Here is a 144,179-nt window from a genome sequence, read left to right on the forward strand (position 1 = left end):
AAGAGATTATACACCATTTTGTGGCAAGTCAACAGCACAAAGTTTTTTTTAAATGACGCCAATGCTACGAAGGAGTGCGCTTTCTGTTTTTAAATAAAAGAATAGCTGTTTTTCTATGTAATCTGCGCCGGGAGGTTAGATGTTACCTGCCGTTATTAACAACCGCCCTTACTCACCGTCTCGCGCCCAATTGTAAACCGTTGGACCCGCGCAAACACCGCGTGCCTCCGGCACCCCTCCCAACGCATGCGCACTCCGTCACCCGACCGCGCGCGTCCGCTGCCTCCCGCCACCCCCTCCCAACGCATGCGCACTCCGTCACCCGACCGCGCGCGTCCGCTGCCTCCCTTCACGAAAGACGAGCCGAACGCGTATGCGCTATCTTCCAACACAGGCGAAACAGTTAAGGTCAAACATACTTAATAACGTTTGCTTGCTGACTCTTTCGTGTCCTGACCAATATTTGAAAAAAAAACTTTCGACCCTTTAAAATATATGAACAAGCGATATGTATGTAATTTTGAAATATTATTCTCAGACTACAAAATCACGAGACGGTGGCACGTGACCCGTTTTCCGGAAGCAGTCGGCTTGTCCTGTGACTGGAGGTACCTGGTGTTTTGCAGTACAGGTACATTTTAAAGTTTAATAGTCACAGTGGTTCTGGAGGAAATTGGGGAAAAATATCAGCTTGGTCAAAGTAGGTATTTGTGGTAGGGAGTGATGGGATGTCATAACGACTTCTTAACTGTATGTATATCTTGCAATTCGAAATAATCGTGATCAATCACTCTGTTGCCCGCAGTCGGTATGTTGGTCAGCGTATTATGTTCAAGTAATTTGTCACAGTATTATTTTATTAGTGATGTTTTAGCGATTGGTGGACGTTTTGAATTGAGGATCAAGGAAATTCCCTTCAGAATTGATCGAAGTTGTTGGATCATAACGCGAAGTATTTCATTTGAAATCGGGATCAAATTAGATGTATCAGGTGATCTTTCTTTTTTTAAGATGCAGATGCTGAAAATCAGACAACTTGCACTTGGATAGATCCTTTAAACTAGTCAAAATATTCACAGATCCTTTGCAATAATGAAGACTAAAAAAATTAGACATTCTTTCATATGCTCAGTGCAAAATCGTTGTATTTTGATTAGATTCCCGACTTGTTTTTATCCAATATGGAAACAGGCCCTCCTGCCCAACAAGTCCATACCGACCTTCCGAAGAGTAACCCACCCAGACCCATTCCCCGACCCAATATTCACGGCTGACACTATGGTCAATTTAGGAGAAAGTGAGGACTGGAGATTAGAGCTGAAAGCACTATGGCCAATTTAGCATAGCCAATTCACCTGACCTGCATATCTTTTGGATTGTGGGAGGACCCGGATCACGCAGATATGGGGAGAATGTGCAAACTCTGCACTGACAGTTGTTCAAGGCTGCAATCAAACCTGGGTCCCTGGTGTTGTGAGGCAGCAGTGCTAATCACTGAGCCACCATGCCACCACCACTCTGCCCCCCCCTGATTTTCTTCCTATTGATCATGTTTGGATAATGCTAAAGAAAGGCCGTATTTTACTGCAGTGTGGTCCTGACCACAGTGTAGTTTTGATTTGTTATTTCCTCCATCTGATTTTTATTAAGTTCGGCCATTTTTAGAGTTCAGTAAATCTGATCAATATCATACACCGTAAAATTAATCATATCTGAGTTGTCATAACTCACTGGGATAGTGTGCTTGAAATTGAGCCCTCCTATTCAAAGTTTGTGAGAAGATTTGTAGCTCGGGTGCTCGTTGTTGTGGTTCTGTTTACCGAGCTGGGAATTGGTGTTGCAGACGTTTCGTCCCCTGTCTAGGTGACATCCTCAGTGCTTGGGAGCCTCCTGTGAAGCGCTTCTGTGATGTTTCCTCCAGCATTTATAGTGATTTGTATTTGCCCCTTCCGGTTGTCAGTTCCAGTTGTCCACTGCAGTGGGCGGTATATTGGGTCCAGTAGTAGTGTTGTCCCAGTCAAGCAACATGAGTTCGACTGGGACAACACTACTATTAAAGGACAAGCCAAACAGAGAACAGCCAGGGAATTCCTAGAGGCATGGCATTCATCCACAGATTCAATCAATAAGCACATCGACCTGGACCCAATATACCGTCCACTGCAGCAGACAGCTGGAACTGACAACCAGAAGGGGCAAATACAAATCACTATAAATGCTGGAGGAAACATCACAGAAGCGCTTCACAGGAGGCTCCCAAGCACTGAGAATGTCACCTCGACAGGGGACGAAACGTCTCCAACACAAATTCCCAGCCCGGCAAACAGAACCACGACAATGAGCCCTACTATTTCTGGACAAGTCATAAAAGGTTTTCTTTCCAGACCCAGGATGATAGAAAGATAGAAAGCAAGGACCAGGTTTCGGTACTTAATAAATCACTTTTTAAAATAGATCCATAGACTCTAGCTATGGGTAAATGATTTTACTAAATTCAACAAATCAGTACATTAGCTTTGAATAAAATTAAAAATGATAGAGAGTCCAACTTTTTCTTCTGTGCTGCTACAGCATGCCATTGCCAGAGACTACTCCAGGCTTCCTAGTCTGGGCCATTCCATTGCCAGAGTCCTGTTGTGGGCTATGCCAGCCTGTGCCATTTTGCTGGCAGGGGCATAGTCCACACGGAAGCTCAACTCCCACATCAGGATTCACAGGCTGACCGACTGTCTCTGAAGCTTTTCTGCCTCTGAAGACTCCTCCACTGCTCCTGAGCCCATCAGGTAGGTTTCAAAAAAGAAAAAGAAAAATGCAGATGAAGAAGACAAGTCCGGGCAGAGGAGCCTGAATGCCTACTCCGGTGCTGCAATTTTGCTTCAAATTTAGGTTGGTTCTTACTTGGTCTGAAGGTTTTTCTTTTGATTGTCCTTTTTCCTGAATGTTTCAGCTGGTTTGCAAGAGCAGAGGTCTCTGACTCCTCCGATTCAAAGTCTTAACTTGTAACATCTGCTGAAGGAAAGATATGCAGGTTTTCTTTAGGTTTAAAGTGGCTTACTGCAGAGAATGAAAGAAGTTTTTTTTTTTATTGCTGCAGACCTGTTTTTTCTTCTGGTGTAAGTAGCTTCTCTCTATCTTGCTCATAGTCCAAACTGATCAGTTACAAGACAACCAATCAGAGAACACCTCTGGGACACCCAGACCAACCAACCCAACCACCCTGTGGCTCAACACTTCAACTCCCTCTCCCACTCCACCAAGGACATGCAGGTCTTTGGACTCCTCCATCGCCAGACCATAGCAACACGACGGCTGGAGGAAGAGCACCTCATCTTCTGCCTAGGAACCCTCCAACCACAAGGGATGAACTCAGATTTCTCCAGTTTCCTCATTTCTTCTCCCCCCACCTTGTCTCAGTCCCAACCCTCGAACTCAGCACCGCCTTCCTAACCTGCAATCTTATTCCTGACCTCTCCGCCCCCATCCCCACTCCAGCCTATCACCCTCACCTTAACCTCCTTCTACCTATTGCATTTCCAACGCCCCTCTCCCAAGTCCCTCCTTACCTTTTATCTTAGCCTGCTTGACACACTTTCCTCATTCCTGAAGAAGGGCTCATGCCCGAAACATCGATTCTCCTGCTCCTTGGATGCTGCCTGACCTGCGCTTTTCCAGCAACACATTTTTAGCTCCAATCATAGTTGTTGGCAGGCAAACAATAATTGATCATTTGACCACATCAATCAGCCTCACTTGTGAACAGTGTCTTGACTCCAGTTCATCTGCATATTACTGAAGCCCACAAACCGATTCACATAAGGTATCAATTATTTGCTTTCAAAACATGTAGCCATGGAAATTACTAGTTTTCAATGTAGTTCTTTCTCACTCCAGTCTACAGTTTTAAAAAGCATAAATATAAAAAGACAGTGGTCTTAACAGAATTTAAATATCTGAGGGAAGCCTCGAGATATTCATGTTGATTCCCTGTCATTTCACCAAAAGGATGAGGTGACCACCTAAACTGCTGTGATAGTTGCAGAAAGCAGCTTTATAAATGATAAGCTGGTAAGTTAACTGAGGCAGTTTTTTTAAAAAATCTGAAATTTGCTAGATGTTAACACTTCCATGTCCTCAATATAATATCTTGTGCATGGAATCTGAGTAGAAAGTGAGGTCTGCAGATGCTGGAGATCAGAGATGGAAATGTGTTGCTGGAAAAGCGCAGCAGGTCAGGCAGCATCTAGGGAACAGGAGAATCGACGTTTCGGGCATTAGCCCTTCTTCAGGAATGAGGAAAGTGTGTCAAGCAGGCTAAGATAAAAGGTAAGGAGGGACTTGGGGGAGGGGCGTTGGAAATGCAATAGAATCTGAGTACGAGAGTTAGAAATGTCTTGTCGTGTATTTGCAAGTAATGCGATCCAATTTTGAAGGGGTAGCATGTGAGAGATTTTACTCCTGTTTTAATGCCAAGCTAATCTTCCAAAAATGCTGCAAGGTGCTATGATGTGCTAAAACTTAATAAAAGCCAAACTACTTTTATGGAACAAACTTGTGGAATCTTGTCCACATTTCGAAACAAAGATTATTGATACAACAAAGGTGAATATCATGGATTTATTGGCAGTCCGTTAATCCATATACAACACCAACTGCATAATCCAGGCTTCCCAAAGTAGAGTGCAGTTCTGCTTTCCTCATTCCGGATTTGATCCTTCAGTTGACACTAAACATGGTTTTATGCCATTAGAGGTCATGGTTACAGTTATCATCAAAGAGAATACCTCCTGAACCTCATTAGCTCAATTTATGTTAGTTCTGATAGTGTGAATTCACCAGTTATTGAGTGCCAGCTGAAATTACCACCCTACTATACAGTGTGATTAGCTATGATTTTTTGAAAAACTAAAACTGTGTATTTATTTTACCATCCATTAATGTTAAGTGTAGTTGTTAAATTCCTCCTTTTTTAGCTTGCGTCTCGCAGCTTCTCAACATCTTTGCTCTGCTCTGTACTCCTCTCAAAATCTGGACCTTGAGGACGTATTCCCCAATCAACTGAGCTGATGGCCTCACAGTATTTTCACTGGACTAATAATTCACAGACCCAAATTAATGCTCTCGTGACATGCTCATAGGATGGAATCCCACCATGACTGATTCCATTGACTTAATAAATATGGAATAATTGAAAAGACCAGTACAATGGAAACCATTGTTAATTGTCATAAAAACAAGCATACTTTCACTGATTTCCTTCACTGAAGGAAAATTTGCCATCCTAACTTGGTTTGTCTACGTATCACTCTCGACTTGAAGCAATATGGTTAACTCTTAACTGCCCTCTGAAATGACATAACAAGCCACTCAGTTCAAAGTCTACTAGGAATGGGGCAGAAGCACTGACCTTGCTGATGATGCTCAGATTCCATGAAAGAAAGATGGGGGAGAACAAAACAGCTAGCACTTCCCTCGCAAGCTGAACTCAGAGGCTGATTTCCCATTAGCCCAATGCACTGCAGGAATCTGGATTTTGTTTTTTGTTACTTCCCATTCCCTCAAAGAAATTTGGGCATAAATGTGATTAGGAATTGAAATGAGCTTTTACATTTACTGGTGCCAACAGTAATTTCTATTTATTTTAATTGTCAAAATTTGTAAAACCAATTGAATACTAATTTGTAGCCAAGACCTTTTAACTAGCACTGAGAGTTGTCTTGGAAATGACACACAAATAAATAATCGGTATGTTTCCTTTCAGTTATAGTGTACCATATTGTCCTAGCTACTATTCTGAGGAAGGGTCACAGGACTCTGTGTTAACTTTGCCTCCTCACTGATGATGCCAGACCTTCTGAGTTTCTTCAGTAATTTATGTTTTGGTTCAGATTTGTTTTTTGGTGCAGTTTAGGTATCTGTCAACCAATTTCATGTTCTCTAATTATTCAAGAAGAAATAAATGGCCTTGAACTATGAAGTCACAGATTTGTACAGTGGTTCTCATGTTATAAAATATTTTTGTTTCTTTAGATTAAAATGGCCACTTCTGATTACGTTTTGCTCCATACTGGACAGAAGATGCCTCTTATTGGGTTGGGGACATGGAAAAGCGCACCTGGTGAGGTAACCTGAATACGCTGGCACAGATTAAAAACTTGATTGCTTTCTTTTGTGGTACCAGTTGTTTTTTGGTTTTCCCAATGAATTGATGGCTTGAATTTGGTCATGTAAATTTGGTCATGTAGTTTTTCCATTCTGACAGTGTACTGTAATCCTATTTTTCTCCATTTGCTACCATTGCCTTCTCTTCCAGTGGTATTCATGGGACCATCCACTCATCAAACCAAGTTTATTAGTGCGTATTTGAGAGGAGTGTTGATGTGTTCATAAATTAGTATATTAAAGATTGAGATTGAGATTGACCTTAAGCTCATCTGGAATCTAGGTAAGCAAGTTGCCAGCAAGGCTAAAATGATATCAAATGGATTTTGTTTTTAACCTCCTGCCATGGTTAGGGTGTTTTAATGATGCACTTACTTTTGCACACAATTTCTTCCCTATCTTATTCTGCTTTCTTATAAACAAGTTTCATGTTTCCATTGACTAGAAACTGTCACTCAGTGATTTTATGCTGCAAGATCTTGTAACTTACAGATTCTCAGTCATAGTTCACAAGTAACTTCTGCACATTGCTTGACTACAAATTATTTTGAATGCTAGAAATAACAATGTTGCCCTCAAGTTATTTTAGGCTCCAAAAGTTGATTTACTTTGTATGTTTGTAATCTTTTAATAAATTAGTCACCTAACAACAGCTGCAAAAATTGCCTGGACTGGATTAAATTTCTGGTCTTTTCAAGCTGTACGGCATGTATTGAATGTTGTGTTCTCCATCATCTCTTTATTCTCTCCTCTTCCACAGTGCTGAACAAAGAGACCTTGGAATGCAGGTTCATACCTCCTTGAAAGTGGAGTCGCAGGTAGATAGGATAGTGAAGAAGGTGTTTGGTATGCTTTCCTTTATTGGCCAGAGTATTGAGTACAGGAGTTGGGAGGTTATGTTGCGGCTGTACAGGACATTGCTTAGGCCACTGTTGGAATATTGTGTGCAATTCTGGTCTCCTTCTTCTTATCTGAAAGATGTTGTGAAACTTGAAAGGGTTCAGAAAAGATTTACAAGGATGTTGCCAGGATTGAAGGATCTAAGCTATAGGGAGAGGCTGAACAGGCTGGGGCTGTTTTCTCCGGAGCGTCGGAGGCTGAGGGGTGACCTTATAGAGGTTTACAAAATTATGAGGGGCATGGATAGGGTGAATAGGCAAAGTCTTTTCCCTGGGGTTGGGGAGTCCAGAACTAGAGGGCATAGGTTTCGGGTGAGAGGGGAAAGATATAAAGAGACCTAAGGGGCAACCTTTCACAGAGGGTGATAAGTGTATGGATTGAGCTTCCAGAGGAAGTGGTGGAGACTGGTACAATTGCAACATTTACAAGGCATTTGGATAGGTATATGAATAGGAAGGGTTTGGAGGGATGTGGGCCGGGTGCTGGTAGGTGGGACTAGATTGGGTTGGGATATCTGGTCGGCATGGACGGGTTGGACTGAAAGGTCTGTTTCCATGCTGTACATCTCTATGACTCTTTAAGTGTCATTTTGTCACTATTTGCATGATACTGATGAATTTAATACAGTCAAAGTTCAGATCTTGTATCCTCAGTTGCAACTTAATTAAATTTTGAACACAATTATGGCCCAGAACGGCATTGTTATTTTCTAGTGATTTTGGTCATTTTAACCCATTAAATCAGTGGGAATGCTAAGAGCAAAACATTTTCAGTAGCTAAAAAAACACACTGTTCAGCCCATAATAGATTAGGTGCAATCAGTTAACACTCTGCTTATATTAATTTGAGAATATGGGAGATTCCATAAATATACAGCTCTTCAACTCACTTGTGAATTTTCTTAGCTGCCAAGAAATTTCCAGTAATGCAATTCTAGCCTGCTATCCATCAGTTAACATGTCTTTCACCCAATGCACAATTTCAACTTGACTTCCCTAGATAAACTGTTTCAGTCCAGCTACAATACTGGCATCTAGCCAGCAGTGTGAAAAAAAAACTGCTGAAGTATGTCCTATCAACAGCAAGCAGGGCAAATGTTATTTGATCAGTCTTTTGATCAGCACACTGTCAGTGTGCTGATGAGCACCACTACTAGTTACTGATGTTTAGTTTCTGCTACACGGAGGCCATTCAACATTTGACCAAGTGTGGCAACAAGGAAGCACTGATAAAATAAAAGTCAACAGGATTTGGGGGGAACACTGAATTGGTTTGACTTCTACCCAGTATCAAGGAAGATAGTTGTGCTTGATGGACTAAGGAACTCTTCAGTTGTGTCTTCAGCCCAGCTATCTGCAGCTGCTTCATTGATGACCTTTCTTCCATCATAACACAAGAATTGGGGATGTTTGATGTTTGGCACTAAAAACTGTATTCACAACAGCTCAGCTATTGAAGCAGTCTTTTCATTTGCAAAAATACCTGGACAGCATGCAGACGTGTTCCCAAATGGCAAGTAACAGTCAGGCTGCACAATACAGACAATGCACATCTCCAGCAAGAAGAATCTAGCCAACACTCTCCTTGGTATTCTAAACATTTTCACTGAATCTGTCAGTATCTTGATGGCTGCCATTGACCAGATGCTGAACCTAACTAGTCTTTTAAATACTATAGTTACAGAACAGATCAAAGACTAGGAATTCTGGTGAGTAATCTCCTCTTGACTCTCTAGTGCCAAGCTACCATCGAGAAGGTCTAAATCGAGCGTGTGATAGAATACTCTTTACTTACCTGGATGGGTGCAGTTCCAACAATACCAGGGAAACTCTGGCATCGAGGGAAAATACCCCATCCACCATGTTTAAACATTTAATCCCTCTTCTACTAATGTACTGTGGCTACAATATGGCACTGCACTTACACATCAAGCTGCCTTTGATAACACCCCTTCCTAACCTGCAATCATCTTCCTGACCTCTCCGCCCCCCACCCCACTCCGGCCTATCACCCTCACCTTAACCTCCCTCCAACTATCGCATTTCCAAAGCCCCTCCCCAAAGTCCCTCCTCCCTACCTTTTATCTTAGCCTGCTGGACACACTTTCCTCATTCCTGAAGAAGGGCTTATGCCCGAAATGTCGATTCTCCTGTTCCTTGGATGCTGCTTGACCTGCTGCGCTTTTCCAGCAACACATTTTCAACACCCTCTGAATCCACAACCATTATCGTCTAGAAGGTGAGGATAGTAGGTGCATGAGAATACTGACACCTAGACATTCCCATTTTCAAGCTATGGACTGTCCTAATTTATAAGTGTTTTCTAGTTCCCTTGCAAACACTGGATTCCACATCTCGGCATTTTAAACAATGAAAGTATGCCTGAGCATAGTGCTTCAATCTGTTTCTGGACTCTCATTATCTACTTCAAACTGCTTCTCATCTTTGTACAAAAAGAGACAGGTTTAACTTATGGGATTATGATTCTTTGTACTGCCCAGGTCAGAAACAGATAAAAATTGTTTTTGATGAATTATAATATTTTTAGAAACCAGTACAGTCAGCTGATTTAACAATTCCTTCCACATGAAATCAACAGGTACCTAAAACACTTCAATGCATATTTACTATTTAAGCTTTCAATCATTTTACAAATACTTAAATCTGATTTATGTACAACTGACAGACTTTGTTTGACCATATTTGCCAAATGAAATACTGAGCAGTTTGAAGTTGAAGCAAATTCCATTTTTCATTTAATTTCTGTACTGTAGGATCTATTGTGTTTTCACAAGCTGATAAAACAACCACTGTTAGTGTTCGTGCTTCGTTCTCCTAAATGTATTAGAAATCATCGTGAGCAGGAGTTGCGAAGAACAGACTTTCTCTTTCCTTATTGTGCAAAGGAATGACGGGAGCTTGAAATACTACCTTCCCACCATATTTTCAGTAAAGTTTGAATATATACTGAGAAATACTGGGACTGCTTAAGAGTTTTTCATGGGATGGATGGGGAGAACATCTATGACAGCAACTGGTGGAGAAAATTCTTAAAATCCTAGTTATTATAGGAAGGCTCGTCATCACAGACGGCTGAACTGAAATGATATATTGAAGAATATATCATTTCAATTGCATGACACTGTAATCTTTTGCGATAAATTGTGCCTTATGGTCTTACTCCACAACTACCTGATGAAGGAGCAGCACTCTGAAAGCAAGTGCTTCCAAATAAACCTATCGGATTATAACCTGGTGTTGTGTCCAACAGCGGTTCCTCCACATCATGGCTACCATCTGTATGTGTAGGAAGTGTTGCAGTGTCCATAGATGCAACACTTTCTTATTACAAAACGTAAGTAAAATTATTGAGTTTTCATGCCCAATTTAGAGAATTGAATCTATATTAAAATACAGTTGTATGGTTCTGAGGCAGACCCGACATCAAAGCTGCAAATGTAACTAAAATCAAAGCTTAAAGTCTAAAGAGAAGAGAAACTAAACTATTGGCACCCAAAGATAATTGGGAACAAACTGAAGTTGGATGAAATAAAAGGATAGCTGTGCAGTAGCAATTGTTGAGTCCATTGGGACAAACAGACAAGTGAAAGAAGACACAAACAGTGGGAGTGGTTAGTTCCATAAACTGAATAAGCAAAGGGAATAAGTGTTACAGCTGTTTCTGTCACTTGAAGCTAAGTGGTACATCTGCCCCATCCAAGGCATGAGGGAGGTGTGTCAAGCAAGCTAAGATAAAAGGTAGGGAGGAGGGATTTGGGGGAGGAGTATTAGGAATGCGATAGGTAGAAGGAGGTTAAGGTGAGGGTGATAGGCCGGAGTGGGGGTGGGGGCGGAGAGGTCGGGAAGAAGATTGCAAGTCAAGAAGGTGGTGCTCAGTCCTTTTCCTCCGCTACATTGATGACTCTATCGGTGCTACCTCGTGCTCCCACGAGGAGGTTGAACAGTTCATACACTTTACTAACACCTTCCACCCCGACCTCACATTTACCTGGACCGTCTCAGAGTCCTCCCTCCCCTTCCTAGACCCCTCCATTTCTATCTCGGGCAACCGACTCAACACGAACATTTACTATAAATCGATGACTCCCACAGCTACCTAGATTACACCTCCTCCCACCCTGTCCCCCGGAAAAACACCATCCCATATTCCCAATTCCTTCACCACCGCTGCATCTGCTCCCAGGAGGACCAATTCCAATACCGAACAACCCAGATGGGCCGCCTCCTTCAAAGACCGCAATTTCCCCTCAGACATGGTTGACCATGCTCTCCACCGCATCCCCTCCACTTCCCGCTCCTCCGCCCTTGAACCCTGCCCCTCCAATCGCCACCAGGACAGAACCCCACTGGTCCTCACCTACCACCCCACCAACCTCTATATACATCGTATCATCCTTCGTCATTTCTGCCACCTCCAAACAGGCCCCACCACCAAGGATATATTTTCCTCCCCTCCTCTATCAGCCTTCCAGAAAGCTCACTCCCTCCGCGACTCCCTCGTCAGGTCCACACCCCCCACCAACCCAACCTCCACTCCCGGCATCTTCCCCTGCAACTGCAAGAAATGCAAAACTTGCACCCACACCTTCCCCCCCCCCCCTTACTTCCCTCCAAGATCCCAAGGGATCCTTCCACATCCATCACAAATTCACCTGCACCTCCACACACATCATTTACTGCATCCGCTGCACTCGATGTGGCCTCCTCTATATTTGGGGAGAAAGGCCGCCTACTTGTGGAACGTTTCAGAGAACACCTCTGGGACACCCATATCAACCAACCCAACCACCCCGTGGCTGAACACTTTAACTCCCCGTCCCACTACACAAAGGACATGCGGGTCCTTGGACTCCTCCATCGCCTGACCATGGCAACACGACGCCTGGAGGAAGAGCGCCTCATCTTCCGCCTAGGAACCCTCCAACCACAAGGGATGAACTCAGATTTCTCCAGCTTCCTCATTTCCCCTCCCCCCACCTTCTCTCAGTCCCAACCCTCAGACTCAGCACTGCCTTCTTGACCTGCAATCTTCTTCCCGACCTCTCTGCCCCCACCCCCTCTCCGGCCTATCGCCCTCACCTTAACCTCCTTCCACCTATCACATTCCCAACGCCCCTCCCCCAAATCCCTCCTCCCTACCTTTTATCTTAGCCTGCTTGGCACACCTTCCTTTTCCTGAAGAAGGGCTTATGCCCAAAACATTAATTCTCCTGCTCCTTGGAAGCTGCCTGACCTGCTGCGCTTTTCCAGCAACACATTTTTCAGCTCTGATCTCCAGCATCTGCAGTCCTCACCTGCCCCATCCTAGCCAAGTTGAGTAAGTTGTGGTGATGACTCTGCTTGTGCGCTGCTGTTGCCTTCCTAGGAGAGAAGCGCAAATTGCCTGAGGAAGATGGAGTTTAAAAGACTGACTCACTGGGATCACTAAAATCTGATTGAACTACTAACTCAATGTGTCATTTAATTTGCAGTTCACAATTTACATTTAACCCGTGTTTCAGTAATTCATGTTTAACTCATTGTTTCTGCATTGTCAGAACACAGGATTGACTGCGTTTGGTGTTTGCTTTGACTTTTATCATAAAAATTTTGATTTATGAATAGCTAAGACTTCAGTTTTCACTTTTTGGAAAGAAAATATGTTGCTCATCTTTAACATTGTAACAACGCAGCTACAACTTTTCTCTGAAAGCCTATAATTTATAGTATTGCACTAATTTTTTTTATTTAAAACACTAAGGGTCAAGATTCTGTTACTTAAATTCTAGGAGCAGTAATAAGCCAGCTGGCTCCGCCGTTCAATATGACTATGACTAGTCCTCTATCTCAATACAATGTTCTCACTTTGTTTTTCTCTCTGTACCTCTCGATTCCGTTAATATTAACTAAAGTTATCTCTTGAATATATTCAGTGACCAGGCCTCCACAGCCTTTTATGGTAGAGAATTCCACAGTTCATTACTTTTTATTTGAAGAAATACTTCATCTAGTCCTAAAAGATTTGACTTGTCCTGAGACAACCCTGGTTCTAGACTCCCAACCACGAAAAAATGTTCCCTCTGCATCTACAGGTTTTGTGCCCTTTTTATTTAAAAAAAAAAGATTTTTTAAAACCTGCTTTTCTATTCTTGTGACCAAAGTGGATAATCTTTCACTTCATTTCTCCATGGTATACTCCACTTTCCACCTTGTTGCCCCTCACTTGTTTTTCATGCCTTTGCAACCTTGTGTGTCCTCACATTTTTGCATTCCTACCTAACTTTGAATCATCAACAAACATTAATATGTTACATAGATCCTCCCTTTTAACTACTGCACAAAGTGTCTGATTCCTCTTAATGGCACTGGATATTAAAAACATGTTTCAAATAACAATTCAACTTTGATTTATTCATGCTGGCAGGGACCTTGGAACCGTACATTGGAATGCATGATCTTGTTTGCTGTTTTTGTTCAGGTGAAAGCAGCTGTCTGGAATGCTGTAAAGACAGGTTATCGTCACATAGACTGTGCTGCAGTGTACAACAATGAAGCTGAAATTGGAGAGTTTTTTAAAGAGAATGTCGGTACTGATAAGGTATGATTTAAAGACCTGTTGATGAACCCACATAGTAGAATTAATGAATCCAGATTTGGGTTTATTTTTGATGGCGAATCACAAACCCTGGGTGGGAGGTGTGCAACAAACAACTTTGATTACAAGCTGACTAGTTCATGCAGCATTGCTAACTATGGAACAGAGACTCAGGTGAAGAATTCCTGTGTTTGGCTGTGAAGCCCTTGATATGCACATGCCAAATTTTTCTTGTCCTAGTCCAGTGGGTTTGGCCAAATAAATTCAAATCAAGGCCTGATTGTCACCAGTGAAAGGGGCCAGCATAGGTGTGAAAAATGGCACTCCCTGTACTCTAAGTACCACCCCCCCTACCTTCCAAGCTCACTCTCAACAGAAGACTGTAGGAGGAGTCGTCCATTCAGCCCATCAAGTCTTCTGCCATTCAATGAAGTCATAGCAAATCTGATAATCCTAAATTCTACTTTCCCATACTATCTCTATAACCCTTGATTCCCATACTGACTTAGTCTATCTATCTCAGCCATGAATATAGTTAATTCTCTAACTCTCTCAGCTGTCTATGATAAAGAACTCCAGAGATTGAATGCCCTCAGGAAAAAAAACCTTGTTATGTCTTGCCTAACTAGGTTATGTTCTTCTGTCCTAGACTTCCCACAAAGGAAAACAAGTTCTTTGCACCTCCCCTGTAAAGCCTACAAAAAAAATTGTTTTGATGAGGTCTCTTGTCATTCTTCTAAACTCCAATGAGTGCAAGTCCAACCTACTCCAGTTCCTCAAAGAAAATCTCTACCTGGAATAAACCTCAAGAACTTTTTCTGGACTGCCCCCAATGGTAGTATATCTCCCTTTGATAAGAGGACCAAAACTATTTACAGTATTCCAGCTGTAATCTTGATGAGTGCCTTCTATAGTTTTAGTAAAACTTCCCTACTTTGACATTCCATTCATTTTGAAATAAAGATGAAAAACAGTTCATTTGCATGGATGAATTTATGGGACAAATAGAGCTAAATGGTTTCCATCTAGTTGCTCTAAAAAGCATGTTTACAAAGGGACCAATGCTAGCTAATAACTATCCCAAGATACACCACAGTTTGAAAAGACAAGCAGCATGAAAAAGGAGAATGAGTTGCACTGATGATAAAATATGTCACTTGTGATAAACAGTCATGGCTCAAAAATGAGTAGTAGAATCGATGTGGGTGAAAATTAGCAATGGCAAGGTTCAGAAAAAGGTGGTGGGAGAAGTTTATAGGTCCCTGATGGTAGTTAGATTACTGACCAGAGTATTACACAAGAAATTAGTGTGTAACAGACTCCAGTGCAATAGTTAAGGAGAGCTTTAATCTGTGTGGACAAGACCAATCAAATTGACAAAGTTAGTGTGGAAAATGAGTTTGTGGAATACTTTCATAGTTGTTTCCTGGAGCAACTGAGGACAAAGCAACTTTATATCTAATGCTATGTATAGAGGCAGGGTAAATTTAGTAGTGTCATAGCAAACAACATCTGACAGTGATGATAATGCAATTTGAAATGAAGGATATATTTCCATCCCACCCCATCTGCTTTCCGGAAAGACTGTTCCCTCCACGACTACCTGGTCAGGTCCACGCCCCCTAACAAGCCACCCTCCCCTCCGGGCACCTTCCTCAGCCACCGCAGGAATTGCAAAACCTGCGCCCACACCTCCTGCCTTTACCTGCGAACTTCTGACCCCAATCAATTTTTGAATTATCAACTCACCTTTTTCTTTAAAAAAACCTTGTTAATCCCATTCTATCATGCGTTGACAGGCTTTTCATATTACATCTGAGTTTGCTGGTCACAACAACACTACAAATGAATCAAGAAGTGAAATGTTTTGAATGAAGATATAGATGACTCCATGTTAGAGAATCATGAAATTTATTATATGCTCAATGAGCCTGTTGATTGTTCAACCGCCTCCTGAACAATGTGCGTAGTGTCATTCTCTCATTCTGCCCATAATTCTGCTAATTCTTCCTTTTTCAAATAGCAATATGATTTATGAATGCTTTTTGATTGAAACTGCCAACCCCACACTGTAAGGCATTTTAGACCTTAACCAGTTTGTGTGAGGCGCAGCTTTTCTTCTTGTACTGTTTGCACCTTTTTCTAATTCTTCTAAACATGCTTCTTTCTCGAGCATTTCATAAACAGGAACCTTTTGCTCCCTATCTACTTTATCCAGACCCCTCAGAATTTTGAGTAGCTGTACAAAATCTCATCTGTGTTCTCTGTGGAACACTGTCCTAATTTCTCTACTGTATCTTAAAAAATTAGTTGCAGGAATGCAAACGTTATCCTTGTGAATATTTTCTGCACCTCCTAACATCTTCACCACCTCCTTAAAGTGTGGCACATCAAACTGGACACAATGCTCTGGCTGAAACTGAACTAGTCTTGTTCAAGTTGAAATTTAGAGAAAATCCTTTTGATCAAAATGATGAACATGTATAGAGATATGTAAAGTTAGAACTTCTGTGCCTTAGAGAAATTTCATTTTTATATGCACATTTTGTTTGTAGATGATAAGACGTGAAGAACTTTTTGTGACCTCCAAGTTGTGGAACACTAAACATCATCCTGAAGATGTGGAAGTTTCCTGCTGCAAATCCTTGGACGACCTGAAGCTCACTTATCTGGATTTGTACCTGATTCACTGGCCTCATGCTTTTGAGTAAGGCGTGGTTAATGTCTACTATAATCCCATTGGCCTTGGATACTTTGAGAATACTTCCTCCCTCCCAATTTTTTTATACAGATTCACTCCATTTCTCTGTTCTCTCCATTTCTTTCCAGTTGGATCAGTTCTCACAATGTCATCTTCCAGACAAATACTTCTAGTATCAAATTAAAAAGAAACATAATCCTGGAAATACTTTACAATGAGGCAACATTTAAGGATAACAACAGATTTGATGTTTCGGTTTGATGATGTAATAGTTATTTTTCTCCCCCTCCACAGTAGTTACCTGGATCATCAATTCTGTCTGTTCGATTTCCTGCATTTTTGTGATTGTCCTTTCCCTTCTTTCCTGTTGTCATGATTCATTTCTACTTGTCCTTGCCTTCCATCCTTTCGGCTTCCACATTCAATGAACCATGTTCTGTCGTCTCTAGAATGACAGCGTTACAAAATTCCCCATTTCTCTTTCAGCAATTCAAAAAACATGCTCCCTCATATCTTAGTCCATGCTTTAGTTGCTTCCAAAATCCCCTGTCCTTACCACGGTGCTGGAGCTTCAATATCTGTTCTTTTAGCTTCTCCCTTCCCAACATAAAAGACTTTAAATCCTCTTCCAGGTGAAATTGCAACTTTATCATCCTGTGTTCATTACAATAATGTGGATTCCCTCACATTATGGGGACCAAAGTTCGGTGGGATGATTGTTTGCGGACCACCTCCGTTGAGCTGCAAATCACTTTTCATTTTACTATTCCCCTCCATTTGAATCTCTGTCCTTTTTTAGCCTTTACACTGTTCTAATGAAGCGCAAGCGTCATCCCATTGTTCAGTTACATACTTAGATTTGTTTCAACAATTTCATACCTTAACCACTGCTCACATTGCTTTCATACAAAAGTTTTTTGTATTGATTCTGCTATTAGCATTTATGTTTCCTTTAAGATATATCTTTATTTCTTTACCTATCCTGTTAGCCTTGCACCATCATCCCAGTGTCATTTACTGTGTCTTGCCTTCCACCCTGTTGCAGGGCTTCCTTTCTGTACTTTCCTCCTCTCCTTCCTTTTCCCTGTAAAGAAAATTGTTCAACACTAATTGTTCTCCTCCATGCTCCCCTATAAAGGTTGAAAGCTTTCTTTTGACTACTTGTGGATGCAGGCCACTGTTTTACATTGAGTCCTGACTAAATCCTTTTCATAGAACATAGAACAGTACAGCACAGAACAGGCCCTTCAGCCCACGATGTTGTGCCGACCATTGATCCACATGTAAGGTAACCCTAATGTACGAACCCTCAAATTTCTGTGACCATATGCATGTCCAGCAGTCTCTCAAATATCCCAAATGACCTCGCTTCCACAACTGCTGCTGGCAACGCATTCCATGCTCTCTCAACTCTGTGTAAAACAGTGGTCTACATCCACAAGTAGTCAAAAGAAAGCTTTCAACCTTTATAGGGGAGCATGGAGGAGAACAATTAGTGTTGAACAATTTTCTTTACAGGGAAAAGGAAGGAGAGGAGGGAAGTACAGAAAGGAAGCCTTGCAACAGGGTGGAAGGCAAGACACAGTAAATGACACTGGGATGATGGTGACATCCCCTCTATACTTTCCGCCAAACAGCTTAAAACTATGACCCCTCGTGTTAACAATTTCTGCCCTGGGAAAAAGTCTCTAGCTATCAACTCTACCTATGCCTCTTATTATCTTGTACACCTCAATTAGGTCCCCTCCCTTCCTTTTTTCCAATGAAAAAAGTCTGAACTCAGTCAACCTCTCTTTGTAAAATAAGCCCTCCATTCCAGGCAGCATCCTGGTAAACCTCCTCCTGAACCCTCTCCAAAGCATCCACATCTTTCCTATAATAGGGCGACCAGAACTGGACACAGTATTCCAAGTGCAGTCTAACCAAAGTTTTATAGAGCTGCAACAAGATCTCACTACTCTTTAAACTCAATCCCCTGTTAATGAAAGCCAAAACACCATATGCTTTCTTAACAACCCTGTCCACTTGGGTGGGAATTTTAAGGGATCTTTGTACCTGCACACCAAGATCCCACTGTTCCTCCACACTGCCAAGAATCCTGTCTTTAATCCTGTACTCGACTTTCAAGTTCGACCTTCCAAAATGCATCACTTCGCATTTATCCAGGTTGAACTCCATCTGCCACCTCTCAGCCCATCTCTGCATCCTGTCAATGTCACGCTGCAGCCTACGGCAGTCCTCTATACTGTCAACGACATCTCCAACCTTTGTGTCATCTGCAAACTTGCTAACCCATCCTTCAATCTCCTCATCCAAGTCATTAATAAAAATTACAAAGAGGAGAGGCCCAAGAACAGAGCCCTGTGGAACACCACTCACCACTGACTTCTAGGCAGAATACTTTTCTTCCACTACCACTCGCACTACCACTCTTTTCACAAAAACAGTTACGTGATCCATTTACATAGCCCAATTACCAATAAGACTCAACATTTGTCAGCCATGCTTGTTCCTTGTACAATATTTGTGTTGCAATTTTACTTATACAATGTTTTGCTGTTTTCAGACGAGGTGACATTGCTTTTCCAAAGAATCCTGATGGCACAATAAGATATGATTTTATTGATTATAAGGAAACTTGGAAAGCAATGGAGACCCTAGTGAAAAAGGGCTTGGTTAAAGCTATTGGACTCTCAAATTTCAACAGTCGACAGATAGATGACATAATTTCAACAGCTACTATCAAACCTGCAGTGTTGCAGGTAAAATATTTTTTGTCTTTTTTAATAGTATCAAGCTCAAATCACTGCAAACAATTCAGCATGTCATTAATATACGTGGTGATAGTGTGATGACAATGAATGATCATTGACTTGATTTAATTTTGTTTTATTCAAGATTTCCATTTTCCATTTGTTTTTCATATAATCTTTCAGTCTTCCAAAAAATGGATACTGTTGTTCAGGGTGTAATGATCTGAAAGAGTTAATGTTTAGGAGTGTCTGAAGCACCGCCCACTAAAATGTCCTACGAGCTGAGGGAGAGCATGGAGGTGGTCAGGGAAACAATTTAGGTTCTTGAAGAAGTAAAATCTACCATATAAATGGTGGTGGTCTCCACAGAAATGTCCATAATATTAAGGTAACTTGTAGGTATAGATGTAGAAGTCATATAGAACAACTACATAAAACAAAAGTAAAATACTGCAGATGTTAGCAATCTATAAGTAAAGAAAGTGCTGGAGAAACTCAGCAGGTCTGGCAGCAGCATGGAGGGAAAAGCAAAGTTAAGATTTTGAGACTTGGTTGACTATGGATGTAATAACCATGAATGTTTAATTTTGGAGATAAGTCATATTGGACTCAAAACGTTAATAGATGCCGCCAGATCTGTGTTTTTCCAGTCTTGTTTCTGTTTGTATGAGTACATCTTATTTTCAACAAGAGTCTGGTTTTAAGAGATAACCAAGAGGTTTTCCTCTACGATACTAGACCAATCAGGTCTTGTAGATTCCTACTAGAAAAAAGGGTGGTGACAGCAAACCTACCAAATAGCTAATTCAGTCAAACGAAAGAAAAGAACATCCTAGTAAGATTCAACAAGACATCAGTGATGTATCATTTCAGACTTAAAAGGACACACAACATCAGGACTGTTTGAAATTTCCTGGAGCTGGAGTTTTAGCTAGTTGAAGGCAGTTACAGATTACATCGGGTGCAAATGGTCTGTAGAAATAGTCTCGAGTCCACATTCAGCCAGTGTCCATGAACGAACATAGTGAACAAGTAAATATACTTTTGTACATATTTGGTAGTGTAGCTCACGAAGTTGCAAAAGAGGCTACAATATTTCAGTAGTAAGGAGTTCATCTCAAAAAATAAATAAGCAGCAAAATTTACAGCTGACCTTGGAGAAACCTGTATGGGGAAGCTCACAGCACAGAGCTTTTTAAAGTATAACCTCATTTTTTTTTTTGTTAATCTACAATAGTGAATAGAGTGGATTCCTTTTTGATTTGTTTTGAGATCAGTCTGTTGATTAAACTTTAAAAATATAAAACATAGGTAATAACCTGGAGCAGTACTTCTTAGAGCAATAAGATTGTTATTTCCTGGGTCTGTAGATTAAGATGTAAAGGTGGCATAGAATTGAGTTTTCCTGTCGGATGTGAAAGATTTTTTTTTGTTACTGATGATTATGTCTGCAGGAAGTGTTTGGTTGCGAATATTATTGGCTCGCATGGATCGGTTGGAACAGCAATTAGAGGCAGTAAGGAATTTACAGGAGCTGGGGGTGTGATGGATGGCAATTGCAGGAAGGGAGATAACTGCAGATTCAGGTAGGTGGGTTACTTCCAGAAAAGGGAGGCTGATCGTGCAGGAGTCTCCTGTGGCAATCCCCATCTCAAACAAGTATGCTGTTTTGGAAAATGAAGAAGGTGATGGACTCTCAGGAGAATAAAGAACAAAGAAAATTTACAGCCTAGGAACAGACCCTTCGGCCCTTCAAGCCTGAGCCGATCCAAATGTACTGTCTGAACCTGTCAGTCAATTCCTAAGCATTTGTATCCCTGTGCTCCCCACCTAATCATGCATCTGTCCAGACACATCTTAAATGAATCTACCGTCCCTGCCTCTACCACCTCTGCTGGCAACACGTTCCAAATGCCCACCATCCTCTGTGAAGCCGCATGTATCCCCCTTAAACTTTCCACCTCTCATCCTGAATGCATGACCTCTGGTTATTGAATCCTTCACCCTGGGAAAAAGCTTGTCCCTATCCACCCTGTCTACACCCTTCATGATTTTGTAAACCTCAATCTCCTTTTTTCTAGTGAAAATAAACCTAACCTACTCAACCTCTCTTCATAGCTAGCACCTTCCATGCCAGGCAACATCCTCGTAAACCTTCTCTGTACCCTGTCCAAAGCGTCCACATCCTTTTGTTAATGTGGCGACCAGAACTGTACACAATATTCTAAATGGGGCCGAACCAATGTCTTGTACAATTTTAACATGACTTGCCAGCTCTTATACTCAATATCCCGTCTAATGAAGGCAAGCATACTATATGCCTCCTTGACCACTCTATCCACCTGTGCAGTAACCTTCAGGGTACAATGGACCTGCACTCCCAGATCTCTCTGCCCATCAACTTTTCCCAAGGCTCTTCCATTCATTGTATAATTCGCTCTAGGATGTCGCACTGAAAGCCAGGTTTCTGGTATTGAGACTGGCTCTCTTGTAACGAGGGGTATGTCAAGTTCAAAGTTTGTGAGAAGATTTGTAGCTCGGATGCTCGTTGTGGTTCTGTTCGCCGAGCTGGGAATTTGTGTTGCAGACGTTTCGTCCCCTGTCGCAGACAACAACTCATCAGGACGAAGGACCCGATACCCAGCATGAGCAAAACCAATGTAGCGTACAAAGTCCCACGCAAGGACTGCACAAAACACTACATAGGACAAACAGGAAGACGGCTAACGGTCCGCATCCATGAACACGAACTAGCCTCGAAACGACACGACCAGCTACCCTTAGTAGCCACACACTGATGACAAGCAGCATGAGTTCTAAAGGGACAACGCTACTATTATAGGACAAGCCAAACAGAGAACAGCCGGGGAATTCCTAGAGGCATGGCATTCACCCACAGATTCAATCAATAAGCACATCGACCTGGACACAATAAACCAGCCACTGCAGCGGACAGCTGGAACTGACAACCGGAAGTGGCAGATACAAATCGCTATAAATGCCAGAGGAAACATCAAAAAGTGCTTCACAGGAGGCTCCCAAGCACTGAGGATGTCACCTAGACAGGGGACGAAACGTCTGCAACTTGAATTCCCAGCTCAACGAACAGTATGTCAAGTTCGTAGCAATCAATTGTGATAGGCGACTCTAGTCAGAGGCACAGACATTTCTGCAGTCGACTGTGAGATATCAGAATGGTGTGTTGCCTCCCTGATGCCAGGATCAAGGATATCTGAGAGAATGCAGAATATTCTCAAGGGGAGATGGTCCTGAGGAGATAGTGAGGAACGAGATCAGTCTGAGAATGGTAATTTGGGGAAATGAGCAAGTCAAACAGTTGGGGCAGGCAGAAACAAAGCTGAGAATGAGGTAGGACTGATTTTAAAGTACATTTATGTCAGTGCAAGAGGCCGAATGGGTCAGGTAGATGAACTCTGCATAGTTGGAAACGGACTGGACTATCATAGCAATTACAAAATTGTGGCTCAGGGATGGACAGGACTGGCAGCTTACTATTGTAGGGTATAGATGCTATAGGAAGGAGGGGGTGGGGTGACGAGAGTAGTGGGGAGTGGTACTTTTGATTAGACATAACTATGGCTGTACTTAGGGAGGATATTTCTGGGAATACATCCAGGGAAGTTATTTGGGTGGAATTGAAATAAGAAAGGGATGACCACCTTTATTTGGATTATAGTATAGACCTCCAAATAGTCAGCGGGAAATTAAGAAACAAATTTGTAAGGAGATTTCTGTTATATGTAAGAATAATAGGGTGGTTATGGTAGGGGATTTTAGACTGGGACTGCCATAGTGTTAAGAGTTTAGATGGAGAGGAATTTGTGTACAAGAACATTTTCTGTTTCAATACATGGATATACTCACTAGAGAAGGTGCAAAACCTAACCTCCTCTTGGGAAATAAGGCAGAACAGATGACTGAGGTGTCAGTGGGAAAGCAGTTTAGAGCCAGTGACCATAATTCTATTAATTTTAAAATAGTGGACAGTAAAGAATAGGCTGGATCTAAAAATTGAAGTTCTAAATTGGAGGAAGGCCAATTTTTGGCGGTATTAGGCAAGAACTTTCAAAAGTTGATTAGAGGTGAATGTTTGCAGGTAAAGGGACAGCTGGAAAATGGGAAGTCTTCAAAAATGCGATAATCAGAGTCCAGAGATAGTATGTTCCTGTTATGGTGAAGGGTAAGGCTGGTAGATGTAGGGAACGCAGGATGACTACAGAAATTGAGGTTTAGGTCAATAAAAAGAAGCGTATGTCAGGTATATATAGTGGCGATCAAGTGAATCCCTAGAGTATAAAGGCTATACTGAAGAGGGAAATCAGGAGGGCAAAAAGGGGACATGACATAGCTTTGGCAAATAGGGGTAGGTGAATCCAAAGTGATGATATAAATATATTTAAGGATAGAAGGGTAACTAGGGAGAGAAGGGCCCCTCAAAGATCAGCAAGGCAGCGTAAGTGTGGGACTGCAGGAGATGGGGGAGATATTAAGCAAGTATTTTGTGACCGTGTTTATTATGGAGAAGGATATGGAAGACATAAAACGTGGGGGAGAAAAAATAGTGACATCCTGAAGAATGTCCATATTACAGAGGAGGTGGTGGTGGACAACTTACAATGAAGGTAGATAAGTCCCCAGGACCTGATCAGGTGTACCCTAGAACTCTGTGGGAAGCTTGGGGAGTGACTGCTGGGTGCCTTGCTTAGAATATTTATATCATCGATAGTCACAGGTGAGGTGCCAGAAGACTTAGTAGTTAGCTAACGTAAGAAAAGTGATAAGGAAAAGCTAAGGAACTATAGACAGGATTTACATGTTTTTGGAAAGGCACATACTGATTAGGGATATTCAATATGACTTTGTGTGTGGGAAATCGTGTCTCACAAACTTGATTGAGTTTTTTGAAAAAGTAAGAGGATTAATGAGTCCAAGAGTGGTGGATGTGATCTATATGGATTTTAGTAAGGCGTTCAACAAGGTTCCTCATGATAGACTGGTTAGCAAGGTTTGACCACATGGAATACAGGGAGAACTAGCCATTTGGATCCACAACTGGCTTGAAGATAGAACAAGGATCAGTGTTGGGTGCACTGTTTTTCTTCTTTTGGATGTGAACATAAGAGATACGGTTAGTATAGGTTTGCAGATGATACCAAATTAAGTGGTGTAGTGGACAGGAAAGAAGACTATCTCAGAGTACAATGGAATCTTGATCAGATGAGCCAATAGATAGGCGTGTCAGATTGAATTTAGTTTTAGCTAAATGTGAGGTGCTGCATTTTGGAAAGGTAAATCGGGGCAGGACTTGTACACGTAATGGTAAGGATCTGGGGTGTGTTGCTGAAAAAAGAGACCTTGGCATGCAGGTTCATTGTTCCTTGAAAGTGAAGTTTTAGGTAGACAGCATAGAGAAGGCAGCATTTGGTATACTTGCTTTTATTGGTCAGTGTATTGAGTGTAGGAATTGGGAGGTTATGTTGTGGTTGTTCGGGGCATTGGTTAGGCTACTTTTGGATTTGTGTGTGAGATGCTGGTCTCCCTGCTATAGGAAGGATGCTGTGAAACTTGAAAGATTTACAACAATGTTGCCAGGGTTGGAAGGTTTGAGCTATAGAGAGAAACTGAATAGACTAGTGTTATTTTGCTTGGGGTGTCAGAGGCTGAGGGGTGATTTTTTTATGGAGATTTATAAGATCATTATGGGTAGGGTAAATAGATAAGGTCTTTTCCATGGTTTGTGGGGGGGATGAAGTCCACAACTAGAGGGCATTGGTTTGAGGGGAGAGATTTAAAAGGGACCCAAGGGGCAATGTTTTTATGCAAAGGATGGTGCATGTATGCAATGAGCTGCCAGAGAAAGTGTTGGAGGCTGGTACAAATATAACATTTAAAAAGGCACCTGAATAGGAAGGGTTTGGAGTGATATGGGCCAAATGTTGATTAAGTTAGGATATCTGGTTGGCATGGACAAGTTGGACCAAAGCATCTGCTTCTGTGCTGTACGTCTCTGTGACTATGTACTGAAAGCCTTTCATAATTCATCTCCAAGCAAATAAAATTCTGGAAAAAGCAAGATTTAATAGAAGAGTTCCTTCAGGAAAATCCATATCATTTCATTCAAGATCTCCACAGATTAGTGGAAAATGTGACTGTTAGTTTTAAACTCATAATTAATCTTAGATTTATATGGTCAAAAAGGTGAGACTCTAGAAAAGCTGCTCAGATAATGAGTGAAGCAGAACTCTGAAAGCAAAACAGATTAAACCTAAGAATAAGATAGACTTTTCACAGATCGAAATCCTCTTTTGATTTAATTGTTGTCACATATACAGGAGAGAGTGATATTTTGCATGCCATACAGACAGATCGTACCATTCAAAACCCATCGAGGTAGCAGACCAGAGTACAGAATGCTGCCCCAGAAAAGTGCAGAGAATGATCCCAAATAACATTTGAGAGGTCCATTCAGAAGTCTGAAAGCAGCCCGAGGAGAAGCTGTTCTTGAAACTGTTTGTAAGCATATTCAAACTTTTATATCTTCTGCCTGATGGAAGAGTGTGCAACTGGGGTGGGAGGGGTCTTTGATTATGTTGTTTGCTTTCCCGAGGCCGTGGAAGTATAGATAGAATCAATGGATGGAAGGTTAGTTTGCATAATGGACTGAGCTATGTTCATGGCTCTATAGTTTCTTGGCGGTCTTGAGAAGAGCAGTTGCCATTCCACACTGTGATGCACCCAGATAGGATGCTTTCTATGGTGCATCTATAAAAGTTAATAAGAGTCTGAGATATACCAAATATCCTGAGCCTCCTGAGGAAGTACTTGTGCTTCCTTGGCCACTATGTCAATATGGGTGGACCAGGTAATCATCACTCGCAGGAACATGATGCTGTCCATCATCATTATCCCTACCATTGATGCTGACAGGGGCATGCCCTCCACTCCTCTTCCTGACCAGCTCCTTCATTTTGCTGACATTGCCAGAGAAATTGTTGCCTTCACCCATGCCACTCAGCATACAATTTCTTGCCTGTTTTCTGTCTCCTCATTTTTGAGATCCAACCTACAATGGTGGCAGTAAATTTATAAATGGAGTTGGGGCAGAATTTGGCCAAACAGCTGAGTGTATAAGGGGTATGTTGGGGACACTGAGTACACTGCCTTGTCAGACAATGGTGTTGAGGGTTATGGAGGAGGAGATGATGTTGCCTATTCTTACTCATTGTAGAACATAGGTCAGGAAGTTGAGTATCCAGTTAGAGTGGAGAGCAGAGACCTGGGTCTCCGAGTTTAGAAATCAGGTTTTATTGGAATTATGGTGTTGAAGGCAGAACTGTAGTCAATATGTGGGTGCCTGATGTAGTTACCCTTGTTTTTCCAGATGTTCCAGGGATGAGTGTAGGACAAGGGAGATGGTGTCTGTTATGACCCTGTTGTCAGTAAGAGCATTGCAAAGGATCAAGTCAATTTAGTCCGCTGGAGTTGATGTCAGCCATGATTAACCTTCTAATTATGGAAGTCAGCTGCTAGGCATTTGAGGCACGCTGCATGATCTGTCTTTGGCATCGGGATGATAGTGGCCTTGAAGCAGGTGGGGACTTCAAATCCTATTAAGAAGAGGTTAAAGATGTTTGCAAATACACTCTCCATCTGGTTCACATAGGATCTGATTGCACAGCCAGGCACTCTGTCTGGGCCAGTCGCTGTCTGTTCATTCTCAAAAAAGCAAATCTAATGTCTGCAGTGGTGACCATCAGTACACGTGCATCCGATGCTGTTGAGATAGGTGATATCATTTCACTGACCTTCTGTTCAAAGCAAGCATTGAGCTTGTTGGGTAAAGATATACTGTTGTCACGATTCTGTTTGACTTTGCTTCGTAGTCCAATATGTTGTGTGAAGCCTTGCCACAAATAACGGATACCCATCTGCTTGGTCTGTATCTCAAGCTTAGCTTGGTATTATCTCGTGGCATATTTGATGACCCTCAAAGATCATACCTGGATTTTCTGTATAGGTCAGGGTTATTTGACTTGTACGCCTCAGACCTGGACTTTACCAAACAGTAGATCTCCTAGTTCATCCATGGTTTCTGGTTGAGGTATTTATTTATTAAGATACAAAATCCCTAAAAAGTGACATGAGAAACTAATAAATCAGTAAAATCAACACTCGCTACTAATGATCATGGTCACTGCTGCAAACCCAGGTACAAGTGCATATTTATGCGCTTCTGTGGGAATATGATTCAAATAACTTGAATAAATCAAATCAAATTTTTGTCACATGTTCGGAGATTATAATGAATCTTTTTGTTTTGCATGCTATCCAGGCAAACCATACCTTATGTAAGCACATCCGGATAATAGAACAGAATGCAGCCTATAGTGTTACAGCTGCAGAGGAAGATCAACTTTAATGTGTTTTGCTTAATGCAGTGGTTTTCAGAAACTGAATTAATGCATTAATTGAGGATTGCATATATTTGTCAATTGGCATCTCATTTTTTAAGCTTGATACGGGAGTAAGTGTCACTATATAATCAGTGTGTTGTGGTTAATCAAATACCATCTTCAGCTGACAGCATTAATGTAGTCCAGGAGGAACAGCACTGAAGACGAAGGTATGCTACAAGCAACTCTGCAATACTATCAGATAGTATAGAGTTTATGCATAATATAGCAATCAAGAATTCTCACTCGAGCATGATTGTTTGTTTGTTTTGACCTTGATAATGAAGTGACAGGAGGATTAGTCCAAATCAAGGAATGGCCAGTAAAAAGATTTTGCAGGGCTTAATAAGTGCATAGCGGAAACTAAACAAGTCCAAATTCATTGGCAAAATAAACATTTCTTGAAAAACATGTGACTATACTGGATTAATAGAAATGTTTTCCATTGCTGTCAATGGCAAAAAGAGTTCAGATTGCAAAATTCAGCAACGCTGTGGGTTCTCTCAAATAATCTAATATCTAATGAGCAGTATTAAGCACTTCAGTTAGACTACTTGAATATGTGAATTCACTGATCCTAGATGGGGCAAAGCAGTTAATAATAATAATAGGGAGGAAACTTGGGAAGTTGGATATATGTTTGTGGTTTAATACTGATATGTATCTAAAACCTCACCTGTTATGATATTACATAGATTTGGGGAGGAGGGAAATCAGTTTAGGATCTTGAAGGAATTAGACCTGCTATCTACGTAGCCTTCATTAGTCTCTAACAATGTCTCTTGTATTAATCGAAGTTATAAATAGTTGCTGTAAATATCATATCCACTGTAAATAGTTTTCCTGCAACTTACTGTGCACCTAAACTAAGGTTTTTAGATCTAGCAATTACACATAGATCCTGGTGATGCATGACTTAAAATACATTTTATTTTGTATTATTAGATTGAATGCCATCCATATCTTGCCCAGAATGAGCTGATTGGACATTGCCAGAAACATGGATTAGTGGTGACAGCATACAGTCCTCTTGGTTCCTCTGATCGGTTGTGGAAAGTACCAGATGAACCAGTGTTACTTGAAGATACCAACATTAAAGCTATAGCTGAAAAACATGGGAAATCCCCTGCTCAAGTTATGCTCAGGTACAAGCAAGGACTGTATCAACGAATACTTGGAAAGATAAATCTATTGGTAAAAGAACTAAGCTTAAGTTCCTTGAATCATGCTATTTTCTATTGCCATTTAAGGTATTAGATAGAGCTTTTAAAAAAGCTACTAAAGAAATAAGCAGCAGATGAAATACGAGTAAGTTGGCTAGTAATATGAAAGAAGATTTGCACAAATTTGTTTCAATATTTTAAAAAGTGAGAGCGCCAAGAGTGGACATTTCCTCATTCGAAAATGAGGCTGGAGCAGTACTAATGGGGAAACAAAGAACAAGCGTTCAACAAAGTTCTCGTGGTAGACTGCTTAGTACAGTCAGATCACATGGGATCCGGGGGACCTAGCCAATTGGCAAACTTGGCTTGAAGGTAGGAGACAGTAGGTGGTGGTAGAGGGTTCCTTTTTCAGACTGGAGGCCTGTGACCAGTGGTGTGCCACAAGGATCCGTGCAGAGTCTACTACTTTCTGTCATTATTTAAACATTTGAATGTGAATGAGTACAGTTAGTGAGTTTGCAGATGACCCCAAAATAGGTGTAGTGGATAGTGAAGGCAATTACTGCAGAGTACAATGAGGACCTTGATCAGATGGGCCAATAGGCCGAGGAGTGGCAGATGGAGTTTAATTTAGTTAAATGTGAGGTGCTGCATTTTGGTAAGGCAAGTCAGGGCAGGGCCCTGGGGTGTGTTGCCAAACAGACGTGGGGGTGCAAGATGCATAGTTCACAGATAAACTGGGTAGTTGTTTGGCACGCTTGGCTTCATTAGTCAGAACATTGTAAAAAGGAGTTAAGAGGTCATGTTGCAGCTGTATAGGCCACTTTTAGAATATTGCATTCAATTCTCATCCTATAAGAAAGATGTTGTTACACTTGAGAGAGTCCAGAGAAGATTTACAAGGATGTTGTAGGGATTGGAGGATTTGAGTTATGAATATGTTTGCCAAGCTGATTTACAGATGATTTGTCTCCTGTCCAGGTTAAATCTTCAGTGCTTTAAAACTTCCTGTGAAGCCCTGCTGTACAGTGCCTTCTGGAATTTATTTGGTTCTGTTTCTGCTGCTTTCAGTTCTGGTTGTTCATTATAGTGGCTGACGTATTGGGTCGAGGTCAATGTGCTTGTTGGTGGAGTCTGTGGCTGAGTGCCATGCTTCCATTAATTTTCTGGCTGTCCAATGATCATTGTGTTGTCCCAGTCGAATGTAGCCACAACCATGACAACCAGCACCTGAGCTACAAATCTTTACACAAAGATTTAAGTTATAGGGAAAAACTGAATAGACTGGGACTTAGAGATTTGTAATGTAGTGAGGGGCATGGATAGGGTGATTAGCCAAGGGGAGAGAGGAAAGATGTAAAAAGGAGCTGATGGGTAACTTTTTCATGCAGAGGGTGGTGCGTATAGGGGTGATTGGACAAAAGTGGCATATGGAATACAAGATCAGGTTATACATGTTGGCAGAAAAAATAGAGACATAGACTATTTCTAAATGGGGGAATGTTTTAAAATACAAAGGGATTTGGGAGTCCTAGTTCAGGTTAACATGCAGATTAATTTGGCAGTTAGGAAGGCAACTGTAATGTTAACATTAAGTTCAAGTGAACTAGAATTCAGAGTAGAAATGTACTGTCGAACCTGTATAAGGCTCAGGTCAGACAGCATATTGAATATTGAGTAGTTTTGGGTCAATATCTCAGGAAAGATGTGCTGACCTCCAAAGGAGGTTTACAAGAATGATCCTTAGGATGAGGGTCATGTTGTATGACATGTGGTAGAGGACTCTAGATCAATACTCATGGAATTTAGAAGAGTGTTTGATTCATTTGAAACTTACAGGATACTGAGAGGCCTGGAATAGAGTAGATATGAAGATGATGTTTCGATTAGTAGGAGAGGTTAAGACCTAAGGGGACAGCCTCAGTATGAAGAATTGAGATGAGATGGAATTTCTTGAGTCAGAGGATTGTTAATCTGTGAACCTCATTGCTGCAGAGGGCTGTGGAGGCCAAGTCATTAAAGATAGGTTTAAGACAGGTTCTTGATTGGTAAGACAATCAAGGGTTTCAGGGAGAAGGTAAGAGATTGTATTTGAGAAACATCAGCCAAGGTTAAATAGCAGAACAGATTTGATGGGCTGAATGGCCTAATTCTGCTTCTATGTCTCAAGGGTCTAAATTATAAACAAGGAAATGATCAGTTCTTTTGAACTTTGGTGCTTTTGCAGGATGCTTAGGGTGAAAAGGATCGACAAATGTACAACCAAATGAGTATTTGCTTCAGGTCGGAGTCGGTAACATATTTATTAGTGGTGGACGAACTTAGGTTGAAATACTTGAAATTTGTTAAGAAGCGGTAGTTTATGAAAGATGATGTCAGAAGGAAAGCGAGAGGGAAAGCGTAGTGTAGGTAAGCAGAAAACTGGATTGCGTGATAACACCTTGAACTAAATATCTTGGGTTTCATGAGGACACTGAGAATGACAAAGATCAATACGGTCAGAGGACGGAGCGGGTTTTACCCCATAAACCTACCTGCACCACCATCACCGCAGAATATTAATGTATACGCGATGAGGATTAAAACAGTTCAATCAAAATAATCCCAAAGGAGAATTAACTATAGTCAGTTGAGTTTTCAAACTAGCTTTTTGTGGTCTGTCAGAAAAATACATTGTAATATATAGTCTAGATATGACTGCCACAGTTGAAAGTATTGGACAGGACTCTTAATGGCTATTAATGCCATGCACTTTAACCCATTTGAGAAAAGTTTCTGCTTTGCCTGGCAATTGTAGGTAATGTTGTTAACCGGGCTTCCTTCCATTCCCTCAGCCACTGGGTATAGTCCTTGCAATTGTAAACACCTGAGTGATACAATTTGTGTTCCATGATGGCTCTCTTGCTCGCAGTCTCACTATCACTCTCAAATTGCTGTAAAAGCTCAGCAGGTCTGATGGCATTTGTGGAGAAAGAAAGTTAAATTTTTGAATCTGATAATGAATCTTCAAGAATTATAGGAACACAAAATGCTAACTCTTTCTTTCTCTTTCCAGAGATTCTGCTAGGATTACTGAATTTTTTCCAGTACTTTGCCATTTGTGACCATATCTTAAATAAAAACAATGATTCTCTTCTGTTCTGATATGTTAAATTGTGAAAGTTTTTCATATGGCAATGATACAGTCCTGTGAGGGCTCATCGCCATTGATCAATGAGTTAGAATTAATATATTGAATTTTTTTAATCTTAAGCTTTCCATAATCTTTTCATGTAACCTCATTAGATGCCTTTCCTCTGCAGATGGCAGGTACAACGTGGAGTGGTAGCCATTCCCAAGAGTGTCAATCCAGCACGAATTGCCCAAAATCTACAGGTAACGTGGCTGTTTTATGAATGTTAAGATTAACTCTATTTCTGTTAGTTGTAGAAACAAAGATTGTGTTTGTTATACATGCAGTGGTTCTCCATTTAATGATCTTGTGATGAAAGGGCAGGTAAGAATGACAAAAGCCATTCCACCTGCAATAGGACCACTGCATACCCGAATTAATATCCACGCCCCTTTTAATAATGATTTCCACAGTTTATCCACGTGTTACTGAATGAAATGTAACCAATTTTTCATTAACCCAAATCTGCGTATTAGTTGAATGACTTTTCTCAGCACTGTCAACAATGTGTACATGTCTATTTCTTTACTACCAGAACTGGATACAGAATTATTATACTTGATTATCAGATTTTGAGCTACAGGTAGTTCTTGTGTAAAATTGCACAATAAAAATAGCACTTAATGCGATTGCATTGCCAACACTATAGCCAACACACATTTTAAAAGTCTCGCTTTAGAAATCGTGTCCCTATTTGTCAATCATGTTGCCAATTCATGTTGACGAAACGTACATTATTGCAGAATGACCTGTATTTACAGTTTCCCTCCCATTGGTCCCAATACTTACATTGGTGTTATCATACAGTTAGCATGGTTTCCTAAAGAAATCCTGCTTGACAAATATGTAAGTTTATTTCTATACAAGTAACAAGCAAGATAGATAAACGGGGACCTTGGCTGTAATATAGTTGGATTACATGTGTTAGCGTACTTTTAACAAGAAAAGAATTGTTGGAAATACTATATAGTATGGTTAGAGGTTTGGCTTACTAGTTGAAGACAGACAGTTGGGATAAAGGGGAATTTCACGCGTGGCAGTCTGTAAATAATGGAGAACCACGGGGATCAGAGCTTGAGGCACAATGATGTTCATGAGTGTGTTCTACATTCTTCTGTTTCATAATTGACTTAAAATATGATCTGCTCCATTCAAGTGACCAATGATCTAAGTACGGTCATGGTTCGTACATCTGGATAGGTGGTTTTGACTTGTTTGGATTATGGCTGGGATAAATTCCTTTCTCAACCAAAGTTTTTGATAGTCATTCAGGGTAATTGTCTCTGGGCTTTCTAGACCAGTTGGTGCCAATTGATGGTGGTAAAGGTCATATTGTGTGGTGTTGCAGATATTTGGCTACCTTCAAAACTGCAGCTACAAATGTTGTCCCAGGCTTCTAAAAATCCAGTCAATGGTTTTCAGCCAGTAAATGCAAAGTCCCTTTTCCTTGGAGAGTTGGAGACTGAGGGGTTATAGAGGTTTATGAAATAATGAGGGGCATGGTGAGGGGAAATAGAGGAGAAGGTCTTTTCCCTGGGGTGGGTGAGTTCAGAACTAGAGGGCATAGATTTAAAATGAGAAGGAGAAGATTTAAATGGGACCTAAGGTACAACTTTTTCATGCAGAGGGTGGTGCATGTTTGGGATGAGCTGTCAGAGGAAGTGGTTGAGGCTTGTACAACTAATAACATTTAAAAGGTGTCTGGATGGGAATATGAATAGGAAGCGTTTAGAAGGACATGGGCCAAATGCTGGCAAATAATACTAGATTAATTTAAGATATCTGGTCAGCATGGTTGAGTTCGAATGAAGGGTCTGTTTCTATGTTGTATATCTCTGACTCTAACGTATGTGGACAAAATGACTAAGTAATAAGCTATTATCAAAGTTATTAGGAAAGTGATTAAAGTGTAAAACATGTTATAATTAAAATTCCATCACCTGACTATTTTACCCAAAGCTTTCATGGACTAAAATAATTTTTGAAAGGACACTGTACTAAAATTAGCTTTTTATTTTAAAAAAGATAAATCAAGACAATTAAAACCGTGTCAAGAAATTTTCATTTCCTGCTTTTTAATTCAGACTGTATGATTTCATATATTGGAGACAGATTATCTGTGTACTATCCAGTCTCTCCGATTCTGCCTCTGTCTCTTATACACATTCCACCAGGTCAAACATCACCAGGTGAAAAAGCACATTGAGAAAATAACTATTTGCTAAAAACTCTTGATATTTATGAATGTTGGCACTGCTGAGGATACTGGTCAACAATTTAACTGCCATCATGCATTCAAAAATTTAGCATTTTTTGTAATCACTCATGGGACGTGGACATTACTGGCTCCATCAGCATTTATTGCCTCTCCTTGGTTGCTCTTGAGATGATAAGCTGTCGTCTTGAATTGCTGTAGTCCATGTGCTGTCGAAGCGATTGTTAACTGCTTGGTAAGCCACTCAGATTTAAGAGTCAGCCACGTTGATTTAGACTACTTAGTGTGGAAACAGGCCCTTCGGCCAAACGTCCACACTGACCCTCCGAAGAGCAACCCACCCAGACCCATTCCCCTACATTTACCCCTTCACCTAACACTACGGGCAATTTAGCATGACCAATTCACCTAACCTGCACGTTTTTGGACTGAGGGAGGAAACCGGAGCACCTGGAAGAAACCCACGCTGACACAGGGAGAATGTACAAACTCCACACAGACAGTTGCCTGAAGGTCAGGAGTGATGTGTGGTCAGATCAGTTATGGGTGGCAGATTTCCTTCCCTGAAGAACATTTGTTAACCAGTTGAATTTTTCCAATAACCAGCAGTGGTTATTCAGTATTCCTCTTTGTTAATGCAGGTAGATTATTGAATTTGAATTCAATCATCTGGTGATCGGATTCAACCTGGGTTTCCAGAACATTAGCTGAGTTCCTGGAATAGCAATGCAACAATAATATCATTGGGTTTATATCTCCCCAAATCAAGGACTTTTGAACTGCATACCATTATTTCTCTGTACTACCCACACTTTCTTTTTTTCCTCAAACTTATTGTCCTTTTTTGTCATGTTTTTGCCACCTTGGTTCGCAGTTAATAAAATTATTTTCTTTCCACTTAATCTTGTAATTGTTATTCTCTTCTAGGTGTTTGATTTCAGCTTGACTGAAGATGAGATGAAAAGAATTGGAACTCTCAACAGAAACTGGCGTTACATTGTGCCAAAAATTCAAGTAAGTGTAGAAAGTCTTGCCATACCCTTGCATAAAATCCTGTCTCTCCCAAATGAGACCTATATAACGCATAGATGAAAGCAGTTGAATTTCAGTCAAAGCTGAGACTGCAATATCGATTTCCATCGAGTACTATGGAGCCAGAACTAATTATGTATTCAAATTTATATTCCCACTTGCATCCAGAATATTAAATTGCTCCACCTTCCCCTGTAAAATAGGGAAACATTTTAAACTATTTTATCTTTGCATCTCAAGTGGCTTTGTATGTAGCATTTGTTTACATAGCAATAAATCTGAATTCTAAAATCACTTCCATACATGAACTTTAACGGATCATAGTTTAAATTTGAGTAGTAGCAGCATCTACTCTGATCATGTTTTCAATATTGGTAGTGCATTGGATTTCTTTGGAGACTGTTTGAAAATTATCTGTCATGAGTTATGAGGTTCTCCCTCAAGTCACTTAAACTACTATTTGATTCATTTTTAGCCCTGGTACAGTGTTGAAGTCACTCTCTTAAATCTTGTGTTCAATACTAAAATGCAACAAATTATTAAACATTTAGTTAATAATTAGGTGTGTGGATTGTGTGCATAGTAATGTCATATTTCTTGAACTAATACCTTTTTCTCCTTGTTAATGCAGGTTGGCAATGAATTTGTACACAGAGATGCGCAACATCCCTATTACCCTTTCAATGATCCATATTAATGCTTCTGCCTGACGTGTTTGTAACGTTGCATGAAAATCAACTTCTTACTCTACTTGTATGATTCCATAAATAAGCAATCTTCAGAACCATTGTCATATTTTGTAGCTTTTTAGATACTCAATACTGATTCTATATAATGTTAGTTTGATATAAAATGTTTGAAACCAAAATAGAGGAGAAAAGGAAACTGCTATTCAAGTTTTCCTTGCCCTGATTTCCCTTCTATAAAAAGAACGGATCTTGATAGAGAAACAGTTTAAGACCATAAGACATAGGAGCGGAAGTAAGGCCAATCGGCCCATCGAGTCCACTCCGCCATTCAACTCCACTTACCCGCATTCTCCCCGTAGCCCTTAATTCCTTGTGACATCAAGAATTTATCAATTTCTGCCTTGAAGACATTTAGCGTCCCAGCCTCCACTGCACTCTGCGGCAATGAATTCCACAGGCCCACCACTCTTTGGCTGAAGAAATGTCTCCGCATTTCTGTTCTGAATTTACCCCCTCTAATTCTAAGACTGTGTCCACGGGTCCTAGTCTCCTCGCCTAAAGGAAACGGTTTCCTAGTGTCCACCCTCTCCAAGCCATGTATTATCTTGTAAGTTTCTATTAGATCTCCCCTTAATCTTCTAAACTCCAATGAATACAATCCCCCGGATCCTCAGCCGTCCCTCATATGTTAGACCTACCATTCCAGGGATCATCCGTGTGAATCTCTGCTGGACACGCTCCAGTGCCAGTATGTCCTTCCTGAGGTGTGGGGACCAAAACTGGACACAGTACTCCAATTGGGGCCGAACCAGAGCTTTATAAAGTCTCAGTAGCACAACAGTGCTTTTATATTCAAACCCTCTTGAGATAATTGACAACATTGCATTCGCTTTCTTAATCACGGACTCAACCTGCATGTTTACCTTTAGAGAATCTTCAACTAGCACTCCCAGATCCCTCTATACTTTGGCTTTACGAATTTTCTCACCGTTTAGAAAGTAGTCCATGCTTGTATTCTTTTTTCCAAAGTGCAAGACCTCGCATTTGCTCACATTGAATTCCATCAGCCATTTCCAGGACCACTCTTCCAAACTGTCTAGATCCTTCTGCAGCCTCCCCACTTCCTCAGTACTACCTGCCTGTCCACCTAACTTTGTATCATCGGCAAACTTCGCTAGAATGCCCTCAGTCCCTTCATCCAGATCATTAATATATAATGTGAATAGCTGCGGCCCCAACACTGAACCCTGCGGGACACTGCTTGTCACCGGCTGCCATTCCGAAAAAGAATCTTTTATCCCAACTCTCTGCCTTCTGTCAGACAGCCAATCCTCAATCCATACCAGTAGCTCACCTCGAACACAATGGTCCCTCACCTTGCTCAGCAGCCTCCCGTGTGGCACCTTATCAAAGGCCTTTTGGAAGTCCAGGTAGACCATATCCACTGGGTTTCCCCGGTCTAACCTACTTGTCACCTCTTCAAAGAATTCCAACAGGTTTATCAGGCACGACGTCCCCTTACTAAATCCATGTTGACTTGTTCTAATCCGACCCTGTTCTTCCAAGAATTTAGAAACCTCATCCTTAATGATGGATTCTAGAATTTTACCAACAACCGAAGTTAGGCTAATTGGCCTATAATTTTCCATCTTTTGTCTTGATCCTTTCTTGAACAAGGGGGTTACAACAGCAATCTTCCAATCATTCAGGACTTTCCCTGACTCCAGTGACTTTTGAAAGATCTCAACCAATGCCTCCGCTATTTCCTCAGAACTCTAGGATGTAGCCCATCGGGGCCAGGAGATTTATCAATCTTAAGATCTTTTAGCTTTTCTCGCACTTTCTCTTTTGTAATGGCAACCATACTCAACTCAGCCCCCTGACTCCCTTTAATTGTTGGGATATTACTCATGTCTTTCACTGTGAAGACTGATGCAAAGTACTTATTAATTTCCCATGCTATTTCCTTATCTCCCATCACTAGGCTTCCAGCATCAGTTTGAAGTGGCCCAATGTCTACTTTTGCCTGTCGTTTGTTTCTTATGTATTGAAAGAAACTTTTACTATTGTTTCTAATATTGCTGGCTAGCCTACCTTCATATTTGATCCTCTCCTTCCTTATTTCTCTCTTTGTTATCCTCTGTTTGTTTTTGTAGCCTTCCCAATCTTCTGATTTCCCAGTGCTCTTGGCCACTTTATAGGATCTCTCTTTTTCTTTGATACATTTCCTGACTTCCTTTGTCAGCCATGGCTGTCTAATCCCTCCCCGGATAATCTTTCTCCTCTTGGGGATGAACCTCTGTACAGTGTCCTCAATTTTACGCACAAACTCCTGCCATTTTTGCTCTACTGTCTTCCCTGCTAGGCTCTGCTTCCAGTCTATTTTCGTCAGCTCTCTCATGCCCTCATAATTACCTTTATTTAACTGTAACACCATTACATCCGATTTTGCCTTCTCTCTTTCAAACTGCAGACTGAACTCTACCATATTATGACCGCTGCTTCGTAAGTGTTCCCTTTCTTTAAGATTTTTTTATAAAGTCTGGTTCATTTCATAGCACTAAGTCCAGAATAGCCTGCTCCCTTGTGGGCTCCATGACAAGCTGTTCCAAAAAGCCATCCTGTAAGCATTCCATGAATTCCCTTTCTTTGGATCCACTGGCAACATTATTTACCCAGTCCACCTGCATATTGAAGTCTCCCATGATCACCGTGACCTTGCCTTTCTGACATTTCTCTATTTCCTGGTACATGTTGCGCCCCTGGCCCTGACCACTGTTAGGAGGTCTGTACATTAACTCCCACTATGGTTTTTTTTGCCTTTGTGGTCCCTCAATTCCACCCCCACAGACTCCACATCATCCGACGCTATGTCATTCAGTGCCATAGATTTAATTTTGTTCTTAACTAACAAGGCAATCCCGCCCCCTCTGCCCATCTCCCTGTCTTTTCGATAAGTTGAAAACCCTTGGATGTTTAACTGCCAGTCCTGACCCCCCTGTAACCACATCTGTGATGCCTACCACATCATAATCATTCATGATGATCTGTGCCATTAGTTCATCTGCTTTGTTACGAATGCTACAAGCATTCAGGTAAAGTGCCTTAATGCTAACTTTATCATTAGAGATATTGGAAGTCATAAGATGTCCTAAGTTATCCTTCCTTTTTGCTGCATTCCCAGTCTGTCTCAAGTTTAAATCTGCCTGCACATGCTATCCTGTCGCTTATCTTTTCATTTAACTCCATACTCCCTGTCGCTTTCACTTTCCCTTCCCCCCAACTCAGAAGTTTAAAATCCTACTGACCACCCTATTTATCCTCTTCGCTGGAATGTTGGTACCAGATCGGTTCAGGTGGAGACTGTCCCAACGGTACAGATCCCCCCCCCCCCCCCCCCGGTTCCAAAACTGATGCCAATGCCCCATGAAGTGGAATCCCCCTTTCCCACACCAATCCCTTAGCCACGTGTTTACTTCCCTAATTTTCTTATCCCTATGCCAATTGGCACATGGCTCGGGCAGTAATCCGGAGATTATGGCCCTTGAGGACCTGAACTTCAATTTCCTTCCTAGTGCTCGATAATCCCCAAACAGGTCCTCCACCCTAGCTTTGCCTATGTTGTACGTGGATCACAACAACTGGATCCTCCCCTTCCCGCTCCAATATCCTTTCAAGCCGGTCAGAGATGTCCCACACCCTGGCACCGGGTAGGCAACACACCATGTGAGACTCCCGATCCGGCTTGCAAAGGATACTATCTGTCCCCCTAATTATAGAATCCCCTATAACAACTACTTGTCTTTTAGCTCCCCCCTCTTGAATGGCCTTCTGCACCATGGTGCCGTGGTCAGCTGGCTTATCCTGTCCAGAGCCCTTTTCCTCATCCATACAGGGAGCAAGAATCTCATACCTATTGGACAAGGTCAAGGGCTGAGGCTCCTGCACTCCTGAACTCAGGTTCCCCCTACCTGCCTCACTTAGTCACATTCTGATGTCCCTGATCGCTAACTGAATGTGAATTACTTAATCTCCCAGGTGTGACTGCCTCCTGAAACAAAGCGTCCAGGTAACTCTTCCCCCTCCCAGATGTGCCGCAGTGTTTGAAGCTCAGATTCCAGATCATCAACTCTGAGCCGGAGTTCTTCCAGCAACCAACACTTGCTGCAGATGTGGTCACTGCCATTCACAATGGGATCAGCCAGTTCCCACATCATACAGCTACAGCACATCACCTGCCCAGCCATCTCTGCTTAGTTAGTTACTTTATTACTTTGTACAGGTTTGAGTTAAAATACGTTCTGATACCTCTCTGTTATAGTCTTTTTCTAAAAACCAATTAATAGATAAACAAAAAAAGTAATTTTTTAGTAGTTTAGATGACATCGCCATCCCTGTAAACAAATATCTTGACAATGAATCTTAGAAACTGGGGCTTTTGATGGGGGAGTGGATGAACATCTTTGCCATATTAAGTAATCATAAACTATTATACCTCCCATCAAAATATTAACTGTGCTGATTAGGAATGAAGAAATTGTTTTTGCCAATATGGGACTATGACATCACCCAGGAGCTGGTTTGAGATGTACATCCCTTTGTGAATTTACTTTGTGCAACATTATTGTTATCATTACCATGTATCCTTGAGATGCAGTGCTCTCCATAGCCATTAACATAGATTTGTAAATAGTTGACTCTTGCACTGGTCCCACCGTACCCTACTGGTGGTGGTGGTTGTTGTTGTCCAACTTAAAAATGACACTTATCTAAATTTTTTCCCATTATTTATCCATTCCTCTGTCCATTTCTATTTATTTTGACCTGAATATTTCAATCTTGTGCAGTAGCCTTTAATAAGCCAGCAAATTGAATACCTCTTGGAAATTCAAATATGCTGCATCCATTGGTTCTCATTTATCCTCCCTGCTCAAAGATAAATTGTCAAACACTTTTTTTTCCCTTTCTAGAAATGAGCAGGATTAACAGTTTTGACTATTTTCTAAATGCCTTGCTCCTAATTCCTTAAATAATGAATTTCAGCAATTTCCCAATGACAGCTGTTAGGCAAACTGGTCTATAGGTTCCCAAAATCTGTTGTCTCCTTTTTCTGAAGTGTTGTTACATTTGTGGTTTTCCAATCCATTAGGATCTTTGCAGAATTTTTGAAATATTACACTCAAAGATCTACCACCTCTCCATTCACTTATTTTATGACTTTTGAAGGTGCAAGCACTGAGTGTCGTGGCCTTGAGCATTGATTCCCATTAGTTTTCCTCATATTTTCCTTTATGGTTATGAATGATTGTTATAACATCTTCCCTCTTTGATTCTACACTACCTGCCAAACAATGTTCCCTATAATTTGTTTCACTACTGCACAAACCTCCAAGGTCCATGTGCAGCAATGGGTTCTGAAAGCAGAAGTCATTCGCCTGCGTGCACAGAAATCTCTGCAACAGCTGTGCAGCTGAGGGAATATTGCTCCTAACTGTGGTGAGTTGCCACTTGATAAAGAAAAAAATGAACAACATGAAGCCATGTATCCTATTTGAGGCGAAACTGATGGCTGATTTGTGATCCAACTCCATGTACTACACATACACTTTGGTTGAGCACTCCTCAGTTGCAAATTACTTGTAACTTAAAGTTCTTTCTCCATTTGGGACTTCAACACTCAACCTACATCACTAAGCAGTGCATTAACAGAGAGACAACTCAAAACTGAGCAAGTACAAGAAAGGTAATGGCAGATATCACCATACAGATTGGATGGCTTTGAAAACTAAACTTCGAAATAACAAACCTTGATTTCATATTTATTTTCCATAAAAGAACCTGAAGTCTCTTTGAAAAATATTCTATGAAACAGACTCCAAATTCTAAAGATTGTGGATTATTTAACAATTTGATTATAAATTCACTAACTGCTGATTTCCTACTTTGTGCTGTATTCTTTTAAATAGATGTATTAATGAAGTAGGTAAGTTTTTTTTGCTTCAAGTATAAACACCTAGTCACAAGCCTCTAATGCATATTAATAAAATTTATCTTTAAAGTAAGTGTATTCTTGTATTTATTTACCAAAAGTGACTGATATAACATTAAGGGTATAAATCAACTAGGCAAAAGTGAGGACTGCAGATGCCAGAAATCAGAGTTTAGATCAGAGTGGTGCTGGAAAAGCACAGCAGGTCAGGCAGCATCCGAGGAGCAGGAAAATCGACGTTTTGGGCAAAAGCACTTCATCAGGAATAGAGGCAGGAAGTCTCCAGGGTGGAGAGATAAATGGAGGGGGTGGGGCTGGGGAGAAGGTAGCAAAGAGTACAACAGATGAATGAGGGTGGTAATGAAGGTGATAGGCCAGAGGAGAGGGTGGAGCTGGAGGTGATAGGTCAGAGGAGAGGGTGGAGCGGATAGGTGGGAAGGAGATTGGTAGGTAGAACAGGTCATGAGGACAGTGCTGAGCTGGAAGTTGGAACTGAGGTAAGGTGGGGGGGAGGGGAAATGAGGAAACTAGTGAAGTCCACATTGATGCCCTGGGGTTGAAGTGTTCTCAGGCGGAAGATTAGGTATTCTTCCTCCAGGTGTTGGATGGTGAGGGAGCGGCGGTGGAGGAGGCCCAGGACCTGCATATCCTCGGTGGAGGGGGAGTTGAAATGTTGGGCCACGGAACGGTGGGGTTGATTGGTGCGGGTGTCCCGGAGATGTTTCCTGAAGTGCTCTGTGAGGAGATGTCTAGTCTCCCCAGTGTAGAGGAGACTGCATCAAGAGCAACGGATACAATAAATGACATTGGTGGATGTGCAGGTGAAATTTTGATGGATGTGGAAGGCTTCTTTGGGGCCTTGGATGGTGGTGAGGGAGGACATGTGGGTGCAGGTTTTGCAATTCCTGCGGTGGCAGGGGAGGATGCCAGGACGGGGGGTGGTGTGGTTTGTTAGGGGGCGTGGACCTGACCGGGTAGTCACGGAGGGAACGGTCTTTGTGGAAAGTGGATAGGGGTGGAGAGGGAAATATATATCTGGTGGTAGGGTCCGTTTGGACGTGATGGAAACGTCAGTGAATGATATGGTTAATGTGAAGGTTGGTAGGGTGGAAGGTGAGCACCAGGGGGTTCTGTCCTCATTACGGTTGGAGAGGTGGGACGTGAGGGCGGCGGTGTGGGATGTGGATGAGATGCATTGGAGGGCAACTTCAACCAGGTGCGAAGGGAAATTGCGATCTCTAAAGAAGGAGGCCATCTGGTGTGTTCTGTGGTGGAACTGGTCCTCCTGGGAGTAGATACGATGGAGGAATTGGGAATACAGGATGGCATTTTTGCAGGAGGTAGGGTGGGAAGAGGTGTAATCCAGGTCGCTGTGGGTTTGTAAAAAATGTCTGTGTCAAGTTGGTCATCATTGGAGATGGAGAGGTCCAGGAAGGGGAAGGTGGTGTCAGAGATGGTCCAGGTGAATTTAAGGTCTGGGTGGAATGTGTTGGTGAAGTTGATGCTCAACCTCCTCGCGGGAGCATGAGGTGGTGCCAATGCACACATCAATGTAGCGGAGGAAGAGGTGGGGAGTGGTGCCGGTGTAACTACGGAAGATGGACTGTTCTACGTAGCCGACAAAGATACAGGCATAGCTGGGGCATATGGCTACTCCTTTTGTTTGGAGGAAGTGGGAGGATTCGAAGGAGAAATTGTTAAGGGTGAGGACCAGTTCAGCCAAACGAATGAGAATCAATGGAAGGGTACTGTTGGGGACACTGCTGAAGCCAGACGCCAACTTGAAGACATCTCCTCCTACCACCCCCTTGACCATGACCCCACCCCCCATCACCAAACCATCATTTCCCAGACCATACAGAACCTCATCACCTCAGGAGATCTCCCACCCACAGCCCCTCCAACCTCATAGTCCGGGAACCTCCCCATTTATCTCTCCACTCTGGAGGCTTCCTGCCTCGATTCCTAATGAAGGGCTTTTGCCCGAAACGTCGATTTTCCTGCTCCTCAGATGCTGCTTGTCCTGCTGTGCTTTTCCAGCACCATTCTGATTTAAAATTAAGGGTATAAAGTCCAATGTTGTACAATTTTTTGAACTAGTAGCAGTCATGTTCAGATTTTGGAAAGAGCATGGAGATTGTCTTGCAATTTTAATTCTCTTCTCTAAGAAAAGATATACTGGCATCGGAAGCACCCTTAATTCACTAGGTTGATCCCTGGTAGGGAGGGATTATCCTGAGGAAAGGTTGAGTAGGTTAGGTTTGTAATTATTGGAGCTTAGAAGAATAAAAGGAGACCACATTAAAATATTCACTGGGGACTCTGCAGGGTAGAATGCAAATGAAGTGTTTCTCTTCATGAGAGTTTCTAGGACAAGAGGGTATAATCTCAGAGTAAGGGTTAGCCCAGTTAGAATAGGTGAGGTTTTTTTTCTGAGGGTAATGAATCTGTGGAATTCTTCAGGAGGTAAAACAGCATGTTAAGTATATTTAAGTGAGATCAATAGATTTTAAATGAAGGGAATTGAAGGTTATGGGGGAAAGGCAGCAAAAGAGTTGATTTTCAGATCAAGCATAATTTTATTGAATGATGGAGCATATCTACATCATGTTATATATCTATGGTCTCAACAAAAAGGTCTTCCAGCCGCAGTTCTTAACATCACCTCTTTGTATTAGAGACTTGGACAACTGAATGACATAATATAAAGCAACTAGAAGCCTCCCTCATTATCCAAGGCCCCAAACACACCTTCCAAGTGAAGCACTGATGTACCTGCACCTCATTTAACCTCGTCTTATCGCTACTTAAAAAGTAGACACCTCTACATGGAGGAGATGAAACACTGACTGGGTATTTGCGTTGCTGACACTTGTCAGTCTCTGACACATCACCGGTTCTCATATCAACATTTCTGTCTCAGGCTTACTGCAGTGCTCCAGCAAGGTACAACACAAGCTGGAGGAACATCAACTCATCTTCTGCCAAAGTACCTCTCAGCCTTAAGGATTCAGCACAGAGTTTGAAAATTTCAGAATGTGGACATTTGTTACCTACCCCCACATCCCTAGGTCCTGATTTATTCAGCCTGCTCCCAGAACAGCCAACCCATTTTCAACAATTTACACTTCACATTAGCATCTTACTCAGCATTTCTCTCTCTCTCTCTCTCTCTCTCTCTACTTATTAGCAATTACTTTGTACTCTGTTAACTTCCTCCCCACTCCCACACACACACCCATCATCAGCATCAATATCACTCCTTCCCAGTTATTTTCAGCTCTGATGAAGGATCACTGGACTTGAAAAGTTAACTTTTTTTTTCTCTACAAGTGCTGACAAACCTGCTGATTTTCTCCAGTACTTTGTTTTTGTTTCAAATTTCCAGCATCCACAGTTCTCTGTTTTCATTACACAGTAAAAGCATTCCATCTTTACTGTCACATCTATTTACAATATCAGGTTGCAGGACAAAATGCCAAACACAGAGGTTCTCACAGGTGCTGCAGATGTCGCATTGAAGATTTGCTAACTGGACCTCCAATTGTCTGAGTTGATCACAGAAGATTCCTGGCTACCATTGGCAGTCTTCAAAAGCCATGAGAACCTGCATCTCAGAATATTCCAAACTTGATATAAAGACAATCTGAAAGCCACCCTCAGAGCTTGCAGGTTGGGTCCCAACATGCAGGAAAAATCAACCATCGACAGACCCAAATTGCTTATCTTCATGCAATTTCAATAACCTGAGTTGAAGTCTTCATGACAAGTGAGCATGTAACAGTGCTTCCATTCATTTTTCCAATACTGACTTCAGATGCAGTACCCAGAATCACTTATGCAAATTTAGATTTGGTCTAATGTTGCACATAAGACAACATCAATCAAGACTGTAAATTAGTCTTTTATTTTGCTAAATACTCATACATGTAAATGATGGGTGAGTCTATCATAAACTTCATAACAGTTCTGTCTTGTGAGAGGAGCAAAATATAAAATAGACCTGAGGGGCAACTTTTACACACTGAGGGTGGTACGTGTATGGAATGAGCTGCCAGAGAAAGTGGTGGAGGCTGGTACAATTGCAACATTTAAGAGGCATTTGGATGGCTATATTAATAGGAAGGGTATGGAGGGATATGGGCGGGGTGCTGGCAGGTGGGACGAGATTGGGTTGGGATATCTGGTCGGCGTGAAACGGGTTGGACCGAAGGGTCTGTTTCCATGTTGTACATCTTTATGACTCTAAATGTATAAATAATTTAGCAACCACAAGTTTACTGAAAATTCCTTTGATTTACAATTTTTCAACTTTTTAAGATACAGAATGACAGGTTCTACTGTAATAAGTAACGAGAAGGTAATTTTGCACACATTACTGTTTGGAGGACATTGTCCAGCTGAATTTCATTTGATTACCAGATTCCTTAATACAGATGAAGCAGTAACCAGTGCACCAGGCAAAGAATTCTTTTTGTAAAACCTGTCCCAAATACTCTTAAATGTATTGTGCGTTGCAAAGACATTGTTCCTCACATTAGAAATTATGTTATGTACTACTTGAAGGTAAGATGTTAAAGCATAACATGGAACAATTACAGCACAGAAGGTGGCCATTTGGCCCATTGCCTATATGTTGGCTCCACAAGGAACACAAATCCATCAAGGACATAACAGTCTGTTTAATTAGTAATAAACAAAAAAAACAAATAACCATAGATGCTCGAAATCAAAAACAAAAACTATAACGGGAAAACTCAGCAGATCTGGCAGCACTACGGAAAGAAAGCATATTAACATTTTGGATCCAATTCTTCAGAACTGTTTAATTGGTACCTTATCTAACACCATAATCACTCTCTCCATCACCAATTCACAGTGGCAGCAGTGTGTATCATATACAATATGTCTTAGAACATCTCACTAAAGCTCCTTCAAAAGCACCTTCTAAATCCATGTCCATCACCTAGAAGGACCACCTAGAATGTTCCACTCCAGGCCACACACCATCCTGACCTGCAACTATATTGCTATTCCTTCACTGTTGCTGGGTCAAAATCCTGGAACCTCCTCCCTGAAAGATCTACCTTTCAAGAAGGCAGCTCATTGCCACTTCAAGGGTAATTAATGATGGACACTAAATGCTACCCTAGCCAGCTATACTCACATTCCATGAATGAATTTTAAAACATTATCAAATCGAATGGCTGAATAACCTTAAGGTTGAATGACCTATTATTCCTATGCTGGCTAATCATTCTGGTATATTTTCTTTCATGTAATACCACATGAAGTTTATGCTAAAACTGAATTCTCATGGAAAACCTTCCAATTTTTTTGTCTCACAAACTTGATTGAGTTTTTTTGAAGAGGTGACCAAGAAGGTAGATGAAAGCAGAGCAGTAGTCATTGTTTACATGGACTTTCGTAAAGTTCCACATGGTAGACTGGTTAGTAGTTAGATCACATGGGATTCAGGGAGAACTAGCTAATTGGATACAAAATTGACTTGATGGTAGGAGACAGAGGATGGTGGTAGAGGGTTGTTGTTCAGACTGGAGACATGTGACCAGCAGTGTACCGCAAGGATCGGTGCTGGGTCTATTGTTGTTCATCATTTACGATGTGATTTGGATGAGAATATAGGAGACGTGGTTAGTAAGTTTGTGGATTAACACTAAAATTAGCGGTATAGTGGATAGTGAAGAAGGTTATCTAAGAGTACAACAGGATCTTGTTTAACTGGGCCAGTGGGCCAAGGAATGGCAGATGGAGTTAATTCAGATAAATGTGAGTTCAGTTCAGGAAACTGGCCAGCATGGGTATTGTATGACTCTAAGACTCAATGTAATGTTAGTATTTTGCCTTTGCACACATTCCGGTATTATGACTGCTGTCACAAGAAGTATGTCAGTTGGAGACTCTACTATTCATCTATCAAACTGAAATCTGGTCACCTAACTGCAGACATGTGGGTACTAGAGATCAGACACAGTATGACTCATCCATTGTGACTTGACTACCTTCCTTCAAGGTATATATAAACCCAAACCTCATGCAAAGGGTTTCTTCTGAAAAACTTAATTATAAATGTAATAAGACTAGAAAGTGCTGGAAAAACATTGTGGAACTGGCAATATCTGTGGAGGTAGTAACTGTTAATATTTCAAGTCTATGATGACTCTTCTTTCAAACTCTAAGTATTGAACTCAAATTGTTAACTCTGTTTCTTTCTCCATGGATGCTATAGGACATTCTGAGGTTTCACAGTACTTTGTTTTATTTCAAATTTCCAGCAGCTGCAGTATTTTGCTTTTAATACTCGCATTTAATAAAATGGTGACATAGTAAAATAAAATTACCACAAAGACCTCTTGTTTCTGGGTAAGTACTATTATCCTGTGTTTTCTGAAACATGGCTTCAGGCACATAAGGGTCATTTATAAAAGCACCATAGTTCCTTGAAACTGGGATTGCAAGTGGATAGGATAGTGAAGAAGGCATTTGGTATGCTTGTCTTTATTGGTCAGTGCACTGAATATAGGAGTTGGGAGGTCATGTTGCGACTGTCCAGGATATTGGTTAGGACACTATTTAAATTCTGTGTGCTGTTCTGGTCTCCCTGCTATAGGGAGGATGTTGTGAAACTTGAAAGGGTTCAGGAATGATTTACAAGGATGTTGACAGGGTTGTAGGGTTAGAGCTACAGAGGGAGGCTGAGTAGAATGGGACTATTTTCCCTGGAGCATCAGAGGCTGAAGGGTGACCTTTTAGAGATTGTAAAATCATGAGGAGCATGATTTTCCCCAGGTCTTATCCCCAGGGTGGGGGAGTCCAAAAATAGAGGGCATAGATTTAAGGTGAGAGGGGAAAGATTTAAAAGGGATCTAAAGAGCAACTTTTTCATGCAGACAGTGATACATGTATGGAATGAGCTGCTAAAGGAAGTGGTGGAGACTGGTACAATTACAACATTTAAAAGGTATCTGGTTGGGTATATGAATATGAATGGTTTTGAGGGATATCAGCTAAATGCTGGCAAAAAGGACGAGATTGATTTTGGATACCTGGTCAGCCTGGACGAGTAGGACTGAAGGATCTGTTTCTGTGCTGTATATCTCAATGAATCTGCATGATATAGGAACAGAATTAGGCTATTCAGCCCACCATGTCTGCTCCACCATTTGATCATGGCTGATACGTTTCTCAAGGAGAAAGTGAGGACTACAGATGCTGGAGATCAGAGCTGAAAATGTGTTGCTGGAAAAGCACAGCAGGTCAGGCAGCATCCAAGGAGTAGGAGAATCGACGTTTTCTGAAGAAGGGCTCATGCCCGAAACGTCGATCCTCCTGCTCCTTGGATGCTGCCTGACTTGCCGCGCTTTTCCAACAACACATTTTCAGCTCTGATACGTTTCTCAACCCAATTCTCCTGCCTGCTCCCTTGATCACCTTACAAATCTAAGAACCTATCTATCACTGTCTGAAATGCACTCAATGACTTCGCCTCCATATCCTTCTGCAGCAACAAGTTCCACAGATTCAACACCCTTTGGCTGAAAAAAATTCATTCTCATCTCAGTTCAAAATGGTCACCCCTTTACTTTGAGTCTGTATTCTTGGGTCCTAGTCTCTCCTACTAGAAGAAACATCTTTTCCACATTTGCTCTATCCGGGCCATTCCGTAAATTTCCACATTGTAGAGTAAAGGTATCATCCTACCTTCATTCTTTGAGGCAATGAACAGCATCCAATGACCATACTTACTTCTTCTGCTCAGATGACAAAGTGACTCTTCATATTGTTAAAAGAAAATAAGTTTGACACCATGTTTAAAACTACATAAAGAAGTCTTTATAAATTTACTTCACAGTAGGACTGGATAGGAGAGAGAGTCAAGCTTTGCAGGACTGGGCCTATTCCAACAACCTGCTGTTGCTGCTAGACAGCATTTTTGAATACTTATTACAAAATAGATCTTTTGACATAAATAGGATCCTTGCTACAACTCCTTGCTGCTGTTCAAAGATGTCAATTGATACAGCAACAATGTGTGCAGATTATATCTGCAGTTTCTTAACAAACATATACATAGTCTCTGTGACACGCTAATAATGTGGAACTTTGTAATGTAACATAATGACTGTGGTTGCTTCCCTGATAATGAGCCTTCTGTAGTTAGGCACGATTTGAATATTTATGTTTGTGTAAGTCAATCTGTTGATATGAGGAAAGCTGATGCCTAGGAGATTGTCACCTTTGATGGGAACCATTTAACCCAATGAACATTTAACCCTATCAAGGTGCTTCCGTTCTGCAGGAACACAAAAATGTTTTCTCCTCGTGAATACTGCATCTGTTGCTTGTTTGATAAAAAGGAACATTGTGATCTTATCAACTTAGCAATAAATTGGATGAATACAGTAGCTTTAAAGCTTCATTTTATGGCAACTTACACTTCTACCAGAAAACTTAACCTTTTTTTGATCTGTTTGCAGCTCAGACCACAGCTCAATATATATTTATAGCTTCTCATGTGAAAGAGATTAATGAATAACATGTTCAGGCAAGGTATCTGTAGCTTCAGATCCTGAAGTAATAATAGGTGCAGGTAAAACCATCTAGATTTCATTTTAATTGCATTTATTGTCCCCTAATGAATTTGTCTTCCTCATTTAGATTTTTCATGTTTTGTAACTCCAAAGCAGATTCTATTCTGCCCGCTTCATTTGCTGAAAAATAAGTTGCAGCAGCAAGCAAAACAAAATTACTGCAAAAGTGCGAAGAATGGCGCAGCACTAAAAACTCATGCATGTAGAAAAGCAAAGGTAGATATTGTTAAATGAAAATAAATCCATAAATTTGTAAATCAAGTTTTTTAATAGTAATGTTAATTCAAGCAACAAATGTAATAAAATTAGGATCAAGTCTTGTACTCATTTCGTACGGGTGATTGTAACAGAGTTGGAACCTTGCAATAACATAGAAGCCCAACTGAAAAGCATTACCATAATTACTGTTACAATAATAAGGTTTGTACTTAATTACAATGCAATCTCTGGAGTGGTCCCAAATTACTTATGAAAAATGAAATATACTCTTCAAGTCCTAATTTATAACATTTTAACCCTATCAAGCTTCTACATTAGAAGATACTTCAAAATTGGTCCACAATGCATTATAAAAAGTGTGATGCATCATAAATGAGTTCCGTTTAAAACCCAAAAGACACTGTCTTCATGAGTGACATTTAGCTGTTATGAAGTTCCCCGACACAATCGTATTTTGATACGGCATTCTATAAATTAACTGGATTTGGGCTGACAAGTGAAAATGTTGCAGCGTTAATTTAAAAAGTAGTACTTTTCAACTACAAAGTTTAAAGAAAAAACTTTTACATGAAGTCGATGAACAAGAATACTCTGCTGCAGAGTACTGCACTTCATTGTTCGAATAGTGGCATGTGGAGAAATGTTAAGAAATACCAAGATTATACACTTGAGAAAGTTAACAACATTTGGACAAAATAAACGAAATTGCGCTATCTGATGTAGTATAAACTGATAACAGACCCTGTAAGTTAAACAAAATATAAAGTGGGTCACCTTTGCAAAGTGTAACATAGAATTTATCAGAATATCCATGTACAGCCTTATTTTTAACGGAATAATTCTATTGACTTAACAGGATAATAAACTAGCTGATCTATTTTATATATGAACCCACTTCCATAAGTTTAATTTGGGATCTGAATGTTTGCATTGTGAATTCTACTGATCCTGACATCGTTGTTGCCCAGGAGCACAGTTTAACCCTTACACTTTGCTAAGTGATTTGGATACGCGATTTGGAGATGTCGGTGTTGGACTGGTGTGTACAAAGTTAAAAATCACACAACACCAGGTTATAGTCCAACAGGTTTAATTGGAAGCACACTAGTTTTCGGAGCGACGCTCCTTCATCAGGTGATAGCGGAGGGCTCAATCGTAACAGAATTTATAGCAAAAAGTTACAGTGTGATGTAACTGAAATTATACATTGAAAAATTGATTGTCTGTTAAGCCTTTCATCTGTTAGAATACAGTGGTAGTTTCACTTCTTTCTTAAACATGAAACAGGTGAAACTATCATTGTATTCTAACAGATGAAAGGCTTAACAGACAATCAATTTTTCAATGTATAATTTCAGTTACATCACACTGTAACTTTTTGCTATAAATTCTGTTACGATTGAGCCCTCCGCTATCACCTGATGAAGGAGCGTCGCTCCGAAAACTAGTGTGCTTCCAATTAAACCTGTTGGACTATAACCTGGTGTTGTGTGATTTTTAACTTTGATTTGGATACAGTTAAGAGAATTGAACACAGTTCAGCTATTTAACAGATTAATTGCACTTTTACTTTCAGATTACACCCATGCATTTTTCTTAAAAAAACAAATAACGGCACATCCGTTCAGATTCATTTTCCCGCCAAGGTTAAGGGTGAATAGGAAGTGATGTACAGTGGGGTAAATAAAAGGCGGGAATAGGAGCGGGTTTCTTTCCGCTGCCATTTTTTAAACAGGGAGGATTAGGAAACCCGGGAAATATTCCGCGGGAATTACTGCTTAAGTAATTGTCCGTATCGCTCAGACTCTCTGCAGGATCGAATCCTCTGCACATAGACAGGCAGGAAGCAAAGCCCGAGAGCCGAAGGAGAATTTGAAATGGCGGATCAGGAACCGAGTGCCTCCACGTCCAGTGTTGCAGGCAGCGCCGAGGGGTGAGTGTTGCAGCGGCTGAGAAGGCAATGGAGCCCGGGCCAAGGCTTTCCCCGGGGCTCTGGCTGCTCCGCGCCTGCGCCCACTGTCACCGCGTTCCATTTCTGCTGTCGCTACAATGGGGAAGGAACGTGAGCCCGGAGCGCGAGCGGAGGAGGCAGAGCTGCAGGCGCACAGCAGTCCCAATGCACAATTCCCCCCCCCCTGGTGACATCGTACCTTCCGATGGCGCTCTTTAAGCCTGCTTCATGTGTCTGTGCACTGCAAGCAAGAACGAGTAAAAGCGCTATCCCGTTCGCTTTCCTTTTGCTGATAACTCTCCCCTGCTTTAGCGTGGTAACCCGAGTGTTTCAGAACAGCCTGTTTTTTAGTGGAACGAGCATTCGAAGTACTTTGTTGAACGAGTGCTTAAATGGTTAATACTTAGTGTCTGTGTTAGCATTCTTTTGTAAGAAACTTTGTAGGGGCATCTCCAGCAAATTTTGCTGCTTCACTAAATGAATAATAGGTTCGCGAAGTTGATTCCACCTATCAGAATTCACGCTTCTGGGCACACACTCTGCCGTTGTAATGTTCAATTATATACAGTATCTGTAATTACCTCCTGGATAAATTATTTGGAAGTGCACATCTTGTGTAACGAGACTATACGTAAATTCGAATTTGCTTTTCCTTTTAAAAAAAATGAAAGTCTGTGGGTGAATGATACTGACAATGCTGCATTTAGTGACTGTTTGCCCTGAGAAAGTATTGATGAATGACCTTGAAATGTTTGGACTGTCATGATGCCCCACCGCCACCACAATAAGTTTGAGTCGAGAATTTTCTGAGTGATTACAGTTCCTAGAATGATTTGTGTTAACATCTGTACATGGAGCGATTTGGAAATACTCTAGTGTTTTAGTCATAGGACATGGTGTACTCTGAAGCAATTTAAGTCTTTGCATTTGTGGGTTGCTTCCACATATATACCTTGGAATACTGTGGACTATATAGAAACTAGGAGCAGGAGTGGGCCATTTGGCCCTTCGAGCCTGCTCTGCTATTCAATATGGCTAATTCTCTTTCAATACCGTTCCTTCTTTTCCCCCATACTAATTAATGTCTTCTAAACCTAAAAATGTATTTTTTTAATATTCTTAAGCCACTTAAGCTCTGGTAGAGAATTCCACCCTGTGACATTTGTATGAAATTTTATTTTTGTTCCAGGTGCTGTTTCATTTTGTGACTTGGAGAGGTCAATCTTAGGACTGTTGCTGCCAGATGCTATAATAGATAGGAATCAATGAGGGAAAACCTGAATAACCAGCTGTTGTCAATGCACCAGCTCATGGTACTGTTGGTCAGAGTGACTATTCAGTCTGTATGGAGTTGCAGTTTGTTGTCACATTGAGAAAGCTGTTGATCATGTGTGGCTCTCATTAGGTTAAATGGGATAAATTTACACATGTAGCCAGTAGCAGAATGTACTTAACTATAATTTAAACAAGAGGTATATTCCTCACCATGCCATTACTGTCAAGTCAGGGGGGGGAACCCAATCTACATCAGATGTTTAGGAAGAACACTTGTCATGAACAGGAAAATAAGATACCAAACCTGTAAAACTACAGTCCAAGACTACATTTAACAACAGGGAAGGTATGATGGAAGGTATGCTGATCACTTCTATCAAAATGCTATCAATATGACTTTCTGTTGGAGGGATGGACTTTGCCCAACCAACTACAAAGGTAAATAGCTCTGGTTGTTGAAGACCAACTGTAGCCCCTGATTATCACTTGTTAACTCCCTCAATAAGATCAAAAGTGCTTGTACAATGTTGAGTTCCATTTGCGATCATCGAAGATACTGAAACTGCTAGTCTTTGCATGCAGCAAGATCAGGATGGCACTTGGGCATGGGCTGTTAGGCAGCAATAAAATTTGTTCCATCCAAATGTCACGCTAATGACATTGCCATTACTGAATTCTTCACTGTTGATAATCTGTGGGTTACCATTGACCAGAAATTGAACTAAACTGGCTCTCCTAAATCCTGCTAATGGGGTTTTTTGTAAATTATATACCGAGTTGCTATCAACAACATGTCTTGGACAAATAGGCAGAAACTAGCCACCAACATACATGAATATCAATTAACCACAAAAAGACATGACCCACTCTCACTAGTATCCTTACATACAGATGAGGAAGGACACCACTTAGACTGGGGCAACACATCCATCCTAGGACAAGCCAAACAGCGATACGTAAGAGAATTCCTAGAAGCATGGCATTCCAACCAGAACTCTTATCAACAAACATTGACTTGGATCCCATTTACCACCCCCTGAGAAAAAGAACAGGAAATCGTCACCATAGGAAATTACATCGCCAACCCAAACACATCAATAGAAAGCGGGCCATGCCACCAGTGCTTCATGCGGAGACTCACTGATGATGTAACCTAGTATGTTGACGAAATTACTGAAAACTAACCTTCCAGCTCAGTGAGCAAACCTACATCCAGACATATCTTGGATGTTATATTTCATTGCTGATGAAGTCATGGCTTTATCCAAAACTCAGTCTGTTAAATTCAGTCAAGATAAGCCAGTACATAATACCTTGACTTTTCTCTGCATTCTATTACTCCTTCCAAAATGAATCCCCTCACACGTTTCTGTAAGAAACTCCATTTGCCAGCTCTGCAGCTTATCTATGTCCCTCTGTGACCTACAACATCCTTCATCACCATCCACAACTCTACCAACCTTTGTGTCATCTGTAAATTCACTATCCCATTCTTCTATACCTTCATCCAAGTCATTTATAAAAATGGCAAATAACAGTGAACCCAAAACAATCCTTGCAATACACCACCAGTAACTGAACTCCCAAGATGAACATTTCCCATCAACCACCACTGAGTTTTCTCAGCTAGACAATTTCTGATCCAAACCACTAAATCACCTCAATGCAATACCTCTGTATTTTGTGCAATAGCCTACCATGGGAACCTTATCAAATGCCTTACTGAAATCCATATACACCACATCAACTGCTTTACCCTCATCCACCTGTTTGGTCACCTCAAAAAAAAACTAAGGTTAGTGAGGCACAACCTACCCTTCACAACAGTGTTGACTGTCCCTAATCAAGTTATTTCTTTATAGATTATAAATCTTATCTCTTATAATCCTTTCCAACACTTTACCCACAACTGAAGTAAGGCCCATAGGACTATGATTACCAGGGTTGTCCCTACTCCCCTTCTTGAACAAGGAAACATTTGCTATCTTCCTGCCTTCTGGCATTATTCCTGTAGATAATGACAACATAAAGATCAAAGCCAAAAGCTTGGCAATCTCCTCCCTGGCTCCCCAGAGAATTCTAGGATAAATCCCATCTGGCCCAGGGGACTTAGCTGTTTTCACACTTTCCAGAATTGCTGACACCACCTCCTTGTGCACCTTAACCCATCTAGTCTAGTTGCCTGTATCTCAGTATTGTCTTATTCTAGTGTGAATACTGATGAAAAGTATTCATTTAGCACTTCCCCTATCTCCTCTGACTCCATGTTCAACTTCGCACTACTATCCTTGATTGGCCCTGATCTTACTCTAGTCATTCTTTTATTCCTGATATACCTATAGAAAGCCTTAGGGTTTTCCTTGATCTTATCTGCCAATGACTTCTCATGTCCCCTCCTGGCTCCTCTTCGTTCTCTCTTTAGATCTTTCCTGGCTAACCTGTAACACTTGAGCGCCCTAACTAAGCCATCACATCTCATCCTGACATAAGCTGCCATCTTCCTCTTGACAAGATCCAGTATACCTGGACTGAGGCACTGGAGGTGGCTAAACTAGTTTGTGACAATGTGGCACTCATTTATACTTTAAGGACTCTACTCAATAGCAGGGCTTTCGACCCAAACCCTGGCGATGAGCGTGCATTGTTGTATGAATTTCTCATGTCCTGATTGATGTTGACTCGGTTTAGTATTTTTCCATTGAATGTTTTTAGCTAACCATTATTTGTTTCTGAGAGTTGGCATTTCATTTGACCTCCGGATCCTGATCAAGATCATAACATAGGAACAAGCACATCTTTCAACCAGGTTTACTGCGTCTGTTGCTCCCAGTATGGTCTCCTCTATCTGGGAGACCAAAAGCAGACTCTGAGACAGGTCAACGGAGCACTTATGCTCCGTGCGCACCAATCAACGTGACCTTCTAGTTGTCATCCATTTCAACTCTCCTGGCAATATGTCGGTCCTCTGCCTCCTCCATTGTCAAAGTGAAGCCAAATGTAAACTGAATGTACAACTCCTTTTTTATATTTTGCCTTAGGAGCTTACAGCCTAGCAGCCTCCATTTGGAGTTTAGTAGCTCCAAACTCTCCATCCCTAGCCTCTCCCATGTCCAGCCTTCCCCCTCTTCCCTGCCTTCCTGATTTTGACCTAATCTGTCTGTCTACCTATTCACCTCCCTGCTCCACCCCTCCCCACTAACCAATCACAATCGCCCTCTACCTGCATCCAGCTATCACCATCTCACTCTCCCTTTTGTACTATCCTCAAACTCTTCCTGATGTTCCTTTTTATTTTTATCTTCATTTTCTAAGTGTCCTTTATAATCGATTCTATAATTTTCCCTGCTGCTAACATCAAATTAACAGGTTTACAATTCTACATTTGCTCTCTTGCTCTCTCCCCTTTCTTAAATAGTTGAATTACGTTAGTTACTTACCAGTCTGTAGGAACCTTTTCAAGAATCTGTAGCATTTTGAAAGTGTATGCATTGATCCATCTCCTTCAGCAAACTCCCCACTTAACAAACTCTTATCTGATCTCTTGTGTTTTCAACATTTACAGTCTGATGTGAATGGATTAGTGGTAACAGGTGTCCATATGGTGCTATATTCTATGCTACGACTGGCAAAGAAGAGTCGAGTTTCATGCTTAGTGATTGGTTTATGTCATTCGACATAAACCATTAGTGATACTGGATTTTTCAGTGCCTGTATTTATTATAATTTAAAGCTGAAGGTTCAATGTGCTGGTGTTTATGGTACTAGATAAGTGATCCAGATGTAATTCGTTCACATTGCAATAGTTGTAGCCAGTGAGGTTTTTTCTATTTAACTTATTTTTCTAATCAACCTATTCAGAGATGTTATGAAACACTTCTGAAGCAGGTGGGACTTGAACCTGGGCCTCCCGGTCCAGGGGTAGGGATCCTACTGCACGAGGGCCCTAAAGCCTACTGCAGTTGGTATTCTCAGGCAATCTTCCATCCAAAGACTAACCAGTCTGCTTAGCTTCTGAGATCAAAGAGATTGGGCATTTTCAGAATGGTATGGCCATAGTTTAGTACCTTTTTGTTTTCTTATTATTTATTGGCCCAACCTGGTCTTTGAACTCTAGCCTGTCATTGGTTGATCCATTTGAAGTAGCATAGTAGGGCTGGATCACCCACAGCCCTAAGAATTTGACAGAAGTGTATTCCTTACTTTTGGAGCAAATTTATCAAGTATTGTAGATAGGTAACATTCAGCAATTGAGGTTTATTGGAAATGTAGGTCTCTGTCCTTTTTAAGATGAAAGATGACATCAGAGCACTACATAAATATCTTAGCTAAAATCAAGTAAAATCATGCTTGCTACTCCAAACTGGACAAGGTGTTAATAAGTTGAAAATGGAATAAGTGCATCAAACAATTGGGAAATGCCCCTTTTTAAGTGCTTTTTATCAACTAATTTGAACAGGATTTCTGAAGCAAGCCAAAGTCTTTTGTTTTTAGACCTTACATACTACATTTCCCCATTGAAATGTAACATGAGCTCAGATGGTTTAATCAGAACTGAAACCTTGGTTTTTTTTTAAAAGCAAATTCACCTGGCAACACTGTCATTTTCAGACATGAAGCTTTCATACATGGAAATTGCTCCAAATGGCTTTTTCCTGGTTTTTAATAGATTCTTGAATGGATTGGCGTAATTCCATTTGGCCTAATTGATTTTTGAACAGTTAGCTGCATGGTAATGAAGGCAGTCACACTTTATGTGGAATCTTGTGGCAACCATAATTTAAACTTGATTGACATGTTTTCCTGTTATTTTGAATTTTATTGCCAATCAGTAAGTTTCGTTTTAAATTGGGGAGATTTTGTTGGGGATGTAACTTTTTTTTATATATGAATAAGTCTATCTCCTATTCACTCATGAAACGCTTACTTTAACAGTGCTGATGTCAGTGCTGAAGCCACAAAGTTACTTGGAACTGGCAAACGACACATGGTGATGGAAGATTTTGTAGCAGCAGTCAATACCTTTCAAGATGCGTGCAGGCTATTGTAAGTATGTTTATGGACTGTTGGATGATGTAAAGTTTGCAGAGGATACCAGTTCCTCTGGAAATAGTAGAGTTCAGAAGTCAGCATCATGGGGAAAACAGTTCATTCGTAGATATTTCAATTTTTAAAAGCTAAACTATGTGGATAGCTTAATATAACACGTTCAATTTCTTTGTTCTGTTATTTCTTTTTATTTCTATCATTATAATTGGTACAACCATGACAGTATGGCCATACAAAATCTTGATCTATTCCCTTTGATTTAAAGGAGTGAAAGGCATGGAGAAATGGCAGATGAATGCGGAGAAGCCTATTTCTGCTACGGAAAAGCCCTTCTGGAGTTAGCAAGGTTAGTTTATAAACTAGATGAACAAGAATAGACTAAGTAGCTATTTCTTTAGTCACTTGTAGGACATGGGTGTTATTGGCTGACTGGCATCTTTATTGCCAGTCCCTAGCTGCCCTTAAACTGAGTGGCTTGCTAGGTTATTTGAGAATTAACCACATTGCTGTAGGTCTGGAGTCACATACAAGTAAGAGTGGCATTAGTGAAGGAATACTTAAAACAGAAGAATGTCCTCTGTTAAAATATTATTGCAGCTGTTGTAACATGTAATTTCCTGATTTCTTAAGTCTTTAGCCCCCTAGTATTTATTGTTTTAAAAATATTGTGCTAAGCAGTTAGATTCTTGTGGGTTTTAAGCATTTTTTAAAAGGAAACATTTGATTAACAGGCAAGTTTAAGACCAGCCATGTCTGTTCTGCACTCTATTTCTGTTTGTCAGTTAGAACCTTCTTTAAAACTTAAATTTGCAAAGCATTAGTTGTCCTCTTTAAACTACCCAATTACCACACTGTAACTTTGGATTGCGAGTGTTTGATAGAGGAGGATGATCATCGTACTTTCTTGTATCTCAGAATGGAGCGTGGTGTTCTTGGCAATGCTCTTCAAGGAGTTCCTGAAGATGATGATGAAGAAACAACAGCAGATGAGGACTCCAAAGTAGAAAATGCAGAGAACGTAGATGGTGAATATCTTCTACTTAAAAGATTTGTTTTGTATTAATACTTCGTCTGGTCTAAATTGCAGAACTTATGTAGACCTATATCTAGCTTGCTTTCTTCCTCCATTTTTGAAGGAACATGTATTTCACGGGGGGGCGGTGTTGGATGCGATTGGGGGCTTGGCAGGGTGGTGTTGTGAGGAGGGAGAAGGTGGTGCAGTTTTGGGGCACGGGCTCCTGAACAGGGAACTGACCTTTTAAAAACTGAGCCCCAGAGGAAAGGCATTTAATTGATTAACTGAATAATCGATTATCCAAACGAAATAGTGCCTGCCCATCTTGTTTGGATAAGTCGAGGTTTCTCTGTACTTGGGTGATTGTAATTTGGATAATCGTGGCATATTATTTATTTGTAAAGAGGCCGACTGGAAATTGAAGTTTGTCACGTAGTGACAAATTTACCATTTTAATGTGATGATAGCTGCCATTATAGAAAGAATAAAAGCTGGCTTGCGTTTCCATCAATATAGAATATTTGTGTTGGCCAAAGGCCAAAGTGACAAAGGGACAGTGCTCTGAAAGTTTTGTGATTGTCTGTAACCTGGTGTTGTGACTTCTGACGTTGTCCACCCTAGGCCAACACTGGCATCACAACATCTTTGTGTTGGACCATTGTCAAGTAGAAATGTAGTTCAAATAATTTAGGTGGATATAAATGCCAGCTTTGTACAAAAGTTTGAGGACCTGCCAATATTCTTGGTGAAACTAATATTTGAATTGATCTAATCTCCATAAATTGTTAATTGAAGGCTGATTTTATTCGCCTGTAGAAGTGTTTGCATGTACCATTTTGACCTTCATAGTTGCATTTGGTATCATGACTTCTTGGTGAAATGGGCTTCCTGAGAAATGAACAAATATTGCATCAGTATAGTTTGGGATGAAAATCATTCAGTTGTTAAAAGCATATTTGACCTGAGTTGGTGAGCAGGTGTTTGGATCTTTGTAGCCAGAATGTGCCAAATAACCTAAGAAACCAAGAGCAAAATGGAGGCAGGAAATGAGTTAATGATTTACCAGTGGCTACCTTAATCTCTACTGTTGACGAAACCTAAGATTTACCTGATGTTATTTATCCACTTTTTCTGATCTTTTTTAATTGTGACTAAATCCAGATTTCTTAGCCACCATTGGGAACTTCAATTTCATGCATTCTTTTCTCCTTGATGTGTATAGAAAAAGAGAGGGAGGAATTGAGGGAGCAGGTGTATGCAGCACTAGCTGAAGAAAAGGATAAGCCTGCAGACGATGAAGCACCAGCTGCAAATGTTTCTGCTGATCAGGATGTAGCTCACAAAGAAACAGAGAGCCATACTGAGACTCCTGATGAAGAGAAAGCAAGCACTGCAGGAGTGCTCTGTACTACCAAGAATGAAGCACTGCTTGAAATAGAATCGTCCATTGTCCAGGATGATGTCCTAAATGAACAAGTGGCTAAAACAGCAGGTTGTTCTCCAGGGAATTGTGATCATGCCCAGGAAGGGAAAGTAAAGGACCAAGAGAGCATTCCAGAAGATGTAAAGGACCATCTCCAAGTTAAGAACCGTTCTAGTGAGGAAGTGGCTGCAAACGATTCCCCTATGATGGATAATGCTGGGGTGAAGATGACTGCTGGTGAGACTGTGAAAGTAGTTGAAGTAAAACTGGAACACCACATAGCCCTTCCTCCACAGGATTCTTTAGTGGATAGAGATGTGAAAGCAAATGCTGAAGAGACATCGGCTCAAGAACAGCTGAGCGTTGATGAGAGTGAAGAAAATGAGACAAAATCAGTTGAAAGTAAACTCTCAAATCAGAAGACAGAGGATGGGACAGCTGGTTCTGAAGAACCAATGGAAGAGGGTGCAGGTATTAATTCAAGGACAAGTGTTCAGATTTACAAAGTTGGTTTAAATGGTTTTAATGACTTATCAATTGAACAAAATTACAAATTGTCTATGCTGACACTCCTAACACTTTTTTTATGGCTTTCTGTATAATTGGTTTTGATAACCACTTGGTAAATCTGTCCACTCACTTCTGTAAGAGCACAGAAAAGGAGAAAATGGTGGTTTCTCTAAACTTGCACTAATCACTGGGGATAAAGCTATCTTACAAGTTTTAATCTTTGTCACTGAGTTTTAAAAATCTTAATGCGCGGTTGTTTTTAAAATGCAGGGCATTAATTCTTTGCGTAATGCAGTGCTGAGAAATGCACTGTTACTGTAATTACCTTTCATTACTGTAGGTTTAAATTTTGTATTAATAGCTTTAAGGTGAATGGCCAAACTCTGAAATAGAGTAAGACTCCCAACTCCTGGAATTTTGTTCATTATTCTGCTCCTAGCTATTAGGCCCAAATTTGTTATGTTAACACCTTATCTACTACTGACTTCTAGTGCAATTGTATTGTGCAACCCTTCAATGAGGGTAGAGTAGACTAACTGGATAGCTTTGGTTCTGGGATTGTTAAAAGCTGTCTGCATTGGTTTTCTAGTCTACTACTGTGGTGGTTACTTGTCTAGCTGCTAGCCTGGATGGCTTTCAAACCTCTGCAGGATATAGCGGATACTTTCCCATTTTAAATCTCCAATTGTTTCAACAATTAAATTCTGTTGACTAGTAGCCTTTGGAAAATTTTGGCTTTGGATCTAGAATGAGTTTATTCCCAGTAAGCGTGGCTGTAGTGTAAGTTGCCAATAATTCAGCAATGAACATGCTCATTTACAGGGCACTAAATCTGTGCTTCATAAAGCTAGTGGGCATTGCTGAAATGAAACACTGGAGCAGCATATAAGATTGATGTAATCTTTTACAGAATGTTCATATTACACAACTATAAATTACCATTTGTTTGTTTGCATTTGTCTTCCCAGATGCTTCCGGTGCTGCTGATGCAAGTGGTGATGAAAATGAAGAGACTGGGGAAGAAAAGGTAGATTTATCTATTCTTGAAGCTCCCTTTCAAAGACTAGATTGAGTTTGAATTTGAGTTAAAATACAAACTATTTATTGCAGGATGCTGAAAGTGAGGAGGTTGATAATTTGCAGCTGGCCTGGGAAATGCTTGAATTGGCAAAAGTGATCTTCAAAAGGCAAGTATTCAAATAAGTCACTGTTAACGTGGTTTTATGTATTTACCAAATAGGAACTAGAGTATAATCAATTTTTCCAAAAATGGAAACATTCTATGCATTTGTCGTGTATCACAAGTTCAGCTCCAGTTGTTCACTCTCTCTCTAGACAAGAAAGAAAAGAAATACAACTCTGTGCAGCTCAGGCTTACCTGAAGCTTGGAGAAGTTGGAATAGAATCTGGTAAGATATTAAAACTGGTTTTTTCAATATATACACTTGTGCCTCAAGTTTATTTTTGTCAGTATTTCAATAGAAACTAACAATTGAGCTTATCCATATGGCATTGATGTGTTTAAAGTAAATGGACTGGAGATTAATGCAATCTTGTTCAATTACAGAGAACTACACACAGGCTGTTGAAGATTTCCACGAATGTCTGACCATTCAGGAAAAACACCTCGAGGGACATAACAGACTACTAGCAGAGACCCATTATCAACTGGGGTTGGCTTACAGCTTGAATAATCAATATGATTTCTCTTTGAAACATTTCAAGGAGTCTTTTAATGTCATAGAGAAAAGGTTAGGTAAGGAGATCAAGTTTGTTTAAACTGTAAAGCTGGCTGGATAGCACATGCAATGCCAACACTATGATTGTTTGTCTGACTAAGCTGTACTATGGTGGTGAACATCTTGGATGTTTTTCCAAATAAGACTTGAGCTGATTTGAATTCAATAGCCTGTATTCAACATCGGTTTGGGAAAGAAAACCGATTAATTACAGTTAATGTTTCAGCCTAACGAGCAGAAATTTTTCTTCCATTTTGGGAAGACCAATGAAATGAGTGGGGAGAGACCTGGGTCTGGCTGTTCACATATGCACAAATCTTTAAATGTGGCAGGGCAATTTGATAAGAATGTTAAAATATGTGGAATTCCTAGATTTATAGAGACACTGCTCATTAGTAGAAATGCATTATTATAAAACACTGGTTAGTCCTCAGGTATCCAGTTCCAGGCATGACACTTCAAGATAGATGTCAAGACCATGGAAATGGTCCTAGATTTCGTGGAATGATACTAGTCGTGAAAGACCTAATGTGGGGAGATTAGAACACCAAAACTAGTTGAATGGAGATTTGGGGTCAAAATTGAGGTTTTGATACATGCCAAGGAAAAACTAATAGTTTGATCACTTAACTGGAGACCATAAAATTGGTAACGGAATCAAAGGGAGAGTTGACTTTCATGCTGAGTTATTTGGAATACGTTGCTTGAATGGCTGGTAGAAGTATATACGATAGCAACTTTCAAATGGTAATTGACTAATACTGTAAAAGGAATATGTGCACAGCTAAGGATACAGGAAGTGGGCCTAATAAATAGCTTTCAAAGAACATGCACAGAATTACCCCTATTTGTACTGACAAAACCAGAATTGCTGTACGAATTGTCCGTTCTATTGTGTCTCCTCTCTCTCTACTTTGCCTAAACTTGATCAAGGTTTCTACTCAAGTTTTAGTCTTTGACTTTAGTTAGCCTTCTCGGATTTGAGTTATGAAATAAATTCAAGCTCAACGTTGGAATTTTGCTCAAATCTTTTCTCTTAAATTTGCCTTTGTGGGATTGGAAGCAATATAGAGTCATAGAGATGTACAGTATGGAAGCAGACCCTTCAGTCCAACTTGTCCATGCCAACCACATATCCTAATAATAATAATCTAGTCCCATTTACCAGCACTTGGCCCATATCCCTCTTAAACCCTTCCTATTCGTGTACGCATCCAGATGTTTTTTAAATGTTGTACATGTACCAGACTCCACCATTTCCTCTGGCAGGTTATCCCATACATGCACCACCCTTTGCGTGAAAAGGTTGCCCCTTAGATCCCTTTAAGTTTTTTTTTCCTTCTCATCCTAAACCTAAGCCCTCAAGTTCTGGACTCCCCCACCGCAGGCAAAATACCTTGTCTATTTATCCTATCCTTGCCCCTCATGATTTTATAAACTTCTATTAGGTCACCCCTCAGCTTCTGTTGCAGGGGCTGATCTGAGCGATCTGTTAGGATTCTCAACCAAATGCACTTACTGCAGACATAATCATCACATGGAAACTCTCCCTAATCTCCCACATCCGAAGGGAAGAGCTCATCACTTTACTGAAAGCCATCTTTGCTCTTTAACAGTCAACGGACCCAGAAATTAGCACCACCTTATTGCTCTCATAACCACTGCTCCAGGCTAACTTCGTGCCTATGTTTTATATTTTTAAAATTTAATCGAGACATCTCAATAAAACACATAATCAAAAAAGAACCCACTCTACTCACTGTTGCAGATTTACAGCAAGTTTTAAAATCTTCTCCCATGCTGTGAGCTCTCCTGCACAGGTTCCTCCAAGGTCAACTTGTGAATTTTGCTGTTTGTTAATTTTTCCTAGATACCCTTTGATGTCCAGAGATACTTGAACTCTAACAGCAAAGGCAGTAACTGTGCAGATTCATTGTAACAGACAGCAGTGTAATTTTCTTTCTCTGACCATGTGGTCTCTGCCATTGTCTGTCTTTCTGCTTTTTCAAGGTGCTGTTGTTTTGTTCTCCTTTTTTTCCCTCAAAGTTCCAAAACAATGCAACAGCTTATAAAACAGTAGTTGCTGCCCCTGGAATTCGAGGAAATCACCTCCAACACCTAAAATACCTCAAGGGGCAGTTCATACAGCCATATTTTTTCTTGTCCTCCATCTTGGATTACCCAGAATCCTTTTTACCCATGATTTGAAGATTGGCTTACATGGAAAGGAAGAGTAGGAATAAACTGATACCTATATGTAACTAGGGGAATATCATAAAATCATTAAAGCTGAAGGTCAAGCACAGAATTGTCCAGTGACTTAGAAGATTGTGTGTCTGTGTGATCCAAATTGCCAACTCACTGGGAAAGAACTAGGTGGAGAATGCAGAGGGATATATGTAAGTGTGGCAGGTGGAGCATAATGTGGGGTGAGTGACATTTTTCCCTTTGAGAGAATAGGAAAACCTTTTTTTTGTTTGAAGAGATGATGGTAAATGTCGGTTCTTGTACATTAATCAAGGTTTAATAGGCAATTACAGCTAGCAGATATTTCAGCTCTTGAAATAAAGGATAAGTATGCGGTAGCCTTGTTGCATGCAAACATTTTGGAGCATATCTAGAGTACCGTATGCTGCTTTGGTCTCCTTGCATAAGAAAGGATGGAGGTGGATGTTTACTAGATCGCTTTCCAAGATAAGCGCATTGTCCTGGGGAGTGATAGAATGGGCCTATAATCTATGGAAATATAAAGAATGAGAAAGTGATCTAAATTAAATTATATAAAATGACCAGCCCAAGTCATGGTCCACATAGGTACTAACGACATCAGTAGAAAGGGGGATGGGGATGTAAGGCAGGATTTCAGGGAGCTAGGGTGGAAGCTGAGAGCTAGAACAAAGAGTTGTTATCTCTGGTTTGTTACCCATGCCACGTGATCGCGAGGCAAGGAATAGGGAGAGATATCATCTGAACTTGTGGCTGCAGGGATGATGCAGGGTTTCAGGTACTTTGGATACCTGGGGCTCATTCTGGGGAAGTGGGACCTCGACAAACTGGACAGTCATCACTTGAACCAGAGGGTACTAATATCAGAGGTGGGAAATTTGCTGGTGCTATTCAGGTGAATTTAAACTAGCTCATCGGTGGGATGGGAACCTGAGGTGTAGTTCCAAAGCACAGGAGGATGAGAGTAAGGAGGACTATGACAGGATTTGTCACAGAAATGTGCTGGCAGAAAGCAAACTGGTTTGAAGTGTGCTTTGAAGTATCCAGAATAAGGTAGGTGAGCTTGCAGCATGGATAGGTACCTGGGACTTTGATGTTGTGGCCATTTAGGAGACATGGATAGAGCAATGTCAGGAATGGATGTTGTAGGTTCCAGGGTTTAGATCTTTCATTAAGAATAGGCAAGGCAGTAAGAGAGGGGAAGGTGTGGCCTTGTTAGTCAAGGATAGTATAACAGTGGGCTGAAAGAACTTTTGACAAGGACCCGTCTACTGAGGTAATATGGGCTGAGGTTAGAAACAGGAGAGGAGAGGTCCCACTGAAAGTTTTTTTTGTATAGGCCCCTGCAAAGTTCCAGGGAGCTGGAGGGAAGGATTAGCAAAATAATTCTGGCAGAAGTGAAGGGAACAGGATGGTCATTATGCGGGACTTTAACTTCCCCAACATTGACTGGAAATGCTATAACTCTTGTAAGCCGGATGGACAAAAACAGATCCTATGTGTGCAGCATGGTTTCCTGAGACAGTATGTCGAATGGCTGATGAGGGGAGGCCACACTGGATCTGGTGCTTGGTAATGAACCAGGCCAGGTGTTTGATTTGGTCGTAGGTGAGCACTTTTGGAGAGAGTGATCATAATTCAGTTATGTTTAGTTTGGCAATGGAAAGGGATAGGTACATGCCACAGGGCAAGAGTTATCGATGAGTCAAGGTCAATTATAATGTGATTAGGCAAGACTCAGGAGGCATAAAATGGGGTATCAAAATGCTGGGGATGGGGACAATTGAAATGTGGAGCTGGTTTAAGGAACAGGTATTGCAAGTCCTTGATAGGTATGCCCCTATCAGGCAGGGAGGAAGTGATCAGGTTAGGCAGCAGTGGTTTACTAAATAAATTGTATCTCTTGTTAAGTGGAAGGAGGCTTGTGACAGACTAGATGGTTCAGATGAAGGAATGGGGAGTTACAGATTAGCTCGGAGGGATTTAGAGTTAAGAGCAAAGAAGGGACACGAGCAGTCTTTTGCAAATAGAATAAAGGAGAAACCTAAAGCTTTCTATAGGTATGTGAGGAATAAAAGGATGACTAGGGTAGGAATAGGCAAAGACAGACGTGGGAAGTTGTGTATGGACTCTGTAGAGATCTGAGAGGTGCTAAACTAATATTTCTCTTTGGTTTTCACTCGGGGAAAAGAGAATGTTGTAGAGAAGAATGATATGAGATATTAGACTATAAAGGATTGAGCTTAGTAAGAGGAGGTGTTATCAATTCTAGGAGTGAAAGTAGACAAGTTCCCTGGCTGGATGGGATTTATCAGGGGATTCTCTGGGAAGCTGGGGAGGAGATGGTGGAGCCTTTGGTACTAAACCTTTAGACAATGATGACTCAAAGATCAAAGCCATAGGACTGGAGGATTGCAAATGTGCCCTTGTTTAAGAAGGGCAGGAGAGAGGATTCAGGTAATTATAGACCAGAAAGCCTAACTTGTTGTAGGAAGAGTTTTGGAAAGGATTATAAGAGATAGGAGTTATAATCATCTAACAAGCAACAACTTGACTTCAGATAGTCAACATGGTTTCTTCAAGGGCAGGTCATGTCTCTCAAACCTCATTGAGATTTTTGAGAAGGTGACTGAGCATGTGGATGAGGGTAGGGCAGTTGACATGGGGTATACCGATTTCAGCAAAGTGATAAGGTTCCACATGGTAGGCTATTGGAGAAAATGCAGAGGCATGGGTTTGAGGGTGATTTCGCAGTTTGGATTAGAAACTGGCTTTCTGTAAGAAGGCAGTGAGTGGTGGTTGATGGAAAATATTCAGCCTGGAGTCTGGTTACTAGTGGTGTGCCACAAGGATCTGTTTGTCATTTTTATAAATGACTTTGACACAGGCATAAGTGGATGGGTTAGTAAGTTTACAGGTGACACTAAAGTTGGAGTAGTGGAAGAATGTCGCAGGGGGACTTGGATAAACTGCAGATTTGGGCTGAGAGGTGGCAAATGGAGTTCAGTGCAGATAAATGTGAGGTAATTCACTTTGGGAAGAATAACCGGAAGACAGAATACTGGGTCAATGGAAAGATTCTTGGTAATGTTGATGTGCAGAGGGATCTTGGAGTCCATGTACATAGATTCCTGAAACTTGCCACCCAGGTTGATCGTGCTGTTAAGAAGGCATATGGTGTGTTCGGTTTTATTGGTGGAGGGATTGAGTTCTGGAGCCATAATGTCATGCTGCAACTATACAAAATGCTAGTGCGGCTGCACTTGGAATATTGTGTACAGTTCTGGTCGCCCCCTTACAGGATGGATGTGGAAGCATTGGAAAAAGTGCAGAAGAGATTTACCAGGATGTTGCCTAGCCTGGAGGGAAGGTCTTATGAGGCAAGGCTGAGAGACTTTGGTCTGTTCTTATTGGAAAGAAGGCTGAGGGGATTTGATAGAGACATACAAGATGATCGGAGGATTAAATAGGGTAGACAGTGAAAGCCTTTTTTCCTAGGATGATGTCAGCTTGTACGAGGGGTCATAATACAAATTGAGGGGTGATGGATTTGACAGATGCCAGAGGCAGGTTCTTTACTCAGAGTGGTAAGGGCGTGGAATACCCTGCCTGCCAATGTAGTTAACTCAGCCACATTCGGGGCATTTAACCAATCCTTGGACAAGCACATGGATGGTGATGGGCTTAGATTAGTTCACAGGTCAGCACAACATAGAGGGCCAAAGGGCCTGTTCTGCACTGTATTGTTCTATGTTTGAAAATTCCTTGACATCTGCCGATCCAAACCTGAGTTTTTTTTTGCTGTCTGTCTTCCCTCTCTAATCCAATACCTGCTTTTGTATCAAAGTTAACTCTTAATGGCTGCTTTAAGCTTCTAGCCATTTGGTACGTTTTGAAGGAAAGTTGTTAAATCTGTAGTTAAAACTAATTTATGCTTTATTTGTAGCCATGTTAACAGAGAGAATTGAGAAAGCAGAAGAGAAAGGCAAATCTCCAGCAAAAGACACCGATGCTGTTTCTGAAGATAAGCGGGAGATTGAGGAACTTAAAGAGCTATTGCCAGAAATAAAAGCAAAAATTGAAGATGCAGAAGAATCCAAGGATGATGGGAGTGCAAATAAAGCCCTCCAGGAAACATTGGTTAGTACAAGTTGAATAGGAAATTCATAGAATGGTATGGGAGCATGACAACTGGTTGCTTGATTTAGAATCTATGAAAAGTGTGCCTATTGTTTGGGGTAATAAAGGGGTCAGTATATCACTTGTAGAAATTTGTTTAAAAAGTGGTAGTTGCATCTGAGGATCAAAAACAATAAATGGTGTGGTCTATATGGTGTCTTGACAAGAACCTGTTGGTGTTATACTCTAATAGTTTATCAGTGAAGCTACCACATCTTGACTTATTACTAAATTTCTATTTCCTTTTTATTAAGAAACTTTTTGGAAGCACTGATTTATCTCATCTACTTGCTGTGTTGTCTAATGATAAATGGACTATCCTATATTTACAACCTTTTTTAAATTTCTCCTCTTGTCGCCCCAAACACTCCATTCTCTGTCTCACCCTCCACCCACCCAGCAATTGTTCCTTCCCATCAATTCATTTTCTGTTTAACTGCTTACTCTGCAAGTTCTCTGTAGTAATTGCATTCTTCCCTGTTGATGTTGGCTGTATGTCCTGCTTCTATGCAACCTCTACCATTACCTTCTGGTCATTTTGAGTATATAGGCATTATAATAGTGCAAGTTACTATTTTTCTTTCTGCAGTCTAGACCATCTGCCTTTGCAGGACTTGAAAAACACAGTCTTGCAAGCAGTGCACCAACATTAGCTGTAAGTATTTATGAAACATTTCTCTCATTAGGCAGACAGCTTTTGATTCCAATTTTTGCTTCAATGAGAGGGCCTTGATTTGTAATTTATTTTTCGCTCAACTTTAAATTGTAGGTGCAGACTGGAAAAGTAACGGATGAAGCTTCTACTTCCAGCTCAAACTGTGTATCTAACATCACTCATTTAGTAAGGAAAAAAGTAAGTTTAGTTTGGATTTGTTTCTTCCTATCCAATGAACATGGTGTGCCCATCCAGTTTAGATTACAGCAAAAATAAATGAAATCTGCTTTCATTTTAGATTGCTGTAGTATTTGTCATGGGCTTATATAATTTGTCTTGGTATAAGCTAATTTGAGAGTTCGGGTCTTAATGTCCTTGAGAATAGGATATGCTGTTTGCCTAAAGCTAACAGTGAAGAAGAGGGCCTCTTAAAGTTTCTTCTACTTTTCTGCAGTCACAGGCTCCTACTTTGCCAGAATGAAACAGCATGCACAGTTTGATTTGTTAGTACACTGGTCAAAGCCATTTGTCATATTACATGATTGTTTTGCTGGTGTCAAAGTTTTACAAGTAGGAGAAATTCAAGAAGAAACCAGTTGACGGCTACAGCTTTTCAGTTCTAGTTTTAATATTTTTATGCATATTTAAATTATATTGTTGAAATGTTAATGTACATATTATGCTGAAGTGTAAAAAGTATTTAAACTTTTAAAGTCTTCATTACAGAGGAAACCTGAAGATGGCGAGCGGGATAACAAAGATCCTAAAAAAGCCAAGCAGGAGGAGTCTGCTGTGAATGGTGGATGTGGAGATACCGCTCATGATAGGAATGGAGTTCCTGAGAAAATGGAAGTAAGTTCATTTTGTTATAGTCCCTGTTGAATTTGGTAACTTTGAAAAGAAGTTCAAACTTTCAATGAGTGTCTGAAACAGTCATGTGACAAGATTTCGAGTTTTAAGACTTAATTACTGTGACTGACAAGACTGACAAAATATTATTTTGGTATGCACGTTATTCAAAGCTACGAATGTTTTCTCAGTTAACTTTAAAAATGTCCTGAAGTATTCATTTTTCTCAATGTCCCACTTCCTTTTCTCAGGTGGAAAGTTTCTAAGCTCTATGCCAACTTTCACTTTGAGTAACACTGGAGATTTTTACCCATAACCAGAGCCAGGGGAATCTTCTAGCCTTGTTTAAATGCTTATACTGTCTTCAGAAATCAAGCTCCCAGCTGTATTTTGTGATCAATAAGAGGCTAGGTCTGTAACTCTTGCCCACTTGGACCCTGTCTTCATGGCAACATGATTCATGTGGGCCTTGTATCTAGTTTGAAATATGGTTAACTGTCTTCTAAATCAGTTTTTTTTTCTTTATTTCAATCTTGGAATTAAGTAGATATTTTAAATTCAAGCCTTTTTATAAAACTTCACTTCGCTAACACTTCAGAGTCTTGATAATGTGACCATTGGGATAGTTTTGATCTGCTCTCTTCAGTTTACACAGTGAGCAGATAGCTAGGCCTCTGCTCATGGGTTTACCATTAAGTTGAGCCAAATGTTTTGCTTGCACCACAAATAAGTAATTTGAGTTCCACTGCTGGTATGATGTCAGGTATGAAGGCACAATGACTGTCAATGTGTGTCAAGCAACATGTCTCGCTCATAACTGGCAGTGTTACACATATGGTCAACCAGCCCAAGTTTGCAAACTTAAAAATGTATAAACCATCACGTGATTCTTCCATTGGAACTCAGTTAAAACAATTCAGACTACGAAAGTTCACCAGAAACCAAGATTATCAGCCATGCTCAGTGTGATTTGCTCTAAGCTCTGTACATAAATACTAAGGACCCAGTTTGTATGTACATTGCACCCTTTTTTTGAAAAAGGGCTAAGGGGAACAGCCCAACTCTGCTGCATTTCCATGACACCTTTCTGACCAGTGTACTTACCTGGTCTGAGAATGAAGATAGACTGTTCATGCTGCATCGCCAAGGCAAGCAATCAACACCCTCTTTATGCTGTATACAGTGATGTCTCTGCCTTTTCAAGCTTATATTTTGCATCCCAAGTCTGAGTGCGAGACAAAAATGTTCAACTTCTAATCTCTTTTTAGCAATGTTTAAGATATGTACTACCAGGAATTTATTCATTGTAATCTAAAATGTCATGTGACCATTTATAAGCTGCTTAGTGTATATTTACATAACATGTCAACAATATCAAAATATAGAATATTACCAGTTATAATTAAAGATACAATCTATCTTTTGTTATTGGAGAAGCAAATTTAACTTGTTGCCAAAATGTTGACAAGTTGGATGCTTACTGCTCATTCAAAGAGTACTTATGTGAAGTGCTGGAACTACTCAGCAGGTTTAGCAGCATCTGCAGAAACAAACCTTTCCGGTATCAGTATTTTGCCTGTACCTGTATATAGTGTTTTTTTTTAATAAAATGGGTCTGGTGCATGTGGTGATTATACAATTTAATGAGATCGTTCTAGCCAATAGTTTCGTTTTCAGGTAGATGTGTTTCCACATTTGGTTCTCCCTTCAGTTTGCAGTGAGCAGAAAGTCAATTGTTCAAAGTGGAATTTTTAGATATAAATAAAAGGATCTGTTGCTGCACAATTTAATGTTATTAATAAGCTATGTATATTTTAACTAGTCAGATCACTATTTTAGGCATAAGAAACATTAATGGACATTTTCCAAATATAAGACAAAACTTTTAACTTCATTCTTCTTTTTTTAGTCTGAAGAATCTGTTTCCTCAAAGAAGTCTGAACCTGAAGCTCAGTGCTAGTTAAGATATTCAGATGGCCGGCAGCATTTTTGCCCGCAAACTGGATCTTTTTGTACATAATGTATTTTTGATTGGCTTTTTTGAACTGTTTTTGTAACACTGTGGAAATATTCAATAAAGATAATGTGATTTGCAAATGTGTCTTAAGAACATTTAACAACTTTACATGTGCACTGATGTTTGAGTTAAGGAACCAAATTTTTGTTTAGTTTCAGTACTCAATGCTAGATCTCGTACACCATTCGATTAAGTCACTTGCTTGTTTTAAGATTTTATTTATTCACTGCAAGAGTGGTTTTGACTACTTTTTAAAGCTTTTTGTAAATACATAGCATTATGACCTTACTGTGTAGATTCTGAGACCAGAATTCGTCTAAAGTTAGTATTGTTTAGTTAGGTACATTTTATTAGCCACAAAGGACTGTTTGTTTCTATTTGGCAATTTCAGCTTATTAGAATTAACTCCATATGCAAAGAAGGCCAGCATGAAGTTGCCTGTTTCAACTTGGCAATTGTTTGAAACCATTGTATATTTATTTTGACATAAACCTGTCTGAATTGACTGGATCGATAACACTTGACTGTTCTGTTGCTGTTTCCTCGAGTTAAATAGGATAGGGCATTGAATGGTGTCTACAGGGACTTTAGTAAAGCATTTTAACCAGGTTCCTCGTGGTAGGCTGGTCCAGAAGATAAGTCACGTGGGATTATGGTAAATTGGATACAAAATTAGCCTGGTAATAGAAGACCTAGTAGTTGTGGAGAGGGTTTTAATGACTGGCAATCTGAACACCGGTGTTCTGCAAGGTGGAAGCTCTATTTACATATAAGCTTGGATGGAAATGTAAGTGGTCTGATTAGTAAGTTTGCAGAGGACGTGAAAATTGAAGTAACAGATAGTGAGGAAGATTGTCAAAGGATAAAGATCAATTGGGCAGAGAAATGGCAGTTTCATGCAGATAAGTGAGGTGGTGCATTTGGGAGGTCAAACATTAGGAAAGTGTACAGGATATGGCAGGACCCTTAATATTTGTATATGGAGAAATCTCTGGTTGCTGAAAGTGGCAAAACGTGAAGAAGGTGGTAAAAAGGCATATGCATGCTTGTCTTCATCAGTTGGGGTATGAGGCATAAAAGTCAGCAGTTCTAAAAAACTTTAGATTGGCCACATTTGGAGAAGTGTGCAGTTCTAATTTACCATTATTATAGGAAGGATGTTGAGGCTTTGGAGAAGATGCAAAAGAGGTTTACCAGAATGTTGCCTGGATTGGAGTGCATTAGCTATGAGAAGAGGTTGGATAAACTTGTCGTTTTTGCGAGAGCTTTGGAGGCTGTGGAGTGATATGATAGAAGTATTTAAAAAATTGAGGTGTGGATAGTCAGTTTAAGGTTATGGGGTAGGGGTCCAGTTTAAAGAAAATGGGCAAGAGAATATGTGGTAGAAGCAGATACAACAGCAATGTTTTAAGAGGCATTTAAACAGACATGAACAGGTAGGCAGTAGAGCAGACAGATGGGATTAGTTTAGAATAGCATCGTGGTTGACACTGACATGGTGGACCAGGGTCTGTAACTGTGAATTAGAATTCCTAGTGTGCAAACAGGACTTTTTAGCCCAACAAATCCACATTGACCCTTCAAGTAACCCACCCAGACCCATTCCCTTAGCCTGTGCTGTACTGTTGGATGTTCTTAAATTCATGGCATGAACTTTCAAGCAAACTTCACATCCTACAATGATCAGTACTTCCAGCCTTTCACAGACTCCATTTCTACTTTATCATTGCTAACAACCTGTTCAAAACCCAGATGCCTGGACTTACCCTGCATTGTTTGCTTTGTGTTTAATGCTTTAACACTTCAAACCATCGAATATAAAATCCTTGCACTAAAATCTGCAATCCGAATCTTGCCCAACTGTCTTTTGAATTCTCCCTTCTGTTTTTTTCTTTAGATTTTTTTTTGAAAGTATGTTTCATTTTCAATAATCAAATATGGGACCTCATCGTACATTGTGTATAACTGTAAATGCAACAAATTGGGAAATCCTGCATTTGTAAGTCTTTTCATTGCTGACTTCTTGTGCAGGAAAGGCTATTGATTTTTAGCACAGTTGGTACTCCAGTTCTCCTGTCTTCAGATGTAAATCCAGGACTTTATGGACTAGCCAGGTTGTGAGGAATTGTCATCAGCAGTGTAACGCAAGCTGTTGAATTGAAAAATATGAAACAAGACTGTAATACTTGCAATGCTCAATGGAAACTTAAGATCCTATTAAATGTAAGGACAGTGTAAAACTAGTACACCTTTAATCTGCATTTGAACATTTAAAAATCTGTTCCTGGCATTAATGATTTTCACTTTGGTATAGGCAGATGATCTGATCAAAATTCCAGACTTGATTGGTAATTCTAATTACTTTTTCTTCCACTGTCTATTGTGCTTAACATAAACTACAATAGAACTTGGCTGTTAGATTTCATAATCTGAAGGCAGGATGCCCGTACAGTATTCTGTGGGGAAATAAAATTAAAATGCAAAAGAATTGCTTTTTTGGGATTAAGAATCCCAATGTCCTTGCAAGCTGTTACAAGGCTCTTTCACTCATGTTTGCCAGAGTTGTCATCTCATTTTTAATTTACTCTACTGCTCAACAATGAATTTTGCGTTGAGAGTTTTTGTGCCTTTTGTTTGTTTGAGAGAGATACTTTTTGGAATTATGTTGAGATGGAAATCAATTTTGGAGGCAAGGACCCTGAAGACAGTTTGAAAATAGGATGGTAGCTGGCACTTTGACTTCAGCATTTGGTGTTCATTTTCTGAGAATGTGTTGAAGGAAGTTTTGAAATTGAGCTGTAGTGCAGTTGAATAATCTTAGTGAATTATCTTGCTGGTGGTTCCATCTTCAATGTGGTGTGGCAGGCTAGGAAAGACCGCAAGGAATGGGAATAGGAGTAGGCCATTCAGCCTCTCAAGCATGCTTACCATTTGGTACAATTGTGGCTGATCTGACAACGCTTCAATTCAATTTCTTTCCATATAATACTTGATACCCCTACTAATCAAGAATCCTATCTCTGCCTTATATATACACAAGGTTCTGCCCCCACAGCTGTCTGGCAAGGATTTCCTGACTCTCAACACTCAGAAGAAATTCCTCCTCATCTCAGTCTTAAATTGCATCCCCATCCTTTCATTTTAATTGAGATTATGCCCTTTGGTCTGAGACCACCTGTGAGGGGAAACCACCTCTAAGTATTTACCCTGTTAAGCCTTTGAGAAATTTGTCTCGATGATATCATCTCATGACTGCAGCGACTACAGTCCCTACCTGTCTGTTTTGCTGTTTAGACAATCTTTCCAAACCAAGGATGAACCTTCTCTTGAATGATCTCCAGTGAAATGAAATATTTTCTTCAAATAAGGGACCAAAACTGTTCTTAGTACTCCAGATGTGGTCTCACTTTGTACTGTTGCAGTAAGACTTCAACTGTTATATTCCAACCCTCTTGAAATAAGGCTGTTTTTTTTTTAAAGAGTTCCTCACTACCTGGTGCACCTGTGTGCAGGCTTTGTTTTTCACACAAGCTTTCCCAAATCCCTTGTGTTGCAACTTTCTGCAGACTTTCTCCATTTAAATAATGCCCTGTTCTTTCGTTCTCCCTTCCAAATGAGCTTTTTCACATTTTACCACTTTATACTCCGTTTGCCAATGTTTTTTGCCCAATTATTAATACTTCCTCAACTTTGTATCCTACTCGCAACCTGACTTTCCACCCATTTTTGTCATCTGCAAACTTGGCTACGAAACATTCACTTCCTTCAAGTTAGTAATAATACTGTAAACAGTTGCAATCCCAGCACTGATCCCTGTGGGACCCCACTGGTCTCTGGTCACCAACCTGAAAAGTAATCTCTTATCCCCACTTGCTGTTTCCTGCCCAATAGTCAATTCTCTATTCATGGCAGTATATTACCTCCTATTCTGTGGGCTCCTAAACTTAAACGTTTGCAAGGTACTTTGGCAAAATACCTTCTGGAAGTCCAAAAATAACGCACTTGCGATTTCCCTCAATCTATTCTGGTTGAAACTTCCTCAAAGACTAACAAATCTATTTTCATTTCAGACAGATGCTATTTTCATTTCACAAAGCATGCTGACTCCATTTGATTAATTTTCTAAACATTATGCTTTTTACTACTTCAATTGATTCCAATACTTTTTCAATGCTGTTAGGCTAATCGGCCTACAGACTCCCACTATTTGTCTCCCTTTTTTGAATAGGGATGACAAATTGGGGGGGGGGGGGGGGTTTCGAATCCTCTGGTAGTTCACCAGGTCCAAGGATTTTTTTGGAAAATTGCAACCGATGCATTAACTACCTCCTTTGGGATCCTTAGATAAAAGATATCAGGGCCAGAGGCTGTATCTAGTTTTTGAGGCCCATTAATTTATTTAATACTATGACTTCAGTGATGGAACTTAATACCAACTCCCCTGTACCTCCTTATTCTTTTACTATTAATGGGATGTTTGAAGAATCTTCCACTGTCAAGATTGATGCAAAATATCTTTATCTCCTCTGCCATCTCCTTATTCTCAATAATAGTCTTTAAAGATTCATTCTCTAAGGGGCTTTATATTCACCTTGACCTCTCTCTTCCTTTTTAAAGAAGCGTTTGTTGTCAGTTTTATGTTCCTCAGCAGTTTACCCTTGTTTTTCAGTCTTGTCTGTTTTAGTCCTCTTGCTGGATTCTGAATTTATTCCAGTCTTTAGGGCTATCACTGACTTGACCTCCTTTTTCTCTCAACTTAATGGACTCCTTAACTGGCTTGATTAGCCATGGTTCCCTCTCTTAGAATGTGTCCTCCTTGCTGGGACAGACAAACGTGTGGCCAGCAAATTGATTATATGCATGGAGCAGATAATGGGTCTTGTGGACGAAAGGAGTTTAAAACTAGCTGAAGGATTTTAGAGATGATTTTTGTTTTTTGTTCAGGTAGGCCTCCTTGCTTATTCCCCAGAGAGTGAAGAGTCAGCCACATTGTTTGGAGGCACATATAAGGATGAGCATTTTTTGTTTTCTGTCAGCAACCAAGTTTACTTTTTAACAACAATCAACAGGAATTGTATGGTCACCATTAGACTTGCTTTTTATTCAATTCAAATTTCACTGCATGCCATGGACTACTGTTTTAGTGACATTACCACTACGATAGCTGTGTGAATGGTAATTTAAAAACTCTTTCCCTCCCTGCCACAATTTTTTTTTTTGTGTATTCAAACAGTGAAGGGGAGGGCAGGGATTAAATCAAAATGGCGTTGGATGGGGAAATAATGCACTCCACTCCCTGTGGCCCCCACCTCTCCCTGAACAGCTCAAGGGTGTTGGTGGACACCGCATGCTCCCTTCTTCAGAGACACATGGGCTCTAACGTAACCGTGGAAGAGGGGCAGGCAGTTGGCCCTTACGACCCCCTCCATGGCCTGCTGCCTGGACTTGTTTATGACCAGTTTGGCCAGGCCCAGAAGCAGACTCACGAGGAGGTCCTCAGACCTGCCTTCCCCGCTCCATACCGGGTGCCTGAAGATCAGGAACATGGGACTGAAGTGTAACCAGAAACAGAAGAAGGTTTTTAAAAAATCAAAAAAGGGAGTGCAGGTCCACTGACTCCACAGCACCACAGAATTCCGGTGTTTGAGATGATAGATGGAAAAAATTACTCAATTACATTATAGTTCTAAAATGGCATGCTTGAGGAACAAAACTCCAACAGATAATATCAAAAACCAAGTGCTGAAGTAATTCAACAAGTGTGGCAGCGTAGAAAGGAAGACTTAGTGTTTCAAGCCCATTGTAACTGTTTATACCTTGCCAACCCCACTTCCTAGGATTTCATTTGAAACAAATAAAAATCAGCCATTTCAGGTTAGCTGTGAGTGGCGTACAAAGAGCATTTTCATTTCCTGGAATCTCTTTAAATTGAGGGGTGATAAACACAGGACAGATCTGAGGTAGGTTCTTTCCTCAGACTAATAAGGGTGTGGAATGCCCTGCCTGCAACAAGTTAAACTGACCAACTTTAAGGGTATTTAAATGGTCATTGGACAAACATATGGATGATAATGGAATAGTGTAGGCCAGATGGGCTTCAAATTGGTTTCCCAGGTCATGACAACATTGAGGACCGAAGGGCCTGTACTGCTCTATAATGTTCTATATACAATTTTGCTAAGAATTTTTATGGAACAGAAGTATTAAGGTTATGGGCCAAAGGTGGTTATCTGACGTTAGGCCACATGTCCCAGCCATGATCTCATTGAATGGTTCAACAGGCTCGAGGTGCTGATTGGCCTGCTCCTAATTCAATGTTCCTCAGGGCTCAGCAAAAGTGTGAGCAAGTGTCTTTTTAGGCTATTTCGCCTCTTTATGTGAAATAATTTGATTATTGGAAGAGTTTTAGAAAGTGATTAAAACATCTTAAGAGGATAGATATCATAGAATCCCCACAGCGTGGAAGCAGACCATTCAGCCCATTGAGTCCACACTAACCTTCTAGAGAACATCCCACCCCCTACCCTATACCCTGCATTTCCCATGGTTAATATGCCCAACTTACACATCCCTGGATACTATGGACAATTTAGCATAGCATTCCTGATGGTGGAATTGAACCCTGGTTCCATGAGGCAGCAGTGCTAAGTGCTGAGCCACCATGCTGCCCTGTATTACTTCACTGAATATGAAATTCTCTCACTTTGAAATGTTCTACAATTTACATACCTCTCTGAATCGAAGTGACAGTTGCTTTTTAAAATCTTCCCTTGACTTGCCAGCAGGAATCATCTCTTTGAGTAATGTGTTACTCGGTTCTGCTTTGTACAACTCAATGAGTTCAGATGGTAAATATGACTGATTAATATCCTTCAAAAAAACAAATCAAAAATTAATTAATTAAATCACATTATATTCTTCATGTCTGGAAATGAGTTGTACTGTTTGCTATAAGGATCTGTGGTACCTTTAATTTCCACACGAATGAATCCCTAAACTCAGCACATAGGGAACACATTTCCTTGAAGTTTCAGTAGGAGGATACGTTAATGTGAGCTGATTAGCAGTGACAAGGTAAAGAGGGTAAATGAATGTTCAAGGTTTGTAGCTCAGGTGCCAGTTGTAGTTGTAGGTATGTTCACCAAGCTGGGAAGTTGACTTGCAGACATTTAGTCCCCTGTTTAGGTGACATCTTCAGTGCTTTAGACTGAACAACCGGAACCAAATAAATTCCAGAAGACACAGTACAGCAGTGTTTCACAGGAGGCTCCAAAACCCTGAAGATGTCACCTAAATCAACTCTGAAAATGTGTTGCTGGAGAAGCGCAGCAGGTCAGGCAGCATCCAGGGAACTGGAGAATCGACGTTTCGGGCACAAGCCCTTCTTCAGGAATGCCCAGCTCGGCAAACATACCCACAACTACAACGAGAATAAATGTAGTTAATCACAACATATCAGTCACAATTTAATTAAATGACAGGATAGACTTTGAGTTGAATAGCCTACTCTTGGCCAACGTAGAACAAAAGTTTGATACTTTGTCACTTTATTTTAAACACTTCTGACAGAGTCAAATTATCGGTACTATTTGCACTTATTAATGACTGTAGGGTAGAAACTGCACTAACTTAAATGCATTGTCATTTCTTTTCTCTTTGCATCTGTAAATACACTATGGTTTGAATATTCCCTGTAGGGCAGGCGAAAGGAATGAATTAATTCTCAGTAGGAGAGTCTCAGCTTACTGCCTCAGAATATGTTTGCAACTCTTCAGCCCTTCTTCCATCAGCAACACGAACAAGCACTGATGCACCCCTCACTCGAAGAATCTGTTAAGAAAATAAGATTAAAGAATTGCATTTCAAACTCAAAACTTTGTCTCATTAATTGTAAATGATACTTACAGTGTTCCTGCGAACCAGATCTCCCAGAACACTCTGAGCATCCTCTTTTGCCAAAGCAGCCAAGACGCCCTGCAATGAGGAGAGTATAGTATGTCAAATTTCGGACTGTTTCAAGCTACCTTCAGTATGGATAGTGGGTAGAATTTCATCTTGAGAAATAGTCTGACAAGATTGCTTTTTCAGCCTGTTTTAACATTACAATCTAATGCAGTTGGAATTTTATATCAGACTGAACATACCATGGACAACCAATGCCTAATTTACCATTTTTGGCCATGAAGAAATTTTACCCTTTGCAGTTTGTACTTTGTAGATCAAACCTGTGGGATGAGTTGCACAGTGGTTACCTTTTAGGAGTGTTACTTTTGTTTCAAAGTAGGGGCTCCAAATATGTTCCAAGACAGCATTGATACTCCCACCTATGTTCAGGACACCACCCAAACCCTCAACCTCCTCCAAGACTTCCATTTCCCTGGCCCCCAACGCCTCATCTTCACCATGGACATCCAGTCCCTCTACACCTCCATTCGCCATGACCAGGGCCTCCAAGCCCTCTGTTCCTTCTTCTCCTGACGTCGCCACCAGTACGCCTCCACTGACACTCATTTGTTAGACTGAACTGGTCCTCACCCTCTTCTGAATCATTCCAGTTCCTCCTAACGATAGGGGTAGCCATGGGCCCCAGCTTTGCCTGTCTCTTTGTCGGCTACTTGGGACAGTCTATCTTCCAGAGTTACACCGGCCCCATTCTCCACCTTTTCCTCCGCTACATTGATGACTGCATCGGCGCCACCTCATGCTCCCACAAGGAGGTTGAACAGTTCATCAACTTCACCAACACATTCCACCCTGACCTTAAATTCATCTCTGACGCCTCCCTCCCCTTCCTGGACCTCTCCATCTCCATCAACGGTGACCGACTCAACAGTGACATCTTCTACAAACCCACGTTCTCCCACCCTGCATCCTTCAAAAATGCTATCCCTTATTCCCAATTCTTCTTCCTCCCACTCTGCCAAGGACATGCAGGTCCTGGGCCTCCTCCATCACCACTCCCTAACCACCCGATGCCTGGAGGAAGAATGCCTCATCTTCTGCCTCAGGACCCTCCAACCATGGCATCAATGTGGATTTCACAAGTTTCCTCATTTCCCTTCCCCCCACCTTACCTCAGTTCCAACCTTCCAGCTCAGCACCACCCCAATGACCTGTCCTACATGTCCATCTTCTGTCCCACCTATCCACTCCACCCTCCTCTCCAACCGATCACCCATTACCCCCACCTCTATCCACCTATCGCATTCTCAGCTACCTTTCGCCCAACCCCACTCCTCACATTTATCTCTCCACCCCCGAGGCTTATAGCCTCATTCCTGATGAAGGGCTTTTACCCGAAATGTTGATTCTCCTGCTCTTCGGATGTTGCCTGACCTGCTGTGCTTTTCCAGCACCACACTCTTGACTTTAATATCCAGCATCTGCAGTCCTAACTTTCGCCCAGCATTGATACTGACTCTAGTCCATGACTTGGAGGTGCCAGTGTTGGACTGAGGTGGAAAAAGTTAAAAATCATACAACACCAGGTTATAGTCCAATGGGCGACAGGGTGGCACAGTGGTTAGCACTGCTGCCTCACAGTGCCACAGACCCGGGTTCAAATCCTGCCTCGGGGAACTGTCGGTGTGGAGTTTGCACATTCTCCCCATGTCTGCGTGGGTTTCCTCCGGGTGCTCCGGTTTCCTCCCACAGTCTAAAGATTTGCAGTTTAGGTGAATTGGAAATGCTAAATTGCCCCTAGTGTTAAGTGAAGGGGTAAATGTAGGGGAATGGGTCTGGGTGGGTTGCTCTTCGGCGGGTCGGTGTGGACTTGTTGGGCCGAAGGGCTTGTTTCCACACTGGAAGTAATCTAATATAATCTAATCGAATCTACCCAGGTTTATTTGGAAGCACTGGCTTTCAGACCACTGCTCCTTTACCTGACAACCACCTGATGAAGGAGCAGCATTCCGAAAGGTAGTGCTTCCAAATAAACATGTTGGACTGGACTATAACCTGGTGTTGTAACTCTAGTGCAATGTTACTGTTTCCTCAAGAAAGGATCAGGATTACTGCCTGCTAACATTTTGACTGGTCTTCCTAAGAGGACTGATCGATGGGAAGATGTGTGTTTTTCCCAATGACCTTTTATGATGCTGAGCGCTCATGACTTGTTCACCATGGTGTGTATCTAATGAAGATAAGCAGTGAAATGATTGAGGATTCATACTGAGGATATCTCACAGTTGTCAGGGCTGCAAATCAAGTGTTCACTCTGGAACAAATTCACGCCTGAAATAAAGCTAAGTATTTTAGTACAGGATAATTCTAACATCACACAAAGATATTTCATACCTGAGTGGGAGCTCCTTGGTAAAGTGGCAACTGATAAACTGCAGTGTTACAGTATCCTTTTGAAAACACCTGTAAAGCAGACCAGGCCTGATCCTTCAGATCAAAAGTAAGCGTACCTTCTTCCAATGAGGAAACAGCAACCTCACAAAGATGGAAAATCACAGTGAGGTACTCATGATAAACTCTTCTTGGGAATGACTGCAGATTTTAAAGAAATAAGTAAGAAAAATAAGTTTCTTCCAGGTTAATACAAAAATAATGGTGATAGTTCTACCTTTTTTCACAAGCATCCTGCTATATTTGTATTTCTAAAAATGATTTGGATACCAATCTGATATAATGCCTCTCTGTAGTTAGCCACTGAGAGGAAGCAGTCTGGTTTAATTGGACAACAATGAAACAAAGCGCTGTGGATGCTGGAGATCTGAAACAAACAAAAAGAAAATGCTGGAGCAACTCAGCAGGTCTGGTAGACAGAATAAATAGAGTTAATGTTTCAAGGCCAGTGACCCTTAGACAGAACACTTGGATGAAGGTTCACTAGTCTTGAAACATTACCTCTGTTGCTCTGTTTTGGTGTTTTCTCTATTTTGGTACAGAATCCCATGACTTCTGCTTAACTTTCATCAGATGTGCAACAGATATCAGAACCTGACCTGTTAAGGAATCCCAAAGCTCTGCAAATTGGACCATCATTACAACGCTGAACTGTATGTTACAATGAAAATTTGCTGAACTTTAAAGCATGTCTTTTAATTTTGTTAAAACATCTCACTACATGTGAAAAAAGCTTTCAGAATAAGAATATTTTAAACAGTTAAGGAATAAATTGCTCTATGTATGTTAAAACAGCAAAATCTTGATCAACATCCATGCAATCTATTCTCTCATAAATTTCTAGCGATATTTTGTTATCTTATTCAAAGACGAACACTTAATTGGCAGGGAGATTCTCCACTGCATTGTTTTTGGAAATCATACTACAGCAGATCATTGATTTAGCCACTTCTTCAAAACAAGCTGAGGTGATTGGTCAGGCAAAAGATCCCCTTTTCGACCCAGGTTGATTACTGACAACTAGCTTGTTGTTGGTAAGATAATCCTTAAGTTTTCTTCGAGTAATCAATTCTGTTATGTTACTTGGAAACATCAGAGCAACATCTTCCCAAAAATACTAAATGAATTATTTTCCCAAATTCTGGAAAAATACTGAGCTATTGATGTAACCCAACAATACCAATATTAGTTCTGTGTTACAAATATTACAGCAAACAGTGCCACAACTGGTCTTGAAATCACATTACCTTAAAATTGTCCAACCACTTTGGGCACTTCTGGAGACTGCTGAAATCTATATTCTCGATGAAAACTGGGGGATCATATCTGATCCATGCACTACCAAAATAATATGCACCAGGAGGGCTGCATGAGCAGTGAACTAATGTGAAGTTAGTCCAGGGTACATTCTTAGCCCCATCCACAGATAACTGCAAAAGAAAAGAATAAGTAACTTTTAGTAACCTTAATGAAGTACATTAAGGATAGTGTTCAAAATTATGGACTTCACAGTCACAAATTAATTGGGAGAACGGCAGCTTTCCAGTAGGAAAGACATTCTACAAATTAAAAGGTCAACTGTGTTTTCAATAATTTACTTTTGAACTTTGAACTACTAAAGTATTTTTTAAACAAGTCTGATACATAACTTTAGAACATCTCAATTTACATATTCAGTACCTTGCATTCCACAATTTATAATGCTTTAACGCTGTCCATAATGTGCAAACAAAATTTGAGGAAAAACCATTTATATTCACTGTTTTCTCACCTCAAGTGCTTTAGTGAAAACTAATTTGTAAGGGCCAAGATAAAATATACAATGCGCTCCTTCAGAGATATAAACATAAAGTGTTTACAATATTATTTTGTTCCAATAAGACATCACTTACTTTTTTGTACACAAAATTAAGGTAGAACAGTTTGCGGTCAATATCTGAGATTTTCCTGCAGCTCTGTGTTAACCTTTGTTCAGTAATTCTTCTGCAAAACTCCTGTTTGAAAGTTTTATTGTGATAAAGGTGCTACATAAATGCAATGAGGAATATTCTTACTACTTCCCATTTTATAATAAAGTATATACAGTATAAAAAAAGTTAACATTTATCTTTTCGGGGCAGTTCTTTTAGGGACAACAGTTCGGGCTGTGACTGGAAATACTGACCGAAATGTGTGCAGCGTCTGCTGTGATCAAGTGGAGAAAACAAAGTTTGTGAAATGGCCCTCTAACTCACAATTAGCCTAATTTGCACACACTGGACAGTTATAATGTAGCCCTTACCAATACAGAGAGTCTTACAATTCCGACATGGAATGTGTATTTGCCCACTATTATGGGCATAAGAGAACCCTGTTATGTACTTATAAACTGAGCATTGTGTAATTCAATTTCTAGATTGTTAAATATGAATTAATTTTACAAACATAGAAACATAGAAAATAGATGCAAGAGTAGGCCATTCAGCCCTTCGAGCCTGCACCACCATTCAGTACGCTCATGGCTGATCATGAAATCTCATTATCCCGTGATCCCTTTAGCCATAAAGATCACATCCAGCTGCCTCTTGAATAGATCTAATGAACTGACCCCAACAGCTACCCGTTGGAGGGATTTCCACAGGTTCACAATTCTGAGTGAAGGGATTCTTCTTCTTCTCAGTCCTGGGTGGCTTATCTCTTATTCTTAGATTGTGTACTTTAATTTTGTACCTCTTCTTAGGGATAAAAATTAAGGACTCTTTTTCTTATGTATCATACACACCTTGATGCCAAAGGTTGAGAGATATCTGGTTATGTAGGTCAGGTTGAAGGACAATGATTTAACGTCTGTCAGTCTGGAAAGTGTTTTGTGGATCCAGTTTTCAATTTCATCATCGGTCCCAAGCTCTTCTTCCTTGCTGGAAGCTATCAATGGAACTATTTCTCGAACCAAAACAACAGATCTGTGAACCAGAACCAACAGCAGTGTCACAATGATGGCTGAACATGAAAGTTCTTCAAGAGAAAAATACCTGTAGGATCAAAATCAGAAATTGCTGGAAAAACGCAGCAGGTCAGGCAGTATCTATGGAGAGAAAGCAGAGTTAACCGTTCGGGTCCAGTGACCCTTCTTCAGAACACAGAACTGAGTTTTTCCAGCAATTTCTGTTTTTGTTTCTGATTTCTAACATCCGCAGTTCTTTTGGTTTGTGTGGAAATTGGGTCTGCATTCTCTAGAGTTTTGAAGAACGAGAGGTGATCCCATTGAAACATATAAAATTCTGATTGGGTGTGACATAAATAGGATGTTTCCCTTGACTGGTTAATCTAGAACTAGGGGGCAAAATCTCAGGATAAGGGCAATTACATTTCGGACTGCAATAAGGAGGAATTTGTTCACTTAGAGGATAGTGAATCTTTTAAATTTTCTATCCCAGAGGATTGTGAAAGCTTAATCATTGAACAGATTCAAGACAAAAATTGATAGATTTCTGGGAATTTATAATATTAAGAGATATGGAGGTAATGTGAAAATTGCATTGAGGAGATGAATAGCAATAACCTAGAATGGTGGAATAGGTTCAATGTACTAAGTGGCCTACTCCCGAATCAGTGTTTATAAGAGAGAGAAAAAAGTCCAAAATCTACATTACTGCAATCTGTTTTGATATCTCTTATCACTGTACTTGCTCTGGATTTCAATAGCCCAATCCTACAGGTCCTCCATCACATTTCAAAAGGCATATGTCTTGTTCTAATGGTGTTAAGGTTAACTGGTTTATAAATACCTGGAACTCAACTATTCGTCACCTAAGACCATCAATACTTTCCCAATTTCTGGGGTGAGGATCATTTTAAAAAATTCATTCATGTGATGTGCTGTCTTTAACTGGACCAGTATTTATTGTCCGTCCTTAGTGCTACAGCGGGCGCACAGAGTGGGGAGCCAGAAGGTAAGCGGAGACCAGTTTAAATTAACGTTTTTCTTTTCGCAGTCTGTGTTTTTTTTTCAACTAGGAGCGGGAACCCGGAAGTCATCAACAGAGGCTTCTGGGAAGGTAAGAAGTTTGAGTGGAGAAGGAGCACAGGCAGTGGAATGTTCCTCCTGCAGGATGTTTGAGGTAGGGGTGACCACCGATGCTCCTGCCGACTTCACCTGCAGGAAGTGCAGCCAGCTCCAGATCTTCACAGACCGCGTTAGGGAACTGGAGCTGGAGTTGTATGAACTGAGGATTATTCAAGAGGCTGAGAGGGTGATAGGTAGAAGCTACAGGGACATAGTTACGCCAGAGAACAGAGGTAGCTGGGTAACAGTTAGAGGTGGGAAGGGGAGGAAGCAGGCAGTGCAGGGATCCCCTGTGCTCGTTCCCCTCAACAATAAGTATACCGCTTTGGATACTGTTGGGGGGGACAGCCTAGCAGGGGTAAGCTGCAGTGACCGGGTCTCTGACACGAGGTCTGCTCGGAGGCCCAGAAGGGAAAGGGGGAGAGGAGGAGAGCGCTAGTTATAGGAGACTCTACAGTTAGAGGGACAGACAGGCGGTTCTGTGGACATGGGCAAGACTCTCGGATGGTTTGTTGCCTCCCGGGTGCCAGGGTCCAAGATGTCTCGGACCATGTCTTCAGAATCCTTAAGGGGGAGGATGTGCAGCCAGAAGTCGTGGTGCACATTGGCACCAACGACATAGGTAGGAAGAGGGGTGGGGAGGTCATTCAGGAGGTCAGGGAGTTAGGCTGGAAGCTAAAAGCTGGGACGGACAGAGTTGTCATCTCTAGGTTGTTGCCAGTGCCACGTGACAGTGAGGCAAGGAATAGGGAGAGTGCAGCTGAACACGTGGCTGCAAGGATGGTGTAGGAGGGAGGGCTTCAGGTATTTGGACAATTGGACTGCATTCTGGGAAGGTGGGACCTGTACTAGCAGGACGGGTTGCACCTAAGCCAGAAGGGCACCAATATCCTGGGAGGCAGGTTTGCTAGCACTCTTAGGGGGGGTTTAAACTAATTTGGCAGGGGGATGGGATCCGGACTTGTAGTCCAGCAAGTAGGTTAGCTGTTTTTTAGGATGTCCAAGAATATAGGGAGGCTGTGGAGAAGGTAGCACTGAAAGGGAAAACTTGCGGACACGGAGATTGGCTCAAGTGTGTATACTTCAAGGCAAGGAGTATCAGAAATAAGGTGGGTGAACTTACGGCGGGGATCGGTACTTGGGACTACGATGTTGTGGCCATCACGGAAACGTGGATAGAAGAGGGACAGGAATGGTTGTTGGAGGTTCCTGGTTACAGATGTTTCAGTAAGATGAGGGGTGGTGGTGTTGCTAAGTAGAAATGGTATAACGGCTGCAGAAAGGCAGTTCGAGGGGGATCTGCCTTTGGAGGTAGTATGGGCTGAAGTCAGAAATAGGAAAGGTACAGTCACCTTGTTGGGTGTTTACTATAGGCCCCCCAATAGCAGCAAAGATGTGGAGAACCAGATTGGGAAACAGATTTTGGAAAGGTGCAGAAGCCACAGGGTAGTATCATGGGTGATTTCAACTTCCCAAATATTAATTAGGAAGCTCTTTAGATCAAGTAGATTGGACGGGGCGGTGTTTGTGCAGTGTGTCCAGGAAGCATTTCTAACTCAGTATGTAGATTGCTCGACCAGAGGGGAGGCCATATTGGATTTGGTACTTGGTAATGAACCGGGACAAGTGATGGGCTTGTTAGTGGGTGAGCATTTTGGTGATGGTGACCACAATTCTGTGACTTTCACCTTGGTTATGGAGAGAGATAGGTGCGTGCAACAGGGTAGGTTTTACAATTGGGAGAAGGGTAAATACGATGCTGCAAGACAGGATCTGAGGAGCATAAATTGGGAGCATAGGCTGTCAGGGAAGGATGTCATTGAAATGTGGAACTTTTTCAAGGAACAGATATGACGTGTCCTTGATATGTATGTACCTGTCAGGCAGGAAAGAGATGGTCGTGTGAGGGAACCTTGGTTGACGAGGGAGGTTGAATGTCTTGTCAGGAGGAAGAAGGAGGCTTACATAAGGTTGAGGAAACAAGGTTCAGACAGAGCATAGGAGGGATACAGGATAGCCAGGAGGGAGCTGAAGAAAGGGATTAGGAGAGCTAAGAGAGGGCATGAAAAATCTTTGGCAGTAGGATCAAGGATAACCCCAAGGCCTTTTATGCATATGTGAGAAACATGAGAATGACGAGAACGGGGGTAGATCCGATCAAGGACAGTAGTGGGAGACTGTGTATTGAGTCGGAAGAGATAGGAGAGGTCTTGAATGAGTACTTTTCTTCAGTATTTACAAATGAGAGGGACAGTATTGTTGAAGAGGAGAGTATGAAACAGACTGGTAAGCTAGAGGAGATACTTGTTAGGAAGGAAGATGTGTTGAGCATTTTGAAAAACTTGAGGATAGACAAGTCCCCCGGGTCTGACGGGATATATCCTAGGATTGTGTGGGAAGCAAGAGAGGAAATTGCAGAACCGTTGGCAATGATCTTTTCGTTTTCACTGTCAATGGGAGTGATGCCAGGGGACTGGACAGTGGCGAATGTTGTGCCCCTGTTCAAAAACAAATGGAATAGGGACAACCCCAGGAATTACAGGCCAGTTAGTCTTACTTCGGTGGTAGGCAAAGTAATGGAAAGGGTACTGAGGGATAGGATTTATGAGTATCTGGAAAGACACGGCTTGATTAGGGACAGCCAGCACAGATTTGTGAGGTGTCGGTCTTGCCTTACAAGTCTTATTGAATTCTTTGAGGAGGTGACCAAGCATGTGGATGAGGGTAGAGCAGTGGATGTAGTGTACATGGATTTTAGTAAGGCATTTGATAAGGTTCCCCATGGTAGGCTTATGCGGAAAGTCAGGAGGCATGGGCAGTGGGAAATTTGGCCAGTTGGATAGAAAACTGGCTAACCGGTCGAAGTCAGAGAGCGGTGGTAGAAGGTAAATATTCAGCCTGGAGCCCAGTTACAAGTGGAGTTCTGCAGGGATCAGTTCTGGGTTCTCTGCTGTTTGTAACTTTTATTAATGACTTGGAAGAGGGAGTCGAAGGGTGGGTCAGTAAATTTGCAGACGATACGAAGATTGGTGGAGTTGTGGATAGTAAGGAGGGCTGTTGTCGGCTGCAAAGGGACTTAGATATGATGCAGAGCTGGGCTGAGGAGTGGCAGATGGAGTTCAACCCTGTCAAGTGCGAGGTTGTCCATTTTGGAAGGACAAATAAGAATGCGGAATACAGGGTTAAGGGTAGAGTTCTTAGTAAGGTGGAGGAGAGAGGGATCTTTTTGCAAGTTGCCACTCAGGTGGATAGAGCTTGTAAGAAGGCCTATGGTGTATTGGCGTTCATTAGCAGAGGGATTGAATTCAAGAGTCGTGAGGTGATGTTGCAGCTGTATAGGACCTTGATAAGGCCACATTTGGAGTACTGTGTGCAGTTCTGGTCGCCTCATTTTAGGAAAGATGAGGAAGTTTTGGAGAGGGTACAGAGGAGATTTACCAGGAGTTACGAGGATAGGTTGAGAGTGCTAGGCCTTTTCTCATTGGAACGGCGAAGGATGAGGGGTGACTTGACAGAGGTTTATAAGATGATCAGGGGAATAGATAGACAGTCAGAGACTTTTTCCCCGGGTACAACAGAGTGTTACAAGGGGACATAAATTTAAGGTGAAGGGTGGAAGGTATAGGGGGGATGTCAGGGGTAGGTTCTTTACCCAGAAGTGGTGGGGGCATGGAATGTGCTGCCAGTGGGAGTGGCAGAGTCAGATTCATTGGTGACCTTTAAGTGGCAATTGGATAGGTATGGATAGGTGCTTAAGCTAGGACAAATGTGGGCCGAAGGGCCTGTTCTGTGCTGTATTGTCCTATGTTCTATGTTCTAGATGCAATAAATTACAGCCGGTTTACTCAACAAGACTCTTATTAGACCAGAAAATAGTTAACCTCACACATATTAGAGTACTTCAGCTCTTAAAGAACCCACAACTTATGGTGGCAGCACATACACTTTCTCATTTGAATTTGCTTTTCTTCTGTACAAAGTGCGGTAATGTTTTTTTCCTCATGTGAGTAACTGTTGGATACTAAGAGGTAGGTCTTGTGCAGCTAGTGGCAATGCCAAATAAAATTGCATTTTGCATAAAATGCAAGAAGAATAGAAAAAAGTAATCAAAAAACAAATTCTCAGTGACTAAAAACCTCGTTGCCTAAAACCGTTCAAAATTCATGCTAATCCATCACTGGTGCAAATGCAGGAACATGTCTATGAGGGAGGAGAACAACCCAAATGGAATTTCATGTCTATCCATGATTCTAGAAGGCAGAATAAATTGGCGTTACTCCATTGTTATATTAAAATGTCGCAGGAAATTCATGTTTTTCCATTTCTTATTGGCATAAGGGTGTCATTGGCTAGGTCAATACTTATTGTGCATCCGTAGTTACCCTGGAGAAGGTGGTACTGAGCTACCTTCTTCAACTGTTGGGTTAACCACTGTGCTGTGAGGGAGTTTTGACCAAGTGACATTGTTGGAATGCTACTGCACTTCCAACTTAGAAAGATATATGGCTTTGAGAGGAACTTGCAGATTGTAGTGTTCCCAAGCATCTATTGTCTTTGTCTTAGGAGGTGATGGGTTTGGAATGTACGGTAAGAGTTTTGCTGATTTGCTGCACTGCATGTTGGAGATGGTAAACATTGCTGGAAGAAGTCAAGACTGCAGATGCTCGAGAGTCAGAGTCAAAAAGTGTGGCCTTGGAGCACTCCCAGTAAATTCAAATCTTTTTACTTGCAGTTTTTAAGTGATATTTGAAATCAGTAGGTCTGAACTTTTAAATGTGTTGAATCATAGTGAGAGTGGTGAATCACTGGCTACTGTTGATAAAACTGGAGAATGGATACTTAATCCTAAATTCACTATAATAATAACTGAAATGTAATTTAAACAAACAGCACAGCAGGTCAGGCAGCATCTGAGGAGCAGGAGAATCAACTTTCAGGCATAAGCCCTTCATTAGGAACGTGGAGGGGGGAAAGGGGGCTGAGAGATAAAGAGGAGGGTGAGGGTGGGTCTTGGGGGAAGGCAATAGGTGGATGTAGGTGAGAGACATTGCTACCAATCTACATATGTGGTGAAGGGGGGTGAATGGTGAAGGTGGAAAATAGGGTGTCAATCAACAAGACTTGTCCTGAATGGTATTGAACTTCTTGAGTATTGTTGGAGTAGCAGTCATCCAGGCAAGTGAGGAGTATTCAGTCACACTCCTGACTTGTGCTTCTAATAACTCATGGGCAATCCTGTTTCTGAAAAGTTCTAATGTCTTGTATAAAGCGCACCAATACTTTGGAGTTTCAAAGCCCAGGTATTGTCCTTATCAGAAAGAAATGTACTCATTGGAGACTTTTACATCTCAGTGAAGTTTGGATGTACGGACAGTACGCTCTTGTAATGATAAATACATCCTACATAAATATTATAATTTAATAGTTTTCATAAACAATTGGAAATCGGCTCTTACCACTTAAATATTTTCTGGCAGCACTGGGGGCGCTCTAAGCCTGATTGAGGGGAAGCGATGTGTTTAGAAATCTGTGGGAAATTGTAATCATCATCAGGAAGGGGGCTGAGACTGAGTGGCAACTTATCCAAGTGGGTTACGTTGAAGAGCAGTTCAGGAATAAAACAGGAGTCCAAAGCTTTTGCAAACACACGAAAGAAAGGAACCACATTCATCACATTAGTGCAGCGTTGTATTGTGTCCGCAAAGGGATTGTTTTTTAAAGCGAAACCTCTTCATTCATTCATTTATCAGATACAAAAGAGGATCATAAATTTGTTACTTTCACAAATTCCTTAGTTTACACATTCCACAGCCAACTTTTCCTTTCTGGACGAAGTTTTGGGCTGAAGTTGTTGAAACAAAAGTACGGAGTGTAGGGAACGTCCGGGATAGGAATACCGTAGGCGAGAGACTCTTTCAAAAAGTTATTTAAACATTTCAACTGCGGATTTTACAACGGTCCCACACATGCAGAGCTACAAATACGACAAAGCTATGCCTGCCGACAACCGAAATGGTGGGAATTCAACTCTGAATAATAAGGATCACAAGAAAGTCATGTTAATCTGCTTGGATCTGTTTTGCTTACTTCTCGGTGAGTGCATTTTAGAAGCAACTATATTGCAAGTAGTACTCCATGCCGTGTTGTGTTTACATATTGTCAGGGGCAGGCAGTAGGTGTTGCCACTGTTCTCTAAATGTTGCTACAAAGTAAATCAAATAATGTTTCGAAAATGATAAAACTAGCTGAGTTTAAACTCTATTTAACCACTGGCTCACGCGAAAATGCATTACACATGTACTCGTGATCAATTAAATTTATATAGATGCTTTTTTCACATTTGACCGATGCTTCACTCACAAGTCATCGATATAATGAGAACTAGTATAAGCACATGCCCTCTTAAAGGGGCAACAGAAACCACTAGAATGTTTCACATAGTGAAGTTTTACATTCGATAGTTTAATTTGCCCTTTTCGAATTTGTGGGCATCCTTTGTAGACTGCTATGCACCTCCTTTATAAACACAGACCCGATATCTGAATTTGTAGTCATACCTATGCAGAATTGAATCGTGCAGTACACCCAAAACAGATGTGACCTCGTTTCATTGTATATTCAGGCATGGTGTTTATAAACTCCATATTCTATATTTTATAAAGAGTCAAAGAGGAATCGGTAGGAATAAATTTTATGGTTAAAATTCCAGATATATTCACAAATCCAAGTTTAACCCTTTAGGGAGATGGCATTATTTCATAAAGTAGCATCATTACAGTTGCTAACGACACTTTATCTGGATACTTGTGTGATTGTACTAAGATGACAAGATGTAGTTGAGATTTAAAGACAATATGCTACCATTACCAGGTTACCATATATAACCTTGCCAAGCTACCATGAGCTGATTATTTTGCCTACAGCCAATCAGACATTTTACGTGAATCTCTAAATTTGGGTTATTTCTTTCTCTGATAGTTCATCACGAAATGTAGAACGTCAGTGAGAAATCATGGTGAAACAGTAAAGTTGAATTTGAACTATAATAATATTTGGCTCTTTAAACTGCTATATGACCACATAGTGCCTGAATCTAAATATTGACTGCTGAATAAGAGGGAACTGATTTTAACATTTAGTAATATTCTAACTTTTAAACCTACATACGAACTCCCAATAAATTCAAATCTTTTTACTTGCAGTTTTAAAGTGATATTTGAAATCAGTAGGTCTGAACTTTTAAAAGTGTTGAATCATAGTGAGAGTGGTGAATCACTGGCTACTGCTGATAAAACTGGAGAATGGATACTTAATCCTAAATTCACTATAATAATAATTGATATGCAATTTAAACAAACAGCTCTATCTGTACTACGAATACATATAATGTCATACAAAGCAACATGAAGTTCCTGATTATAAGCATATTTTAACAATTTTGCGAATGGTGTAGCCAGACTATGGATCTACATTAAATAACACTCCCCCCCCCCCCCCCCCCAGACCCAAACTCCTGTTACACATTTACTATAATTGCATTCTATTGCGTTTCTAAACCTAGTCAGAGCCTGGAGGATACTACCAAGCTTCTTGTGTTTTGATATTGTTTGGATTTTTGTATGGTTAGTACAATAAGCCAAACATTTTATTTAAGTTTGAAGCCTGTAGGTTTGTAGTACAACAATTGCAGGGGTATGATTTGTAAATAGAAATCTGGGATGATGAACAGTAATTTTTGTAAACTGCAATCAATTAGTAGTCTGAAGTGCAAATTGTATTACTTGAACACTTATTTGAGATTCGAGAGCAGGCTGCAACCAAGAACATCTGTTTATGAAAATGTTGCTTTTGGTGTGTCAACCATCAAGTAGGGGGGCTCTAATGGCACAGTGGTAGTGTTTCTGTCTCTGGACCAGAAGTCCACCCTGCTCCACAGGTGTGTCGATAGCATGTCTGAACAGGTTGGTAAAAAATAGTTTTAAAATTAAGTTTTGCATTTGATTGTTTAACTTGCCATCAAGTAGTACAGTGTTTTGCAGAGGCCTTTGCTGGTGGCCTTGGATGGTGTTTTACCACAACAATTAGATTGTTCCCACAAAATTTCAATTGGAAATTAAAAGCAAAAACATCTGGCTTGGGAACCATCTCTGCGTATGTATAATTCATTTGCTGTCACTCATTATTTGGTGTGATCGGTTTTTGTGATTAGGCAATTATTTATCTTTTTTCCCATGATGCAATCCTTGTTATGGAGGGCTGACTAGAAATAGAGTTGCCAGATAACTTATCAGTTAGCAGTCTCCAATAATATAACTCTAGCTGTTTAACTGTTGAGGGGAGGTGGGGGAGGAAAAGAGAGAGAGACACACACACACATATACTGTAAACATAAATTTTAACAAAATTATAAGCATATAGCAGCTTGATATTGAGGCGCTGTATGGGTCCAGTTCTGCATTAGTGCATAATGAAGCCATTTAAATTGGGAAAGTGCTCTCAGGTATACCTAACATAATACTTAATGGGAAAGAGCAAAGGATCAACAAATATATACAGATTGAAAGATTTGCTTTAATGTAGTTAGGACAAAATTGTTTCTCTTTGTTCTTGGAAGGACCAAGCTTTGTTGCTGTGATAAGCGGAAACTATTTCTTTTATCTTGTGCTTTAACTGGGGGTACTCAAAGTAAACGTTTTTAAAGATCTCTTTACAGAAAGGATTGAGAAAAGGTCTCACAACTTTTATTTATAATTTCTATTCAAATTATTACTGTTTGATTTCTCATGATGGCGCGTTAATGTTCTAACTTCTAACACTAAACAGTTCATGGGTAAGATTGTCACTGAGAGCCAGTGATTTGTCCTTAAAGGAAATATTACTTAATATTCATTGCCCAACTAAAAGGGACAGTATAGCTGTGAAAATCTAAAATAATACTATTTGTCTTTAAACATAGTGCAGTAGTTTTCATCACTTTGCTACCATTGAGGTCACACTGTCAAATACTTAGATGTGGATTTTGTCCTGGATGATATGAAGCTTCTTTGCGTTGTTGGAATTGCACTCTTCCAGGCAAGAGAGGAGTATTCCATTACACTTCTGACTTGTGTCTCATAGTTGGTGGACAGGCTTTGAGAAGTGATTTAGTTGCTGCAGAATTTCGCTCAGTTTCTAATCTGCTCCCAGGTTAGTGGAGGGTTCAGTGGTGATAAAGCCATTCAGTGGCAGAGTCGATTGATGGACTCACTATTGTTGGAGATGATTCTTGTCTTGCATTTTGTGGCATGGATGTCAGCATCCATTTGTGTAGTGCTTTTTAGCATAATATTCATTCTCTAGAAAAGCAACACCATAGATAATACGTTGCACAGCCCCTGCAGCATTTCTGTTTAATATTATTTTTGAAAAAAGTAAGGACAATGAATGAAACTTCCCTCTAATGTCAGATGTAGAAAACTATCAGCAGCAGCTATCCATCCATTTAAGATCATGGTAAAGCAAAGAGCTGCTGGAGATCTGAAACAAAAACAGAAATTGAGGGCTCAGCGGGTCTAATGGAGAGTGACCAGAGACAAAACATTAACTCTGCTTTCTTCCCATAGATACTGCCAGACCTGCTGAATTTTGCAAACAATTTCTGTTTTTGTTACATAAAATGATGGTCGTGCAGCCAATCAAGTTATTTGGGAAGAGGTAACTGTATACTTTTGGTGATGACTGAAGAGGCTAATCTACAAGAATCAGGCTTCTGGCACAAGTGCAGCACATGAAAATGATCGGCTTCTTTCATTTTAGTTTGTTGTTTCTGGTTTTGGCAGCAAACGCCAAACAAGCTGTGGTCATTGATCATCATTTTGGCACCAGCCACATGTTATTTTATTAATTCCCTCTGCCATCAGTTGATGTCTCCCAGGCATGAAGATCAATATTTAAGGCCTACTAGGCCCATTTGCAAATATTGCTGAGCTTTGATTTCCTCTCCTGGCCTAGCTCCATATCACATCCATACTGAAAATCCTTGGGCAAACATTTCTATTCTATTCTGTGAAAGTGCCCCAGCCAGTGAATTTGCCTCATCTTGTGTGCTAATCTGCTTGGAGTTTATTTACATCTGCAGGGACCACTGCATTCATGATTTTATCCGTCCATGAAATATCCAGAATATGCCACATACAGCAAAGATAAACGTTGTTGAGCTTCCTCTCTCAGTGGCTCAGGGGTGACCTTATAGAGGTTTACAAAATTATGAGGGGCATGGATAGGATAAAGAGACAAAGTCTTTTCCCTGGCGTGGGGAGTCCAGAACTAGAGGGCATAGGTTTAGGGTGAGAGGGGAAAGATATAAAAGAGACCTCAGGGGCAACTTTTTCACGCAGAGGGTGGTACGGGTATGGAATGAGCTGCTAGAGAAAGTGGTGGAGGCTGGTACAATTGCAATAATTAAAAGGCATTTGGATGGGTATATGAATAGGAAGGGTTTGGAGGGATATGGGCCCGGTGCTGGTAGATGGAACTAGATTGGATTGGGATATCTAGTCAGCATGTTCGAACTGAAGGGACTGAAGGGTCTGTTTCCATCTCTATGACTCGAAGTCATCCAGATCTCCCATCCAGATATAAGGTGATAGGAATTCAGGCCTCGTGGTTGCAATTTTACTACATGTACATGTCAACAATCAAAGCTGGTAACTGCTTTCTGTTTGCATGTATCAGGTTTTGCATCAAAAGGCAGATTTTCTGTCATTGTGGACCTAGGACAATACAATTTGCTGACCACTTCCAGCAAAGTGATATTTAAAGTGATCAAAGATGGGATGTGATACCCTATTCCAGACCCACAGTTTCTTGGTGCTCACAGTAAAATAGAAAAAAATCCATAAGTCTTTGTAGCTGACTTTCTGTGTGAGCGATTTGTATGGCATCATTAGTGCAATAGACAATTAGAGCATCAAAAAACTCTACTTGCAATTGCAAACAGCTTGCATGTTAAGTAAGCAGTTCAAAAAATTTTCAGTTGACTCACCTATTAACCATAGCATGGTAGAGCTCATTTTCACCTACGGTTGGTCTGGCTTTATCAGAAAAGTACACTTTATCATCATAGTTCGGCATGGGCTGGAAAAGACCAAGTTCAACCCATTCAGTTTTGGGAACATTGTTTCTTTCTAGAGCTTGGAGCTTCTTGTCAACCTGTGCTTTCACCAATCTGACTAATAATGTAGCACATGGGATATACCTAAAAAGGAAGGAATAATAATTGGCAATGGCCTTGAGGAATAGAAAAATCATCAATAATTGTAACAAACATAGAGTGCCACAGCAAGAAGGTGGCTGTTTGGACAATACCATTCCTGGTGTTTGTTCTTTGGTACAATTAACTGATTAGTCCCATTGCCCCTCTCTTTCTTCATGGTTCAGTAAATGTTTCCCTGCCAAGTATTTATCCAGTACTCTTTTAAATATTGCTATTGAATATACTTCAGGCAATGCATCCATATACAAATTTAGTGTTTAAAATATTGTTTCTTCATGAGACCTCTCATTATGTTGCCAATCACTTTAAATCTGTATCTAAGGTTATGGCCCCTCTGCCACAAGAAACAGTTTCCCCTTCCGTAGTCTTTCAAAACCATTGACAGCAATTTACAAACCAATTCTAATTATACCCCACCATTTACCATCTCAATGTTGAAAACTTCTGTTAGATTCACAATGGCCTCCCTCTTCCACTGAGCTTATTACTAGAATTTTAATTTTTTTTCAGCATAACTATATCATTTTATTCCTGATGCCATCCTGGGAACTGTGTCTTATGCCTTTTCTCATGACCTTAATATTCTCTATATAATGGAGTACCCATTATAGCATATAACACTCTAATGGTGCAGTATATATTAATCACCACCTCTTGGCTTCTGTGTTTAATGTTCTTACCTATTAACTTGATGTCTCACTTGTGAGATGAATTTTACTTTGCTGCTTTCACAGATCAGTCCACATACTTCTAAGTATTTGCTCCTTCATTCCATTGAGAATTTTACCATTTCGATTGCATCCCATCCTCTGTTCTTTGATCTAATTGAACTAAACTAGAACCTATTTACCCAGTCCCTAAAGCTGACCATATTTTTAGTCTTCTGCACAGTTTGACATGTACCCAAACTGTCAGCAAATTTTGATATTCATGTCTGGCTGAGTTCATTTATCATTGTAAAAAAGAACAAAGACCTCATCAAAAGCAGCACAGTGGCTCAGTGGTTAGCGCTGTGGTCTTACAGCACCAGGGACCCAGGTTTGAATCCACCCTCAGTCAGCTGTCTATGTAGAGTTTGCACATTCTCCCCCGCGACTGCGTGGGTCCCATCTGGGTCCTCCAGTTTCCTCCCAATTTCCAAAGATATGCAGGTTAGGTGGATTGGCCATGCTAAATCCCAATAGCTTTATTGCTAAGTTGCCCATAATGTCCAGGGATGTGTAGACTAAGTGGATTAGCCGTGGGAAATGCAGGGTAATAGGCTAGGGGTGTGGGTCTGGGTGGGCTGCTCTTCGGACTGTTGGTGTGGACATGATTGGCTGACCAGCCTGCTTCCACACTATAGGGATTCTATGATCCTTCAGATACACTATTAGCTGCACCTTGCTATCTTTTTTCTCTCATTTCTACCCTTTAGCCATCTATCCATCTACCCCACCCTTAAACATTGCAGTACTCACAATACCATTGACCTTAATCTTCACAACAATTGTGTTGTCAGTTCAGGCAGTTCAGCAACCTTTGCTATTGGCATTTTCCTGCACCAACTGAATGAAAACACTCCTCCTCACATTTTTGAAGTGTTCTGTTATGTTGGACTGACTAATGAACTGAAACAGCCAAGTTTCCATTATTAGGCAAGACTAGGATTGCAGCCAGCTCTCTCACCATAAGAACCCTGCACAATTCAAAGCTGCAAGAACAAGATTACATATTTTTCATATTTTAAATTGTTAATTCATCATTTTCAACCCGGAATTTACTTACCTTCCTCTAAGTGTAACAGCATTAACTGATAATGGCTTATCGGGGTCAGGGCCATCATAGTAAAGCCGTAGCTGGTGAGGGCCTTCATTCAGAGAGATCTAATGGACAAAACATGAATAAATCAAGTATACTGAAAACTTCAGCTGGAATTCTAAATTAAAGGAGTACATGAAATATGAATGCATTTAATGGCACGCAATCTATGACAGTTATACAATTGCTATTTTGAAAACTTATGCACTTCAATGCAACAACATACCTAACGTAGCAGGTTTAATATATATAATTTCTATTTTATTCTGTGAAATCTGATAAGCCATTTCCTCTGAGAGAAGGCAAGAAAATCAGTAAAGAGCTGTGAGCTGTGACCACAGCATTGGATAAACAGAAAGTTCTGCCAGTTAAATATTAGGAAGGCTAGCATCATTGTTTTCAGTCCTCACTCCAAACTCCATTCCCAAGTTACTGACTCCATCCTTCTCTCTGGCAACAGTCTGAGATTAAGTGCTCTCTTTATACCCTTGGTGTTACATTTGATCCTGAGGTGAGCTTCTAACATTACATATGTGCTACTGCGATGTAAACTGTGAGGTTCCAAGGTGGCAGCACCGGAAAGGTAGGCAACATTTGGGGTCCTGGGCCCATCCACTCCAGACAGGCTGCTTCCTTCATACTTCCCTTACCCTTTCTGTCTTCTTTCTTTTTCTTTCTTCATCTTCTTCCTGTCAGTGACAGCAGAGAAGGTGGCATTGCGGAGGAGGGTGGCCAGATTGGGACTCTTGGTGAGGCAGCGACATGGATGTGGGGCAAGTGTTGGTCTAGTATGGTACCCAATATGATGCCTGAAGTGTGTCAGCTCTGATGCCGGTGGCCCCAACTATTAAATACATAATCTAACTCTGGAGTAAGTATTCAATTGACTGCATACTTACCTCAACAATCACACCTCCCCCACGACAGACCCTGCCCTGACTCCCTATACCCTCCCTGGACCTGACTGCCAACTTCCGTCGCTCAATATCCACCCTCTGTCAACCATCAGGTTCTGAATCTCCATCCCCTTCTCCCTGATTCCGCTTCACCAACAGCTGGACATGAAGCCCCTTCTGCCCATGTGTCCCAACCTTCTTCTCCCACTCCATATCTGACCCCCTGACCCCACTGCCAGACTGGAATTTCCCACTGCCACAGCACCTGACCCCCACCCTTCACATATCCCCATTGAACCCATTTTCTCCCTCCGACCCTAACATTCCCTAAACACTGCATAACTTACCTGATCCCCTTGTCACCTTTCACCCTGATCACTTGGCATTTGACATCTTTCCACTCAGTATTCAAAGCAACTGGCACAAAACCCTTTGGCATCCTACCCCAACCCAGCTGCCATCTAACTTACCTGACTCCCTAACCATCTGGTACCCTACGTACCTGCCCACACTATCACCTACAAATCTGACATCTTATTCCAGTCCCTACCCAGTACCCAGCTGGCATCTTACTTATCTAGCACTCTGGGATGCTACCCTCCCAGCAGCTGAGTTGCCTGGCACCTATCCTATATCACATGCTGTCCTACCTCTATATATTGCTCACTTGACAGCCTATCCAGCTGCCACTCTATTTACTGGCACAATGACATTCTACCTACCTGCCTGCTACCCTATCATCCCAGTATTCTAACAGCACACTTTTTATCTGCACTTATTGTTTCACAGTAACTGTCAATGATTCTGCCTAAACCTTTAAATGTCAGAATACAACAGCAGACTGTGATGCAGGGGGACATAGTTAGTCTCCTCCTGACCGCTCTACACTTCATAAGAACTGTCAGAATGGGGGTATAGCTGCACATTTTTTGAAGGAATCCTGATCAAAATCTCATCTCAGAAAAATGGAGCTTCTTCCTTTCATTAAAAAGGGAGGAGTGGCAATGTACATAAGATTGTCACTCTTTGTAAAATCTGGCCCAGCAGGTGTGTACATTGATAGGGGTTTATGGCTGAACAAGTTAAACAAATTCCATTTTAGAAAATCAGGTGAGGTTTTTCATAAGCTTAAGGGAAATACCCATAGCTTAGAGGGAGAGATGTTTTATTTTAGCTCCTCTGCGTTTTGAGGAACCTTGTGTAGTCCTTGAATGAAGATGGTTGAATAGACCAGTACTCCTGGGAGGAGAAGAGAATAGTGAAATTATTTTAGAGTAAAGAGTTAGTGTTAGTCCCAGACCACACGTGTTGGGATAAAACTCTGAATAGGTTATTCAATGTTGCATATATTTAAACTCAGATATATAACAGCTCCAGGAAGAAGCTATCTACAGTTGCAGTCCGTGAGTTAAAGTCATAAGTGACTTAAACCTATGGAGATGTTAGAGACAAGGATTTTGATGTAAGTACTATATCAGCTGTGTTTTTGTATACTGTACTATCTTAGGAATGTGTTTTGGATATTGTATGAGAGCTGTTGAAGAGTTGTTTTAGGATTAATAGGATTACGCTTGTATGGTGTGCTTAAAATCTTTGAATTTGAGTTAGAAGTAGTTACTTTGGTTTATTCTCTTTTATCTTCAATTCTTTTGTAAATAAACTTCTGTTTTAATGTTGAACAAAATCTGCAGCATTCCATGCGTACGTATTAGTGAAAAACCATTTTGTTTAAACCAAAGCAAAACACAATATAATCTCTTAAACTAGGTTTCAATCTAGGATCTGACTAGACCAAATATTTCCTGTATTTGGTAGGATCATGAACTATCACTATAATGACCTATATTCGCCTTCATTGCTCAGACCTTTGGGTATAGGAGTTGGGATGTCATGTTGAGGTTTTATAGGACGTTGATAAGGCGTCTTTTGGAGTACTGTGTGCAGTTCAGGTCACTCTGTCATTGGAAGGATATTATTAAACTGGAGAGGGTTCGGAAAAGTTTACCGGGATGTTGCTGGGAATGGAGTGCTTGGGATATAAAAATAGACTGGAAAGGCTGGGACTTTTTTCATTGAAGCAAAGGAGGTCAAGAGGAGACCTTATTGAGGTTTATAAAATCATGAGGACCATAGCTAAGGTGAATGTCAAGGGACTTTTATCTCGGGTGGGGATGTTCAAAATTAGGGGACATAATGTGAGCGGAGAAAGATTTAAAAAAGACAAGGGGGCAACATTTTTACACAGAGTGGTTAGTGTTGGAATGACTTCTAGAGAAAATGGTGGATGCAGATACAGTTGCAATGTTTAAAGACATTCGGATAAGTTCATGAAAAGGAAAGTTTTGGAGGAATATGGGCCACGTGCAGGCAAGTGGACTAATTTAGTTTGGGATTATGTTTGGCTTGGACTTGTTGGACCAAAGGGTCTGTTACCATTCTAAATGACTCTATAACTCTAAATCTTACCATTGTCTCAGTTTATCTCTTGCAAAAACCCTCATTCATGCCTTTCTTATCTCTGGAGTTTAACAACACTGCTAGCTGGTCTCTACCATGCATAAACATGAAATTATCCAAATCTCTGCTCCTGTGTCTTCATTCATATTAAATTCCATCCTCATATCACCGCTGTGCCCACTGCCCTAAATTACCCCGCAGACAAGCAACAGTCTGATTTTTAAAATTATCATCCTTGTTTCCAAATCGCACTGTCGACTTGCTTTTCCCTACATTTTAGAATTTAGAATTAGGCTTTATTGTCACGTGTATTCAAGTACAGAAGTACAGGGGAACAGTGAAAAGTGTTCAAAGCCACCATTCACTCGTGCCATCTTAGATACAAAAACCCAAATTAAAAAATAACAACCAAAAAAAGAAGCAAAAGTAGAAATACGAAAAAAAAGAGTCAAGAAGGGGGAAGCAACCAGATATTATCTCCATAATGTGGCCTTATTTCCATAAGTAAGTGGACCTTCCTGTCTCCTATCCCTTCACTCTGAGATACCTGTGTTCCTCGAATACTGTCCTCTTGTGCAATGTCAAATTTAATTACACTGTCATTGGCGGGCAGGCCCTTTGCCTAGGCCCTAGGTGTTGAATTCCACCCCCCCCACCCCCCCTCAATCTCTCCACCTAACTTCCCCTTTAATAGATTTTTTTCAACATATCCCTTTTACCAAGTCGCAGGTAAGTAGGATAGTGAAGAAGGCATTTGGTATGCTTTCCTTTATTGGTCAGACCATTGAGTGTAGGAGTTGGGAGGTCATGTTGCAGCTGTTTAGGACTTTGGTTAGGCCACCTTTGGAATATTGTGTGCAATTCTGGTCTCCTTCCTCTAGTAAGGATTTTGTGAAACTTCAAAGGGTTCCAAAAAGATTTATGAGGGTGTTGCCAGGCTTGGAGAATTTGAGCTGTCGGGAGAAGCTGAACAGGCTGGGGCTGTTTTCCCTGGAGCATCAGAGGCTGACCTTATTGAGGTTTATAAAATCATGAGGGTCATGGATAGGGTAAATAGACAAGATCTTTACCTTGGGGTGGAGAATCCAGAACTAGGGGGCATAGGTTTAGGGTGAGAGGGGATAAATTTAAAAAGGGACCTAAGGGACAACTTTTCACGCAGAGGGTGGTGCAGGTATGGAATGAGCTGCCAGAGGAAGTGGTGGAGGCTGGTGTAATTACATTATTTACAGAGCATCTGGATGGGTATATGAAAAGGAAGGGTTTACTGAGATATGGGCTAAGTCCTGGCAAATGGGACTAGATTAATTTAAGGTATCTGGTCAGCATCAACAAGTTGGACCGAAGGGTCTGGTTTCGTGCTGTAGATCTCTATGACTCTATGACCAAGCTTTCGATCATTTGGCCTAATAATCTCTGAGGTGACTCGGTGATATCTTTTCTCTTATAATGGTCCTGTGAAATGTCTCAGTTCATTTCAGTGTGTCAAACATACTGTGTGAATAGAAATTGTCGTTGCTCTTGTGAAAATAAAGGGTTAGGTAATGTTCGATTCACAATCCAGACTTACTTTCACAAGATTGTTACCAGCATTTGTTAGTTTTCTTTCCTTAGAAGCACGAGTTGTGCTGTTGACTGTTCAGAAAGTTTAGACGAAACAGAGTGGTGTGATTCCTTAATCCCAACAACATGCAATATTCCCATACATATCTATTCATGCATTCATTTCAGCCAATCACATTCACAATTTCACAGTCCTGTCTGTGACCCACGCTTGACGTGAATGGAGGCACAGGATCACAGACACATCGCTGATGAATTCTTTATTTCTTTATTTTTCTCCTTTATATTACGAAAGACTTTAATGTTGAAATTTAAACATATTTCCTTTTTTTTTTACTTTGTACCAGAGATTTTGTACCTAGGTAGGTGGTGCCAGGAATGGTGACTTTGTACAACTTTGACTGTACTCCCTGCATTTCAGTACTTGAGTACACATGACAATAAGATCTAATTCCATTCGATCAATTATTAGAAGGCTGTATAATGGGGACATTCTTATTGACTATTCATGTCTGAAATTACATAACTCTTGAACACCTCTCAATGTCTAATCAGAATAAAACAGAAGCATGGACACAGGACAATATCTTCTTAGGCAGGGAAGCTAAAGCACTAAGAGAATTGGCACAGTAAGTAATTTGTGCACGATATACATATGAATGAAAATAATTAATCTTTGTGCCAGTGATAAATTTAAAGGATTATAATGTGAAAAAACCATGCAAACATTAATTCTGACAATATTTCAGGTATATATGTTGTTTTCTTTTTCTACACGTTAAAACCCATGTATCAATGCACATATTGACTGTTGAGATAAATAAAATTGTTTTTGAAAGATGCAAAGTCCAGTAAACTCCTTGTTTAACTCTGGCGCCAGATTAAGAAGTGATGGAGGAAACCAGGAAAGACCTTCAGAAAGAAAAGAGCAAGAAAGGAATAAAAAAAGAAATTTACCCAAGACTTTTCCTCAGGGTGGGGGAATCCAAAAACTAGAGGGCATAGGTTTAAAGTGAGGGGAGAAAAATTTAATAGAGACCTGAGGAGCAACTTCTGCACGCAGAGGTGGTGCATCTATGGAATGACCTGGCCAAAGGAAGTGGTGGAGGCTGGTACAATTACAACATGTAAAAGGCATCTGGATGGGTATATGAATAGGAAGAGTTTAGAAGGATATAGGCCAAACGCTGGCAAATTTAGGATATATAGTCAGCATGGAAGAATTGGCCCGATGAGTCTGTTTCCATTCTGTACATCTCTATGACTCTATGACTTATTGCAAAGCAGGTTGAACAGGCAACTTCTCTGATGGCATTGACAGAGACTTCCGCAGCTTGGATCATTCCAACCTTGCTGTCAAGGAATCTAGGATAATGGTAAAACAGGATACATTGACGCAATATCTTTTGACATTGATGCCAAAATAGAAAACTTGCTTTACCATTAGTGTTTAATTAGGAAATATCATCTGTCAAATTTTGCATGTTCAATATTATTTACCTGAACTACTGCAGAATCCACTTTTGGGCTTGTTTCATAGCCTGACTCCACAAAAATATTCAGAGCTGCCCAGCCAATTAGGACCAATCTCAAACTGAATCTGTCAATAGAGTAAACCTACAAAACAACGCTTTTAATGAATGGCAATATGTTAAGCACAGTGAATAATTTGAAAGACTAGTGGATACTGGAATTAATGTTGTGGATGGTTTCTGCACTGTCTTTATGAATTTTTTTCCTTTATGGTTTGGTAATAATAACTAAACATAATGCTAAACTCAGAGTAGCTAGATTATGAATAGAAAACCATTTTAGTATGGTATTTGTAAATTTCTATTAATCTAACTGAGCAGTGTAATTAATTATACATTTTTATTGAGAAATTACATGATTTGACATGTTAAGCAAAATCTAGGACCTGATTTTAACTTATTCAAAATCCATTCACTTACAGAATTAAAATTGATTTCTATTTTCATTTCTTGATTCCTTTCATGTTTGCTAGTCCTCCAGTTATGCTTGTGATTTTTTTTCTACTTTTATTTCTGCCAATATACAATAAACAATCATGATTCATAGTCACCTTCAGTAACAATGTGGCTGATGGCGATATTTGTGGGTTCCTGATTTCTACATGGTAATTGTAAAAGGGTCGGAATATGTTGCTGTTCAAGTCAATCTTTGTGGCTATGTCTGGACCGATTCTTTGACAAAATAGAAAAGAAATATGTTGAAAAATACGTGAAATTATACAAACTGAGAAGTTCAGTTAGAGAATTCTTCAGTACTTATCAATTCACAAGACACAAATAATTCATCTGTTGACATGTCTAGTTCATTTCATAATGGTAATCTTTTCGATAAACCTGGCATGATTGTTAAACATTTAAGAAGCTGAAAGCTTTATCAATTGTTTTCGAATTTCTTCACTGCTTTGAATAAAAATGGTAAAATCTGGGCAGTATGATGAAAAATATGGGATAGGACATTAGTCTACTCATTTTGACATTCATCAAATCAATTCAAATGGATGGAAGGAAGTAGCGCCTATCCCTCTCCTCACAAAAACTGGGAAATTACAAAAAAAGGAACTATGACTATAAATTCAAGTATTTTATGCAACTCTATGATGCTTTGCTTACCCTTAACTTGCTGCCTTTCTAAATGAGAAGGGCAAAAGTTCAAATAGATAGGCAAAGCTGTGAACATTTGTCTCGTCTTATGTTTAACTGTGTTGTAGAGTGATCCAGTTAAACCTCTTATTTCTGTATTTCTCCAGTATTACAGTGTTTACCAAGTAGTTAAACACAAAATGTTCAAATTGGCAAATGAAGTGGAACCCACTTTTATCAAGGCTATTTGGTGGTCTCACTTTGGTCACGACAAGCATCAGTTGTAGTATAAAGGAAGTTGTTACAAACAACTAGGAGAAAATGAGGACTGCAGATGCTGGAGATCAGAGCTGAAAAATGTGTTGCTGGAAAAGCGCAGCAGGTCAGGCAGCATCCTACACTCTTGCTCCTTGGATGCTGCCTGACCTGCTGCGCTTTTCCAGCAACACATTTTTCAGCTCAAGTTGTTACAAAGGCTTGTCAAACATTAAGCTTATTAATTCCTATAGGTTCCTCTTGCTTCCTCATAAAGGTATTGCTGTGCTGTGTCAGTATGCAATTTAATTGGTGTCAAGTATCATCAACTGACTTAGTGACTAGTCTTCATGCACAAGACCAGACAATTGAATCACAGGCTAACTTATCCACTGGAATATCAGAGACAACCTTGAGGTCACCCAGATCACTTTACAGTCAAGATCGTCATCTCTGTGAGAACCCCAACTGAATTCTTTGTCCTCTTTAATATCAGACACTTACACTAATTTGTGATTATATCATTGCCCCAATTCACATTAGCTAAAGGTATACAGACTTCATAATGGTGCAAACTGACACATCTGAGTGTAAATTCAACTCATGTGACTCAGCACTTCCTTTGCTGCCTATGATATAAGTGAAATGATCCTAAAAATACACTACAGGTGCAGTATTCCTGGTGGATGTGTTGTATACATAGCTTCATGGATGAAAATAGTGCACCAGCACAATCCAAGCGGACAGGACAAGCAGTTTTCTTTCATTGCTTAAATTGAGGTGTACCTACCAAGCCAACATAGCTGCCTGGTATATTGCCACTAGAGGCCCTCAGTGACTTAGATTAATACAAAAGTCATTTCTGCGAATGAAAACTACTGTCTCAATTAGTGACAGTGCTCTTTCAGCAATTGAATCAATACTTAATGAAAACAAAATATTTCATTAAACAAAAATCCGTGTCATATTCTATTCCAAATGGCTTCTTTACACATCAACCCATACTCACTGGTTGTAGTTCCGATCAAAGATACGACCTGTAACTCTGCTAATGGTAACAGCATCTGGGAGAAAGCGAGCCCCATCAATGTACAAATCAAATCCATCTCCTGCATTAAATGGTGCAGATAGAGGGTATGGCCTTACCTGATAAATGTATGCAACCTAAATAATACAAAGAATGTACATTATAAATCAATAATAGATAAGTTCATTTTTCCTTCTCAGTTACAATGTTGTTCTGTAAACAGACACTAATTGGACAGTTAAGAGTCTCTAGGGTTCCTTGTCACCTTCTATGTTCAGCCTAGGAATCAACTATATTTCCTGTTCTTCATGAACGTACATGGAATAGTGTAAGTTAGATGGGCTTAGGATTGGTATGACAGGTCAGCGCTACATCGAGGGCCGAAGGGCCTGTACTGCACTGTAATGTTCTATGTTCTATGTTCCTCTTGATTTCCACTGCCCACACTCTGTACCCTGATCCTCAGTGCAACATTGCCTGTGGCCTGTCCCCTTCAAAGAACTCCAGACCTGCCTCCCTCCTCTTGTCTCCCAATTCACTTGAACCCCTGATCCCCAGCCCCATTTCTCAGTCCTGTGATTCCAAGCCCTGTGTTTTCAAATTCCCCTCCAACTCCCGGAAGATAAGAAAATTTCCAAAGGATTGTTCACCTCAACAACATTAGATTAGATTAGATTAGATTACTTACAGTGTGGAAACAGGCCCTTCGGCCCAACAAGTCCACACCGACCCGCCGAAGCGCAACCCACCCAATACCCCTAGATTTACCCCTTATCTAACACTACGGAGAATTTAGCATGGCCAATTCACCTGACCTGCACATCTTTGTGACTGTGGGAGGAAACCAGAGCACCCGGAGGAAACCCGTGCAGACACAGGGAGAATGTGCAAACTCCACACAGTCGGTCGCCTGAGACGGGAATTGAACCCGGGTCTCTGGCGCTGCGAGGCAGCAGTGCTAACCACTGTGCCACCGTGCCGCCCGTTCTTTTGTGAATCACATTATAGCTCACATCACTGTTTGTGACAGGAGAGTAAAGACAATTTTTAAAAAATAACTGAAAGGCAATAAAATATAAATCAACAAATGCAAGGAAGAAAAGTAAAAGTCAATTAAAAAGAAATGTACATTAATCATCAAATCTCCAAACATACAGCTGTAGAAAGAATAAGAATTAATTTCTGTTGACTGTTTGATGGGCTACACTATATGCCTATTTATGATCCAGTGATGAAGGTATAAGCCACCTGACAATGTGGGCTAATTAAATGTTTAATGACTTTTATATTCAGGAACAGTGCATGTCTCCTGCAACACAGCGTTGCCTAGATACCGTGGTGCAAGGCCGCGGTCCCTGGTTTTTGGCTGCTGCTCCCCTGGATGCACCCTGGACATTAACAAACTGGAATATATTTTATATCATATTATTTATATGTTATGTGTGAATAAAATTGTTAAAATTAAATTTTAAAATAAAAACTTTAATAAATATAGCATGCTTTCTTACAAATTTGCAAGTTTTCACATTTCATAGCAACCTTTCCCACTGCGAAACAGGGGCTTTATCAAATACCGTACTTACATCAGGCCATTCTTTAATTGTATCTGTGTTGACTGGAGAATCTGGTGCAATAAAAACCTTGGGTCTGCTGCCAGTGAACAGACTGAGTCTCACCGTAGCATCTCCATATGACTCCCATCTGTTATATAAGTGTTCACCAGGCTTAAACCAAAAATACATATCAAAGAATAAGCTTTTGCTTCATAACAATCAACTTCCAGAGTCAAGTTAAAAATGTAAACTTCATGCTTTCACAGCAGAACATACAGATTGTATTCCTTTACTTTTGCAGTTTCAATATCATACGTTCATATTGCCTATCTGTGACTGGATCAGTGATACACTACTCTTATTATTGCCAAAAATGGGCGTAACTGCAATCCAACTGTCCACTAAGAAATAATGGAGATGTAATAGCCAGTTTAATTAAATGAACAATAAAGTACTTGATTTTACTTCCAAAAGCAACTTTTGCTAATGCTGGTATCTGAAAATACCCCTGACCAACCAATGTTATCTATTAGGGCAACAGGGTCTAAGCACACTGATGCTCAGACACAGGCTGGGATACATGAAAGCGTTCAGTCTCATCATTACATTCCAAGAGAGCTAACTGGCTTTTTAACCTCTGTACTGGTGTATACGTCAAAGGACAAACCGGTAAATGCATCTGCAGTTTGTGACAGAGGACAGAGGGGAAAGCTTGCTGCTGCCAAGGGTATCATCAGCCTCTTGTTATCTTTGTTGTCACAAGAAATTACAGTCCAGTCTGTTTGAAGTTTCTTTGACACGTTCGGTATTGCATTCCATCAATCTCTCTCTTCCCAGATAGCTACTTAATTTATATCAATTGCCATTTTTGGCTGTATCAATGATCTTTTAGAAAAACACATTTTGGAATCATAAGTTAAAAATGTCCACAGTGTTTCAGGGTTCTGATCCCTGGTCATGACACAGTGCAACATGGAAATATAGGAACAAGTGTCAATTAATGAAGACTGGACTGTCCTGGCAGAACTAAAGCTGAATGTTGGTGAGCAGATCATTGCTGCATAAGTGCTGCTTGATAACATCTTTGATGAGACTTTTCATCACTTTGTTGATGGTTAAATATAGAGTGATGTCAGGGTAATTGGCTGAATTGAATTTATCCTGCTTTTTGAGGACAGGACATACCAGTCAAATTTTCTACATTGTTCAGTTGATGTTAGTGTTTACTGGAATAAATTGGCTCAGCCAACAACTTATTCTGAAACACAAGTCTTAAACACTACAGTCTGGGACCATAGCCACTTCTGTATCTCATGCTGTTCCTGTGGTGTGAATTACCTTTACCAAAGACTGACATGTGTGATGATGGGGACGTCAGGTGGAGATGGAATCATTCAGCACTTCAGGCTGAAGGTGGTTGAGAACACTTATGCCTCATCTTCTGCACTCACAAACTGTTTTTGAGGCTAAGGCTGTTTATTGAACATTCTCCACCCAGTAGGTATTCAACAATCCACAACCATGCACAACTAGATGTACAATATTTTAAAATGTTTAATAAGTTGTGGGATCACCCAACTGTGTGATACTTCAACTGTTTGACATGCATATTGTAGCTATATCTGTTCAGTTTCTTGTTTTAATATATGCCCGGTGCTGCTCCTGGAATGCTCTTCCACATTCTCATTGGATCAGGGTTGGTCCTTTGTCTTGGCATTCATGGTAGAATGAGGGATATGCTGGGCTGTGAGGTTATAAATTCTGATGGAGCATAGTTTCGTTGCTGTTGGTGGACCACAGCACTGCATCAATGTCTTTATTGACTCTGCTAGATATATTCTGAAACTGTTTAATGTAGCATGGTGGCAGTGTTACATGACACAATGAAGCTTATCCACAGTGTGACTCTGAGATTTCATTGCCACAAGGACTTTGTGGTTGTCATACCTATTTTGTCATGCAACAAATTTTTTCCTCATTTTGGCTCTCTCATGACACTGCTTGAAAGATACTTACTCAAGAACTCAACCAATACAATGAACTCAGTGTTACTGAGTCAACCTTGGTGTTGGATATTGAACTCCTCCAGTGAGAGTATAAACTGTAAAAATTGAAAAATAACTATGGATGCTGTAAATCAGAAACAAAAACAGAAATTGCTGGAAATGCTCAGCAGGTCTGGCAGCACCTGTGAAGAGAAATCATAGTTCACGTTTTGGGTCGAATGACCCTTCCTCAGAAATATAAACTGTGCCTTTTTCCCTCAGTGCTTCTTCCAAATAGTGTTCAACATAAAAGTGTATGAATTACTCAGTGGAGGAGGGAAGTAGGTGGTAAAAAGTAGAGGTTCCCTCGCCTATGTTTCACTTGATGCTTCATTAGGTCTCTGGAGTCAATATCGAGCACTCCAAGGGCAACATGACATTTCAGAAACACAAGGTTCCAAAAGTAATCAAGACCAAATATAAATCCATCAGATAAATTCTCCCTTTACACAGTTATGTATCTCTTTCAGTGACTTTTGTGAATGGTGTACCTTGTCATACAAATATTTTGACAATACAAATGTAAATTTTTAAAAATTGTAATATAAAAAAGGTCAAAAGCTGAATTTTCTTTCATACCAGCACTAAAAGATCGTGAGGAGAAGGAACAGGCCTGTGAAACAATGGCAGAGTGTGTGTTCCAGTGTTCCATGTAATGACTGGGCCTTGAGTCTTCAAGTTGTCTGTGGATAATGTAATGATAACATGTTTTTATAAACTCAATCATTCACTATTAGAAATAGAATTTTGAAACTACGAGTCTAATTAGCATAGTTAATTTTCAAGAGTTTAATGTTGGTTGCAAAGAATGCAGAACAAGTGCTGTACAAAACTTTGGTTAGGCCACGGCTGGAGTACTTTGTGCAATTCTAGTCGCCACATTATAGGAAGGATGTGATTGCACTGGAGGGGGTGTGGAGGAGATTAATCAGGGTGTTGCCTGGCATAGGGCCGTTTAGCTATGAAGAGGGTGGATAAGCTCAGGTTGTTTTCTTCAGGGCAGCGAAGGCTGAGAGGGGACCTGATTGAGGTGTATAAAATTATGAGCAGCATGGACAGGCCTGCCAGAAAGCAACTGTTCCCCTTATTGAATGGTCAATAACAGGGGGGAATAGTTTTAAGGTAAAAGGCAGGATGTTTAAAGGGGATTTGAGGAAAAACATTTTTACCCAGAAGGTGATGGGAATCTGGAATGCACTGCCTGGGAGAATAGTTGAGGCAGGAAACCTCACAATCTTTTAAAAGTACTTGGATGAACACTTGAAATGCCACAACGTTCAAGGTTATGGACCTCGTCCCAGGTAAATGGGACTAGTGTAGATTTAGAGCAACTTTTGTCAATGCAGTCTCAATAGGCCGAATTTAGGAGCTAATTTGGAGAACATTTTGATCTTTTTCAATCAATAATCCCTCTGAATTTTGCTTGTTGTGTGTGGCCTGTTTATTTTAATCTTTGCTTTCAATTTTCTTACACAGCTCTGGTGGCTGGATGGCTGACTTACAAATGCAGAGTGATGCCAACAGCACAGGTTCAATTCCTGTACCGGATGAAGTTATATGAAAGACTGTCCTCTTAACCTCTCTCCTCACTTGAGGTGTTGTGACCCCCGGGATAAACCACCCCCTGTCATCTCCGTCTCTAACAAGACAGCAGCCTACGTTCCACTGGGACTATAGCAACCTTACCTTTACCCTGTTGGGCCTTCATGAAACATTTGAATAACAATAATGATTGTATAGTTAACTCTCAATCTTTTGACCAGAAATTCATTGTTTTTTTTTTACAGATGCTAATTGGCATTGTAATAACTGCAGTTACATAATATATTCTATACATCTAATATTCTGAAAACAAAATCCTTCTAATCCTAAACCTTGCCTGAGGTTCATTAATTTTATTAACAAGTTTAATTCCATGCTTAGAGTATTTGAAAAACATAGATTTAGTTTCCTATGTATTTGTGAAGAAAAACAAGTTCAGATCTATTAATTATTCTTTATAAGACATCTAATGTAAATTTTAAAAATTACATTAGGACTCTTTGATGACCTCTTGTGGCACAGTGGTAGTGTCCCCACCCTTGGACTCGGAGACCCAGGTTCAAGTCTCATTTGGTCCAGAGGTGTATATTAACATTTCTAAATAGGTTGATTAGAAAAATAGGTTAAATGAAAAAAAACTACAACTATTTGTTGACCACGATCCAAACCAAAAAAAAAGGTATGTAAGAGAGCAGAAGTGCCATGACCTTTGGCCATTGTGTTTTCACAACAAACCAAATGTTCACAGAAAATAAATCATCCATGTGGCACATTAAACACTGGGCACCAGAGGGTAAAGCAGCATCACACTTGCCTGGGTGGCACAGTTCTCAGATGAGCAATGTGGGTCACAGCTGAACATGAGAAATTACTTTAATGTCTGAGTTACAGGAATCCAAGAGTGATGGAGTTCCATGTACGTAACAGCAGGAAGGAGAAGGAAAGGAATGGGAATTAGAAAAAAGCCATTGAAGGAATCAACAGAACCAAATAAAGTGTAAGACTAAAAATACCTCACTGCAGAGGAATGAAGGGAAACTCAAAAGGAGGGAAACATGCTCATCACTTTTCGGGTGGATTTTCAGAAGCTTTGCATGTTGATGTTATATCATCCCAGGTTATCAAACACAGTAAACCAGTATTCCCACAGAAACTGCTCAAAGTGTTCTGTCTCTGTGGCCTCACGTTATGTACGTTGTTCATTTTCTTCGGATGTGGGTGTCACTGGCTAGGCCAGTATGTATTGCCCTTCCAGAGCACCCTGGAGAAGGTGGGGAATAACTGCCTCCTTGAACTGCTGCAGTCCAAGTGCAGTAGATCCATCCAGATTCCTGTTCGAGAGGAAGGCCCAGTGGTACTGAAGGAATCGTGATGTAATTCCAAATTACGGTGATGAATGACTTAAAAGGAACTTGCATGGTGGTGTTCCTGTATATTTGCTGTCCAAATCCATTTTTCAGGTTGTGTGTTTGGAAGCCACTGTCAAAGGAGCCTTTTCACACCCACATACACACACACACACACACACTCCTACAGACCATACACTCACACAGACCATCTCTCATTTGCTCACACATACATGGTCATTCACACCCACAGACATTCACACACACACACACACACACACACACACACAGATATAAGTGTGTGGAGTCAATTTGTACTTGCAGAATTACATTTTATTTTGCCCAAAAAATGTATGAATCCATGTAAGATTATGTAAATCCATTTTTTAGAAATAAAATCAGTCTGAACATTGGTGCATAGACAGCCTTACACAGGGCACCTCATGCCCGAAGAAGCCTGAAGAAGGGCTCATGCCCAAAACGTCAATTCTCCTGCTCCTTGGCTGCTGCCTGACCTGCTGCGCTTTTCCAGCAGCACATTTTCAGCTCTGATCTTCAGCATCTGCAGTCCTCACTTTCTCCTACAGGGCACTTCACACCTTCAATGCATTATCTGGGCCAACATGGCACCGATAGTTAAAGTTCACTTGAGAATGCAACTTTTAAAAAAAGTTCTGGGATTTCCATATGAAAGAACTGATACCAACATGGCCATTCTAAAAGATGAGAGACTTAGCAAACAATCCAGGTCTTTTTCAATATATAATTTCAGTTACAACACACTGTAAACATTTGCTATAAATTCTGTATCTTACGAGCTTATACTCCACAACCACCTGATGAAGGAGCAGCACTCTGAAAGCTACTGCTGGACTATAACCTGGTTTTGTGTGACTTTTTATCTTTATAGCAGCTATTGACATTGAGGACTGGGATGCAGTTTCTGGTCACAGACTGTTTCGAGGAGCAATGGAGGATGTATGCAGAAACAAAAATCTCAGAGGAGGACACAGAGAATAGTAAATCGCATTCTCAGTCCACTGTTTTTCTCTGCAGCAAATGCCAGGCCATGTCCCGTGCGAGAGATTTTTAACAAGGAGTTGATCACCATGGTGAAAACCATTGTGTTATGAGAAGGAAGGCTGCCACAGATCTATACATGTATGTATTGTAACACATAAACCTATCAGAGTTATGAACGACCTACTACAAAGTTGCCACTTGTTCGTCATTCTAACCCAACACTGATACAATAAATATTTAAATAATTCAACAGCTTACTTGAATTTGTCGAACGTGATAATCTGAGCACTCCCCATCCTACTAACCACTCCTCACTCTCCGTTAGACTTTCCATGTTAAGGTTGACATCCCATGGAGCAGTTGTTAGGTTTCCATTTGGCCAGTGATAAAATCGGATTATTAGTATCATGTCCTCTTCAGGCATCACATCATGAAATGATATCTAGAAAAGAACCATTGCCATTATAACTTTTGACTCTGTTGTCAAACATTGGCAATATTTTTTACAATATTTGGAAAAAGCCAAAGTTGACGATGTTGTGACACTATGCAGGAACACCCTGACAGTGCCTGAGATATAATCCATAATATACATGAACCTCTCTGTGTTGAGGATTGAGATGAGTTTTTGGAGGGTACATAGAACTAAGCACAGCTTCTACCAAAGGGCAAGGGTTAATGCAATTCTCAATTGTGTTTTAATTAACTATTGTTACATATTATACATGTTGACCTTACTTACATGGGAGAAAATGTCAATGTCGACAGCAGAAAAAGCGAACAGAAAGCCCATGGTCTATCAAACATACGACACTTGTTTCAAAGTTTGAAAAAAAATCCAAAATCCAATTACAAAACATTAAACTTTACATAGCTTATACATGTAGTTGAAAAGTCTCACAGATTTTGTTAAGGAGAGGTTTAAAACATGACAAGATTTGCAGGAGATAAACAATACATAGAGAATGTATTAACCATGAAAAGAATGAATCATTTGTAGCCATTTACTCCGTTGTCAGTTGTAAAATTTTGAATTTTAGATTGTAAGCCAAATGGTGTGTAATCAAATCTGTTAGATTTTGATATAGCATTTAACAAAGAAGAAGGAAGTTTTAGTAATTGTATCACAACCTGACAATGACAGAAAGCAGTCTGTAAGTTATTTCATTGAAAATATACAATATGTCACCACTGTGATAAAAGATGGCCTAGTGGTGTTTGAATTACATTATGCAAATTAATTCCTGGGGCTTTCATAAACTGAAATGATCTTAATAAAGGAACAAAACAATGATCTAAAATGGTAACGGCAATCTGACCACACAGTAGTCAAGCATCACGAAACAACGTGGAGCAAACAAAACCATCAGAACTAAATGAACATTTTATGAAGAGAAACTGCTCTGAAACATCTCAAAAATGCATGAAAAGGGACCGGTAGTGTCGTGCTGGAAAAACACAGCAGGTCAGGCAGCATCCGAGGAGCAGAAGAATCGATGTTTCGGGCACAAGTCCTTCATCAGGAAAAGATGCATGAAAAGACCCTCATCTTCCATTTTGATTTACACTTGCATGAAACATTTCACAAATTGGAGATGGAAACATTACCTGCAATTATCAAACCCTTGACTCAGACCTGGGAAATATACATACCAGCTTGTATTTCTAGGAACTACTTTTGACAGATTGAGGATTTGCTGAGAAGAAACTTCTTCACCCAGAGAGTGGTGGGTGTATGGAATGCTCTGATCCAGAAGGCTGTGGAGGCCAAGTCTCTGGATACTTTCAAGAAAGAGTTGGATAAAGCTCTTAAGGATAGTGGAGTCAAGGGTTATGGAGATAAGGCAGGAACAGGATACTGATTGTGGACGATCAGCCATGATCATAATGAATGGTGGTGCTGGCTCGAAGGGCAGAATGACCTACTCCTGCATCTATTGTCTTTGTTTACTGTCTATTGAGATGGAGTTTTGACAGCAGAATTAGAAATAGGAAAGGATGGGGAGGGGGCTGATCTCACCACTTCTCAGAAAGGCTGAGTGCCTAATGATAGAACTGATTGGAGGGAAACATCAGGGCACCAAGAATTTAAAACAGATACCTGGGCTGGAGAGTTTTAGTTATGAAGAGAGATTGGATAGACTGGGCTTTTTTTTCGGGGAGCAGAGGAGACGGAGCAGGTGAATGATTGAAATGTATAAAATTATGAGGGACATAAATGGGATGGACAGAAATAAACTTACTCCCCCTGGTGGAGGGATCAATGACCAGCGGGCATAGATTTAATGGAAGGGGCAGAAGATTCAGAAGGGATGTGTGGAAAAATATTTTCACTCAGAATCACAAAATTGCTGCCTGTAAGGGTGATCGAGGCAGAACCCTGAAAAATATTTAAGAAATACTTAGATGTACACTAGTTACATCTTAATTATTTTGATGTTACATCTTAATTATTTTTCTTGGAGCTAGCATATAATAACATTGCACATTCTTTCACTCAAGAAAACCTTATAAACTGTCTCCTTACTGTTACAGTGGGAATAAGTTAACTGCAGTAAGAGAGCTGTGGCCTGGCACTAAAAACAACACAAATCTATAACAGCTAACCAGGGAGGTTGGATTCATCCCTTCTTCGAGGAGAAAGTGAGGACTGCAGATGCTGGAGATCAGAGCTGAAAATGCTTTTCCAGCAACACATTTCCAGCAACACATTTTCAGCTTCATCCCTTCTTCACCTTGTTGGACAAGTACTGTGCAGTATTTCAATTTGTGAATAGAGTTTGCATGTGTATATACATTGACTGATATGAGAATCTCTGGTTCATTTAAAGTTGTTTCACTTAAAGTCATAATTTGAAGGATTACAGCTAGAAATTTAGGTGAGGAATTACTGTAATGTTTCAGACTTTACAACAGTACCTACATTCCAACTAATGCTTTGGTTTGTTGTATACTGACAGCAAGTGCCTCCTTGAAATGGTCTCTCTGCCTCACCCTCTGAATAATCAGAAGTTTGCAAAGTCAGACTCCTGAAGGATAAATAGTTTTAATCCAAATAAACCCTTGGGCCAAGCTATCTTTCCTGCAGCAAGTGCCTATCTCACCAACTTCAGAATGGCTTCTTTGCTCAGCCAAAGTAAAACTCTGCAACAAGGACACCTGAGACTCCAAAATTTCAGAGTCAGGGAATAAATACACCTGTAATGTTCAAAGGTGTGCAGTCCTGGCTTCAACTTCACTTTTGAAGACAACTATTGAGGGTGTAGATATTCATCACACAAAACTGTACAGCAAAATCGTCATAGAATCCTTACAGTGTAGAAGCAGGCCATCTGGTTCATCAAGTCCACACTGAACCTCTGAAGAGCATCCTACCCAGACCCACCCTCCTACCCTAATCCTGCATTTCCCATCGCTAGTCCACCCAGCCTGCACATCTCTGGACATTATGGGCAAATTATCATGGCCAATCCACCTAATCTGCACATTTTTGGACATTGGAGAATACCGGAGCACCCTGAGGAAACCCACACAGATGCAGGGAGAATGTGCAAACTCCTCACAGACAGTTACTCAAAGGTGGAATTGAACCCAGGTCCCTGGCACTGTGAGGCAGCAGTGCTAACCACTGAGTGACCATGCTGCCTTTAATTTAAGCAGAATTCAAGAAAAAAAGTTACTGTTGCTGTGATTATAATCGGATGTGTCTACTCTCTTTGTTTTATTCATTTATGGCTTGTGGGGATTGCTGGCTAGACCACCATTTATTACCCTTTCCCAATTTGTCCTTGAGAAAGTGGTGGTGAGCTGTATTTGTGAACTGCTGCATTCTAGTTTGTATAGGAACACACACAGTACTGTCAGGGAGGGAGTTCCTAGCAACATTGAAGGAACAGAGATATATTTCCAAATCAGAATGGCGAGTGGTTTGGAGGTGATTTCTAAGTGGTGGCTTTCTCGCGTATCTGCTGCCTTTGTCCTTCTAGATGATTGTGGTCTTGGGTCTTGGGTTTGCAAGGTGCTGTCTAAGGAGCCTTAGTGAATGTCTGCTGTGCACTACAAAATGGTGCCGACTAGATCATATGACATTATACAGGTGCTGGCACAAAGCAATGAAAACCTTGTTCTTAGTGTGAATACCAGCTCCGTCTGTGATGTTAAAGCAGAATGACACTGAATGTGGCAAGTTATATTACAATCGGAGAGAAATAACTTGGAATTGTAAAAGATAGGTCATGTCTGTCAAATCGGATTGAACTTTTTGAAGTAGTGAAAGTAGTGAAAGAAATGTCTAAATGGAAGTTGGTTATTTGGATTCCAAATGGCATTTGATAAAATCCTTTATAAAAGATTAGGGTAAACTAAAAGTTGAAACTTATTGACCAAAACAAATTATTTACCTGGTTTGTAAACTGGCTGAACACCATGTTAATAGACATATATCTGAGACTTTTAAACACTGAGAGATAAAAGGCTTGTCCACCAGTTAGCCAACTTAGAATGACAAGTAAGCTGGACTTCAGAGTGCACACTGAACTATATTTTAACCACTTATTTTGAGCAGCAGACTAGAGGGAAGGAAAAATAAATGTATGACAAGAGCTGGGACTCTCTGTTATCGTCTACTTCTTTCATTCCGTTCGAATGCAGCACCCAGTGATAAAGCAAATTGGGAGAACAACCATTCACCAATGTCAAACATATTTAGCATTTCCGCTCTTGCTGAGCACAAAAGTCAACCATTAAAATATCATGGTCTTACTCAACACCTCAAAGACTTTAAAGACTGTTTAACCACATTAGAACATAGAACAGTATAGCACAGTACAAGCCCTTCAGCCCTCGATGTTGTGCCAGCGTTTAATCTTACTCTAAGATCTAACCTACATTCCCTTCATTGTACTATCTTCCATGTGCCTATCCAAGAGCCGCTTAAATGTCCCTAATGTATCTGACTCTCCTACCACTGCTGGCAGTGCATTCCACGCACCCAACACTCTCTGTGTATAGAACCTACCTCCGACATCTCCCCTAAATCTTCCTCCAATCAGCTTAAGAATATGCCCCTACATGATAGACATTTCCACCACAGGAAAAAGTCTCTGGCTATCAACTCTATGTCTCTCAACATCTTGTACTCTTCTATCAAGTCACTTCTCATCCTTCCTCCCTCCAATAAGAAAAGCCCTATCTCCCTCAATCTTTTTTAATAAGACATGCCCTCCAGTCCAGGCAGCATCCTGGTAAATCTCCTTTACTCTCTCTCTAAATCTTCCACAACTTTCCTATAATGAAGTGACCAGGACTGTGTACAATTTTCCAAGTGTGGTGGAACAAGAGCTCTATGGTGTTGCAGCATAACATTTGCAGCGCTTAAACTGAATCCCCCTGAAGATTCAAGATGGCGGCAGTCTGAGAAATCAGCTGTGTTGGGGTCTGTGCCATTCCCCAGGCAAGGTGGGCTCCTACACCCCCCACCCACCCACTCCCCCATTAGTCACCCCTGAGGAAAATGTTTAGTATAAAGTAGGTAGAGCATCTAGAACCTCTTTTAATTAGGATTTAGAGGCTCTAGAGTTGAAATGGAGACATCTAAAGGAAAGGGAGCTAGCAGGGCATTCCCCTACTGTGTCAGATGCACCCATAGCCACTGTCCCGACTCCCGGGGTGCGCCTTTAAGTTCGGGGGAGCAGCAGCATCTACTCACGGAGTTTGCAAAACTCCATGAAAAAATTGAAACAGCACTGGAACTGATTACTGCCATGCTGACAAAGCATAAGCAGGAGATCTGGGCTTTGGATTGGAATGTGGAAGCAGTGGAACAAAGGACCGCAGCCTCGGAGACCGCGATGGAGAACTCCGAGGGGCAGGTCCGAACCTTGAAAAGCCAGGTTCGGGCCTTGCTGAAACAAATAGACAAGCTCGAAAACTGAGGTTGGAGAAAAAAACGTATGTGTCGTGGGTCTTCCGCAGCGTGAGGAGGGCAAGAACCTGGCTGAGTTCCTTGAGAAGTGGCTCCCAGAGTTCCTGAGGCTAGAGATTGAGTCGGGCTGGGTGAGTGTAGAGCAGCTCACCGGATCACGATGCGCAGGTCTGGGTCAGATCAGCGCCCCCACCCGGTCCTAGTGAGACTCCAGCATTATAAAGAAAAGCAGTCAACAATAGAAACAGCCAGAAGACTGGGAAGAGATCCACAGGCTATGGTTTATAAAGGTTCGAGGTTAATGTTTTTTCAAGACTTTTCTGGGGCCGTGATTAAGAAAAGGAAAGGTTTTGATAATGTAAAGAGAAAATTAAGAGACTTAAATGTTCAATATCCTCTGAGGTTCCTGGAAGTGCTACATTTTAATTATGGGGGAATCTGTCTACAACTTCGACTCAGTGGAAAAAGCAAAAGAATTTTTGAACTTGCTGAAACAATAGACTTGGGAGCGTAGTGGAAAGAGGAAACAATGTGTGTGGACAATGGCATAACATTTTTTTTATCTTCTCTTTTTTTGTTCTTTAGCCCTTTGTGGTCTCGGGTCTTATAGGCTTGGTATTGCTTTGGTGTAAAATCTGGTTTGTTTTATATTATATCAGTTTGGTAGCTATCTGTTATTTTACTGTTCTGTTTTTCTGGGTGAGGGGTGGTTACTTCTTTGGTGTACAGATGTGCGGGGTTGAGATGGGGAGGGGGAGGGGAGAGTGTCCATTGTTAACAGGAGTGTAAATAACATGTTTTTTTCCCATTGCATGGGTTTGGGGCGTGGCATTAGCTGGAAGGTGCTAGGATGTCTGTAAGGTTGGGAGTGAATGATCCAATGGGCGAGGGGGGGATCTCTGGAGATTTGTGGTTTTTTAGTGTTTATTTGTTCAAGTTAGGAGTAGTGGTTAGTTTAGTAGTGTTTGTAGGAGTAGTTTTTAGATTTGATAACATCCATGTTTTTCCCACTCGCTGCACATTGTATGGGTTTCTTCCTCTCGGGGGACTGTGGGCTGCAGTGTGCGGTCGTGGCTATCAAGCTGTTCAGGTGGTGCACCTGGAATATAAAGAGGAGCCATTCCCCCAATAAATGGAAAATGGTGCTTTCAAATCTTAAGAAGGAAAGGGTTGACATCACTCTACTGCAAGAGACATATTTAACAGATAGGAAACATCTGAAGTTACAGCAGAGGGGGGATACAATAGGGTATTCTTCTCCTCCTTCAACTCCAAAAGTAGAGGAGTGGCCATACTGGTACGAAGGAACCTCCCATTTCAGCTGATAGACCAAATCAAGGATGAATATGGACGGTTCACCATTCTCAATCCTCGGGTACACGGAGGAGAGTATGGCATTCTAAATGCTTACTGTCCCCTGGCGCATTGATGCAGTCTCTTAATTAATGGCTCTTGAGGTGTGCTGTGCGATTATAGGAGGAGACTTAAGTTGTCTTATGGACCTTTGGGTAGACAGGATGCCAAAGGGGCTGTCAGGTACACCCCTGCAGTCTAGCCAGTTAGTGGGCCTATGTGAGGAGTTGGGGCTAGTGGATATGTGGAAGTGCCTCCACCCTAATGGAAGAGATTTTACCTTTTACTCCAACCCGCACAACTGCCACACAAGAATTGACATGTTCTTTGTTCCATCGGTTTGTTTGGACTTGGTGTTGGCCTGCAATATTGGGAACATATCTATTTCGGACCATGCGGCAACGTATTTGGGTGTTAAGACCAAGGGTACTGGAATAGACACACAGCACTGGCTCATGGATCCATTTCTGTTGAGGGATGGCAACTTCGTACAGTATTTTACAAGAGAGTTCAGGGCTTTTTGGGACATCAGTTGGGGTATGGCCAGTAATCCATCAATGCTTTGGGAGACCACCAAAGTGTTCTTAAAGGGTCTGATTATTTCATATTTAACAACGAGAAAGAGGCAGAGAGGCGAGCAGCGGCGGATGCTTGAGGCCCGGGCTGAAGGCAGCCGAGTCGGCATATTATCCCAGACCATGCGTGGTCAAATTGCAACAGGTCACGGCTCTCTGCCGGCTCTGGACTCAGTGCTCATTCAAGTGGCGAGGAGACGGGGCTCCTTTGCAAAGCAAAGGCTGTTTGAATATAGGGATAAGCCAGGTAGATACCTGGTTTACCTGTTTAGGAAGAAAAGTGCTCCACAGTCCATTATGTCTATCAGGGAGAGAACTGGCAATGTAACTTGTGAGCTGAAAAAGATTAATGCCAGACTTTGGGAATTCTATGCAGAGTTCTACCGGTCGGAGGGCTGTGGGGATGGAGTAGTGAGAATGGAATCCCTTTTTGAAAACCTGGACCTGTAAGCGCAGATCAGGTCTCCCTTTTAAATGCATCTCCGCCAATACAGGAGGTGCAAGAGGCAGTACAGCAGCTCCAAGTGGCAAGATATCCGGTCCAGATGGGCTCCGAAGTGAATTTTACAAGGAGTTTATACACATGTTAGCTGAACCACTTCTGCAGATGTATAGTATTCGTATAGCCAGGACTGCCTTCTGCCCCCTCTTAGGGAAACCACTATCTCCTTTATTTTAAAGAAAGGGAAAGATCCCGAGAATTGCGCGTCGTACAGACCCATCTCTTTGTTGAATGTGGACTTCAAACTTTTATCAAAGGTGTTGGCTCTGAGGTTGGAAAAGGTATTGCCAGTTATTACAAAAGAGGACCAGATGGGATTCAGCAAGGGCTGCAGCTCTTCCAATAATATTAGATGGATATTGAACACAGTGCAAGTATGTCAGCAGAGACTGATTCTGGGTTTGATGGTGTCCTTACATGCAGAAAGGCCTTTGATCGGGTGGAATGGTCATATCTCTTTGCTGTTCTAGGTCACTTTGGTCTTGGGGGGGGCCTTTGCCAGGTGGGTGGCAGTGTGAAAGAGACCGCAAGGAGGCAGTTATCACAAATGGGATTAAATTGAGCAATTTTAGTGGGAGAGGCAGCTGACAGGGATGTTCTCTCTCGCTGTTTACCTTGCTCCTTGACCCATTGGTGGAGGCCATCTGAAAGGACCCTGAAATAGTGGCACCAACAATGGGAATTGGAATTACAAATTACTTCTTGTACAGGTCTCATTTTCCCCAGAAGGTATCCTAATGACCCACATATTGAAAGCCCTCCATCCTACACCAGCCCTGCAGCCACGTGTTCATCTGCATTCGCTGTCTTTTCCGAGCCTCATGGGCATGTGGCACCGGTAACAATCCTGAGATTACTATTCTACTTGTCCTGCCCTCTAACTTCCAACCTAACTCCCCATATTCTCTTTTCAGGTCCGCCTCCCTATCCCTATCTATGTCATTGGTACCCATTTGTCAAACCAAGACACCCCTGACACTGGCACATGGGAGGCACCTCACCAGTCGGGAGTCTCGCTCACAACCGCAGAATCTCCTCACCATTGAATCTCCAATCACTATTGGTCTCCTATTCTCCCCCCTTCGTTTCTGAGCCACAGAACCAGGCTCAGTGCCAGAAACCTGGCCACTGTGGCTTTCCCTCCAACAGTATCCAAAATGGTATACTCATTATTGGTGGGGGGGAGGGGGAATGTACTAGAAAAGACAACACAATCAAAGTGAGTTGCAGCAATTGGAGCTCACCCATAGTAATGGTGCCAAAACTACATGGTACCCAACAGTTATATGTAGAGAAATCGATGTTGTGGGCATAAGCCCTTCATCAGGAATGTCTGATGAAGGGATTATGCCCGAAACATCGATTCTCCTGCTCCTCAGATGCTGCCTGACCTGCTGTGCTTTTCCAGCGCCACACTTGGTGACAGTTATGTGTAGACAATGGCAAAGTCAATGCAGTTACAAAGTCTTACTCCCTATCTGCATAAGACACTCTCCCTTTTAAATTTATTGTGTTTATGTGCATTTTTATGTCACATTTTATTGTTTCTTCTCAAGGTTAGTAGATAATCAAATTCTTTTTATCGCTAAAGAAAACTTCAGTACTTGGTTCCTCCTTTTGCAGTGAACTGTCTGTATGATCATTAAAGTGTGATAGTTGCATGCAAAAAAAGAGTAAAGTATGTGTGTGTGTGTGTGCATGTGCGTGTGCGTGAGTCCGTGCGAGAGAGAGAGAGAAAATGAGAGAGTAGAAAAGCGGTAGAACTGAAAGAGCCATTTTGGACTCGAAGCAATAATTCTGTTTCTCCCTGCACAGATGCTGCCAGATCTATTGAGGTTTTCTAGTACTTTCTGTCTTTATTACTAATAAAACCGCACCTGAAGTATTACTGAGCACTTCTGGCTACCACATATTGGCCATGCAGGGAGTGCAGAATAAGTTCTCAGAATGATACCTGGATTCCAAGGTTTATATTACAAGGAGAAATAACATAAACTAGGTTTGTATTCCCTGGAAATCAGAAGATGAAGGGATGACCTGATCCAGCTTTTCAAGATTTTATGGGTAACAGATAGGATACAGAGAGAAACAATTTTGGTGGTTGTGGTGGGCCGGCGGGGGGGGGGGGGGGTGGGGGCGGAAGCAAAATCTGAAAATTGGAGTAAGACCATTCTGGTGTGAATAGCAAATACTTCTACATATAAAAGATGCTGGAAATGTCTCTATTTCACCTTAAAGGCTACTCAGTGAAAATATAGGTCTTAGCAATATAGAGACAGCTTACCAACAATGTCAATCCAGTCACCCAGCTGCTTGTAGCTACATGCCCATGAAGAAAATGAGCACTGCAGCCAAGCACACACATTTCCAATGATGGAATCCATCAAACATGGCATGAAAATAAATTGGAAATTATTGAACCCTTTGGGAAGTACCATCAAGCATGACCATCATATTTGGCACACATATTTGTTTACTGTGCCTGTGGTTAGACAATGCTTTTGTTACTGAACTAATAATCCAAAATCTTTTAATAATCATCCAGGAAATGTAAATGCGAATAGCAAAATGAGCATTTGATCATTTTAAATCATTGGATTATAAACAGATGATATCAGTGAAAATGACTACAAAACAATTGGATTGTTGTAAACATTGAACTGGTTCACTAATATGCTAAGGGAACTAAAATTGATGTCTTTACAAAAGGTGGTTGACAGATAACTCTAGACCCACACTAAAGTGGCTCATAACATGATATTCAGTTGTTTGAACAACTAGGGATAGGCAATTAAAACCTGTCACAAGTTACAGGGGTAGCACACAGGAAATCAAGATCTGCTATTGCAGGCATGTCACAAATTGAATTTTGTGCCGACCCATGTTGATAGAAAGCATAGATCAGGTTCCGTACTTAACAAGAAATCATTATTTATTAAAGATTAGATTCTAGCTACTGGTAAATAACTAAATCAAATTAAATAAACTCTACAAATTAAACCCTTTACAAATCCATTCTTACACACAGTCGAACAAAAGCATAAAAACAAAATACAATGGGCAGAGGGAAAACAGTTCCACAATTTTGGATCACAAGATGTTTTGGGTCTGTTTCTACTGATCCATGGTTTTCTCCTTGACCTTCCCTTTTCTGAATATTTCCACAAGTTTGCAAGAGGCCCAGGGGATAGACTAGATTCCATACAGTGTGGAAACAGGCCCTTTGGCCTAACAAATCCACACCGACTCTCCAAAGAGTAACCCACCCAGACCCATTTCCCTCTGACTAGTGTATGTAACACTATGGGCAATTTAGCATAGCTAACGTTGGACTGTGGGAGGAAACCAGAGCACCCAGAGGAAACCCATGGAGACATGGGAAGAACGTGCAAACTCCACACAGACAGTTGCAGGAGGCTGGAATCAAACCTGGGACCCTGGTGCTGTGAGGCAGCAGTGTTAACCACTTTATTTGCATGTAGCCAACATGGTTGGTTCATTTCTGAAAGGTATTTGCATTGTTCAATTCTAAGTCACTTGTAACATCTGCCTTAGGAAACAGAAGCTGGCTTTTCTCAAGTTTACAGTGATATGCTGCAGAGAATTAAAAAGGGGAGTTTCTGACTGCTGCAGACCAGTTCGTGTTTCTTCTGGCCTGGCTAGCTTTTCTCCGTCTTATTCCCAGCTAAATTGTTCAACTATCTGACAATCATACAGTTGTTGGCAGTCAGAGGAACCTTGCCATCAATAATTGGTCCCTAGTACATAAATCAATCTGATTCACTTGTAAACAACACCTTGACTCCAGTTTGTCTACACATTTCTGCAATTTACAGCTATAGATATCAAATTCCTTACTTTCAGTTCTTGCAAATCCCTGGTTTTCAAATCACTTCTTTCTCATTTCAGTCCACAGTTGTTAAAAGCACAAAAAATCTTTACGTTACCTTGTCAAAGATAATGGACTTGAACGTGTGGCTGGGGAACTGGTGCAGGAAGCAAGGATTTAAATTCTTGGATCACTGGGGTATGTTTTGTGGGAAGCATAAATACTACAAGAGAGACGGTTTGCACCTTAATAGGTTAGGGACCAGCATTCTGGCAGGCAGGTTTGCTATTGCAACACACCTACGTTTAAACTAAGTAGCGGGGGGGGGACAAACTGGATGTTTAAGAAGGAAATTGAAGGGAAAGCTAGAACAAGGGAAGTCAAGAAAGACAACTGTATCAATGAGGCAGAAAACTCAAAAAGGGATCATGCTGTAAGGTTGAGTGAAATAGGAGTTGATGGGAAGGGTGAGGGCAGTAACAAATTAAAAATACTATACATGAATACACAAAGCATTAGAAATAAGATGGATGAGCTTTTGGAAATTGGCAGATACGATATTGTGGGGATAACTGAAACGTGGCTTCAAGTGGACAGGGCCTGGGAAATGAATATTCAAGGCTACACGTGCTATCGTAAGGACAGACTGACGGGCAGAGGGGGTGGGGTGGCCCTGTTGGTAAGGGATGATATTCAATCCCTTGCGCGGGGGGGCCTAGAATCAGGGGATGTAAAGTCAGTGTGGATAGAGCTGAGAAGTACTAAGGGTAAAAATACCTTCTTGGGAGTAATCTACAGGCCCCCAAACAGTAGTCTGGATGTTCACAGTTTGTGAGAAGATTTGTAGCTTGGGTGCTCATTGTTGTGGTTCTGTTCGCCGAGCTGGGAATTTGTGTTGCAGACGTTTCGTCCCCTGTCTAGGTGACATCCTCAGTGCTTGGGAGCCTCCTGTGAAGCGCTTCTGTGATCTTTCCTCCGGCATTTGTAGTGGTTTGAATCTGCCACTTCCGATTGTCAGTTCCAGCTGTCTGTTGCAGTGGTCAGTATATTTGGTCCAGTTCGCTGTGCTTATATTCCCAGCTCGGCAAACAAAACCACAAGAGTAGTCTGGATGTCGGATGTAAGTTGAATCAGGAGCTGAAATTGGCCTGTCGCAAAGATGTTACTACAGTTGTTATGGGGGATTTCAACATGCAGGTAGACTGGGAGAATCAGGATGGTATTGGACCTCAAGAAAGAGACTTTGTGGAGTGCCTCAGAGATGGATTCTTAGAACAGCTGGTGCTGGAGCCGACCAGGGAGAAGGCAATTCTGGATCTGGTATTGTGCAACGAACCAGAATTGGTCAGGGACCTCGAAGTGAAGGAGCCATTGGGAAGTAGTAACTATAATACAATAAGCTTCAATCTGCAATTTGAGAGGGAGAGGGTACAATTGGAAGTGACAATATTTCTGTTGAATAAAGGGAACTATGGAGCTATGAGGGAGGAGCTGGCCAAAGTTCAATGGTGCATTACCTTAGCAGGGATGACAGTGGAGGAACAATGACAGATATTTCTGTGTATAATGCAGAAGTTGCAGGATCAGTTCATTCCAAAAGGGAAGAAAGATCCTAGGAGGAGGGATGGGTGGCCGTGGCTGACGAGGGAAGTTAAGAAACATATAAAGTTAAAAGAGAAAAAGTATAACACAGCAAAGATAAGTGGGAAAACGGAGGACTGGGAAGCTTTTAAAGAACAATAGAGAATTACTAAGAAGGAAATATGCAGAGAAAAAATGAGGTACGAAGGTAAACTGGCCAATAATATAAAGGAGGATAGTAAAAGCTTTTTTAGGTATGTGAAAAGCAAAAAAATGGTGAAGACTAAAATTGGGCCCTTGAAGACAGAAACATGGGAATATATTACGGGGAATAAAGAAATGGCAGAAGAATTGAATTGGTAATTCAGATCTGTGTTCACTGGGGAAGACACAAGCAATCTCCCTGAGGTAACAGTGGCTGAAGGACCTGAACTGAAGGGAATTTATATTTGCCAGGAATTGCTGTTGGAGAGACTGTTAGGTCTGAAGGTTGATAAGTCCCCAGGGCCTGATGGTCTACATCCCAGGGTACTGAAGGAGGTGGCTCGAGAAATCGTGGATGCGTTGGTGATTATTTTCCAGAGGTCGATAGATTCGGGATCTGTTCCTGTGGATTGGAGGGTGGCTAATGTTATACCACATTTTAAGAAAAGTGGAAGAGAGAAAACAGGAAATTACAGACCAGTTAGTCTGACCTCAGGAAAGATGCTGGAGTCAATTATAAAGGATTAAATTACGACACATCTGGATAGTAGTAACAGGATAGGTCAGAGTCAGCATGGATTTATGAATGGGAAATCATGCTTGACTAATCTTCTGGAATTTTTTGAGGATGTAAATCTGAAGATGGACGAGGGAGATCCAGTAGATGTGGTGTACCTGGACTTTCAGAAAGCTTTTGATAAAGTCCCACATAGGAGGTTAGTGAGCAAAATTAGGGCGCATGGTATTGGGGGCAAAGTACTAACTTGGATTGAAAGTTGGTTGGCTGATAGGAAACAAAGAGTAGTGATAAACGGCTCCATTTCAGAATGGCAGGCAGTGACCAGTGGGGTACCGCAGGGATCAGTACTAGGACCGCAGTTTTTTACAATAATGTTAATGATATAGAAGATGGTATTAGCAATAACATTAGCAAATTTGCTGATGATACTAAGCTGGGTGGCATGGTGAAATGTGATGAGGATGTTAGGAGATTACAGGGTGACCTGGACAAGTTAGGTGAGTGGTCAGATGCATGGCAGATGCAGTTTAATGTGGATAAATGTATGGTTAATCACTTTGGTAGCAAGAACAGGAAGGCAGATTACGACCTAAATGGAATCAATTTAGGTAAAGGGGCAGTACAGAGAGATCTGGGTGTTCTTGTACACCAGTCAATGAAGGTAAGAATGCAGGTACAGCAGGTAGTGAAGATGGCTAATAGCATGCAGGCCTTCAGAACAAGAGGGATTGAGTATAGAAGCAAAGAGGTTCTTCTGCAGCTGTGCAGGGCCCTGGTGAGACCACACCTGGAGTACTGTGTGCAGTTCTGGTCTCCAAATTTGAGGAATAACATTCTGGCTATTGAGGGAATGCAGCGTAGGTTCACGAGGTCAATTCCTGGAATGGCGGGACTACCTTACACTGAAAGACTGGAGCGACTGGGCTTGTATACCCTTGAGTTTAGAAGACTGAGAGGGGATACGATTGAGACATATAAGATTATTAAAGGTTTGGACACTCTGGCAGTAGGAAACATGTTTCCGCTGATGGGTGAGTTCCGAACCAGAGGACACAGCTTAAAAATACGGGGTAGACCATTTAGGACAGAGATGAGGAGAAACTTCTTCACCCAGAGAGTGGTGGCTGTGTGGAATGCTCTGCCCCAGAGGCCCAGTCTCTGGATTCATTTAAGAAAGAGTTGGATAGAGCTCTCAAGGATAGTGGAATCAAGGGTTATGGAGATAAGGCAGGAACAGGATACTGATTAAGGATGATCAGCCATGATCATATTGAATGGTGGTGCAGGTTCGAAGGGCAGAATGGTCTACTCCTGCACCTATTGTCTATTGTCTATTGAATTAAAAATTACAAAATATTATACTAATTGAAGTTTTCAAGATTGATTAAAGAGAGAATAACATGCTCATTAATTGGGCTCCTACCTCCTGCTCTCCAAAGATAAAGTATCCTTGTTTGATATTAGACTTCACAGGAGCAGTAGTCCACAACATCCCAGAATCCCTTGTATTAATTACCTGCCAAAGGAAGAATTAATCTAAGGAGGATTGCTTCACATGTAATGACAAACTGAGAGGTTAAACTCTGTGTTTATTGATGAGCATAGAAGCCAAAGGGCCAGTAGGCAAGGACAATAATTGTTATTTAGAATATAGATGTCCTGATATCCATATGATGCCACAATCACACTTTGCGTCTTCTCTCACCTTTCACTTATGGAGCAGAAAGTTGCATTATCCAAGCGTGTACTCTGTTGAATGCTATCCATTTTCTTTGAGGGAGTTCGAATCCAGGAATCTCTGCTATTGGGTCAGAGATGTTGCTTTTTGAAGCTGCTTTTCCCCCTTGATTCAGCCCATCTGGATAGTTGGTTAATACCAACTGTATGATTACAACAGCTTCCATTGCAGGAGAACTGGGAAAAATCAAATGGCTCAACAACAGGGCCACAGCTGGTCACAGTGCAGAAAGAAGTCATTCAGCTCATTATGTCTGTAGCTGAGAAGATTTCTTACTATCCCCACTGCAACAGTTCACTCACAATTGACCAGGATCATCCACTGCCACAAATACTTATCCAGCTTTCCCTTGAAAAATGTAGTGGTTTCTGTGACAAAGCATGATATGTTCCAAAAACATTTAGTGTAACAGAATTCTCTGATACTCTCCTTTAAAGAATTGGTACCATTTTATAATAGCTCTGGGTAGCCTAACTGTAAGTTCATGAGAAAAAGGAACCAAATATATTTACCCTTCCTGTTCTCTGATGATATCCAGTGAATCTCAAACTGCCATCACCAGGAGGGGCACCTCTCACTCTGTCCATTATAATCCCAACACTTTTTTCCATCTCAACACTTTTTTCCATCTCAACACCTTTTTCCATCTCATTTTCATTGTTCTGTTCCTTGAATATTTGTACAGTTAAATTTCTCCCATCAAAGTGTCTGAAAGCAAATATAAATCAATAAATCAAGAATTCCTTCATTGAATACCTTGCAACAATTTTAATGCTTTGAGTGTTGAATAGCAATCAGAATTTGACTCAGTCTTATGTTTCAGTGCAAATTTATACCAAACGGGAAATTAATGTAAATGCTAGACAATATTGTTTCCTCTCTTTCTCCCTTTCCCATTACCTGTAACATCTTTAGTTCAAGTGAACTGTTTTTCTTATGTTTTTGCTGACAATGCTCTGTATTGGCCAGATGGAACAACTGCCTGAGTCTTTTTTGACCATTTCGTTTGGCAAGAGCTTGAGCTGCATTGGTGCACAAGTGAATTCCATACTGCTGCAACTCTTCACCAGTGGTGGTGTTGCTGGACAGCAGGTAGTGAAGAAGGCTAATAGCATGCTGACCTTCATAACAAAAGGGATTGAGTATAGAAGTGAAGAGGTTCTTCTGCAGCTGTACAGGGCCCTGGTGAGACCACACCTGGAGTATTGTGTGCAGTTCTGGTCTCCAAATTTGAGGAAAGACATTCTGGCTATTGAGGGAGTGCAGCGTAGGTTCACAAGGTCAATTCCTGGAATGGCAGGACTACCTTACACTGAAAGACTGGAGCGACTGGGCTTGTATACCCTTGAGATTAGAAGACTGAGAGGGGTTACGATTGAGACATATAAGATTATTAAAGGAAATGGACACTCTGGAGGCAGGAAACATGTTTCCACTGATGGGTGAGTTCCGAACCAGAGGACACAGCTTAAAAATACGGGGTAGACCATTTAGGACAGAGATGAGGAGAAACTTCTTCACCCAGAGAGTGGTGGCTGTGTGGAATGCTCTGCCCCAGAGGGCAGTGGAGGCCCAGTCCCTGGATTCATTTAAGAAAGATTTGAATAGAACTCTCAAGGTTAGTGGAATCAAGGATTATGGAGATAAGGCAGGAACAGGATACTTATTAAGGATGATCAGCCATGATCATATTGAATGGTGGTCCAGGCTCAAAGGGCAGAATGGCCTACTCCTGCACCTATTGTCTATTGTCTATTGTCTACTTGTAATTCAATTGGGCTTGGACTAACAATCTAGAGAAATGATTATGAATCCCACCATTCCAAATTAGGGAATTTAAATTCAATTAATTAAGTAAATCTGGCATAAGAGCTAGTAACAATGATCATCCAACTAACAGATTGTTGTAAACCCCCATAAGTTCACTAACTCTAGATATAGAGCATCAAAAAAACTTTTAGCTAGCTTCTGAAATGGTTTAGCAATCTCACCAATCCCATTTTAAAGGCAGTTAGAATGCGCAATACTACATGCCTGGATTGAGCAATAATGCCAAATCCCATGAATGAGTAAATGCATTGACATTATCAAGTAGCCTTTCAAATTTGCCAAATTAACACGGATGCCCTTTCACTGGAAGCGAAGATGCAAATTTCAGGGCAGTTATCCTTCTTCCGTAGTTAATTCTGTTTTGATTTTCCATTGGACGTTTGCTAGGGAACTGTCATAATCCGGGAGGAAATTTTTTCTGTGAAGTTCAGCACTTGGCAAGAAGTAAAATCAGGCAGCGATACAAATAACTTCCCCCTTACTGAACACAACATGTAAAATGCACACAATATATCATAAAGGAATACAGCATGTGATGGTGTATTTTATTCAGGTACGGTGATCTCTGAATTTTAGCCGAGTGGTTTGAGGAGCATTTGAGTGGAGGTGTGGTATTTTAGATAAGGGTGGACAAAATACGAAACTCATATCCTCCTTCTAATTGTGAAGTACACAGCAACATGGTAAGAGACTTGGAACAAGGTATCAATCTTCCTTGCCTGATTGTAAGCCAAGAAGGAGTAAGTTAAAAATCACACAGCCCCAGGTTATAGTCCAACAGGTTTATTTGGAAGCTCGAGCTGATGAAGGAGCAGCGCTCTGAAAGCTAATGCTTCCAAATAAACCTGTTGGACTATAACCTGGGGTTATGTGATTTTTAATTTTGTACACCCCAATCCAACACCGGCACCTCCAAATCAAGAAGGAGGAAAGTTTTGTACTAAAATGAATGAATGAAACATCAACAAATTCCAAAAGTACAGTATAGTTGTTTTTCAAACATTCGCTGATAGCAACTTTAAGTTGAGCTTGTTTGTCAGCAATTTGTGTAGGGTTCTTTATGCACAACATGAGTTTTAGCAAACCAAAGAAATAAGAGAACAAATAAAAATCTTGGAGCACATTACTAATAATAATATTGTTTATATAATCAGAAAGGTCCTGAGGGGTAACTTTTTCACACAGAACATGACGCATGCATGGAACCAGCTGCCAGAGGAAGTAGTGGAGGCTGATACAATTACAACATTTAAAAGGCATCTGGATGGGTATATGAATAGGAAGGATTTTGAGGGATATAGGCCAAATGCTGGCAAATGGGACTAGGTCAGATTGGGATGGCTGGTTGGTGCGGATGAATTGGACCAAAGGGTCTGTTTCTGAGGTCTATGATTCAATCTGCTCTTATCCCATTGCTCTTCCCTGTAACATAGACTTCTACATTTAAATGTTTCCAATTCTTATAAAATGATTTCATCGTCTATGCTTCATTGGAGCCATTTGTTGTCAATTATAACCCTGTAAGAAAAAAAAATCTTTCAGCTTCCCCTTTTTAACTGCACAATAACCTTAAACTTATAGCCTCTTATAACTGTTTTATGGACATGTTATTTGTTCTTGGGGTGTCGGAAAAGTTGACAAGGTAATTTTCAATGCCCATCCCAACTTTGCTCTCGGGAATTAAGTCAGACATATAAATGTGGGAATCAAGTCATGAGTAGGTCACACTGGGTCAGTGGTTGAATTTTAGTAATAAACAGTCATTCGTTTACATTTTCTTGTGGCAACCCAAAGGGTAACAAATTTGTAAAATTCTCTTGAGAAAATATTTTAGGAAGTGTGAATTCTGAGTTACTAACCCAGTGCTAAAATCACTTTCTTAAGGGTCTCCCAAAACTTTTCAAAATTGTGAAGTGTCAAGTAGCTTTCTCTGCTCCATGCAAAAAAGCTAATGTTTTCAACCCTTTCCTGTATCTACCAATAGCTTATTATTCCTGTGAATCTTTGTGAATTTTTACTGCACATTCAAATGGTTCTCCTCACTTTCCTCAAATAAAAAGCTCATGAGCTATGCACAAAATGCTGATGTCCAATGCTCTATTTGGAAAATCTAAAAGCCTCATTGCCTCTGTATGACTGTTTCTACCTGTGTGTTTGGTAGTTGCTGAAACTAAAGTATTGCTCAGCATGAAGTGGCTGCTAGCAGGCTCTCTCACTTCACTGTAGATTCTGCATTGTGATTGCACATTGGGATTTCTTTCGCTTTTTACTCTTCCCACCACTTCAAATTTGTTAAGAGCTACCAGTGGGTTAAAATGCCTTTCATACCTTGCCAAAAGGATGCATGAAATCAAGACTTCTATTATTTCCTTTTCAATTTGTGTATCACTTTAGTTTTAGGTTGTGTTGTGACCTGTGGAGTGCTAACAATTTTGGAGATATTGGTTTATCAGGGCCTGCAGAATTGATTGGTGACATTGATTAGATTCCCTATTGATTCGATTTCCTACAGCGTGGAAACAGGCCCTTCGGCCCAACAAGTCCACACCGACCCTCCGAAGAGCAACCCACCAAGACCCATTCCCCTACATTTACCCCTTCACCTAACACTACGGGCAATTTAGCATGGCCAATTCGCCTAACCTGCACATTTTTGGACTGTGGGAGTTAACCGGAGCACCCGGAGGAAACCTACGCAGACATGGGGAAAATGTGCAAACGCCACACAGACCCCTGAGGTGGGAATTGAACCTGGGTCTCTGCGCTGTGAGGCAGCAGTGCTAACCACTGTACCACCATGCCGCCCATCACTATTCTTACTATTCCACATGAAGCCATAAATGTTGTGTGAAAGTTCTAATAAAAGATCACCCAGCATTAAGATTGGTTAGTCCTTCATGTATAATTTTTGTGTTATCATCTTGTCTATGCAGTCAGAATCCTCTGTCAAAGTGACATACGTACAACATAGGTTTTTTGGTCGAGGTGTAAGAATATCAGTGCTTGGACACAGAGAACTGCTGGCACACGCTGCCTCATCTGTCCTAGTACACAATTCATGAATTGAAAAGAAAGTGCTGGAGAAACTCTGCAAGTCTGGTAGCATCTATGGAGAAAGGAACAGAGCTAATGTTTTGAGACTGAGGAAGAGTTCAGTTGTACATGAAATGTTAACTTTGTTTCACTTTCAACACATACTGCCAGGCGTGCTGCGTCTTTCCATCGCTTTTTTTGTTTTTATTTTAGATCACTAGCATCCGCAGAAGTTTGTTTTTGTATATAGGATCCCTGCTGGGAAACCTATTTTTGCAAAGCAGAGTTATATGCAAAAGGTATCGAGGATTGTAATTGTAATATATTTAAATAGCAGCACAGGGCAGCATAGTGGCTCAGTGGTCAGCACTGCTGCCTCACAGTGCCAGGGACCCGGGTTTGATTCCACCCTCAAGCGGCTGTCTGTGTGGAGTTTGGTCTTTCTCCCCATGTCTGTGACGGTTTCCTCCAGGCTATTCCAGTTTCCTCCCACAGTCCAAAGATATGCAGATTGGCCGTAGGAAATGCAGGGTCACAAGTAAAGGGTAGGGGCATGAGTCTGGCTGGGATGCTCTTCAGAGGATCAGTGTGGATTTGATGGGCTGAATGGCCTGCTTCTATACTATCAGGATTCTATGCTGAAAGAACCCCTGCTTCTGTACATTGTGAACTTTACTGAACCCTCTTTAAAAGAATTCTGCTTCGAATGAAGGGAATTGAAAGGTCAGAGAGCAGGCACTTTGCCCAGCAAGGCTCAGAAACGGGAGCAAAATCTGAGTTTAAAACAGGTAGATACTTTGCGTCCCCTCACATCCTGACTGTGACTTCATGACAACTTCCAGTCAGACAGAGGATGCAATTCTTCTCTATTCTTAATTACCTCCCTCACCACAACAAGAAGGCATGTGGCATGTCAGGGGGAGTGAATCTACCTGGCAGTGCCTTCACTTACCATTATGCCAAGAACTGGTGTGATCACTTTTCATGGTCAGACCAAAATCGTTAAAGACTTAATTCTAAAGGCAGCTGTCTCTGATGAGCAGGAGAGAGTATTTCTTGAAGTTACACTCAGTTGATCCAGTGGTCTCACTGTCCTGGTGGAGTGGCTGGACAGACTTCAACTTTCACAATGATTAGGGTCGATGTCCCAGAAGCACATTTACACAAAGTGCATCCACTTTAATTGTGTCAACCTTATGTACTAATATCCGTGTTCAGCCAAACAGGCACGACAGTGACGATGAGAACTGCCTATCCTGATTATAATCATGATCTCCTCCAAAGCACTACTGGCACATTGTTATCTTGCTACACCACACTTCTGCTGGTGGAGACAACACAACAGATTTTTAGGCTTTAGTGTGACCTTGGATTGATGATAACTTGAACAGTGACAAGGGTTCCAGCTGATTAACAAGTTGGGCTATTGTTTCTTGAATAGTTATTATGTCAGCTATCTCCTACATGTGCTCTCTCAATATAAAGATTGTCCCAGAGTAAAATAGACTGTTTCAGGTGTAGCAAAATTGAATATGTGGTCTACAAGCTATGATCTGGTTGTATTAAGCTGTTAAGATGCTTACTTGTCAAATACTTTACAGTCACATCAAAGGTTTTCATTATATAAATCTTAGAAGGCCATTCACTCCACCATGTCCAGAACTATTCAGTTATCATCCCATTCCTCTGCCACTTTTACATGACCTTGTAAATTTTTTCTCTTCAGATAATCATCCAAATCATCCATCATTTTTTAGATCTGGCATAAGCAATTTGAATACAATAACACTGTAAAATGTTGATCATGAATTGATGTCAGACCAAAATGAGAAAGTGTAGACATTATCCTGATTGATGTGTATTTGTACTCACAAACAATAGTAACCTACATCAAAGATAGATTATTTTGCATTATTGAAACTAAAATGACAGCTGTGTAGCTTCCGTGCTTGTTGGATTGCAACTGACAATTTTTCAGCCTCTTCAAAAGAACTAAGGGCTTAAAACAAGGAGATACTTTAGTATTCTTATTGTAGATCTGAAGGCTGTCAACTCAATTCACAATTGTTTGCCTCACATTCCACCATACACAAGAAACTAGTAATGTAAGAAACAGTCAGTAGGGGGTTTCAGGGCAAATGGTCTTTGAAGTGGATGATTTCGAGGCCAGTGTTGAAGCTTACTGCTTGTAGTCTGGTGTCTATCCCAAAACTCTTGGAGGTTACTTTGCTGGTTCCAGGGAAGAACACAGAACAGGATCTCAGCCTGAGCATTTCTATCACAGACAGATCACACGGAACAGGAACTCAGCCTGAGCATTTCTATCACAGACAGATCACACAGAACAGGATCTCAGCCTGAGCATTTCCATCACAGACAGATCACACGGAACAGGAACTCAGCCTGAGCATTTCCATCACAGACAGATCACACGGAACAGGAACTCAGCCTGAGCATTTCTATCACAGACAGATCATACAGAACAGGATCTCAGCCTGAGCATTTCTATCACAGACAGATCATACAGAACAGGATCTCAGCCTGAGCATTTCTATCACAGACAGATCACACAGAACAGGAACTCAGCCTGAGCATTTCCATCACAGACAGATCACACAGAACAGGATCTCAGCCTGAGCATTTCCATCACAGACAGATCATACAGAACAGGATCTCACCCTGAGCATTTCCATCACAGACGGATCACAGAACAAGAACTCAGCCTGAGCATTTCCATCACAGACAGATCATACAGAACAGGAACTCAGCCTGAGCATTTCTATCACAGACAGAACACACAGAACAGGATCTCAGCCTGAGCATTTCTATCACAGACAGATCACACAGAACAGGAACTCAGCCTGAGCATTTCTATCACAGACAGATCACACAGAACAGGATCTCAGCCTGAAAATCTCTATCACAGACAGAACACACAGAACAGGAACTCAGCCTGAGCATTTCTATCACAGACAGATCACACAGAACAGGAACACAGCCTGAGCATTTCTATCACAGACAGATCATACAGAACAGGAACTCAGCCTGAGCATTTCTATCACAGACAGATTACACAGAACAGGAACTCAGCCTGAGCATTTCTATCACAGACGGATCACAGAACAGGAACTCAGCCTGAGCATTTCTATCACAGACAGATCACACAGAACAGGATCTCAGCCTGAGCATTTCTATCACAGACAGATCACACAGAACAGGATCTCAGCCTGAAAATCTCTATCACAGACAGAACACACAAAACAGGAACTCAGCCTGAGCATTTCTATCATAGACAGATCACAGAACAGGATCTCAGCCTGAGCATTTCCATCACAGACGGATCACAGAACAGGAACTCAGCCTGAGCATTTCTATCACAGACAGAACACACAGAACAGGAACTCAGCCTGAGAATTTCTTTCACAGACAGATCACACAGAACAGGAACTCAGCCTGAGCATTTCTATCACAGACAGATTACACAGAACAGGAACTCAGCCTGAGCATTTCTATCACAGACAGAACACACAGAACAGGAACTCAGCCTGAGGATTTCTATCACAGACAGATCACACAGAACAGGAACTCAGCCTGAGCATTTCTATCACAGACAGACTACACAGAACAGGAACTCAGCCTGAGCATTTCTATCACAGACAGAACACACAGAACAGGAACTCAGCCTGAGCATTTCCATCACAGACAGATCACACAGAACAGGAACTCAGCCTGAGAATTTCTATCACAGACAGATCACACAGAACAGGAACTCAGCCTGAGCATTTCTATCATTTCTGTTATTTGCGATATCCAGCATTCACAGTATTTTGCTTTTGTACTGTTGAAACAGAAACCTCACCATCTTTTTCATTCTAGAAATAGGGTGAGTTGACTGTGAAACCATCTATTCCAGTTCACCCATGTGGAGTACTACATTCCACAGTCTCTCCACTGGCAATTCCACAAGGGCTGAAAATTGAAAATGTTTGGCTCAGTGTGAATGTGTCGAATATTTTGGAGGGATTCCCACAGCAAGGTCTCTCACTGTATCTTATCAAACTTACCTCATTAAGAATCTACCTACCCCTCGGGTACCCCTCACAACTGATTCCAGTACTAGCTTTCCACATACTGTTCCCAGAATAACTCACCACTCTGCAGCACTGGCCCACCAAGGAGTAAGTACCCCTTTTGTTCCACTGCAGCTCTTACAGTGATCTTACTGACTGTCTCCTTCATTGTACACCACATCTAACTATTGGCCATGCCACCTTCCCTCACTTTGGTCTTACAGAAACTTGCACAATCTGGTGAGGATGTCTTTGTGACAGCTCCACAGTTGGCTGCGGAAGATATTTCCATGGGTTGCCGGCAGTTGGAGAACTGTTGAAGGGGACCCTTGTGTGGTGACAACAATCAGTGACTTGGCCTACATGCAGAAGGGAGGATCAGGAGTGACAGGCAGGAATGGCAGATGCAATGGCATTCATTGTTCAGAAGCTGCAACAGTGCGGTGAGTCATGTAACTGTCTGGTTGCTTTGGAGACTTAGGTACAGCCTCCTCAGAGTCTGCTGGAGAGGCACGTATATCTGCACTCCATCACTCAGCCATTTGTCCTCAGGACTGAAGGCATAGCAACAGGAGGAGAGGAAACAGGATGCACCTTCCTCACAAGGAGATGGAGAGGTACCAGCTGAAGGAGGGACGCTCAGAGGTCTCCTTTCAGGACACTCCAGAGGAAGAAAAAGAAGAAAACCTATTGAGGATACTTTGGTGGCACGGATAACAATGCACTGTAAATTATTTGGCCCTGTTAATAAATAGCATTGCTTTGCCTTTACATCTGGCTGCTTGTCTCTTGGTAAAGCTCTGGACCCTAACTGTCCCAGCATTATGCATAGCCTCATGGTCACACAGGATGGATCATGGATTGATAAGGGCCTGCTACAGCATTTGGAAGTAAGAGGAGCATGCTGTTACAGGGCTATGTGCCCTGCTGACACCATTGTTCCTGTCCTACAACATCCCTATTATTCTACTTGCCTCTGTGTCCAAAAGTGTTGGCGAGGATGAGTTGGTTTAGGACAAGGACATAAACAGCAAACTGAGAGCTGATGCATTAGGATTGCCAGGGTCTTGGAACCCCATGGATCTGTGTCTTGTACAGTGCATGGGCCTGTGTAATATTGCTTCTCTTTATAAGAACATAAGAATGGGAGTAGGCCGTTCAGCCCATCAAGCCTGTTCCATCATTCAATTAGATCATGGTTGATTTATTTACTAATTCCATTTAATTGCCTTTGGCCTATATCCCTTAATATTTTTGCTTTAAAAAGTTTAACTAACTCAGATGTAATATTAACAACTTATCCAGCATCTACTGCCGTTTGTGGAAGAGAGTTTCAAGCATTTGCCACCCTTTGTGTGTAGTAGTTCCTAACATCGCTCCTGAACAGTCTGGCCCTAATTCTCAGATTATGCCCCCTGGATCTAGAGTCCTCAACCAGTGGAAATAGTTTATCTACACTATCCTTTCCAGTCAATATCTTGAAGACTTTAATCAAATCAGCCTCATAACCTTCTAAACTCTAGAGAAAACAGGACTAATCTCCCCTGATAACTTAACCCTGATATCATTCTTGTAAACCTAAATTCTAACCTCCGAGGCTAATATATCCTTTCTAATGTGAGGTGCCCAGTTCTGCTCTCAGTACTCCAAGTGGGGTCTAACCAGGATTTTGTATAACTGTGGCATAATTGCT

The 144,179-nt window shown here is 40.9% G+C and overlaps 3 protein-coding genes across 5 annotated transcripts; 2 read left to right on the forward strand and 1 right to left on the reverse strand.

Moving 5' to 3' along the window:
* Positions 1-317: 317 nt before the first annotated feature.
* On the forward strand, positions 318-39,100 carry akr1a1b (aldo-keto reductase family 1, member A1b (aldehyde reductase)). Of its 2 annotated transcripts, none has more exons than XM_043699112.2 (10): positions 318-408; positions 539-700; positions 6,028-6,120; positions 13,537-13,656; positions 16,209-16,360; positions 18,921-19,116; positions 28,527-28,726; positions 32,047-32,119; positions 35,059-35,145; positions 35,795-39,100. In XM_043699112.2, exons 3-10 carry the CDS (start codon positions 6,034-6,036, stop codon positions 35,858-35,860), a joined length of 981 nt encoding a protein of 326 aa, XP_043555047.1. In that variant the 5' UTR covers positions 318-408; positions 539-700; positions 6,028-6,033; the 3' UTR covers positions 35,861-39,100. The 2 variants fall into 2 exon arrangements, with proteins under 2 accessions (XP_043555047.1, XP_043555046.1); XM_043699111.2 differs by having other exon boundaries at positions 539-631.
* A 13,125-nt stretch (positions 39,101-52,225) lies between these two features.
* On the forward strand, positions 52,226-73,637 carry nasp (nuclear autoantigenic sperm protein (histone-binding)). 2 transcript variants are annotated; one of them, XM_043699123.2, is made up of 14 exons: positions 52,226-52,605; positions 58,831-58,941; positions 59,210-59,290; positions 59,860-59,969; positions 61,182-61,853; positions 62,861-62,919; positions 63,003-63,079; positions 63,228-63,301; positions 63,460-63,648; positions 69,804-69,997; positions 70,626-70,691; positions 70,806-70,889; positions 71,406-71,543; positions 73,450-73,637. In XM_043699123.2, exons 1-14 carry the CDS (start codon positions 52,550-52,552, stop codon positions 73,498-73,500), a joined length of 1,962 nt encoding a protein of 653 aa, XP_043555058.2. In that variant the 5' UTR covers positions 52,226-52,549; the 3' UTR covers positions 73,501-73,637. The 2 variants fall into 2 exon arrangements, with proteins under 2 accessions (XP_043555058.2, XP_087846700.1); XM_087990574.1 differs by lacking the exon at positions 61,182-61,853 and having other exon boundaries at positions 52,242-52,605.
* Positions 73,638-73,745: 108 nt separating this feature from the next.
* On the reverse strand, positions 73,746-111,580 carry LOC122554308 (uncharacterized). Its single transcript, XM_043699122.2, has 13 exons — positions 111,403-111,580; positions 109,802-109,956; positions 108,009-108,129; positions 107,426-107,542; positions 100,977-101,074; positions 98,979-99,191; positions 86,672-86,852; positions 85,158-85,340; positions 83,854-84,051; positions 81,463-81,531; positions 81,304-81,387; positions 80,287-80,427; positions 73,746-75,706 (listed from the first exon to the last, which is right to left on the reverse strand). Exons 1-13 carry the CDS (start codon positions 111,559-111,561, stop codon positions 75,689-75,691), a joined length of 1,737 nt encoding a protein of 578 aa, XP_043555057.2. The 5' UTR covers positions 111,562-111,580; the 3' UTR covers positions 73,746-75,688.
* Between the last annotated feature and the right edge of the window lie 32,599 nt (positions 111,581-144,179).

The sequence above is a fragment of the Chiloscyllium plagiosum genome, unplaced genomic scaffold, assembly GCF_037043375.1.
Source record: "Chiloscyllium plagiosum isolate Xiang-an unplaced genomic scaffold, Cpla_swu_hap1 HiC_scaffold_9, whole genome shotgun sequence".
Lineage (NCBI taxonomy): Eukaryota > Metazoa > Chordata > Chondrichthyes > Orectolobiformes > Hemiscylliidae > Chiloscyllium > Chiloscyllium plagiosum.

Coding starts and splice junctions, on each gene's coding strand:
- akr1a1b (XM_043699112.2), top strand. CDS start 6,034: ATGGCCACTTCTGATTACGTTTTGCTCCATACTGGACAGAAGATGCCT. Junction 6,121..13,536: donor GGAAAAGCGCACCTGGTGAG/GTAACCTGAATA, acceptor GTTTTTGTTCAG/GTGAAAGCAGCTGTCTGGAA. Junction 28,727..32,046: donor CCTGCTCAAGTTATGCTCAG/GTACAAGCAAGG, acceptor TTTCCTCTGCAG/ATGGCAGGTACAACGTGGAG.
- nasp (XM_043699123.2), top strand. CDS start 52,550: ATGGCGGATCAGGAACCGAGTGCCTCCACGTCCAGTGTTGCAGGCAGC. Junction 59,291..59,859: donor GCCCTTCTGGAGTTAGCAAG/GTTAGTTTATAA, acceptor CTTGTATCTCAG/AATGGAGCGTGGTGTTCTTG. Junction 63,302..63,459: donor AGAAGTTGGAATAGAATCTG/GTAAGATATTAA, acceptor GTTCAATTACAG/AGAACTACACACAGGCTGTT.
- LOC122554308 (XM_043699122.2), bottom strand. CDS start 111,561: ATGTATTTTTGGTTTAAGCCTGGTGAACACTTATATAACAGATGGGAG. Junction 85,341..86,671: donor TCTCAACCTTTGGCATCAAG/GTGTGTATGATA, acceptor TTTCTTTTGCAG/TTATCTGTGGATGGGGCTAA. Junction 84,052..85,157: donor AGTGGTTGGACAATTTTAAG/GTAATGTGATTT, acceptor TAAAATCTGCAG/TCATTCCCAAGAAGAGTTTA.